This window comes from Microcebus murinus, chromosome 21, assembly GCF_040939455.1.
Source record: "Microcebus murinus isolate Inina chromosome 21, M.murinus_Inina_mat1.0, whole genome shotgun sequence".
Classification (NCBI taxonomy): domain Eukaryota; kingdom Metazoa; phylum Chordata; class Mammalia; order Primates; family Cheirogaleidae; genus Microcebus; species Microcebus murinus.
The window spans coordinates 3,985,910-4,128,814 of record NC_134124.1 but is presented as its reverse complement, the minus strand read 5'-3'; the positions used below and the strand labels follow the sequence as shown (position 1 = coordinate 4,128,814).

General features: G+C 50.1%; 3 protein-coding genes across 3 annotated transcripts; 1 reads left to right on the top strand and 2 right to left on the bottom strand.

Annotated features, from left to right (window-relative positions):
• Positions 1 to 36,711: 36,711 nt before the first annotated feature.
• Positions 36,712 to 43,058, top strand: PITX1 (paired like homeodomain 1). Its single transcript, XM_012762206.2, has 3 exons — positions 36,712 to 37,250; positions 39,383 to 39,615; positions 41,570 to 43,058. The coding sequence occupies exons 1-3, from the start codon at positions 37,082 to 37,084 to the stop codon at positions 42,110 to 42,112; spliced, it is 945 nt and encodes a 314-aa protein (XP_012617660.1). The 5' UTR covers positions 36,712 to 37,081; the 3' UTR covers positions 42,113 to 43,058.
• Positions 43,059 to 56,998: 13,940 nt separating this feature from the next.
• CATSPER3 (cation channel sperm associated 3) lies at positions 56,999 to 93,589 on the bottom strand. Its single transcript, XM_012762204.3, has 8 exons — positions 88,676 to 93,589; positions 84,602 to 84,755; positions 65,590 to 65,829; positions 60,309 to 60,491; positions 59,465 to 59,605; positions 58,975 to 59,094; positions 58,011 to 58,168; positions 56,999 to 57,173 (listed from the first exon to the last, which is right to left on the bottom strand). The coding sequence occupies exons 1-8, from the start codon at positions 88,774 to 88,776 to the stop codon at positions 57,086 to 57,088; spliced, it is 1,185 nt and encodes a 394-aa protein (XP_012617658.1). The 5' UTR covers positions 88,777 to 93,589; the 3' UTR covers positions 56,999 to 57,085.
• A 120-nt stretch (positions 93,590 to 93,709) lies between these two features.
• Positions 93,710 to 142,652, bottom strand: PCBD2 (pterin-4 alpha-carbinolamine dehydratase 2). Its single transcript, XM_075996362.1, has 6 exons — positions 142,620 to 142,652; positions 140,949 to 141,362; positions 137,506 to 137,637; positions 113,667 to 113,699; positions 95,162 to 95,242; positions 93,710 to 93,966 (listed from the first exon to the last, which is right to left on the bottom strand). Exons 1-6 carry the CDS (start codon positions 142,650 to 142,652, stop codon positions 93,871 to 93,873), a joined length of 789 nt encoding a protein of 262 aa, XP_075852477.1. The 3' UTR covers positions 93,710 to 93,870.
• Between the last annotated feature and the right edge of the window lie 253 nt (positions 142,653 to 142,905).

Sequence of the window (142,905 nt, the reverse complement as noted above, 5' to 3'; positions counted from 1 at the left end):
CGGAGAGCGTGTGGTAGGGGGGCGTCATTCTGTGTCTAGGCGCTATCGAGAATCACGCAGTGAGCTGGGCCTCAGATGGGGGCACTGAGGCAGGCAGAGGACAGACGTGCAGCCAGGACCAGGACAGACGGCGGGACCTGGCCGGGCAGGAAGGCAGCAGCAGGCAACAGGTCCAAACCACATTTTCAACGTGCCTCTCGCCTTTGAGCGAGGCCAGCAGCTGACACAGCTGTCAGAGCCCAAACGAGAATGTTCGGAACGGCTGCGTGCTGCTATGCAGAGAGGAGGGACTGACAGTCACTCCCAGCCCTCGAGATGTTTGAGCCAGGTGTGCCCAACAAAAGGCCACGCCGCCATGCTACCACCTACCAAGCCCTGTTTGCTCACCACCGTGGACGGGAGGGGCCTCCGGGCCAGGGGAGCTCCCTGCGGGCTGCAGAGAAAACAAAGCGTCACCTTCAGAGACAGGCGCCTCCTCTCCCGCGGGGGGCGGCACGGATGTGCCCAGCCCCAGGTCCCTGCGGCGTTCCCGGACAGCACGGCGACACAGGGCTCCCGTCGGGGCCAGAGTCACCCCCAATAGCTGGAGAGACGGGAGCAGGACGTATTCCACGCCCCACACTGCGGCCCCCGCCTGCCTGCCCACGCCCCTCCGACAGTCGTCAACCTCAACACCTCTTCCCAGGGTCCCCTGGAGTGAGGTTTTGGGGTGTCCCTGCCAGGGAACAGAAAACTCCCAGCATGTCACTGACAGGGATGAGCAACTGCTACTCCCCAGGCTGGGGGCCAAAAGCTGGTGATGCGCAGAAGGACAAAGTGGTCCGAGCCCTGCCCTCAAGGGGCGTGTGGTCTAGGGTGGGCTGGAGGGTCTTGCTGCCCCTGCCACTCACAGGGCCTTTGCTAAGCCCCCCACCCTTTACCCTCAGCCTTCATCTGAACAGGAGACAAAAGGACTGTGCTGACCCCCCTAGACATTTATCGAATGACCCCCGAGCATGTGGGAGAGGCAATCTGGCCTAGTGGTTAAAAGCAGCCCCAAGCCGGGCGCGGTGGCTCACGCCTGTAATCCTAGCACTCTGGGAGGCCGAGGCAGGAGGCTCGCTCGAGGTCAGGAGTTTGAAACCAGTCTGAGCAAGAGCAAGACCCCGTCTCTACTAAAAATAGAAAGAAATTAATTGCCCAACTAATATATATAGAAAAAATTAGCCGGGCATGGTGGCGCATGCCTGTAGTCTCAGCAGGCTGAGGCAGCAGGATCGCCTGAGCCCAGGAGTCTGAGGTTGCTGTGAGCTCGGCTGACGCCACGGCACTCACTCTAGCCCGGGCAACAGAGTGAGACTCTGCCTCAAACAAAAGAGCAGCCCGACAGCGGACCGCCCGGCCCGGACCCCAGCTCCGCCCTCGCCAGCCACGTCACCACAGGCCAGGCGGACACCTACGCCTGTTTCCCGTGTGCCCACGGCAGCGAGAAGCAGCCGGCGGCGTGAGAAGTAAATAAGTGACCCGGGTGCAGAGCACACAGCGCACAAGGCTGATGCCCACGGAGAGCCTGCTCACCGTCGCCATTACTGTCACTCGCTGCTGTCGCTGTGTGGCACGCTGGGGACACCACAGCGAAGACAGACTGTCCTTGTCCCCAAGGGCGGTGGCACTGCCCGTGTGCTCATTTTGCGGGTGTGATCGTTGGCTCCTCCGGACCCCAGGGAGGCCTCCCGGCCTGTGAGGCCCAGGGAGGGCCCGGGGAGGGAGCCCGGCCGAGAGCTGAGGCCGAGGGGGCATGGGCAGCCCCGTCACAGGGCGGGTGGGGCACGACGGGCCAGCATGTGCGGAAGCCAGAGGGCGCAGGGCGGTGCCGAGGGCCGTGTGAGCGCGGGACAGCCCTGAGCCGCCACGAGGAGGAGGGCGGCCTCTGCCCTCCAACGGGCACTGAGAGCCTGGCCACTGCGCAGGTTTGCTTTTCATTAAATGAGCGTCTAGAACAAGCACTTACCGAGGCCCCGCATCGGCCCAGGGCTGGGTCTTACGGGGCAGGCACCCGAACGAGGCCCTGGGCCTGGCTCAGGGCTGCGGGGGCCCCACCCAGGCCACGGCTCAGGCGGAGCTGTCTGTCTCAGCAGGGGCTCTCGGGCGCTCACCCACGGGGACCTCGCCCACGGGGACCATGCACACCCACGGGGCCCGCCTGCGTCTGGTGGCTCTTCTCAGAGTCACACGCAGCGGCCTGCTATGTGGCTGACAGTCCACAGGGCCCCCCCAGCGCTGCCGATGCCTCTCATCTGCAGGGGGACAGGTCGCTGCAAGTGCGGGGCCCGGCTGCTCCTGTGGGATGGAGGTTTGGGGCTCACTTTTTTTTTTTTTTTTTTTTTTGGAGACAGAGTCTCGCTTGTTGCCCAGGCTATAGTGAGTGCCGTGGCGTCAGCCTAGCTCACAGCAACCTCAAATTCCTGGGCTCAAGTAATCCTTCTGCCTCAGCCTCCCGAGTAGCTGGGACTACAGGCATGTGCCACCATGCCCGGCTAATTTTTATATATATATATTATTTGGCCAATTAATTTCTTTCTATTTATAGTAGAGACGGGGTCTCGCTCTTGCTCAGGCTGGTTTCGAACTCCTGACCTCGAGCAATCCGCCCGCCTCGGCCTCCCAGAGTGCTAGGATTACAGGCATGAGCCACCGCGCCCGGCTGGGGCTCACTTCTGAAGGCGGAGTCAGTCTCTGCGCTCAAGGCGTCCCAAGCCCCACTGCGCCTGGCCGTGCGGGGGGCAGGCAGCAAGCCGGACCTGGCGGCAGGTGGATCACAGGGCCCTTCTCCACCGGGAGCCACGACACCCGTCCCTGCAGACACAGCCAGAGCGGTGTGGCACACGGTGACCAGGATCGACCAGGCCAGGACGCCGGTCAGCCCTTCCTCGTGGAGACGGGAGAGGGCCGGGCAGCCGACAGCCCCCTTCCTGGTCCTGGACCGTCACCTCCTCCCTGTGTGATCTGAGGCACGTCCCTCACCCTCTCTGTGCCTCAGTTTCCTCATCTATAAGTGGGTTTCCTAACAGCTCCTACCTCCAGAGGTTGGCTGAGGATTAGAACAGCGCGGCGCAGCCGGCTCTCAGCACCGTCGGCTACTATTACTGCAGCTTTCCCGGAGGGGCAGGCCAGCGGGGAGCTGCTGCTGCCTGTCCAGGCGGCACTTCCCAGCTCCGCCACTCCGGACACGCTCCTGGGCCAACAGAAATAACCGCAAGTACCTTCTGTTTACTGGGAATGACTCTGAGAAAAAGAAAAAAATATTCATTCAAATTTTTGTGGATAGCTTTCTTAGGAAACTGGAGTCAGGTAAACCATCCCAGATCTACGCTAGACTCTAAGGCAAGCAGAACAGCGGGCCGTGCGCAGTGTCACGCCGGCGACGGCCGACACGTGCATTTGCAACCAGATCTGGGCACTGCAGCGCTGCTCCCCGTGGTGCAGGATGAGCACGAGCCACGCCCACTGCGAAGCCGGGTTCGAGTCGTACCGCTGTGATTGCCATGAAGGAGGGTGGGCTTGCCGGGATCCTCCTCCACGAGACACTGTTGACGGTGAGTCTAACGTGCACCCTCCGCAGCTGCCCCCTCCCGGACCGGGACCAGGACCACAGAGGCCTGGACGGAGCGCTCAGCAGGTGTGCTGGACAGCAAGAGCCCAGCAGCCCTGCTGGGACCACGCCACGACCCGTGCAGCAGGTCTACACCCCAGCATGCATGTCCTCACACGCACCGGACAGCCCTGGTGGGAACTCAGCTCCCCGCTCTGCCTGTCTCCCTCTCTGCGGGTTGCTGCAGCCCCACCTGACAGTGCCTGGGGGACCCCGACACCTCCTCCAGTGGTGCCCCCCATCCTGTGCTCCCATGCCCCTCCCTGGGCAACCCCCACGGGGGCCCTCAGACCTGCCTGGTCACAGCAGAGCCATCGCTGAGGCCACCTCCAGCAGGTGGGCCACGTCCCCTTCCAGCACAGCTAGCACAGAGCCCGAGAGCAGGCTGACCCAGTGCCGCCGGCCGGCAACCACTGATCCACGGCAGAGCCCCACACCTTGTCATTAGTCCCTGGGCCCAGGCTGGGGACAATGGCCCGGAAAAGCCAGCAAATGAGATAACGTGCATTAAAACCAGGGCTCCGCGCCAAGTGTGCGACTTCATTGCACAGCCCAGGTATTGTCTGTCCTCCTCCGTGAACTTTCACCCCAGCCAGTGACAACACGGCGAGGGATTAAAGAGTGCCGGCCCGGGTCAGCGAGGCCACCTCTGCGTCTGCAAAGCAGAGAGGCCGCTGCAGCACCCAGAGCCGAGAGGAGCGGCCTCCTGCAGCCCCCACTGGAGACAAAGGTGGGCAGGCATTCGGCGGCCACGACCTGCCTGGAATTCTGACGCTACTTCCGCCGACCCTTTATAGCAGTGACGGCCTTCCAACGCAGAGGAGCAGCCTGGCCAGCTCCCGTGACACTCCTGCCCATAGCAGGCCCTCTCTGCACGGTGGTCCCGGCCCCAGAAGGTGGCTCCATGGCTCCCACAGCTGTCCTCTCCACAGCCAAGGCCAGGTCACCTGGGTCACCTGGGCAGAATCAGCCACCAGCTTTGGACTGGAAATCTCCACTCCACAGGGCCACAGCTCACTCCAGCATCCTCTAGGACTGTGGTCCCCAACTCCCCGGCCACAGAGCTCCACTGCTGTCCCCCAGCCCCAGCTCCACCCCCATCCACAGAAAAACTGTCTTCTATGAAACTGGTCCCTGGTGCCAGAAAGCCTGGGGACCGCTGCTCGAGGACAAGGGTGCAAACTCTCGTCCTGGGAGGAGCAATGGAGAATCGGGCAGCTGGGAAACAAAACACGGTCACTCTCTGCACGGGAGGGGAGCTGAGCCGCAGGAAGCACCCTCTCCGCAGGGCTGGGGCCCCTTCTGCCCAGATACCCTCCTCCACACAGCCTGAGTAGAGGGGGCGGAGGCCACACCTGATGGTGGTGACTCTCACCCTAAGCAGATTACCTGCCCCCCCAGTCCCCTGTCCCTGGTGGGCCACGGCCCTCCCAACCCACATCTGGAAAACCCTGTGGCCAGCTCCTAAAGGCACCAGAGAGACCCAGGCTGCCTCTCAAACGCTGTTGTGGACTGGGTGCTCCGCGCAGGCAATTGTACCCCAGTGCTCTGAAACGCCCCCAATCCCCACTCGCACACCTAGAGGGCAAGACAGAAGTCCCAACCCGGTTTGCTCACAGCAGGAGAAGCTCGATGTTTCGTGCAGTTATGTGTCAGCAGGAGGGAGAGAGCCGAGCAGGCCAGGGGAGTCAAAGAAGGGTCTTCCCAGGGAAGGGCCTCCCAGCCCGGCCCGGCCCTGCCCTGCCCTGAAGAGGCAGATCAGGCCGGAGGACAGAGACGGAGAGTCAGACATAGGTCCTGCCCCTCCCCCACCCCCTGGCCCACAGTCATGGCGGGCCTGCTCCCCGCCCCCAGCCTCCAGGAAGGACAGCAACAGGGCCTAGACTGCGGATTTGAGCAAGTGGCCTCCGGAGCAGGGGCAGGGTCCCAGGAGAAGGGAGGACCCCCACACTGAGGGGGCTTAGACCTCTCAGCCCCTAAGCCCTACGGGAGGCCCCCGCCCAGGCCGCCTTTGATGCGCCCGCCCACCGGCAGCCTGGGCCCGTCCACATTCCCAGGCCGGCCGAGGTCCCAGCACCGCACCTGTGCTGTCTGTCACGAGGCCGGGGCCTGGCGGGCACCCCCATCTGGTCCCCGCAGGCCGTGGTGGGCACTCCAAGCCCGAGGGGCCCATCCAGTTGGAGTCCCCCAGATGCCTACACTGCTGCCACTTGGAGGCGGCAGCCCATGGGAGATGGGTCCAGTGTCGGGGGGCGGGGGGGGGGGATGTCCCTAAGTCGGAGCAGCCTCATCACAACCATGTGAGACGGGATTTCACAGATCTGCGGCTCAGAAAGGGCAATCATCCACCCGAGGTCACACAGCCACTCAGTGGCAGAGGAGGACCGGAACCCAGGCGGGCTGCCCCCGGAGCCCGTGCTGCGAACAGCTGCCCACCTTGTCAACCCCACGCGTCCCTCCCGGCCCTCGGCCACAGCTCAGCTGCCCGGCCAGGGCGGGGAGGTGCCAGGGGAGAGCCCCGAGGGCAGCCTTCCCCGCCAGCGCCGCTGCCCAGACCCCACAGCCCGACCCGGGACCCCGGCCACCCCGCCGGGTCTCACACTGCCACCGGGAGAACGGGCAGGCCCAGCCCCGGAGGAGCGGCTCATTCACAGGCTGGTAAAGGGGCTAATTAAACACCGGCCCGCGCCCCCCGCCACGCCTGGGGGACCCAGCCGCCCCGCCGCCCCGCTGCCAGCCAGCCGGCTCGGAGCGATGCCACACAGAACTCGGCAGCGGGCAGAGCGGGGCGGAATCCCTCTTTATAGAGTTATTTTTGCTGTGGAATTTTCACTGGCCTGTAAAATATTTTTATATTTATTACACGTTTAACGGGAGCTCCTAGAACCAACAGGGTGTAAATAATGAAAACTAGGGCAGTAAAGGCCCCAATAAACCTCGCACCAGCCCTTTGATGCTCCCCGTGAGCTCCAACCTCTCCTTCCTCCCCAGACCCCATCCCTTTGCCCCGGAGCAGGCCCAGAAGGCCAACGGACCCTCAGGGAGCTCATCCTGGGCTCCCAGACAGTAGGCCTCCCTCGCCGGCAGCCAGGGCCGCGCTGCTGGCTGAGAAAGCGCCTACTGTGCGCTCGGCGGATGCAACCGCGCGAGGCGCCGTGTTCCGAGGCCCCACCGGCCCAAACAGCATACAGAGACGCACTGGAACGTCACCTTCCTGGGGCCACAGGTCCACGTGGAGAAGCAGGAGTCTCAGGAGAAAGAGCTCCATCCACAAACACGGAGCCCCACGGCTCAGCCTGTCTGCATCCTACACCTGCATCCCGCACCCACAGGGGGCTCCCGGAACCCCCTTCTGTGCCAGGACTCCCCACGTCCCCCTCGTACCATGCACAAGGCAAAAAAAAAAAAAAAAAAAAAATCCAAGAGGAAGCAAGACCTTAGATCCTGCCCCAGGCAGGAATACAGAGGCACAGAAAGGGGAAGGGACCTGCCCAGAGTACAGGTGCCAGGTATTGGCAGAGCCAAGACTACCGTGTTTCCCCGAAAATAAGACCTACCCATAAAATAAGCCCTAGCAAGATTTCTAAGCATGTGCACATTAGAAGCCCCACCCCGAAAATAAGCCCTAGTGACGGGTGTGGCTACACAGCGCATCTGCACAACCCCTGCATGTCGTCGAGGAACGGGAAAGACGATGAGCAGCCCTTCTCCTCTGCCCCATCGTGACAGCTACTGTCCCAGAGGTGACCGGAAAGGTGCGGGCAGCCCCACCAACAAGCTCGGCTCCCCCGTCAGGTCCCGGCCATCTTGTGCATGCTGCAAGCTGAGGCTTGGAGGGGAAAATCACACATCCCCTGAAAATAAGCCCTAGGGTGTCTTCTTGAGGAAAAATAAATAAAAGACCCTGCCTTATTTTCAGGGAAACATGGTAGCCTCAGGGCCAGAGACTCTGTGTCCAGGGAAAGAGATCCAGCCCAAATCTCTGCACATGTTAACAGCAGCCACCCTACCTCTGCCTGCCGGGGACCCCAGCAACTGGGGACTCAGCCCCGCACAACCTGGTGCTCTCCACCTGGGCCCTCTGACCGGCTGCAGCTTAGCCGAACCTTCCTCTCCAGAGCCGAGCCTGGCCATCCGCTGCCTCCTCACACACACCCTTCCCACCTGAGCACAGGTAAGCGTCCCTTCCCAGACTACCTACAGATCCGAGAGCATCCCCCCCCCACGACGAGGTGCCCAACTCCTCACAGCTCCAGGCTGCCCGAGCCTTTCACAGCGAGGACCCCCCCTCGGAAGAGCACCCCATCCCCCACCCAACCAGGACATGCATCTGGAGGTGACCTTCCTTCATAGGTGCTTTTAAGCAACCATAGTGTGTGACCAGTTGGCCCCAACTTTGCAGCCCAAATCCCTGCTGTTGGGTCTGGTCTGTCCCACCACAGACTGGAGGGACGTGACCTCCTGAATGCAGATGCAAGACTTCGCCTCTGTCTGGGGTGTGGCCTCCTCGCACCCACGAGGTCAGAGCTGCCCCTGCCCTGGGTGGCAGCTGCCCTGCACGTCTGCAAGACCACACGGGGCCGTCCTTCCTCCCAGCCGCTCCGAGCCACGCGGGCCACGCTGCACACGGATAACATCCGCATCTGCCCCACCAAAGGAGGTCGCCAGCACCCTGGCAGCCAGCACGATCCCCGCAGGGCTGCCGGCACACAGACGCGAGGGCGCGGGGCCCACCGGAGCAGCGCCTCTCTGGGGACAGACCGGTGGCAGCTCCCGCCTGTGTCTGCTGCACCACCAGGAGATTCCTGTCTCTCAACCCCGATAATTACAGCCCCCGGTGCTGGTTAACACCCGTGTCATTGCAGGGTGTCGGAACAAGCAGAGTCCGGGTGAAGAAAATTAAATAACCGAGTTTGACAAGCGGCCCATCCCCTGTGCACCGCCCCGAGCCGGCCCAAGGGGATGGTGCTAGGCCTGCCAGCCCACCCGGGAGGAGCTGGCACCTGGGGCAGGCAGTCGGGGTGAGCACGGGGGCGGGGGGGAGACGGGTCTCGGGGCAGGCCAAGGGGAGACGGGTCCCGGAGGGGCAGGTGGGGGGGAGACGGGTCTCAGAGGGGCAGATGGAGGGGAGAAGGGTCTCGGAGGGGCAGGTGGGGGGGAGACGGGTCTCGGAGGGGCAGGCCAGGGGGAGACGGGTCTTGGAGGGGCAGGTGGGGGGCAGACGGGTCTCGGAGGGGCAGGTGGGGGGGAGAAGGGTCTCGGAGGGGCAGGTGGGGGGGAGACAGGTCTCAGAGGGGCAGGTGGGGGGGAGAAGGGTCTCGGAGGGGCAGGTGGGGGGGAGACGGGTCTCGGAGGGGCAGGTGGGGGGGAGAAGGGTCTCGGAGGGGCAGGTGGGGGGGAGACAGGTCTCAGAGGGGCAGGTGGGGGGGAGACGGGTCTCGGAGGGGCAGGCCAGGGGGAGACGGGTCTCAGAGGGGCAGGTGGGGGGAAGAAGGGTCTCGGAGGGGCAGGTGGGGGAGAGACGGGTCTCGGAGGGGCAGGCCAGGGGGAGACGGGTCTCTGAGGGGCAGGTGGGGGGAAGAAGGGTCTCGGAGGGGCAGGTGGGGGGGAGACAGGTCTCAGAGGGGCAGGTGGGGGGGAGAATGGGCTCGGAGGGGCAGGTGAGGGGGAGACGGGTCTCGGAGGGGCAGGCCAGGGGGAGACGGGTCCCGGAGGGGCAGGTGTGGGGGAGACGGGTCTCGGAGGGGCAGGTGGGGGGGAGACGGGTCTCGGAGGGGCAGGTGGGGGGGAGACAGGTCTCGGAGGGGCAGGCCAGGGGGAGAAGGGTCTCGGAGGGGCAGGTGGGAGGGAGACGGGTCTCGGAGGGGCAGGTGTGGGGGAGACGGGTCTCGGAGGGGCAGGTGGGGGGGAGACGGGTCTCGGAGGGGCAAGCCAGGGGGAGACGGGTCTCGGAGGGGCAGGTGGGGGAAGACGGGTCTTGGAAGGGGGTGGGAGACAGATCTCCAGGCAGGCCGGGGGGAGACGGGTCTCGGGGGGTAGGCCGGGGGGAGACAGACTTGGAGGGGCAGGTGGTGGCGGGGGAGACGGGTCTCCGAGGGGCATGCTGGGCCCTTCCCCAGCCCAGCCCAGCTTTCCCATCGGGTTCTGCACCCGGGAGCTGCAACCCCACGTGTGGGTGCCAGGCCCCCACGTGCAGGTTGCATAGGGGCTTCCCCCCGAGCCACTGAGTCCAGAGAGGGCTGCGACACTCGACCCCCATGCTCTCCCCCAGTCCTGGGTCCCGCAGTCGATCAACAAACAGAGTGGGCGCCAGCTGTGCGGGGCCCTCGCAGCAGACCGTGGTGGCAGCGGCCTCCCCCGCACCCCGGGCTAGCGCCGCCACCGCGCAGTCCTGCCCCTCGGGGCCTTTCCCCGCAGGATCCAGCTCGGGCCACGCACCGAAGACCCGCTGAGCCCACGGCCAGCGGCGCTCACCCCGGGCACCCACCCCAGCCGTCGCTGCAACCTCGCGTTTTCGTAAGAAAGAAAACCGAGGGGCTCGGGGAGGCTGAGTGACCCGTCTCAAGCACAGACTCGGGATTTAAACCCACGTCCGACATCTCCAAATCCCAGAGGACGTCTGAGGACAGACAGCCGTCCCCGAGCCCCCGCTCGAGTGGCCCCTCCTGCCCCCCCCACAGCTGGGGGACGGGGGACAGCTCCCCCAAGTCCTGGCCGCTAAGCCTGGCCCGCTAGCGTCCTGGAGAGGCGCTAAGCGGACTGCAGCCTCCAGCACCCCCCGCGAGGCAGAACACATGTTCCCTGCGTCCCCTCCTCTTGCTGCACACATGCGGGAGATATTATTATTATTTATCGTTTGCTGAGTGCTGACAGCGGGCTGCGCATCAGGCCCGGGAGCCCGGGCCCTGCCAACACGGCCGGCCGGCAGCCAGCCGCACGCCCCACGCAGCTGCGGGGCTGCCACGGGGGACCCCGGGGGGGGGGGGGCTCCCATCCTGTCCTCAGCCCCAGCAGCCGCGCCCCCCGGCCCAGCGGGGAGACGCTCCCCGGCAGGCCCTCCACCCCCAGGACAGCGGAGGATCCACTCAGAACCGGCTGCAGCACAGGCCTGCGTGGTGCGGCATATCCTAGGAAAAACCCGGACGGCCATGCCGCCAGCCTCCTCCCCTCCCAGGCAGCCCGCTCTCTCTCCCCTTCCTCCTCAGGAGAGAGGACAGGGGGCCAGGGTAAGCTCCCGGGCATGAGGCGTCCCCACTCTGTCCCGGGAGCAGGACTCGGGTCTCCCAGCGGCCTCCCGGCCTCATTCTTCCTGCTGCCCTGCCCTGTGTGTGAACGTGCGGCGCTCCCGGCCCTGGACAGCGGGCCGCCCACCTCCCATCTCCGTCCCGAGGCCCCAGCCTCATCCGGGCCCCCTGCCCCTCAGCCGCACCATGCTCTCGTCATTCATTTCTCCAGGCTCACGGCACGGACGCGGGCCGGGCCCAGGCAGCCCACCTCCAGGAGCGCCGTCAGACGCGGGCGCACAGCCACCGCCCGACAGCACGGGGGCGGAAGGCGGGGCACGCACCCCCGGCCCTCCAGAAGCGGGGGAGGGGCAGGGTGCCGGCCAGGGTGTTCAGCAAGGTGCCGGCCAGCAAGGAGGCCGCCCAGGGTGTTCGCCAGGACGGCCCAGGTTGGGGTGAGGGCGGGGTGGAGGGCGAGCGTTTTCCAGGCAGAGACAGGCGCAGTGTCCAGCAGCAGGAGGGAGCCTGGCGCGTCCGGGAAACAGCAGAGACGGAGTCGGGGGCGGGAGGAGACGGGGACGTGCGGGCAGGGGCCCGTCTGAGCAGGGTCCTCCACACTCAGCTCTAGTGAGGGAGCTTTCCCTGGGCTGAAGTCTTACGGGGACCCCCCCACCCCCAACCTTGCAACTCCAAGAAATGTCACCTGCTTCCTTGTCCCTGGCTGCCAAGATCCCTGGGCAGGATGACCCCCAACCCCCGGCAAAGAGGCCGGTGCCCTCATGCCCTGGACCTGCAGTTATACAGCCCTCATGGCAAAGGCGGCCTTTGCAGATGATTACGGTAAGGGTCTTGAGATGGGACTGTCCGGGATTACTTGGGTGGAGCCAGTGGGATCACAGGAGTCCTTAAAAGTGGAGAACGTGTCCCAGCTGCGGTCGGACGCGATGATGGAAGGAGGGTCAGAGAAATGCAATGCTGCTGGCTCTGGAGACGGAGGAGGGGGCCACAAGCCAGGGAGTGCAGGCGGCCTCTGCAAGCCGGAAAGGGCGAGGAGACCGATCCCCGCCAGAGCTGAGACGGAACACAGCCCTGCCACGGCCTTGCTCTTAACCCAGGGAGACCATGTCCAGCTTCTGACTCACAGAATCGTAAGACAATCAATGCATGTGTTTCTAAAGCCCCAAGTTTGTATGATCTGTTACAGCAGCAACAGGAAACTAATACTGCCCCAGAGACCTCGGCCCCCTGCCCTCCACCTCCCCAAACTTCTCTCGGGAAGGGCCTGGCCTGGGGGGCTGCAGGAGCTCGGCCGTGTGAGTGACGGGGCTGCTCTCCGAGCTGGGGCGAGTCTGCGCTGAGACCCGGCCCAGCCCGCGGGGAGCCCCTTCCCCAGCCCCATAGCAGAGCCTCCTCCCATCAGCTGCTCGGGCTCCTCCCAGCTGGCCCGGGCGGGTCCCAGACCTGCTGGTCCATCTGCAGGGGTCTGGACGACCGGCTCAGCCCACCGCAGACCCCCTGCCACCTGCGTCACCCGAAGCAGCAACTGCACCGTCTCGCTGCCCCGCAGGCTTCCTCTAGCGCCCGGTGCGTGCGGCAGCCCCGTCCACACTGCGTCCCAGAACCTGGGGCCTCTGGGAACCTGGGGACACGGTTTGCAGGGCAACTGGAAGGGAGCCTGGGACACGCCAGCCGTCCTGCCGTCGTGCGGACAAGCGTCCCCTTCAACAAAGGGGTCTCCAGGGAAGCGAGAGGTGCGCGGGAAGGAGACAGTCACAGACTGTGGCAAGCTCAGCAGCTCGTCCGCCCCGCCCGCAGCAACGTCTGCCCGTGCGACTGCTGGAGTCACGCTCGTCCCCTCGCTAGGCTGTGAGCTCCACGAGGACGGGGACGTGTCAGTGTGAATTCACCTTTGAATGAATGAGCAAATGAATCCGTGAACACCCTTTACCGCCTTCCCCCCTGCAGGCGCAGGGCAGCCCCAGGCCACCTCCCGCCTCCCAGCACGCTGCCTGCAGGACACAGACACGTCCCGCCCGAGAGCTGCACTTTCTGGGCCCCTGAACGTCCACGCTGGCAGTGCTCTGGGGCCGGGCGGCGCGGAAGGACTCGCTCATCTCCACGCTCCTGTGGTCCAGCCCGGCGCAGGGCGGGCCCTGTCCGAGGTGCTGGCAACACCCGCCAGCCGATGAGGGTCCGGCAGGGGCTCCAGGGCCGGTAAGCCCCTCCACGGCCTCCCCCCTGCCCGCCGCGGCTGCCGCACCCTCACGCAGCCCTCGGGCTCGGCCAAGGGTAGAGGATCCGAATGTCCTTGCACAAGCGTGGGGCACGGGCGTCTGCAACAGAGTGGTCATGCGCCCCGAGAACCCACACTCTCCAGCAGCATCCAGGGCAGAGGACCCCCGCACGCTGAGAGCTGCCCTCCCCTTGGAGCTCGCCAGGGAGGCTGCTGGGGATGGGAGGACGAGGAGAGTCACCCCTCCGCTGGGGAGTGGGGGGTGCACAGCCTGATCCAAGCATCGCAGGCTCCCACCCTGAGCCACCGTGCCCCCAGTCCACAGACACTCACCAGGCACCTGCTCCGCACTGGGCACCCCAACCCAGCCCCTAGCAGGGTGCCCGTACACAGCAGGCGCTCAGCTCTGCTGCCTGCTGCAGCAGCTACTCCCCAGAAAGCTTCACCGAGGCCAGCTCCCTGGCACTGGCTCAACTCAAGCCTTCACATGAGTCTGCACCTCCAATCGCCAGCAAGAGGCTCCCCGGGCCCCGCGATACGATCGATCGGGATGACACCCAGCCTGTGCCTGCGCGGCGCAGTGATTCACAGCCCGAGACAGCCCTCCCGGGCTCTGTGCGGTTATCGGCCCCACCATCTTCAATTACGAGGCTTGTCACTCATCTCCAGCCATCAGAGGGAAGTGAGCGAGGAGATTAATGTCTTTTTAAAAACTGCTTTCATCCCTTAAAAGGATTCCTCTGCAGATGCCATTTGCATCTCCAAGAGGAAAGGCAGGCGGAAGCTCAGCTGCGCCCCCGGCCCCCTTTGATCATCCCTGTCTCTCCCCGGCCATCCCAGAGCTGTGCGGCCAGGCGCGGGACCCACACCTGCTTCCCTGGGGTCCCCTAAGAGAAAGAGGTGACGATGCCCCAAGCCCGGCAATCCCACAAGGCAGCTGTCTGTCAAGTGTTTCCCTCGGGGAGTCTGTCAAGGGTTGAATTTTGTCCCCCAAAAAGCCATGTTGAAGTCCTAACCCCGCAGCACCTCAGCATGTGACCTTATGTCCCTGCAGATGTCATTACTTAAACTGAAGTCCCAGCAGAGCAAGATGGCCCTAATCAAACAGGACTGGTGTCCCTGCAAGAAGAAGGCCACGTGGGCACAGACACAGGAGACGGCCCGTGAAGAGGGCCACAGGCTGGTGTCACGTGTCCACGAGCCAAGGAAAGCCGAGGGTGGCCAGTCGTCACCGGAAACAGGAGACGGGGTAGCGCAGGTTCCCCTGCGGAGCCAACCGAGAGGAGCCGACCCTGTCCTTGGGCTCCGGGCCTCCAGCACGGCCAGAGGACACAGTTCCGAGGTGCTAAGCACCGGCGTGCAGCGCTTGGCCACAGCAGCCCCGGCAAGGGACCGCCGAGCCCACGGCTACCGCAGCTCCTTCCTCTAAGGCAGGCGTCCTCCAACGACGGCCGAGGGCCACATGCGGGTGTTTTTGCCCGTTTGCTTTTTTACTTCAAAATAAGATATGTGCAGTGTGCATAGGAATTTGTTCATAGTTTTTTTTTTAACTATAGTCCGGCCCTCCAACTGTCTGAGGGACAGTGAACTGGCCCCCCCTGTTTAAAAAGTTTGAGGACCCCTGGTCTGAGGCATCTCCGCTCCGGCCCGAGTCGGGAATGGACGGTGAACACTGAGCGCAGACAGCTCCGCGACGCGCCCCAAAGGCCCCTCCGTCAGCAAGAGCTCCCAGCCGCTCGTGCCAGCTCATTAGAGAACACTGCCCCACTGGGCCCCCCACCGCAGTAAAACATCTTCTCCCGAGCCGTCGTGTTGGACGTGTCACCAGGCCAAAAGTCCGCCTGGTCAGTCTGTCCGGGCACCATGCGACACAGCCATGGGCAGACGAAGGTGGGGAAGGCGTAGGGTCCCCCGAAATGCCCAGCTCCCCTCCCCCAGGGCTTGAGATAAGCGAAGCAGGGTGGGCACCGCTGGGGTCTGTGCCCGACCCGCAGTGTTGGACTGGGCGTGAAAACCGCGCCAGCAGAGACGACCACGCTCCGCGGTCGCGGGGACCACGACCTGCCCAGTGCCTGGCACGGGACGGGCGACAGGTGCTCACGACTGCACGTAAAATGGGCGCATCTTGCTGAAGGAGCAGCGAAGCAGAAGGGACCCCCTCCCCTGCAGGGCAGAAGGCAGGGGTGAGTAAAGGAGACGTAAAAACACACGCGGATGTGCCAGCGGGATAGTTCCAGGAAAGCCGTCGCCCTGCGAGGGCTCTTCCCACCAGCCACGCCTCCCTGCAAGGTTGCCGGCAGCGTCGGCGCGGGGGCCGCCAGGGCTGGGGCTGCCCTTCACTTCCCTCGGGGCAAACATCACCGCTGCTTCCGGCAGGAAAGAGGCGACAGTGCGCAAGCTCAAGAACCCGGCCCCGCAGGTGCAAGCCCCAGCTCGCTCGTCTGCTCCCTGCCTGCGTGAGCCTGAACAGGTGACTCCGCTTTCCTGTGCCTCAGTCTCCCTCTCTGCAAAATCGAGACTTTGTGCCGCGGAGGGTGCGGTGGGCTAACACCTGCCACGCACTTGGTGCCGCACCTGGCACGCGACACGTGCTTGGTACGTGTAAACGACGCTGTCGCTGCCGTTTCCCCACGTCCTTACCAGTCCAGGAACGGATCCTTCCACCCGCTTTGTCGGCACTCTCGGCGCTCCTCTCTGCGTGACGACACCCGACAGCTGTTTACGGAGAATCGCGCCTGGTGCCGGGACGCAGGGGAAAGCTCCCGAGGCCCGAGGGGGAAGGCAGGCACGACGCTCCAAGCACACGAGACTCGAGGCATCGTTATCCGCAGAGAGGGGGAGCCCTGGAAGGTCACGCTGGGGAAGGCGTGTCAGACCAAAACACATTTGGGTTTTGAGGGCTGAATAGGAGTTTACCAGATGAGTCTTGCCCAGTTTCTAGCAGGTGTCCCGTAAAGAGCTAGCAACTGAACGGGGCAGAGCAGCAGAGCATTCCAGCCTGAGGGAAATGAGAATGCAGGGCGTGTTCCAGGACGGAGAAGGGCCGGGGCAGGGTTTAGCTAGAGCAGGGAGTGCGTGCGCATGGGAAAGCAAGTCGAGGCAAGTTGGGCAAAGGTCTTGCACACCATACTCAGGGGTCTGGGCTTTACCCACAGACCCGAGTCGGAGGAGGAATGACAAGTCAGAGCTGGGTTTAGAAAGATGGCTTGACTTGCAAAGCAGGTGCCACAAGGATGAAGACAGGACACCAGGGAGGAGGCCACAGCAGGCCTGCCCCCCCTCCGCAACTGAGCGGCGCCCTCCATCTGCCCTTGAACCGTCTTCCCGGTGGAGATGTTCCCAAGTTCACACCCCTGGAGACCCCTCGCTCCCAGCTATTCTGGTCAAGGACACGGTGCCCACAGCTGCCGGCTACCAGAAGAGGCCCTCGGCCGAGGCCTTCTGGGGAAATGTCCCTGTCTCCATGCAAGTCCCCCGCTGACAGACAGAACCGGGCTGAGAGACAAGTTCGAGCCACAGACTGGAAACCCTGACGGCAGGCGGCTTCTGGCGTTCCCGAGAGCTGAGGCTCCAGCGCTATGAGCCCGCGGCCCTTTCTTCTGCCTTGTCCCCAAAGGCGCCCTCTTGCCCTGGGCTGCGGCCAGGGCCAGGGCATCTCTCTCCCAGTGCAGGCTATGGTGTTCTGTGTCGTGGACACTTGAGAACCCCCTGCGGCCCTGCGGCTCGCCCAGCCAGGTCTCGCGCTGCGCTCTGACCTTACCGGCCTGGCAGAGACGCTGCCGACGCTGCCAGCACCAGCCTGACCAGCTGCCCGGCAGCTGGGGCCACGCTCAGGCAGCCAGCCCGGCGGGCACTAAAATTAGGTGACCCATCAGACCCAGGACATGGCCATCACCGGCAGGTCGCCAGCACTGCCTCAGAGGGCCCTTCCTCCCAGCCCAGGACTCACGCCAGGGCAGAACGAGAGCAGCCCGGCACCCCCTCTTAGGCCCGGGGAAACTGAGGCCTGGGGAAGCGCAGGGACCACCAAAGGGGGCTGAACTTGGAATTTTGTTTATTCATTTCACGATTGTTCCTGAGGATGAAAAGTAATACATACTTCTAGTAGAAATTTAAAATATATTCCATGGATAGGTAAGAGAATTAAAAATCACAATACCATCACCTGAGCTACATTCTCCACTTACACTCTGCCGTGTTTCCCGCCTTTGTAGATTGTTTTACACAACAGAAAACACATTCTACAGATAATTTCCCACTACTCAGAATCATTTTTACAAATCATTAAACATTCTTCAGACACATCAATGGAATCACTGTACGATATTCCATTTTATTAATGTGCCATAATGAATGTAATAAAAGTCTCCCATTGTTGAACACGTAAGTTGTTTCCTGTTTCGTGCCATCATAAATAACACTGCAGTGAACATCTGGGTGCAGGAATCTTTGTCCCCACCTGCGATGATTTTCTCGGATGGACGCCAGGCTTTGGAACGAAAGGGTCACGAGAAAAGCACACTGCAAGGCCCTGACACAGGCGTCCTGCCTCCTCTGCAAAAGGCCAGACCCAGGGCCAGCTCCGGGACCCCCTCACACACCCCTGCCAGCCTGGCCAGGCTCCTCACAGCCGCTCCCTCATTCCTGGGACGACTTCTCTCCCAGGGACTCCGGCGTCGAAAGCTGCCTGTGCGGCATCGCGGCCACATGCACCTCTCCGCTGCAAGGCCGCCCCACGGTCGCTTGCCCCTACACGAGCCACAGCTCCAGGAGACAGAGGTCACAACCCAGGCTCAGGACCCAGGGGACTCAGGTGCTGCTGCTCCGGCGTCCTGTGGGCCTTAAACGTGGGGCCAGAGTGAACCCGGTGGGTCACCTCTCCCGCCCTCTCCCCCGTTCACCGTGCCGCGCGGGCCCAGGAAGCAACCTCCTGACGGATGGCATCCACCCCGGCAAGGCTAACCAACGACCCAAACGACGGCACCAGGCCTGAGCTAGCAACCCATAAAGCAACTTGGCCAGGAGTCGAACGGCCTCTGGGCTTCCCGGCAAGGGAACCAAGCTCGGGGCTCAGCGTAAATAGGCTCTCTGCTGCGCGGCACCGCCCGCCGTAAATACCGCCCCTCGGCTAAACAATGCTGACAGCTTTGTGCCAATAACCTTTGAACCACTCAAGCCCAGTGTCAATTGTATTTGCCTCCAAGCTGAGGTTTACTCCAGACTGTCTGCTGCGCTGGGGCTCATCTGCGGAGATAATTCAAATATATTACAGGCACCGGGCGGACACCAGGGCCTCCCCCGCACGGCCTCCCGGGCCTCCGGCACAGCAGCCTGCTCGGCCCCCAACCCCTCGGCAGGCTACTCTGGGAAAGAACAGGAAACCGGGCACGAAAAGGGACACTGAGGCTGGGATGAGAACCCCGAGCTGCTGCCAGCTCCCCGTTGCCTGGCCACAGGAAGCCTCTGCCTCCTCCCGAACTACGGGAGCACCCGATCTTCTGAAACACGGAGAGCCTGTTTTTGGAGGCCTGCTTACATGTTAAGTCAGGCTACACAAAGGAATGGGCTCTGGAGAGTGACCACCCAGGGTCCGAGAAATGCAAAATGAGCTCCCACCCCGAGCACGAGCTGGATAAGCCGAGAGCAAAAGCCTCCAAGACGCGGCGGGCTGCGGCGCACGTGGGGGGGGGCGCTCTTACCTGGTTAGGGCAGGGGGGAGCTGGGGAGGTCTCGGTATGACATGATACACAGACACTTGTCAACAGAAAGTGACAGAACAGGGAGAAAGCCATTCTGGAGAAAACAGGTGCGGTCACTGCGGCCACCGGGGCCGGGCTGATCCGTGCGATTCGCATCATCCGAGAGCCCTGCACATGCTGTGCCACGCACGGGCTGCCGCCAGGGAGACGCAGAACTGGGGCAAGGTCTCGCCCCACGGCTGGGGCCCCTCCCACACCCACTCCCACCCCCACCCACCCACATCCGGTCTGGGCCCTCTCAACGTGACGCCCAGGCCCCACAGCCTCTCCCTCTCAGAGGGGCTCTGCCTGGCCCGGCCACGAGCCTCCCACCCGGCAGGAATCCAGTCACCCCCCGGGAAGGGGCACGGAGACCTGGGGAAGCAGCTCACTGAGCTTCGTCTCATGACCGTGCAGCTGTGGGCCTGACGGTTCTGGAGGCCAGGGAGGGAGGACGAGGGGTGGAGGCTGTGTTCAGATTACGGCCCGTGAGCCTCTCTTGGAAATGGAAGCGAAGAATTCAACAAGGAAAACACCGTCAAGAATGGGAGCGAACACAGCTGCCCGGCCCCAGGCACCCAGCACCTCTGAGCATCTCTTCCGCTTATCTGTAAAAGGAGGAAATCATGCTTTGTCGGAAGAGTCACTGCCAAGACTAGGCAGAACGGGGACCACCACAGCCCTGTGCCTTCTCACGCTCGCGCCGGCAGCAGGAGGGGTTAGGGCTGTGCGTCTTCCCCACAGTGGGAAGGCAAGAGCCCCCAGTTCTGCTACCGACCCACTTCTGATTCGCCTCGAGACCTCAGGAGCCCCCCCAAAGCCCTGGGCTTCACTGGGAGGAGGACAGACTTGCCCAAGGCCACCCCTGACGTCCACGCAGCTCGACGCCAGCTCCCATTCTGCGATGCGGATTCTGCCACGCGGGCTGACTGCAGGCCGGCCGTGGCAAGGCGCCCCTCCCAGAGGCCAGCCCACACCTACGCCCCCCGCCGCGGGGTGGGGAGATGTTGGCAGGACTGGGGCCAGAGACGCCGCTGTCACTCACCTGCGGGAGCCTCACCCCTACCTGGGCTGTGGGACCCCTCCAGCCTCTACGTCTCGCCCCTGCCGGCGCCGGGGAGAAGGGAGCGAAAGGCCACCCTGCCCAGCGCCTGGGCCGTCTCTCTGCCATCTCTGCACCCCGGAGGGGAGCGGGGCGCTGCCCGGGCTCAGGAGGAAAGGCAGGACACGTTCATAAATGACCCTCTTAGCTGTTTACGAGACACCTTCTGAGAGAAAGCAGAGGAGGAGAAATAAACTTGAAGTAGGGAGACCTGGCGGGCGTCCGGGATGCGCTTTGATAAGCGCTGCGCCAGCCCTTCTCCCCGGCTTTTATGGCCACCTTTACGGCCCTGTGTTTGCGACTCTTTATCAGGGGCCGGAAGGGGAGATGGGGCAGGATCCAAGGCAAAGGGCCTTCCCGCAACCCCGAGAGCAGACGCCGCCCCATCTGCAGATCGAGATAACCCCGGCCTCCCTCCCGGCCCAGGCCGCGTCCGTATCTGGGGGGACGAGGAATTCCTGGAGGCGGCAGTAAATCTGCAGACCCAAGCCCTCCGGGAAGCCCCGGCTGGGCTGAAGCCAAATGAAAACAAAAACAGGGCAGGGGCTGGACCCAAGGTTCTCCCGAGAGATGTCAGGAGGCTCTGCAGCCCTCGCCCCGAACCTCACTGAAGTCGGTAGAGTGTCTCAGGGCCCCCCGCCCCAGCATGGCCCCATGCTCTTCATTGAGGCCAGGGTCACACCCAGCTTGGGGCTGGGCTCTGCCACCCCCATGGCCTGGAACTTTCCAGCTCCCTCCTTGCTGCCTGAGGCAATAACTCCCTCCGGGCCTTGGTTTTCTCATCTGTAAAATGGCCCATGCAAGCAGTCCCTGCCCTTCCCAGACAAGACGCATAGAAGAAGCTCTACAGGCAGAAGCAGCCTTTATGTCGGGTAAGAGTAGCCAGCCTGCCAGAACTCATTTTCCCAGACTGGCTGGGCCCTGGAAGCCCAGAACCTTCATCTCAGCCTCACCTGAGTGATGGCGGCCCGACCCCCACCCTACTCGTGTGGCAGTCCACAGCGGGCGCCCAACACGGGTCACTGCGCTTGGGGGAAGGGGGTGCTTCAGAGGTGGAGAAAGCCCTGAGCCCCCAAAGCCCACGATCTGGGACCAAAACTAAACCTGCGAAAACAGGATCCGCTACGTGGAAAACTCCCAGACCGCATCAAGGCTGCAGGAGGCGTCTCGGAAGAGGAGCTCCAGCTCCGGGCTGGGCCTGCAGAGGGAACAGCAGTGGGCCAAAAGAAAGAGGAGGAGGAGGAAGCCACTCTCTGCACAGCCATTGAGGCTGACTTGGTGAGCCCCAGGGCGGGGAGGCTGGGCCGGGGGCAGACGGTGAGCAGGCACTGCGGCCCACTGGGCCGGCAGCCGGTGAGCGAGAGCCCTGCATGCAGCTGGGCACCCGGCCGGCCTGGCGCGGAAGGAGGCGGTACCGCCTTGTGGCCCCCAGGGGCCGGTGCCTTTGGGGCTGGAGCTTTTCGAGGGCCCAAGCTAGATGGAGGGGGGCCCTGGCGGCTCCACAGGTCCCCGGGTCGCATGGCGGGCTCTGCCTCCGCCCCCGTGAGCCCGGACACAAGCACCTGCTGCTGGGCGACCCAGGCACCGCGTGCCAGAGCGAGAGGGCCTGGACGTCCCGCACGCGTTGACTCGCGCTCTGCTCCGCTGACGCCCCCGCCCCTTCCTGGGCAGCCCAAACCCGCAGCCTCCTCCCTGCCCTGGTCTGTGGGTCCCAGCAGCCAGCCGCGCCCTCCGGGCTCCTCCCAGCTCTGCCCACTCTCCATGGCCCACCCTCCCACCGCCCTCGCCCATCCTCCTGCCCTCCCTCCCCAGTTCCTGCTGTGCCGCCCCCCAGCAGAACCCCAAACTGGCTATTTTAGGTTGTTTTTAATGTTCTACTTAGAAATGGTAGAGATTCACAGAAAGTTTCCGAGAGGGCACAGACAGGCCCCTGTGTCTCCTTCACGCGGTGTCCCCGGAGGTCACCTCTTCCATTAGTAATGCAGCGTCACAACCGGGAAACCCTCGTGGGTCTGGAGCGTGTGCGTGCTCCACGCCACGTCATCCTGCGCGTGAACGTGCGAGGTCACCCACCGAGCACCCGCGCCGAGGTCTCCCTGCCACCCTGCGGGCACGCTCACCCCCGCCTTCCCCACCACCCCTGGCTCCTGGCAGCCACCGCTCTGTTTTCCACGCTTAAATTTTTGTCATTTTGGCTGGGCGTGGTGGCTCACACCTGTCATCCCTGCACTCTGGGAGGATCGCTCAAGGTCAGGAGTTCGAGACCAGCCTGAGCAAGAGCGAGACCCCCGTCTCTGCTAAAAATACAAAGAAATGAATTGGCCAACTAGAAATATATAGAAAAAAACAAGCCGGGGATGGTGGCACCATGTCCCTGTAGTCCCAGCTACTCGGGAGGCTGAGGCAGGAGGATCGCATTGAGCCCAGGAGTCTGAGGTTGCTGTGAGCTAGGCTGACGCCACGGCACTCACTCTAGCCTAGGCAACAGAGTGAGACTCTGTCTCAGAAAAGTTTTTTTGTCATTGTGAGGATGTTGTATGAACGGGGTCCTACAGCACGGGGCCTTTCGAGATGGGCATCTTTCAACTCAACACGCTGCCCTTGAGACGCAGCCAAAAGGAATCAAAAGTCCATTCCTGTTTACCGCCGAGTCATGTGTCGTGGTGTGGGCATGCCAGCGTGTGTGACCATTCAGCTACTGCAGGACATTTTCGTTGCCAGCTTTGGGCCACAGCGAATGACGCTGCCACGAAGACTCGAGTACCAGTCAAAACACCCAGCTCTTTAAACTGTCCAACGCTTTTCTTCAAAATGGCATGTTTTAGAGCGGCTCGTGTTTATGACTCAGTCGTGTCTGCAGGTCTGTACCCACTGCTGCCCCAGAGGCCCTGAGATGGCCTTTTTTAAAAGTCTGTACAAAAAAAAAAAAAAAAAACTTTTAAAACTCAAATCCAGGTGGGGAATGGAGACTGAACGAGGAATGGAGCATCCGGGTGTGGCCCGCACCAGGCCCCAGCGCCAGACCAGCTCTGCCTCCTCAGAAGCTTTGCCACTGTTGACTTTAGTCGAATTTCCTGGTTCCTAGAGGAAGAGGGACCTTGTTATTTCCAGGTCACCTTGACCTCCAGCCTCCCCAGGCACCCTCGGATGACCCTGCACGCCGGGGCACCCAGGGAGGCACAGCTTGTCGGGGAGGAAGGTCGCCGCCAACGTGGTGGCCCAACCCACGGTCCCGGCCCTGGCCAGCTGGTGCAGAGCTCCAGGAGAGGATGGGGGATGTTCTGGCAGAGGACAGGCTGCGCTGGGGGGGGCAGAGCCCAGGGAGGCTCCAGGCCCGGGCCACGCCCTTCCCTATTTTCGGCCCCTTGGAGGCTGCTCTCCCCTTTGTTCTGCCAAACAAGCTCACTCCTGACTCCCAAGTCAGCCAGGGACTTGGCAAACATTTGTCAAGACTCGCCCCTCACTTGTGTTTGCCTACCCGGCAGAGATGGCGCTGTGTGCACAGACAAGTCCCCTCCGGGGCCCGGCAGGAACCCCACCCCCACCCCCCCCACCCCCACCCCCACCCCACCCCCGCTAGACCACGTCTCGCTACCCACCAAACGTCCAGCCTCCCTCCACCCACCTGAAACACCGCCATTGTCCCCCAGCACCATGCATTCCCCCTGGGCAAGAACAGCTCCCTCCCTGTCACTCAGTCACGCTGAACGGCAAGAGGTGGAGGATTTTAGGGGGGCCTGTGAGGGCTCAGGGTGTGGGGGGGGGCTGAGCTGAGCTGGAATCCAGCGGGACCAGGGAGGGGAGGCAGGAGCTCCCAAGACAGCCTCCACGGGAAGGGCTGCCCCTGGCCGGGACTCGCCAAGATGAGCCCGCCCTGCCAGCTGAGGTCAGTGTGCCCCGATCAACACGGAACAGACAGACAGCCCCCAGCAAGGCAGGTTCTCCAGGGAGGTGCCAGACGCTGATTCCATAGTCAGCGCCAGCCAGGGAGGAGGCAGGTGGAGGCTGATGCCAGAGGGAGACCCAGGGGGCAGAGACAGTGCAAGGGGAGTGAGTCTCTGGCCTCAGTTTCCCCGTGTACGTAGGGGAACACAGAGGAAACCCATTCTCCGGGAGGCCGTGGCTGCAGCTGCCTCAAACTCCCCATTGCAGGGACAGGCGGGAGCAGCCCGGACACAGAGCCCAGGAGCCAGGCGAGTCCCCCTCCCCGTGCCTGGACACCTTTGATCCTCGGAGACCGCCGCCCGTGCTCCGCAGATTCGCCCGGAAAGCGGAAGGAGCCAACTCACAGGACGATGTTGACAAAGGCCTGGCGCACACCTGGGCGCAGAATCCGTGGGAGCTGGCGTCATGAGTGCTACTGTGAGGGGCCTCTGGCATGTCAGCGAGCCTCCCAGCTCAAGTCCCCATCTGTGAAATGGGGCGACAGCCGGCTGTGACGAGGAAATGGCCTGATAACAAAGAGCCCGGCTCAGACAGAGCACACGGCAGGTGCTCAAAAGTGCCCCTCTGCACACATCTAGTAGGCATTCAACAGGCGCCTTCAGGCGTGATGCTGGCTTGCACCGCAATGGCCAACAGGGAATTTAAATGGAGCAAGGACAGCAGGCCCTTGAGGAACGGAGGGGAAAGGCCACCCCGGCCACCCCCAGGGTCCAAGACCCTCGGAGGCTGGGGCCGGACAGCCTCATAAAGAGGCCCCTGCAGCCCAGGGGCCCTGCAGCTCCTCGGGGGAGTCAGGGGGCCAGAAGGGGCTGCAGAGGATGGGAGACGAGCAACGGGGCAGTGCCGCATTCCTCTCTGGGGGTCCTCGAGAAGCTTCGGCTGAAACAGGTGCCCTGCTGCTAGAACTAACCCAGCTGCTTGTTTTTTAGGTGAAAAAAATAAAGCCCAGAGAGGCACATGGGCCAGGAACCTGGCACCCTGGAGCCACGCAGACCTGTCCTGGTGTCTCTCTAGGCTGTTCCGTGGCAGCTGGGGTGGGGCGGGGCACAAGGTGCTGGATAAGAACATCTGGACTAGCCTGCCCTTCATCAGCTTTGTCATGGCCCTGGGGCAAACCCCTGCTACCCTCAAGGTTCAGCAAGAAGGTCACTTCCTCCAGGAAGCCTGCCCTGACCGCTGGGTTAGGTATGCCGCCCCTGTTCCTTGCTCCCATGGCTCCTAACCTGCCCCATTTCCAAAGATGCATTCGTCTTCAGACCCAGTCTCCTGTAAGGGATGGCACTGGGATTGCCAGACACACCTGGGGCCCACCCTGCTCAATGCCAGCATGCAGAGTGGGTGCTTAATAGCTGCCTATTGAATGAAGGAATGAAGCATGGCCTCCATTGTCCTCATCTGCAAAATGGGTAAATATCACCTCCCAGGGTGAAAAAAGCGGGCCACTCACTGTGGCTGGCAAGTCAAGGGCTCGAAGAGCAAGGGTCCTTCTCCTGCCATCCTGAGCAGGTTTGAGGTCAGAAAGCGAGGGGGGGGGGTCACCACCCACCTGCTTCCTCTGCCATGGCAGAGCCTCAGCGCAATGAGCGGAGGCCTGACCTGGGCAGGTGGGGTCTCTTACCAAGACCCCAGCACGCCTCACCCATCAGAGGTGCCTGCCAGGCCAGCACACACCCTCCTAGCAAGAATATTTATTTAGGATTTGCAGAGAAAGGAAAAACACAGAGTGCTTCAAAGCATTCTGCAGAGGAAGACAGACCACAAAGCTCTGGGGATCCCGTGGAGGCTCCCATGGCTGGCTCCGGGCTGACCCAGGCTCTGCCACAGGCTGCTCAGGACGGGCGCTACGGCAGCCAGCCAGACCCCCCACATACGGGCACCCCTCCGCCTCGCAGCCCACAAGGCAGGAGCTCTTAGCTGCCGACCAGGGAGAGCAGGGGCCAGACACGAACGAACACACAGAGGCTCTCCAGTCCCAAGCTCCCAGGCTGGAGCTCGGGGCACACAGCTTGGGCTGTGCGGGTCCCCAAACCACCCTCACCACTCTGCACAGAAACACACTCCCGCCTCCGCATGGTGGGGCACCGCAAGGACCCCCAGGAACAACGGCCGTCACTTTGAAGCCACCAGCCCTGTGCACCCAGGATTCCCAGGCCGAAGGGGAGCAGCCCCACGACACCGAAGAAACTAAATATTTCATGGGCAGCTCCCTCCCAGCCTCCAATCATGCTTTCAATTGTCACAAAACACTCCAGAGTTTCCCACTCAGGGCTAATGGGCGGCCGGCCGCCCGCACAGGCAGAGCTCATTACTGTAAAAGCTGCTCGCGGGACTGTTCCCTGCGGGGCTCCCCAGATTGCCTGCCTGCACTGGCGGCTGCACCCCACCAGGCCCTGAGCGTGCTGTGTCCACCGTGCGGCAGGTGGACATCGAGGGCTGCTGCTGGGGCACTGGCTGCAGAGCCTGTGAGCATGGGACAGACCGACTGGACCTGCAGATGGGTAAACTGAGGCCCTCCAAAGGGACAGCTCCCAAAAGTCAGAGGCCGTGACTTCTCACCTACAGGTTTCCCGTGGCAAGCTGTGGCCTCTTGTGCTCTCGGCAGTGAAGCACAGGCGGATGGGCGGAGGGGACAGGGGGCTGACCGCGGCCCAGGGAACGCTGCAACATGCTGCTGCCCTCTCACTGCTCGAATCCACCCTCCACCCCCGGCAGAGCAGCTTCCTCAGACTTCACCTGCCCGGACCGCTCCTCTGCTCCCCTCTGCACAGGGAGCAGGGACAGTGCCCCGCCCTCCTGACCAGGATAATGAAGCCCTGGGTACCGTGTTTCCCCGAAAATAAGGCAGGGTCTTATGTTTATTTTTCCTCAAGACACGCTAGGGCTTATTTTCAGGGAGTGTGTTATGTTTTTTAAGTACGGTATAACCATCTACATTTATTCAAATATAGTTAAGTCGTCTTCTTCTGGAACATCATCATAACCCTCCAAACCCCGAATTCCATCCTGAATGTCTTGCGACTCTATTTCCTTTAGAACCACTGGCCCCAGTCTCTCCTGTCGAACACTAGAGCTCTCACGGGGCAGATGAGAAGGGCTGCTCGTCGTCTTTCCCGCTCCTCGACGAAATGCACGGGTTGTGCAGATGCGCTGCGTAGCCACGCCCAGCACTAGGGCTTTATTTCGGGGTGGGGCTTGTATCGGGCACGTGCTTAGAAATCCTGCCAGGGCTTATTTTATGGGTAGGTCTTATTTTCGGGGAAACACGGTATCTACTTCCCAACTTCCTCTCCCCCCCCCCACTTCCTCTGCCCTCTCCCCTGTCCCCAGGGCTATGTTGGAGCCACACAGTCTTTTTTTACGTTGTCCGGTGTACCCCAGTTTCTCTCGCCCCAGAGCCTTTGCACGTGCTGCTTTCCTAGAGAGGGGTCCCCAGCAGACAGGGATGCGGTTACAGGCAACTCCTCTGCAAGTCACTCACTCAAGGCCCCGCAGCACGAGGCTGCGGGTCTCCCCTCCCGCACTGCGCTCCACATGTGCGTCCGCCTCTTTGCTCCACCTGAATGTGCAGGAGCCATCCTTGTCCGTGTCTCCGCAATCTCAGGCACAAAGTGTGTGCTGTCTAACCTTTGCTGACCCGGAAGATGCCAGTCCAGGAGAGTCCCAGGCCAGGTCTCTTTCCGTCACCCCACGCGGATGTTCACAGGACTACTTGAAAATAATACTTGAGATGCCCAAAGAGCTTCCTTTTTGGCTTTGGCTGCCAGGAACTTCAGAGTGCAATAGAATAATGCTCAAACACATTATTATCCTTCCCGACCCTAGAGGGTCCTCTCTACTTTTTGAGCCTCCAACTCCCCCTTCTCACAGATGAAAAAGGGAGCACAAATAGATTCCCTCCCTGCTGTGTGCATCCATCCATGCAGGTAGTCATTTGACTCTGGTAGCCACCCCTCTGCACAGATGAGGGACGAACTCTGATGGACATCAGACCCTCCCAGCAGAGCCCAGCCACCCCACCACACTGGGGCAGACTCCCCGGCCCCATCACCATCAGCAGCCCCCCCAAGAACCTTCGCAGAGCAGGGGCTTCTTTGGAAACAACCCCTCCCCCGCCGCCAGCTCAGAGAACTTGTCCCGGGTGGCCTCCAGGATTCTTGGGGGAGTGTGGCAGGTACTCCTTCCCACCCTTCTGGAGTGGAGCCTGTGACCCTGGCCAACCACAGCCTTGAGCCACTCTTCCCCACAAAGTGATTGGCTCAGGAGTGGGCATGAAAGCCTCCACTCAGCCAATCAGCATAACCAAGCCCCATGCCCACCCTAAGGAGGGTCCTATGGTTGGCAAGGAGAAGCCCAGCCCTGTTCTCCAGAAGCTTTCAACTGGCAGGGGCAGCAGGCTTGAATCAGTCATCACACAAGTATCAATTTCTGTACTATCGCAGTAAGAGCTACCAGGGAAAAGGACACTCTCCCTGCGTTTACTTGGTGTTGAGATAAGAAACACTCCTTGAAGAAATGCCTTGGCTTTCTGCATAACTGTGGCTGAAGACGTTCGCCCAGTATGTTTAGTGTGAACCCCTGGCACAAATGCAGCGTAGAGTTTTGTGCTGGGGGAAACATTTTCCATTCAAGGAAGCATGGCAGTTTGGATGGAGGGACAAAGCAAATGTGTCCGCCAATTCTGCTAACCCTTTTTTTGATTAGGCACCTGGAAGCTCGAAGCTAAAGTGATGCTCAGGGCCGGGCGCGGTGGCTCACGCCTGTAATCCTAGCACTCTGGGAGGCTGAGGCAGGCGGATTGCTCGAGGTCAGGAGTTCGAAACCAGCCTGAGCAAGAGCGAGACCCCATCTCTACTAAAAATAGAAAGAAATTAATTGGCCAACTAATATATATAGAAAAAATTAGCCAGGCATGGTGGCACATGCCTGTAGTCCCAGCTACTCGAGAGGCTGAGGCAGCAGGATTGCTTGAGCCCAGGAGTTTGAGGTTGCTGTGAGCTAGGCTGACACCATGGCACTCACTATAGCCTGGGCAACAAAGTGAGACTCTGTCTCAAAAATAAATAAATAAATAAATAAATGAATGAATGAATGAATGAATGAATGAATGGATACTCCGGATCAGGAACTATGACTTTGGTTCCTGGTGGATCCAGCCCCAACCTTCTGCTCTCCGGTTCCCGATTCCTCTGCCCGCACAGTGAAAACAGACGTGACCTAAGATGTCAAAACCTAAAAGGGAATTGTGAAAAATTCTTTTTGGCGGGGCAAAAATAAGATTATAAAAAGTGTGTTTTGGCCTGCCCCAGGTCACCAAGAACTTCCAGATTTCCCACTCCAGTAGCCAACCCAGCTTTCCTGGGCCAAAACTTCCTAGGAGCTAAGCAAGGCATGGGGGCAGGTCTATTAAATCAGAAAAGAGGTCTGGGGTCTCTTCCTGCCTGGCTTGATCAACATGACCACCCTGGGAAAAGAAGGCAACAAAAATAAGAGCAAACTATTTCATAAAGCAAAGCAACTGGCAGGTGTCACCATGAGCACTCGGCCTCTCTAGAGCCCACAGGACTCAAGGCCAAGTCCCTCACCTTCATCATCTCATCCATGTCTCAAGGAAGTGGGAACTCTTACTCTCCCATTTCACAGATGGGGAAGCTGAGGCTGGGAGAGGTTATGTTACTTGCCTAAAGCTACACAGCTAGTAAAAGCCACAGCAAGATTCCAGCCCTGGCCATCAGGTGCCAGAGGCCCTGCCTGGGGAAAAGGGCACACAGAGAATGTTACACACACCAGTCACCCAGTGGGAACAAAACTCAGAAAAGTGCTAGTGTGCATGAGTAGGGAGGTGTGATTTCCCGCCACACACAGATGCCAGAGTAAAAGCTGCCTCCCAGTGTCAGAGCGGTGCCCGCAGGCCCTCCACAGCAAGAGTAAAGCATTGCATTTGTGCCCAGAGAGTACCCCCCCCCTTGGGGCGGGGAAGGTTGCTGGAGACAAGGTCAGAAGTGTCTCAGCTATGCAGCTCCTAGGGCTGCACCCACCAACAGGCCATTTTCACACATGCAACAGCCAATGGGGAGAGGGCCAGGAGAAGCAGGGTCTAGAACCCCCACAGCTGGAGACTGGAGACTGCGTCTCAGCCAGGCAGTCCCCAGGCGGAGTCTGCCAGCAAGCCCCCACGTCAGGGACTTGGATCTTCACTCTGGACTCTGTGTGCAGGGAGCCCCACGCACCCACCGGAGAGGGGTTCCCGGGCTGAGAGGGGGTTGTGGAGTCCCGAACAGCACTGCAGGCGCAGGGGCCACCCCACAGGGCCTGAACCCAAGGCCTCAGCGAGCTGCGGTCTGGCCGGCTTCTAGCTTCGGGGGGCTGGGCGGGGGTCGCCCGTCCTCCGCGTTCCAGGGCAGGCGGCCCGAGGCACTGAGGAGCGGGGCGCCAGGGCGGGTGCGAGGCCATAGCAGCTGTCAGCAGAGCCAGGCAGGGAGGCGCCGCGGGTGCCGGCACCTCATGAAACATTAATGCCCCGCCGCCGCGCTGCCATCTCCTGGCACCTTGCGCCCAAGCACCCGCTCCAGAGCCTGTGGCCATCGGCGGGCAGGCTTGGTCGCTCCTGTCCCCAGAGTGCCAGGCTCGACCCGTCGTCCATCCCACAGTCCCAATAGCCGCAAGCAAGCTCAGACTCCGCGCCTGCGGGAAGCAGGAGTAGGTCTGGCCGGTTGGCTTCCCGAAGCTCCGCGCGCAGGCTGTCTGGCCACAGGGCCACGCTGGGGACCCGGTGGCCCGCAGTGGGCGAAGCGCCGGCCCCCAGTCCCCCTCAGTCCTGCCCAGCTCCCAGTGGCGGCCAGCCAGGAACGGGCGTCCCGGCCGCATGGGTCGAGGCCTCCGCGTTCCCAGGCCCGCGGCAGGACGGTCTCTGGAGGATGCGCGGGCGGCGTAGGAGCCGGACTGGGAGCCAAACAAGAGCCTGACCTCGGCCTCCTCTTCCCTCTCCAGCCCAGCCCTGGAGGAGGGGTAAGGAGGGAATCCCCCAAGCAGGGAAGGTCGGGCGGTCGCCCCTCCCTAAAACCCCCACCCCAATACACAGAGAAGCCCTGGGGTCGGTCCTGCGGAGGAGACTCTCCCTGCCAACACCAGCTCCGCCTCCGGCTGAGCAAAGAGAGGAGAGGTACAATCTCAAAACCCTGGGCCCGGGCTCGACGGTCACCTGGCAGGAGCCCCTGAAACTCCGACCAGACCCCGACTATACGGAAGTAGGACTGGCCCCTCGCAAGTCAGGTGGGAAATTAAGCCCAGGGCGAGACAGCCCGCGGCAGGGACCTGGCTGGGACCCGCAGCGACTTGGTCCGCTTGCGGCTGGGCCCGTTCCGGTCCCCGGCCCCGGCGCGCGCTGTCCCAGGGTGCGCTCTTCGGCCGGGAGCGGCTGCGAGCCGCGCGGACCCCAGCCTGCGCCCCGAGGGCAGCCAGGACCCCGAGCCGGCAGGACCGCGCCGCCCCCTCCCCGCTGGTCCTGGCGAACGCCTGGCGTCCCCTCCCCCTGCCCGCCTCCCCTCCCGTGTCCCCGCCTTCCCCGCGGGCGACGGGCGGCGGCGGCGGGAGGAGCGGGCCGAGCCGAGGCAGCCCGACCTCGCGCGCGGGGATGTAGGGACCCAGCGGGCCGGGCAGCGCGCAGAGCCGGAGCCGGGACCTGAGCGGGAGTCCGCGGCGGGCGAGCCCGGAGCCGACGAGCCGCAGACGCAGCCCTGCCCAGGTGGGGTAAGAGACGCCGGGCTAGGGCACAGGGTCTCCGTGGCGGAGGGGCGCAGGGAGGTGGCAGCCGAGTCGCACGCCGTTGGCCCCCGGCGTGTGCTGGGTCTGGCTGGCGGCGCGGGACGGAGGGGACGCGCTGAAGGTCAGGCGCCATCGAGGCAGCGCGCGGAGCTCGTCCGTGCGCGCAGGGCTTGGTCACAGCTGCCGTCCCCAGGTGCTGCCTCACCTAACCGATGGGCCCACCCTGCGCTTCCCCCAAACAGGCAGCATACTCGGGGGTGCGGGCCCGGCCCGCGAAGAGCACAGCCCGGGAAGTTCTCCGCAGCCCCTTGCGGCGGCGCGGGACGCAGGGGCCTCCGGGAGACGGGGCGGGCGAGGGGCGGCCGCCCTCCCCGCGTGCCTGGGGATGGGCTCCACCGCGAAAGGAAGCGCCGGCCCCTCTGCGCGGCCGGGACTTTGGCCGTAGCTTCGCGTCAAGAGGGTATTTTACCTAAACGAAACCGCTTCATTCGTTCGCTCCTGCGGGCAGCAATGCCGCAGAAAGGCAGCGGACGTCGGACGAGCCCCGGCTCTCTGCGCCCCAGACCCCGACGTCCTGCCGCCGCGCTCAGAGGTGCCCCCAGCCCACGGTGGCCTCCCCTTGCCGGCACGGGTCGGGCTCCTTCTTGCCCCGAGAGAAACTCCAAATGCTCTTCCCAAAGTCCAATAAAAGTATTCCCGCGGCCTCTCCCGGGTTTGGTCGTTGGCACGGGGTGCCGGAGCACACAGCCGCCTCGCTGGAACCCGGTCTCCCAACTCGGAAACTGACCAGCCTCGTATGTCGGAGCCGATTCTGCCACCGCAAAGCCAGGGCCCCAAGGCCGGGGTCGCAGTCGTGGGACCCCCAGGCCGGAATCCTGGTCCCGAGATTTTCTGATTTAGGAATTCCCTGAATCTAAAAATATGAGTCCACTTTTCTGAAAACTGAGGTTTGGGTATTCTCTTGGCATCCCAATGACCTCTGAAACCACAAGGGCCGCAGGGAGGAAACCCCAGGTTGCTGTCCAGGGGGCAGAAGATGCAGGTCTGGGGTAAGGGCCAGGTCTGGGTAAGGTCCAGGGCTGGGGTAAGGGCAAAAGCTACAAGCAGAAGGGGCAGCACAGGAGGGGACCTGCTGCCCCTGCCCTTTCTCAGCCTGCTCTGTGCGTCCCCCATTTCTGCCAGGGAAAGGGAAGAGTTTGGCTGGGGCCTGGAGACCAGGCTGCCAGACTCCAGGATATAGAGGCCGGGGAGTACGTTTCTCTCATGGAAGCAGCTGCTGGGAGGAGGCAGCTGTGGCACAGCAAAAGGTGACACTCTGCTCCCCAGCTGTGTGACCTGCTGCTGCCACTTTGCTAGTCTTCTCTTCTCCACGGCTAAGCCGCTGTTCTCAGGAACCAGGCAGCGTCCCACGGACCCTTGGTGAGCCACACCGGGAGAGCCATGGGCCCTGCCAGCCACTGATGGAGCGGCCCGCAACTCGGAGTCCCTGACTCCCATCTGTGTCCCCCTGGCAGCCATCCTGCCCTAATGCATCCCGGCCCTCCCAGGGCGGCGGGGATCCCCACTTGGCAGGAAGCCTGAGACTGGGGTCCTGAGAAGCCAGAAGGATCCAGCGAGGTCTCCCCAGCCCTTACCTGAGCACCTTCCTCCTCCCTTCCCCAGTAATTACTTGTATTCAAAGAAACAAGAGTTTTTTATTGGGGAGGGGGTGTCAGATCAGGCAGAAGGAAGTAGGTGGTCCAGGCTGCACTCCCAAAACTGGGTTTTCTAGTTTGAACTTCTCCACGGCCTAAGAGGCTTAGGGCTGGAATGTCCCCGAGAGTCGTGGGTAGCCCTGAGGGCAGGCTCTGGCACATTCCTCCCTTTTTCCTAAAATACCTCCATTCTGGGAGCAAGGATGAGGGCAGGCTACCGGCAAGGATGCCCCCCATGAGGGCCTTCCAACCACCCTCCCCAGATTAAATTACTAAGCCTTTCTTGGGCGTAGAAAGTCTGTTTTGAGTGAGCCCAGCTTCAGAAAGGGTCCCTAAGATGACTCTTCCAACCCCACAATAGGCCAGGCTCCTCTGCTCAGCCCGGCCAGAACCCCAAACTCCAAAACTCCTGCAAGTCACACAACCACCACCGGCTCTGCAGGGCCAGGGACAAATGGCGAACAGGGCACATGGTTCCAGCTCCAGCAACCCCCTGCCCTCCTCTCCCCTGTCCCATTGAGCGAGCCGAAGGCTGAAGCAGGAGGAAGAGATAGCTGAGTCCCAGGCTGGACAGGGGAACTGAGGCACAGTGCAGGTCAAGCCTTGACCTTGAGGCAAGCACAGGTCACCCAGCCAAGCTGGGGGAAGTTGGGCCTCTGCTCTCACTCCTGAAGGAGTGCTGCCTCCATGCTTTGTGTGTGTGTGATGTGTCTGAGTGTGCCCAGGATCCGCCACAGCCTCCTGCAACCAGTCACTTTCTCACCCCTTGATCATTCAGTGCTGCCCAGGCGGCAGAACAGACTCCCGGGGGCAGTCCCCACTAGCCTCAGCCCCTCCGGAGCTCAGGGCCCTGAGGATACAGGGCTTCACCCGAAACAGTCTGAGGGCCTTTCTGTCCACACGGCAAGCATGGGATTTCCAAATAATGGGACTATTGTACCTGCCTGGAGGGCTGCCAGAGGCTTGGTCCCAGAGGGGCACACAGAAGGTGCTCAATAGCTGCATTAAATGCATCAACAGTGAGGGACACAAGCCCCTCAGACTGAGCAGCTGGAGCTGCTGAGTCACAAAACAGTCCCCATCCATGCAGTGCCTGACTCTTAGGGCCTTCTGAGAGGTGGGGGGTAGGCTGTTAGGGCCTTCTGAGAAGTCGGGGGCGGGCTGTGATCCCACCCTCTGGACGCCCAGACCGTTCATTTCCATGTCCCTGCCTGGAGGTGCTCAGTGCTTCCCTCCCTGGCCTGACATGTGGTGGGCTTAGAACGTATCTCCTATGTCCTACCTGCCAGTTTTCATGCCAAATGGCACAAATGTGCCTGTACCCCACACTCGCGTATGCGGGTACAGCGCGTACCTGTGCGTCCGTGTGTACAGCGCATACCTCTGTGTGTGTGTGTGTGTGTGTGTGTGTGTGTGTACGCGCACACGGCATGCTCCCACGCCCTGCCTGCATCCACACTGTCTCTGGGGCAGGGCAGCTCTGCGGGGAGGACGCTGTGTGAGGGGTACTCCCTGGCTCGCTGCAGCACCTGAGGACCTCCTTGAAAGGAGGTGCCCGCTGCAGGACGCTCAGCTGAGAAATGCAGTGAGAGGTGTGGCTGGGGCAAATGCTAGGCAGCTACACTCCCCACCCTCCGCCCCACCAAGACTAATGTCATGGAGCAGGGGGCTCAGCTTGGAAGGAGAAGGCAGGAGTCACTGAGCCTCCCCAATCCGAACTCTGGGAAGTGTATTCCCTCTGGGCCGCAGACCCTGCCTCCTGTGGTCACGGACACAGGGTGAGAGTAGGCCAGGCCCTAAGGAGCTGTGCCCTCTCTCCATGGCCCAGAGCTGGGCAGTCTGGGCCCAAGTGGAGGGAATGACCCGCACACCTGCCTCAGCCCTGCGACCCTCACTGAGGAGCTCAATCTGGGGCCTGGGTGTCTCCCCATGGGAGGGGCACAGCGAGAACGCAAAGACAGAGCCTGTGGGTGCCCCAGATGCTGACACCTGCGCAGTCAGTGCCAAGCTCGGACCCCCCAGGAGGAGCAGAGCGGGCACTGGGCCCCGGGTCAGGGCGCTGGGGCTGGAGAACAGGGAAGTGCTGCTCCCCCAGGCCGCCGTCCTGCCCAGCATTGCACTCCTGGTTGCTGTGTTTGGCGGAGCTGGTTGGCAGGTAAGGGGCAGAGGGCAGCCTGGGGACCGCCTGTGGCCAGAGGAGCAGGTCAGGGCCGCACCTTACCGCCTCGGCTAGGGCCTGTTTGCTCAAGACACTGAGGTCTCAGGGCCAGTTAACAATTGTTGAGCAAAATCCTTCGACAAACTTCACTGAAGGAAGGGACCACTCTTGGGAGAGGGAGGCCAATGTCTGCCTGTGCCCAGCCGAGGCCCACCGGAGCCGCGCTTAGCCCCACAGCGTGGGTGAGCAGCTAGCAGACCCAAGGCGTTCTGGGCTGCCGGCCCAGGCCTGGGAGACAGCAGTCACCTGGCCCACGTACCAGGCCTACGCCTGAAGCCCTGGGAAGCCAGAGCATAGGCCCCAGGCTGGGGCAAAGCTACCCTGAAGGAGGGCAGAGGTTGCCAAGGCCGACCCCCTGCCTGTCACTAAAGGCGCAAAACAAGGCGAGAGGTACAAGAGGCTGTGGGCCCTGGCTGGGTTTTGGGGTCTCCTGCCGCACTCACCAGCCGCCTAGAGCCAACAGAAACGTTTCGTCTGATTAGAAGCCATCATTTCTATCCCAATCCCGGAAAATTGACTGCGGTGCAGAGAGGGAGGCCTGAGAAGCAGCCTTAGGGGAGAGGGTCCAAGCTAATTAGGAGGCAGCATTCGGGGCCCATTAGAGCGCAAGCTGCTGTCACTCAGCTGGGCTGAGTTCCCGGGAGAAGAGGCCGGGGAGGGAGGGGCGGACGGCCCCTCGACGAGGGCACGGCTGGGAGCTGCCGGGACGGGCCCCGGGCTCTGCCCCCGCCCTGGCGCTGGCTCGAAGGCGCCCGCTCCGCGCGGTCCTGCTCAGCAAACATTCACTCGTCCCGGGCTGTTCGCGGCGCGGGGCCGGGGACTTCGAGGCCGAGAGCAGAGTTGCTTCTGGGCGAAACTAGGCATTTGGGGCCCGAGGTGGGCACGCGCCGCGCGGGACTTGCAGGCCAGATGCGTTTCTTTTGTGAGGTCGAGGGAGAAGCCGGTGTGTCACCGGGGAAGGAGGGAGAGGCTCGGCGAGGCCGCGGGGGGCGGGGAGGCGGCGGGAAGGTGGCTGCGGAGGGGGAGGGCGCGGGCGAGGCGGGGAGGGAGGCGGCGGGGAGGGCGCGGCGGCGCGGGCGGCTCGGGGCTGGATTCCGCCCGCGCTCGCTCGCTCGCTCCCTCCCAGCCCCCTCCCACCGGCCCACCCCACCCAGCACCCCTGGCGCAGGGACTGCTGGAACCTGGCGGTGCGCGCTGTCGCTTTAAGACAGACTCTGCGGGCGCCGTCCGGAGCCTTAGAAACCGGCCCCGGATCGGGAGCCGGAGCCGGAGCCGGGGCCGGGCGGGCGGCTGAGGCCCGAGCGGCGGCAGCGCAGCGCGGAGCCAGGCGCCGGTCGCGAGGAACTGCCTCCGCCGCAGCCCGCCCGGCCCCGCAGCCCCGGCGGTCCATGGGGCGGTCGCGGCGTCGCTGCGGGCGCGGGCAGCCCTGCGGGGCAGCCGCTTAGGCGCAGCGCTCTTGTCCCCGCAGGTCGCAGCCAGGGCGGCCGGGCGCGCCCAGCCCCGGCCCCTGGAGCGCCCGCCGCGGTCCCCACCTCCATGGACGCCTTCAAGGGGGGCATGAGCCTGGAGCGGCTGCCGGAGGGGCTCCGGCCACCGCCGCCGCCGCCCCATGACATGGGGCCCGCCTTCCACCTGGCCGGCGCGGCAGACCCCCGAGAGCCGCTGGAGAACTCGGCCAGCGAGTCGTCCGACACGGAGCTGCCAGGTAAGCGCGGCGCCCAGGGCCGGCCTCCCTCTCCGCCCCCAGCGCGCCGGGAGCTTTCTCTTTCCCGCTCCTGACCTGGCGGTGGACGCGGAAATCTACGCACACGCGCGAACGCACTTCCACGCGGTCCCCGCCCGCCGGACACCGGCAGACGAGCGAGCCTGCGACGGGAGGGTGGGACTGACAGCCCCTCTCGGTCAGGAACGCGTGGAACGCGGGAGGAGCTGGGTTTGCACCGCCGGGCGCAGAGCGGCAGCTCGGACGAAGGACGAGGAGCCGACGGAGAAGGGAACGGGGGTGACGGGCGGGCGAGAGAAAGCGCCGGAGACTGGGGAGAGGGGCAGACACCCTGACAGCGGGCGGCAGATGGAAAGGGAGAGACTGAAGAGCAGGGGCGAGAGGGAAGAGCAAACCGGGTTGTGGGGAGAAAACATGGAGCAAAAGAGGGAGACGCGGAGGACAGACAGGGTGAGCGGGCCACGGGGCGCGGGCGGACTCCGGGCAAGGCCGGCCGAACCGAGCCCGGGTCCAGGGATCCCAGCCCACATGCACGGCAGGAGCCTGCAGTCGCCAGGCCGCCCGGCCGGCCCCCGACTCGGCTCCGGCGCGTCTCCGTCTGAGCTTCCTTTCTGCCCGGCGCGAGCTGGGCCGGCGGGTGGGGGCGCGGCGAGTCCCGCCGGCCCGGCCCGGCCACCCGGGTCTCCCAGCGAGCGGCTCCCGGCCCCGGCTCCCGCGGCGTGGGCGCCTCTTGTGCGTTCCTTTCCTAATCCACCGCGGAGTGCTTCTGCGTTTTTCATCTGTGTTTGTTTCTGTTTTGCATCCCTGCGTGACTTTCTCTGAGCGGTTCTGTGTGCTTGGTTCAAAAACAACGTTGAACTACACTTTTGTTTTCAAGAGTTTTAAGTGTGGTCTTTGGTTGGTTACTTTTAAAACCTAGAGAAATATATAACTGTAGGTTGATTTTTTAAAAAACCAAATCTATGAAGATGAATTAACTATTCTAATTGTATTTTTCGAATTTGAAAGAATATATTAAGTGTATTTCTCTGGAATTTAAAATATCTAAACGCAACATCATTCTTCGGGAGATTTTAAAAGTCGATCCAAAATGGCGCATTTCTCCGGGATTTTCTCAAAATCCATTTACGGTGGTGTTATTTGGGGAATTTAAATTATCTAACTGTAATGTTGTGTTGCTCTGGGATTTAAAAATGATCTCTACAAGGGTGTTATATTGGGAAGAGGTTAAAACTCTATCTACAACTGTACACTGATTATTTTCTTGATCCCAGAGAAATAAATGCCTGTGTCTGCCTGGAGTTCATGCACGTAGAGCTCTGTATTTAGTTAAGGGTGTGTTTGCACGAAGGTTTCTGGCTTTTTAATTTACATTTGCTCTGTGTTTCTACCTGCCTATTTTTGAGAATGTGTGACCCTCCCAGCCCCCAGTGTTCTTAGGCAGAGGGCTGTGAGCTTTTCTGGGCTTCTGTGTTTTGTTTTAAAATTCTTTTCCTTTATGTTTCAATGTTTCTATGGCTGCATGTGTTTTGTGTAGTTTCAGAGAGGGGAAGGCTGAAGCCTGAGGTCACCTAGACGGAGTGTGTCTGTCTGGGCTGCAGTTGGAGGGGGTTTCTAGGCCCTGGGACTGGAGGCCTGGAAGTAAGGCCGAGCCCCGGCTGCGTTGTGCCTGCCCCGTGTGGCTCCACACAGGGGAGAAGAAAGTGGAGGGGCTTCAGGCTGGAAAAATCTGATTCTAGTTCAGAAAAGCAGAGACCCTTTTAGATTTAGGCCGCCCTCCACCCCCAAGAGCCTGCAAAAACAAGCACACATTTGCGGGCAACAGCGGCGGCAGGGCCGGAGCCCGAGCCGAGCTGCGGGAGCAGGCCCGGCCCAGCCGGGAACCCAGGCCGCCGCGCCGGCTCTGGCTCCGGCTCCGGGGTTCTTCTCCGTGGCGCGCCAGACTAGAGACGACTAGCGCCCGGCGGGCTCTTTCCAATGGGGACAACTCCCAGGGCCCCTGGAGGGAGGAAGGGCCGCCTGCGCTGCTGATGGCGAGCGCTTCGGTGGAGCCGGGACGGGGTGCAGCGGGGCGTAATCCCGAGGTGACCCGCGCCCCGTACTGCCTGCTGCAGAGAAGGAGCGCGGCGGGGAACCCAAGGGGCCCGAGGGCAGTGGCGCGGGCGGCGCGGGCTGCGGCGGTGCGGAGGACCCCGCCAAGAAGAAGAAGCAGCGGCGGCAGCGTACGCACTTCACAAGCCAGCAGCTGCAAGAGCTGGAGGCCACGTTCCAAAGGAACCGCTACCCCGATATGAGCATGAGGGAGGAGATCGCCGTGTGGACCAACCTCACCGAGCCGCGCGTTCGGGTGAGCACAAGGCGCGCGCCCAAGGGGACCCGCACGGAGGGCTGTCCGGCTGCTTTCTGCAGCTGCCCCGAAAGCTCAGCCCGTACTCGCTTTGGCTCTCCCACCACTCAGACCTGCTCCCTCCCTCCCCGGAGACTCCCACCTGGGGCCTCGGCCCACCTAGAGTCAGTAAAGCCCCTAGCGCCCCTCGGCTGCTGTGGCCTCCAACCGGCCGCCCATACCCCCATCCTACCTGACCACGGGCTCTGCGACACACCCAGCCCAAAGACCTGACTCCAGGGGACTCTCCCATTCCCTGTGGGGCTCGGGCCCCACTCAGAGGTTAGCGCGATACCCGGGGCCAGAGACTAGGGACAAGATTCCCTGCCGCTGGGGGTGGGGGGACCGCGGGAGCTGCTGGACTTGCCGTGAAAACGAAAGGGAAAGGCAGGTCCTGCCTGGCTGCCTCGGAGAGGCCTGAAAGGTGCTTGGGCTTGGGGCTCTCAAAACTTCCTGGAAGCTGTGGTCCTGTCCCGCAACTAGCCTCTCCAAACTCTCAAGATATTGTCCACCTTCCCTAACCTTTCAGCCAGTTAGTAGCTAGACCCCCTTGCCTAATGCCCTTTCCTGTAGGTCTTGGGGTCAGGTGAGCTGGGGGGTGGCTCTGGTGGCCAAATGGCCTTGCCAGTCCCTTTTGAGATGTAAGGTCTCCGACTGAGGACTAGACTGCATTCTCTCTCTTCTCACTCGTTTGGTTCCCAGTAAATGCAAGCCTTTCCTGCCAGAGCCACAAGAGAATCATTCCTTCCCTGGGTGCATGAATATTTAATCAGATATTGGGAGCACCTCCTAAGCCAGAATACTGTCCCACCTGGCCCACAGACTCCCTACCATAACCCCAGTCCTCTCCCCTCCCTAGTCCGTCTGTGGAGTGGAGACACAGCCCTCAGTAATCCTGAACTCACTAATCCTGCCCAGGTTTAAGGCGGCTGGGGGGGGGGGGCAGGCAGGGTCAGTGCTAGGGACCAGCGAAGCAGAGGTCCCCCAAACCGGCTCAGGAAACTGAGCTCAGGGCTGGAGAAGGGTCGGAGAGGGCAAGAGGCCTGTGGTGGGCAGACAGGTGAGGAGCGGGGAAGATCTGGGGGCTGGGCAGAAAAAAGAGGTTTTTACCAAATTTGAGGGGAGATTAGAAACTAGTAAGAATCAAAAGAAAATTGAATATGTGTGGAGAAACGTGTTTGGCATATATTTAGATGGCAGGAAAGAAATTACATATTTAAGAGAGAAGCAAAAGTATTGAGTATTTGGGGAAAAGAATCAACTACTTAACGGGAAACAGAAAAGGTCAGATATTTGGAAAAAAAGAATAAATATTCGTGGAGGGATCAAAGGGATCAAAACTGAGAAGAAAACAGGCTAAGCGAGAAGAAAGAGGTTCAGATATCGGGGTGGACCAAACGAAAATAAATATCTGGGACAGAAATGAAAATATCAAATATTGCCAATAAAGATAAAAATAGACTGAGCAATGAAATAGGTCGAAGAATCAGGGGAGCCCGAAGGGGAAGGAAAATATCTTTTGCATTTGGGGGAGAAGAAAAGGGATGGAATATTTAGCGGGTAGGTAGGAACCCGTTTGGCGAGGAAGGCAGAAATGTGCAACTGGTTGAGAGGGGAAGAAAGAAAACGAATATTTGTTCAAATAAAAGAGAATCCGTATTAGGCAAGGAAAACAGACTTAATTTGGAGAACAGGATAAAGATGGGGAAAAGAGGGGGAAAATACTAACATTTCCGGGGGGCAGGAAAGCAACCATTATGGAGAGGAGGCAGGAGCGGAAATTTCGGTCGGTCTTCAGAGAGAAGAAACAACACCCGGAGAGCAGGCGTTGGCCGGGATGGTGGGGGGTGGGGAGTGGGGGTGGGGGCCTTCCCGCCCTCGCAGCCCTGACCCCGTCTCGCGCCCCCTCCCCCAGGTCTGGTTCAAGAACCGGCGAGCCAAGTGGCGGAAGCGCGAGCGCAACCAGCAGCTGGACCTGTGCAAGGGCGGCTACGTGCCGCAGTTCAGCGGCCTGGTGCAGCCCTACGAGGACGTGTACGCCGCCGGCTACTCCTACAACAACTGGGCCGCCAAGAGCCTGGCGCCGGCGCCGCTCTCCACCAAGAGCTTCACCTTCTTCAACTCCATGAGCCCGCTGTCTTCGCAGTCCATGTTCTCGGCGCCCAGCTCCATCTCCTCCATGACCATGCCGTCCAGCATGGGCCCGGGCGCCGTGCCCGGCATGCCCAACTCGGGCCTCAACAACATCAACAACCTCACCGGCTCCTCGCTTAACTCGGCCATGTCCCCGGGCGCCTGCCCGTACGGCACCCCCGCCTCGCCCTACAGCGTCTACCGGGACACGTGCAACTCGAGCCTCGCCAGCCTGCGGCTCAAGTCCAAGCAGCACTCGTCGTTCGGCTACGGCGGCCTGCAGGGCCCGGCGTCCGGGCTCAACGCGTGCCAGTACAACAGCTGACCGCCCCGCCAAGCCGCGGGGGCCGGCGGGGGCGGGGGACGCGCGCGGGGCCGCCGCTCACGCGTCTCGGCGCCGCTGCCCCCCACTCCCTCCTCCGGGTTGGTTTTGTGTTTGCTTTTCCGGACCCCACTTAGCCCTCCAAAACAAAACAAAAAAAGAAAGTAAAAAGACGTCGGAGAAAAGTGCCGCGCAATAACGGATGAGTTGCAATTTCCCCCGGGATGGCGCGGGTGGCGTGTGCGTGTTCCCGCGGGCCCCGCGGCCCACCCCGCGGAGGGGACTCGGCACGGGAAGCGAGCGCCGAAGCCCGGCGGCCCGGAGAGGACGCCCTCGTAGCCCGCGTCCCCGCCGCGCCGGACCCGGACTGAGCGGCAGCGCCTGTGCGGAACCCAACGAGGAGCCGGGGTTCCCCGTCTCGTAAGACCCGCGACGCCTCTCTGAGCTGGGCCCGGCCGAGCGCACTGTAGCTCGATTTGGATCCGAGTTGGAGCAGGCGCTGGGCCGGGGTCTGGCGCTCGCTGTGGAGCCGCACGAGGCCCCGGCGCGCCCCGTAGAGCCCTCGCCGGCCCTGCGCCCCGGAGCCCTAGATTAAGGCCACGGAGCTGCAGCGGACGGTGTGGACGCGGCGGGAGGACAGGGAGGGCTTGTCTCAGAGGACCCCAGCCCCCAAGCTTAGCCGCAGGCTCAGGCCCTCTGCTCGGCTTCTGGGCCAGGAGGACGCCCCGTCCCAGCGAAGAGCCCCTTCCTCGCCGCCCGCCGCGCAAGAGTGGAGCCGGCGGGGCGCGGCCCCCGGGCCCTGAGCCCACTTTGCACACCCGCTCTCCGGCCCGCGCCCCTGTTTACAGCGTCCCTGTGTATGTCGGACTGACTGTATAGAATTATAAATTTGTCTATATCGACTTGTCCATGTACGTCTATTAAAACCATAGTCCGAGCGTGCTAAGCACTGCCGAGCCCCGACTGCTTCATTGGGCCGAGGGAGGAGGCAGGTAGAAAGGGAACCGCGCCACCTCGGGCCCGTGGGTAGGAGCGAAGAGGCGGCCCTCGGGTCTCCCTACCTTCGTTTCCCACCGCCATTCCCGACCTGCGTAGCGCAGCTGCCGCAAGGGCGCCGCCGGCGTCCCGAGCTCCCGCCCCCTCCCGCCCCGTGCGCACCGGCTGAGCTGCTCCGCCGCTGGGCGCCCGGCAAAGGGCCGTCCTGGCCAGGACCCCCATCCCTTCCCGGCCGCCGGGCTCTGCAGGCTCCTCCCAGGCTGGGTCTGCGGTGACCTTGGTGGTCCCCAGGGTACTATGGGGCCCTTGCTGCCCGCAGCGGTAGGGTGGGGGCTGCTGAGAACCTCTTTAGGCCTGAGGTTGCCTTTTCTCCCGTGGGCCGGGCACATTCCCCCCGCACCTCCCTTGGCTATCCCAGGAGGACCGGACCTGCCAGAGTCTAGCCAGGGCCTTCCTCCCTAATGCCCCAGCGTGCGGAGATCCCAGCCAGGGGCGTGCGGCTGTGTCGGGGGAAAGTGTCCGTCACAGAGGACTCACTTCTCACTTCCCTTCTATCCCAACTTAAGGGGGCTTTGGCCGCCTCCGCCCTCCCCTGGCTTTTGGAAACTACTGAACAAGACCAGCCTGTAAACTGCCTGTAAAATTCTGCTTCCCTTAAGTAAGTCATTTCTAATGGCAAAACAAAATGTTTGCAGCTGCAGCGGGGGAGGAAGGAGGGGTGATACTCTGCTTTAGAATCACCTTGCGGTGTGGATTGGCACTGCCCCGGGAGCTGGACCCGGGCGAGCCCTAGCTAGGAGCCGGGCACAGCCACCAGCTTAGTCATGAGCTGACAGCTGGAGAGCCCTGTGCACACACTCTCAAACCAGGTCAACACTGCCTCTGAGGTCCGGAGAGCTAGCCCGGAACGATGGCGCCACGAGACTGTAACTGGGCTATGGTCACACTAAGCCAATGGGGTTTTAGATTCCAAAGCCAGGCATCTTCCTACCGAACTTCTCACCTTCAGATGAGGAGTGAAGAGGGGTCCTCCCTGGAGGATGGCCCAGCCTGATGCTGTGGGACTTAGCGTTCTTAGGGTTCTGAGATGGACAGGGTCAGATACACAGGCTAACCGGGGTGGGGGTTGGGGCAGGGGGCTGGAGCCAGACAGCCCCTCCCCCAACGGTTCCAGTCCAGAGCTCTGACCCCTCACTTTCTGGAAACATAAACACAACCACATCTGGACTCAGAGTGCCTCCCCCAGCCTCACACATCTGCCAAGGCAAGGGGGCCCTGGTCCCAGCTGAGAGCAGGAGGCAGGGGAGACCTAGAAGGAGGTGGGCTGGAACAACGTGGGAAGCAAAAAGGAAGCCTCTCCTGAGAGTCAGGCCTTGCTCCAGGTGAGACGGGCTGCCCAGGGGTCTGGTAGAGGCGCAGAGTAGTGGGGGGGGGGCCCACAGGCCAAACAGCTGCAGACGGGTGGAGGGGCAGAAGTAGTCCCAGAATGACCCCATCATCCCTCAAGGACCATGGCCAAGCAGGTGAGTGTGAGACCCAGGCTCAGGCCCCATCTGGCTGTTTTCGCCCAGCTCTTCTGCGGCTTGTAAAGACAGTAGCAGCCAGCTCTTCTCATACTGGCTACAGGGTCATCTCTGGCTGGGGAACACAGGGGCTCTGAAAGCCAAGTCTAGTGGAAAAAGGCAGAGAGCCCTAGCCTGCCCCGCCTGAAGAGTGGGGGAGGGGCCGCCACTCACTCATTCTGCATTGACTGTGCTAGTGATGGAGCATCGAAAACAGACACAGTCCCTGCTCCCCGGACAAGTAAACAAACAAGTGTAATTACAACCTGGGCTGAAGAAAAACAACAGGGTGCTGCGAGTAAGAGTGAATGGGAGCCCTGCTTTAGACAGGGTGGGCAGGCAAGGCTGCTCTGGGGGGTGGCTGCTCCGTCTTCAGGAGTGAGCACTGACGCTGGCTGAGCCCGCACGGGGCTCTCGTACCTGCACAGCAGCCCTGTGGGGATGGCACTATTGATTACTGTTGTTATTCATATTATTAAAGTGAAATGTCCCAGCTCTCGCCTTGAGGCCCCGGTGCCCCCTTTCTATATTAATATAGGGCTTCTCTGTCAAAGTTTCTCAACAGGCCATTTCTGAAATGTCCTTTGGGGCCCAACTTAGTTTTCCCTCCTCCACCTGCACTGGCTGTCAGGACTGACAGTTCTGCTGACCACACCCCACCCTACCTTCTCCACCCCACCCCACCCCACCCCACCCCCGGAACCAGCCCAGGCTTGGGCCCTCCTGACCTAGCCTGTTGTCCTGTGGTAGGATCCTCCCACCACCCTCTGTGGGCCAGGCCCTGGGACATCCAAGGAGCCAGACCCAGTTCCTACTGTCCACGGGGCCTCAGTGGAGAGGCGGGTGAGCGTGGAGAGCGCTCTGAGTGCTGGGAGCAGAGGACGGGCAGTCATATCTAAGGGGTCCCAGCCACAAGGGATGGAGATGCCTGAACACTGGTTCGTACATCATGTTACCAACAGCAAACACCAGGCCCTTAAGGAGCGCCAGGCCCCATGCAAGCACCTCGTGAGAATTCTTTTCCATGCTCCTTACAGCAACTTCATGACGGAGTGGCTTGTTAGCCTTATTTTTCACAGGAAGAAACTGAGGCACAAAGGGAATCTATAACTTGCCCAGGACGGCACTGCTAATGAGGAGTAGCGGCAGCACTTGAACTCAGGCCTTCTGCCCAGGGCCCGCTGCACCGTACACTGCCCTTACATGAATCACATTTGTATTCAGGGCGGAAAGGTAATAAAAAGTTAGAATTCACTTCAAAAGGTGGAGCTCAGCTGTGCTCCAGGAAAGAGGAAGAAGAGGGCCCGGGCTGCAGGCTTTGCCCTCGGAGCTCAGGGCTGCGTGGGAGCGGCAGAGGGCAGGGGAGGGGCAGGGCAGGCAGGGCACCGCGCAGCTCTCTGGTGAAGAAAGGGAACCCCACGCTCCCAGCTCTGTCTATTACACGCTTCCCATTCCCCAGACGGGGCCCCTGCCAGGCCCTGCCTCCTCGCCCCTCGTCATGGGAACCCCACTCCTCACACTCCTGTGCTGCCCCTGCAGGTCCCGATCTTGCCTCCCAGAGCAGGTGTCCAGCTATCAGGTGGCTTCGGGGCACGCCGGAGACACTGCCGTGGCAGTCAGGGTGGGGCGCTGAGACTTCATCAGTCAGACACCACAGAGGAGCAGGGTCAAGAGCAGAAGGCTGCACACGGCGCAGGGAGGGGGCAGAGGGCAGGACGGCTTTCGTGGAGGACAAAGCTGCTCCAGCAAACGCAGGCACATGTCACCCTGTGCTGTCGCCTGCAGTGCACTTGAAATGCTTTATTCCTCCTATTAGCCTCGTTTTACAGACGGGGAAGGTGCAGCTCAGGGAGGTCGCACAGCCTGTCCGGAGGCATCCCACACCACCTCAGGGACTCCAACCTAGCCCGTGCGACCACGCCGCCTGGGCTTAGCTACTGCGAGCACTGCCTCCTGGAGGCTGGCCCTGGCAGCTAGACAGGGTCACTGTGGTCACAGAGCCAGCATGCTGGACTGAGTCAAACAGGTGCAGACAGCAAGTCCTGCGGAAGTGTCTGCACATAGTAGGTGCTCAATAAATATTTGTTGAATAAAAGGATTGAGGGGCTGCCTTCCCTCACCTCACACCCCCTTTCCCCTCTCTGCACTTTTTTCTCCTCTCTCTTTCTCCTTTCCTTCTTCCCACACACGGTGGCTCTGCACGGGCAGCTCTTGGCACTGCTTTTAAAAGTCTATCTGAAAAAACAACCCAATTCAAAAATAGGCAAATTCTAACCAGAGGTGCAGGGTTAAAAAGCAAAAAAAAAAAAGGCAAAGAACTTGAAAAGACATTTCCCCAAAGAAGACATACAAATGACCAATAAGCATATGAAAAGAGAATCAACACCACCAGCCATCAGGAAAATGCAAACCAAAACCACAGTGAGAGAACTCCTCCTACCCATCAGGAGGGCTATTATTTAAAAACAGAAAATAACAAATGTTGACGGGGATGTGGAGAAATCTGAACCCTGTCCTTGCTGGTGGGGATGTAAAATGGTGCAGCCGCTGTGGAAAACAGGGTGGGGGTTCCTCAAAAAATCAGAAATAGAAGTACCGTAGGGTCCAGCAATCCCGCTGCTGGGTACGTACTCAGAAATGGAAGCAGGGGCTCAGAGAGGTATTCGTGCACCCAGGCCCGCAGCAACAGCCGGAACATGCTCCTCACAACAGCTCAAGAGTGGAAGCAACCCAGCGTCCATCAGCAGGCGAACGGACACAGTGTGGCAGACACATCCAGTGGAGTATTATTCAGCCTTAAAAAGGAAAGAGGCTAAGATACATGCTACAACACGGATGAACGCCGAGGACGTCACGCTAAGTGAAATAAGCCAGTCACGAAAGGACAGATACTGTGATGACACTTACATGAGTGCCTAGAACAGGCAAATCCACGAAGACAGAAAATAGAACAGTGGCTGCCAGGGCTGCGGGAGGGGGACGGGCGTTAGTGTCTAACGGGGACAGAGTTTCAGGCGGGAAAGATGAAACAGTTCTGGAGGCGGATGGTGGTGACGGTTGCATGGCAATGTGAATGCACTTAATGCCACTGACCATACACTAAAAAGATTAAAGTGGTAAATTGTATGGTAGGTATATTTCACCACAACTTTTTTCAAACAGTGTAGCTGTGTTTATGCCCCGCCTTATCCAGAGGGGCATCCCGAGGCGGGTGCCCAGGACGCCCGGGGGCCGTGTCCCCTGCCTGTTGGCAAACCTGTCCCTGCAGTCCTCTGCAGCCAGCAGCCCTTGTCGGCCCCGGCAACAGCTGACACTCCCGTGGCCTTCAACCCAGTTCCTGTCTTCGCCCATCTGCCCAGCACAGCAGCGGGGTCCCAGTGAGGACAGACACTCCCTTTGCTGACTGCCTATCACGTGGCCAGGAGAGAGCCGCCCAGGAGGGATGGCTTTTCTCTGTAAGTTGAGTATTTAGCATAAAATTAAATAATAGAGTTGCTGGTGCTTTTTTTTTTTTAACTGATATTCTCTGTCAAAAAACTAAACAAGGAACGCTACAGAACGGTCATAAGCATAGTGCCATTTTTGTTCTTACATATGCACAGAGAAATTTCTGGATGTGTACAAAGTGTTAGCACCAGCTACTTTGGGGAGGAAGGAAATGAGGATTTTTTTTTTCACCTGTCCTTTCCAAGTTTTTGTTTGTTTGTTTTTTGCTCTGAGTATACATTACTTTTATAATTATGAAATAAAACAAAAAGTATTATTTTAAAAATACAAAAACCTGTGATCTGCAGGACAGGGAGTGGCCTCCTGCACACAGGGTCCCTGTTCTCACCCTGAGGTGTCAGTTGTCACCTACCTGACGTGCAGGACCCTCTGGATTCAGCCTCACGTGAGGAAGGCCAGTGCCACAGGTGGCAGATAGACCTTTACAGATTTTCGCAGAAAGGAACTTTTTGTTTTCAAATACATTCTTCTTTAAACAGATGTCAAACTAGTAGGCACCAATAAGAATGTCCAACAAGAAGTTGGATATTCGAAATGCTCTTTGATTGCTGCGAGCGCAGTGTTTGGAGAAGGCTGTCTTAGGAGGAAGTCCGTCCCTCTCCCCTTTGTCCCTAGTTGCGCCCTCCCACACCCCCCACCTCCGACTCTAGACCCGTCCGCCTCCTACCTTGCCCTGACCCACGCACGCACGCACAGTGTCTGCCCGCCAGCCAGCCAGCGCGACCATGGAATCTTTATTAAAGAGGCCTAAATTACCAAGGTTTTACTACACTACTAAAAATAGTCATGCTTACTTAGCCTGTTTAATAAGCTCACCATTTCTAATTTTTCTGCCTGAGTAAACTGAAACATCGTTCCAGAAATACATTTTTACTGAAACTCGAAGGCTCGCCTTTTTCTCCTTCCTCCTTCATACACTGTTCTCCCTCTTTCCCCCTCTTCCTCCTCTCCTCTTCCGTCTGTCCCCTGTGTCCCCCTCAGCTCTCCACCCCTACCCTTTTGTAAGTCTCAAACATAAAGGGGAAAGTCACAGTAATTTGAACTTGGCTTTCATGCAAAATGGACCAATTTTTTTAAGTGTTGGTAATTTGTCCTGAAAATGGATATAGGGAGTTGGGCTGGAAGGGCTTTGAAGAAGGGGGTTTTATGAGTGGAAAATGCAGCCCGAGCATGTGAGAATGTGTGCTGCAGCCACTCCGTGCCTGGGACAGTGCAGCCGTGTGACAATCACAGCTAATGGCACCACTGTTGCCATTATCACATTATATTATTATTATTCATCAAAATCAGACAAAGCTTATTAACCCACTTAATTGGACCAAGGGTTTAATGTCTTCATTAATGGCTTCACAGAATGCGCTTGGCAAATCCTCCAAGACATCGCAGCCACAAAGTGGCTGGCCACTTCACCACCTGCCAGGCTGTGGCAAGGCCCAGCCAGGGCTTCCCCAAACTGCTCCTGCCTGCGGCCTGTCTGGGAACTTTCCAGGACTCACTGGGATGGACGCTCATCCCACCCAGACTCCAGCCGTCTCGCGCTCACACAGGCGCACGCACCTCTCCCCCTCGGGTAAACCCAATTTAATAAAGGATATATTCACACGAAGACCTCCAGCCCCACACGTGGCGTGACCAGGGATCCCTCCTCCACCCCCAAGCTCCTGCTGAGTCACCGAGCTGGAGTGAGCACAGGTGCATGCGGTGTATGCTGAACCCCGGCTTCTCCCGAGCTTGCTGTTGGCTCCACCAAAGCTTCCCGACCCTCCCACAGTGCTGAGCCCAAAGTGTGCCGCCGCAGCCCACCCAGTGCCCCGGGCTCGCAGAGATTCTGCCGCCCCCTCCAGGCAGGGATACCACTGAGCCCAGGCTGGCGAAGGGACCTCGAGGAGGGCAGGGCCCCCTCTGGGAGCCAAGAGGCCCAGATTCTAGCCCTTGGGCCAGGCTCTTCCCGGGGAGAGACTTTCCCTTCCGAGAGCCCAAATCTCGCCTTGGGTCACGCAGGCCCTGGCCCCGCCTGCCTTCTCTCAGGGCTCGCTGTCGGGTTTGGAGACACCCTGGACGGACCAGTATGTGTGGCTTTCAAGTGGGACGTTGCTTCAGAGGCTTCAGAATTATTATTATCTCACTCACCTCCGGGTGCCGGCGAATTCCTGAGTGAGGGTTCTCTTTCTTGGTCAACACGTCCAGCCTCTCTCCCCTGCAGACCTCCCTAGGGAAGCGTCTTGCTTTTTCCCCTTGGGTGCAGCGGCCCTTCCAAGCCCTCGGCAGGGACGCTGCGCTGCCCCGGATCCTCCACTGGGTCAGGAGCTGCCGCTGGGTGGGATGGAGTCGCCATCGCACTCTGAAGTCACCGGAGTCCTGGGCTCCCCCCGGCCCCTGTTTCCAGCACGGCTCAGGGCGGCCCTGCCCCAGCCCGGCCCTGCCACCACCAGGACAGTGAGGGCCAGAGACAAGACGAACACAGAGGGTCAGAGCACAGACTTCAGAGTGAGGCAGAGCCTGGGTTCGACTCCCAGCACCACTACTTATTCACTGTCATTGAACCACTCTGAACCTCAGTTTCCTCGTCTATAAAACGGGATAAATGTGAAAAGGTACGTATGGCGTTTGACACTGTACTGGTGACACAGTACGCTCAGTATAATTACTAGATCTCTTTGCTGTCCACTTTCTCCCTCTCCACCAGGATTCCAAACCTGGCGTGTCTCAGGCAGTGCAGTCACTGGCACCCAGGTGTTCGGGCATGACTGCTCGACCCACGGTCCTCCACAACTGGTGCTGGGAGAAGAAATATCTACGGGTAGAGGAATTCAGGTCTGATTTAAGGTAAGGTATAAAAGGTCAAGGGTAAGAGTGTGAAAAAGAGGAGATCAAGGCTAATGGGGACAATCTTGGAAGGCTTCCTGTTAGAGGAGGCCTGGTTCTGAGCACTGAAGGACAGGCAGGATTGGAGTGTTTATGCAGGAGCAGAGGTGAGACTGACCCAGGTACAGGGAGCCCTGGGCAATATGGAGAGAAAAGGGGGGAGACAGAATACAGGAGCCTCAAATGCCAGGTGAAGGGGATATAGCCACCCTCGGGGCGGCGGTGGGAGTCAGACCTGGCCAGGTCACCGCCCTGCCTGCCGCCCCTCCCATCCTTTAAAGTCCCAACAGCCCAGCTGAGCGCTCAGGGCCCTTGGGATCTGGCTCCAGTCTACATCCCCAACTCCAGTCCCGCCACCGCTCACCCCCCCCCCGCTGCAGGCTGCAGCCACACCAACTTCTCAGTGCCTCCTAAACCCTCGGCCAGCTCCAGCCCTCTTTCCTGCGTGCATTTGGTTCCTTCTGCCTGCAACGCCCTTCGACCTGCCGTAGGTACACACATATGATGAATGTATGCATGCACACACACACACACACACACACACACACACATGCTGCTTAACAATTTTTTTCAAGGTGAAAACTGTGTTGTCTTTCCTGATCACACAACACATGCTCATTCTTAAAATTCAAAACGTTCAGAAGGTTTGAGGACAAAGGCAAGATCTCCTAAACCACTGTGAATATTTTTATGATTATCCTTCTTGATGTCCCCAGCATACATTCATGTCTGTGCACACACATTCTGTATGTTCACTCTCGATTACATGAAGGATCGTACATCACATGTTGCTCTAGAAGCTACTTTTTCACTCAGTAAAATATCAAGAACACCTATTCTTATCTACAAATCTTTGTTCTTAATGGCCACATACATGGATTCACAGTAATTTAACCAATCTCTCACCAACGAGCATTTAGGCAGTTCCTTGCTTTGTTTTGTTTCTATTTATAACAAGCCACAGTAGACAGCCGTCTCTGTGCATGTGTCCTTTGGCTCCTTAGGATAATTTCAAGAAGGAGAACTATGAGGTCCTAGAAACACAGAGATCAAATCTAATCCGCCTTGCCTTCTGAGAAGGCCCCGCCGTTTGCATTGTGGTCAGGGCACCCGCGCTCCGTACCAGGTTTGTCCATCAGCTTTGCCACCCACTGCTGCTTTGTGTGTGTTGTCTTTTTTCTTTAATTTTTAGTACAGACAGTGTCACATATTTAGAGTTCTGCAACTGGCTTTTCCCACCTGACGATGCTTTCTCTCCATTTCTGCCTGCTCTTTCAAGGGTCAGACAAAAAACAAAATCCACCTACTCCAATCAAGAGTCTCTCAAGGTGTCACCCCCTACCCCAGCTGGCCAAGCTCCCAGCCCTGCTGCGATTTCTCAGTGGATGCAGGAGCAGGCAGAGGGCCAGAAAGAGCTGCCTACACGTCACCACCCAAGTGGCCGGCCCCCGGCTGTGGGGACGGCCCTGCGTGCACCGACCAGCCCGGCGCATCCTGAGCCTCGCTCATGCCTGCTCAGCACGGCCCGCTGGCAGCCAAGCCTCCGTGGGGCCTGCTGTGCTGAAGCCCAGAGAAAGGCGGCACCTAAGCCAAACCCTCCTCTCTGCCCAGGCTGCAATTTCCTGATTAGGCGCCGCAGTCACCACCCTTTCTGCACACACTGATTGCTTCCTGCCGCCCACTCATTCTCGGGGGCTCCCGAGGCTCCCGGGGACGCCAGCAGACGTCAGAGCCTCGGCCGAGCAGTGAGAAGGTGCCAGGGAGCCGGGCAGTACAAGTTCATCCCGGTAGCCACCCGCCCCTCCTCCCAGAGTCAGGCCCTGCTCAAAAGAGAACCATGGCTTGGTTCTTAAAATTCGAGAAATAGCTTTAATGAGGAAGAACCAGGCTGCTCGGAGGCAGGAGCGCAGAGGAGAGCCTGTGTGGCCTGCACCCAATACTGACTCTGCCCTTTGGTGACGGTCTTGGCCAAGTGCGTCTCTGAGTACTGGCCTGCCCCCCTATGAGACGGTGACGACAATTCCTCGGAGACTGCTGCGTGGCAGTACACAGAGTGGTTAGAAGGCCAGGCACACTTGGCTATGAATTCTGGTTCTTCCCGCTGAGTTGTACAACCTTGGGTAGGTTACTTTGAACCTCAGTTTTGCCACCTATTTAATGGGAATAATGAAAACACCCAAGCGTTATTTGAAGTTATACATGTGCAAGTATGTTGTAAACAGGAATGCTAGTGAAACAAAAGGCAGTGTAGCCATGGTCAATAAAGAGAACGAGCTATACCTTTGAAACCCTGGCCTGACCTCTGTCTGGAAGCCCCTTCTCTGGCCCAGCGTCAAGTTTTGGCTCTTCATCCCAGGCCCTGCTCTCAAGCGTAAGTGTCGAGGCGGGGAGTCAGGGCACAGTGGTTCTCTGGGAATGCTGGTCGGTGGGCAGCGGGGCACCTCTGCTGTGAGGAAACCACCACGCGGGTGGTGGCCAGTCCCAGTTTCCCGAGAGTTTCGGAACAGACTTTTCGTCCCCCTCTGGATCCTTCTACACTTCCCTTTTGAGACTTTGGTTTCATTTTGCAAGAAGCCAGTCACACCTGGTGCCACCACCCCCTGGCATACTCCACATAGAGGCGTCTGATCCCAGCTCAGGGCTCAGGCCATGAAAACCCCTCTTAACATCTCCCAGTTTGAGCCTGAGTGGTCTCCGTGACACAGGGTGACCTTTTAGACAACCTGAACACAGCCCAGCCTCCACATGGTCTCATCTATTCGTGGGGTTCCATTTTTAAAAGGTACAGCACAGCAAGCAAGAGCCAATTTAAGAGAATTCCAATCACTATTTGTCTCTCTCAGGGAACACCAGTGGGGACCCCATTCTCAACACACAAGGACACTTGAAATCCCCCTTCCTCCCCTCTGCAGGGCTGACGCACCGTGGTCAGAGCCACCAGCCCAGAGTCCCAGACTCCTCGGCTTTTCCTTCCTTCTTCCCTCGCTTGCCCCAGGTTCCGTGTTCTGTAGACTCAACATGACAAGGAGCCTGGTCTTTCCTTGACAACTTTCTCTCTGCTTTGCCCGTGAAACTGATTCCGCCACAGAGGAGAGCCCGGGAGCCGGCCACAGAAGCAGCAAACTTCCCTTCCCGCTCCCCAGCTCCGGCTCGCCACCATCCTCCCATCGCCCCGTGCAAAGCCTGAGATCAAATCGAAGGCAGAGTCTGGGGAGGGGCGGCACGTGGCTGACCGAGCACAGACAGGACCCTCTGCGGCGGAGTGGGGTGCTTATGTGGGGGTAAATCGCATACCATTTCTCTCCCACCCCTGGGACGAGGATCAGAACAAGCACCCTCCTTCTGGAGTAGCCTTGCTAGGAATACTAGAACCAGCTTCTCTCTCAAGCACCTGCAGGACCAGGGAGCAGGCCCACCTAGGGCCATGCCTGGAACAGGTGGCGACGCACCAGAGCAAAACCCGACCTGTCGGAGGCCAGTCTGCTCTAGGAGTTGTCAGGTCTCCCCCACGCTGGAAGGCAGTGTCAAGGTGCACAGTTTCGTCAGATTCTAGGGGCTGTCGGCATGAACGGGAGAGCTTGTGTTGTCAGTCACTGCCCGGACCTCCACGACACAGGGATGACTTCCTCCTGGTGGAATCGAAAAGCCGTTAAAAAATCCAGGCACCTTCCCCACAGCTCCAGCCGTGGATTCTAGAAGAGCCGGGGGAGAGCCAGGGCACGACCAGGAGAAGACTTGGGCCCAGCCCCCTGCATCCCGCCATGGCCCCCCCACACACGAGGCGGGCAGGCTGGGGATGAATGAGCCATTCAGGGACAGCCCTGCAGGGTCTCAGGGCTGGGGGTGAGGAGGGCCCTGCTTTCCGCCGCCAGGCAGGGACAAGCAGAGCCACTTCTGCCTCCGACAAATCAATCGAAGGTCTTGGCCAAGCCTGTTTGAGTTGGTGAGAGCCCAAGTGGGAATTCCAATCTGCCAGTGTTTGCTCTGCAGGCGCGTAGAGCCAAACAGAAATGCCGCTCTGGGACGCCGCGCCAAGTATCCATCAGCTTGTTCTGCCAGCAGTGCGGGGCCGGCCCTGTGCACGTCACCTCCGCCCAGCTCTCTGCTCTGAAAGCCTTCTTCTTGTGCCCTGAAAGGCAGCCTCCTCTCCCACGCCACACCCTGCGGCCTGTGCCCAGGGCTGCCTTGCTGGGCCTGGGCCCTTGGCCGTCCAGGTCTGACACTCCACCTGCCCGCTCTGACCCAGCTCCGTCTGAAGAGCTGGTCACAGCCTCCCCAGCAGGCCCCTGGCCTCTGCGAGCTGCTGTCAGACCCACACTTCCCTCCCCACCATCCTGACGCCGGCCAGCCCCTCTCAGCCCCTGATCAGCACGGCCCCCGCAGAGCTGGAGGGCTGACAGCCAGGAAACGCAGACCGTGGGTTGACTGCCCCTTTTCTCACACGCTCACACCGAGTTTATTAGAACCTCGTAGCTGGTCAGTTTTATCATCCCACAGCACCACAAAAGCCCCCAGCCTGGAGTCACCCCCTGACACATAAGACCCTGAGCTTCTCCCCCTGCCACAAGGGGCACAGACACCCTACCGAGTTCAGCCATCTCTGGGACATTGGCACAAAACTTTCGCCCAGGAGGTGGCCAGGCTGCACTCCCTGCCCTCAGAGGGTCCCCACAGCAGGACAATGGGTCTCACCCTATTGTTTTCATGATTCTCAACATGGCCCTGAATTTGTCAGTGGAAATGGTTTGAGCATCTTAGAAAAAAGGTGCTCTCTGCATTCAAACAATTGCTGTCACTTCCTCAGCGAAACTGGCTGGATTCCTGCCTTCCCTACACAGCCGTGAGCACCAAGAAGGCCAGGGCTAGACTGTGGGTTTCTCCCTACAGAACCCCAGCACCCGGCATAGCTCAGTAAACAGTGGATGGATGTATGGACGCAGCCGCAAGGAAAGGCTTCTAGCTGCCCTAGTCCTGTGGCCTCAGGGGTGCCGTCACCCAGGCCTGCAGCCGTGAGCCCACCTACAGAACACTTGTCCAGCTACCGTCAACTCTACCCCATGCGCTTTCCACTAACTGACTCCCCAGTGTGGGTCTCAGGCCGTTCTGCACCCACCTATAGGTGCCCAGTCCCAGAAGCCACCTGACCCTCTGTCTGAGGTGGTACCGCCAAGGTGACGGGCTCAGGCATACTCTCCAGCAATGGGCCATGGTGGGCACTGCCAGGCCTCTGGGCTGGTCCGTCTGGAGCAAGGCAGCCACCTGGGCCCGCCTGGGCCTTCCGTCACGACTGGACCAGCATGGCACCAGGACTTTGGCAGCTCCGGTGGCCATCTGGCACAGAATGACAAAGAAATGTCCGCTTTTAGGTGAAGAACCCTAACTGACTATAGGAGGAGAGTGGCCCAAAGTGCCTGACGCTGCCACTGCGCTGGGCCCTGGTGCCAGGTGCCCTGAGATTGCCACTGGTGGCCCCCAGCCTGGCTCCACACCCAGACCTAGAACCCTGCCAGTCTCAGCTGCACCCCTGGGGCGAGCCTAGAGGAGGTCAGAGCAGACTTCCGAAAAGGTCTCTGGAGCAGTGGGTCAAAGAGAGAGATGTGGCACTGTCAGGCGGGAACACCCACATCGATCAGCCCCAGGGGCCCCCAGGTCGGCAGAGCCACGTAGCGCAAAGGGCCACGCACCGTATGGGCCTACTGGAGGCTGTGCTAGGTCTGAAGTCCTCAGGCAGCTTCCCCAGGCCCTTGCAGCTGGGTGCAGGGAGACTAGAGCCAGTGTTGCCCCTGGATGTGGCCTCTGGCCAAAGCCAGCCCTGAGCCTCCCTCTCCCGACTCCCTAGGTCTGCCGGGTCCTGGGGATGGGGCATTCTGGGGAACCAGACTTCATGGGCGCCCACCCGGGCCCAGCCCCTAAACGTGGGGAGATGTGTAATCACAGCCACTCTGGAGAGGCCAGCTCAGGAAGCCTGTGTTTAATAGGGGCCTGTCGCAGCCTGCGGCACCCTGGGTGCCTGAGCGTCCATGCCCAGCTACAGCACGTAGATGTTCTACAAGGGCTGGCCCTCCTTCTTCTGGGGCAAGTCTTCGAGCAACAGGCCCAGCACATGCGCAGTCTCATAGTAGAGCTCTTGAAGCCTGGAAAGTGGGGCAGGACGAGAGGAGAGCTGAGGTCAGGGGCAGGCATCAGGCCACCCGGGCCCCGCCCACCACATACCTGCACCTGTGCATTCGCCCCGCCTGGCAGCTGTGGGAGCAGGGAAGAGCAAGAGACAGTGCCTGGCCACTCTTGGCCCAAAAGTAGGCGTTCCTCAACCCTTCCCATTTAGTCTCTCCTGTCTCCGAAGCCTTCCAGTGTCTTTTTATTGAGAAGCCAAGATAATCATGTCTGTCCCTGCTCAAGAGCCCACTGTAGTACCAGTGGCCCCTCTGCATGGTTTTTACATCTTTCTTGCTCCATAATGGCCCATCATAATCCCAGCTAACTGACACTGGGCACAAGCCCCAGGCCAGGTCAAGCTCAGAGCTTCACATATGCTAGTTTCATTGACTCAGCCCAGCAGCCCCTCAGGTGACAGACAGATGGGAAAAGGGCAGAGACTTGCCCAAGGTTGCACAGGAAGGTAGTGGCAGAACCAGGCCAGAGCCTCAGCTCCTGGTTTCCACCCAGTGCCCTTTCCTCCGCCCTCTGAAAAGGGGTCCGTGAGCGAGGGCCGGAGAGCTGAAGGAGCTGGCATTTCAACACGAGCCAAGGCAAGCTGGGGGGGGGGGGTCAGGGGAGCAGATCCCCCAGCCAAGGCCTGTCCACACAGCAGTCTGCCCCTGGGTATGCACGGAGTCTTGCATGCCCAAGTGGGGCCTCGGTCCACCCACCCTGAACATCAGCCCGCCATCCCCCTCGCTGTCCTGGGGCACCCAACGCAGGCCAGCCTCAAGGAAGCCCCAGGGACCAGCGCAGGCTGGGCCAGGACTGACTTGTACATAGTAGCATCTTGGTTATCCAGAGTGGCAAAGTAGACATTGATGAAGGGTAAGCTGGTGCCAAAATCCTCCAAGACCATGGGGTCCCTGTGCCGCAGGGTTCTCTTAAATTTCTCCATCAGCTCATCGAAACTTTTGTAGTCAACATGTTTCTAGAGAGCAAAGCATAGCGAAAGAGCAATGAGGAGGAGGAGGTGACAGCCAACCTGCACCGAGATCCGGAGACGGTCCACAGAGAGCCCCAGGCAAAGGCCTGACCCTGGCCCAGGAAGAGTCTGGAGCCCAGTTGCAAGTCTGTCCCGACCCCCTCAGAGCCTGGACTCCCCCGGAGGATCCAGCTACCACTGACACGAGGACAGGTGGCGCACAAAGGAATCAGCCAGAGTCTAAGTGCAGCCCAGCATGGCCTCCCCCACCGGCAAACACCGGGCGCAATCCAGACTGTCAGACGTTCCGAGAAGAGGTGAGGACGGCGCACCAGCCTGGCGAGGGGCAGGCCCAGCATGGATGCACGGGCCCCCAGGCCCCATCACTGCCTCATGCTCCACAAGAAGGCTCCGATTTGCTATGCTCATTATTGTGCTGGGATTAGAGACTCCAGCAAACAGGCCATGCGACGCCCTGCCAGAGCCTCCGAATCTTCACCCCACAAAGGACTAAGGCCATACCTGTTGGCACCGGCGTGCCCGGAGTCAGAGCCCCGGCACAGGCTGCCTGGCCCCGGAGGGGTGCTCTGCCCACGGAGGGAGATGCCGCAGCCAGGGCAGCCCGCACTCCAAGAGGCTCAGAGAAACAAAAATGCAGGGAGTAAACCTGACTCTGGAAATGCAGGAGGGAGGTACCTGCCTTACCTAAGGCCACAGACACCTGAGGCAACCTGCCCGCTAGAGGCCCCAAGGCCCCGCCTTCCCGGCCATTGGTCAGCCGCGTTGGCCTCCCCGCCACAGCGACCACCTACCTGTGACTGCATCAGCCTGCTGACCTCCTCCTGCTGCCGCCTCAGAATCGCCTGCTTCTCCTCCATGAGCGTGGTGTGGTGCTCATGCATCAGCTCCCGCTCAAACTTCTTGATGGAGTCCTGGAGAGGGATGCTGGAGGCTGGGGCGGGTCACCATACACACCCACCCCAGTCTTTCCTCTCCCCTAGCCTGGGCTGCCTGCCGCGCAGGCCCTCGGCAGGACCCTGCCACATGGGGCCAGCCCCACCCAAGCTGCCAAGTGCAGCTGCAGGGGCTCCCCAAGCCCCCCGTCTCGCTGTACACCCCTGCAAGGCCAGGCCAGTGTGCCGGCTCAGGGAGGAGAGTTGGCCGGGGGAGGGAAGAGCCTCTCTCGCCAGCTCCACCCCACGTTGGGACGGAGACAGAGCTTGGAGTACTCCTAGGAGACTGGCCCATGACTCCACCTGCCACACCTACCCTGACCTCCAATCCTCACGAGCACGGCCTCACCTCAGTGTGTATGATCATCACGCCCACTAGCATGCTAAGGAAGATGAAGGAGGCTAGCAAGATGAAGATGATGGTGAATGCCCGGCTCACAACAAATTCCCGTTTGTCCAACTGCTGCTGCAGGTCTGTCCAGCCATCCACCTGCCCAGGCCGGGGAGGGGATGCTGAGGGCCAAGGCCCAGAGGGATGGGCCCCCTTCTCACCTGTGCTATGGGAGTACCAGTCCAAAGGGCTCCCCCTGCCTCAGCCCCACTGAGGAGGAGGATAGTTCTGCCTCCACATCAGCCCTTCAAAAACTCTAGGCCACCGGCTCCAGCCCATGCAAGGGGGCCCGGCAAGGCCAGGCACCCCTGGGTGGACGCACTGCTGGCCAGTATGTCCTAGGCTCTCTTCTCTCAAGGCCTCCCAACCCTCCCCAAAAGATACTGCCTCTCTGCCAGGCCAACCTTGGAAAAGACCCCACTCTTTCCAGAGTCCAACAGAATCTAGACTTCTAGACTGGGGGTGGGAGTGCTTATTCTGGGTAGATGCGTGGCGGTCTATTCCCCAAAAGGCGATGGGACATGGGTTTCATTCATAAATTAATCCAAATGTATTATCATTTGAGAACTCTTTGAGAAGTTTTATGACCCTGTGAGACATATGGAAATGCTCCAAGGAGTCACCAGATTAGAGACAGAGATGGCTCCCTGTCCAGGGCACCGGCCTCTGCGTGGGGCTAGCCCCCAGCCGCCCCAGGCCAGCTAAGCATCTGCACATGGGCAAGGCCCACGGGAGCCCCAGCATGCCCTTATGCTCATACCACCTGGGCATTCCCTGTCACCACTGTTCCCAAACACAGTACCGTGGCCAAACTGAAGAGGGTGAAGAAAGCTGCAGCCAGATTCCCCCAGTTTTCGTGGTCGCCCCTGTCTGGAACTCCAAACAGGCAGAAGCCCAAGATGGCGAAGATGTACATCAGGATGAAGAGCAGGATGAGCACGGAGGCCACGGTGTAGACTGTCTGCCCGAGGGCAGTGATGAGCCTCTGCAAGGCAGGGACGCTGCAGTCGGCAAGGGCACCGGGCGGGTGGTCTCGGAGGACAGAGGTCGGCTCTGCCTGGTTCACAGCCAGCCCCGGCACGGGTGCCACGCCTGCCGCATGGTGCATGCTCCATAAGCGTTGGCCGGTCGGATGGATGGACAGATGGATGGATGAAGTGAATCTACTGTGCCAACATGGAGTGCTGGATCAGTCCAACAGTGGCTTACCAATGTCTGGCATCTACCTTCAGCCGCCCATGGGCAGATCGTGTGTGCTGCCCCAGGACCAGGGTACCCTCCCGTCAGCACCACCGAGCACTCCACTTGAACCTCAGCCTGGCTCCACTCTCACCCTGGGGTGTCACGCTCCTGCTTCTGAGCTGAGGGGCCTTGAACGCTCTTTGCCCCAGGTCCAGGAGGACTAAAGGAGCACCCTGGGAGTGAGAATGGAGAGCACTGAGGGGAAGGTGGCTCTCCATTCCTTCTGGAGGAAGGCTGGTCTCTGTCCTGTGACCTCAGTCTTATCCCCATGAACTCGGCATTTGTTTATTTTTGCCCATTTGTTTATTACACTGCCCATCCCCGGGGAGCACAGCACATGGCTCCTCTTCACTCATTCCCTGTGCCCTGGAGTCTGGCATGTAGTAGGTCCGCCTTGCATGTTCACCTACCTAGATGTTTCACAGACATAACTATAAGGCAGGAACTCATCAACACCTAAGTGCACATACAGGAATAACATTTATCGGGCGTCAGGCAGATAGGAGGGGGGAGGAGGGGATGGGTATACACATACATAATGAGTGCGATGTGCACCGTCTGGGGGGTGGACACACTTGAAGCTCTGACTCCGGGGGCGAAGGGGGGAAAAGGGCAATATACGTAACCTAAACATTTGTACCCCCATAATATGCTGAAATAAAATAAATAAAAAATAATAATAATAATTTCAAGGTAGGTAGGCATTTTTATTCTTCCCATTTCAAAATTAGGAATCAGAGGCTCAGAGAAGCAAAATGTCTTGGGCAGGATCATACCTCAATACAGTGGCAGGGCTGGGACCAACTCCCAAGCCCTTTGCCCCATGACACCACTGTCAATCACTAGCAGCTCCAAGCACAGAGACTGTCTCTCAGCTTAGCACTGGGAAAGGAGGAACTTGGAGCTAAGACACAGGACAGTGAGGTTCAGACAATCTGGGGCAAGTGCAGAAGCAGAGAGGCTACGCTGTGTGTACACTGGCTTGGCAGCTGCCTAAAAGGTGAGTGCACGCCTGATGCCCCCTCCTGTCCTTGGGGGAAGAAAGTCAGTTTTATTGGATTAATTGCAAAACAGCTGAGATGTAAAAAAAGACAAAAAACAAAATTGCCTTCCTCCCTGCTGCAGAGAGGTAAATCTCTTTCCCCAAAACTAGTGAGACTAAAGCAGTAAGTCCTCATGAGAAATGCCACAATAGCATCCCATCTGCCCATCAGGTTTGCACAGCAGGAAGTGGGGAGTGCCGCATAGCAGGACTTGACACACATGCAGAAGGGTTGAGGTGACAGGCCTGGCTGGGTCTTCCACCTCCCAGCCTGCCCAACAACCCTGAGACTGGCAGTAGAGGAAAGGTCGTGCTCTCTGGGAAGCCCCTGCAGAACCCCCAACAGCTCGTCTTTGTCAAGTTCTCAAAGCACAATCCAAGAAGGCCTTGTTAGTGTGTAGTCCAGAAAGGTGCAAAAAGGAGCAAAAAGATGAAGTCTCTGTAGACTTCAATTAATACAGATCAGCACAGAGGTGCCAGTCCCCACCTTCAGCAGCTACAGCTGCCCCTGGACAGCACACAGAGAGATGTGATCCAGGGTCCCATGGCATCCCAAAAGCCACAGGAAAGCCACAGCCAAAGTGGCTGGTGATCCCCAGGGAAGTACTGTGGATACAAGGCTCTGTTAATGACAGGAAAACCCTGAGGCCAAACATGGGGTACATGTTTGGGTACATGATGTGTCTGCATGTCCACGGTCTGGGCATGTCTCCAAGGACCAAAGGATGAGCAGAGGCCCACAGTCACCCAGCAGGCCTGGCTTGCCTGGGACACAGCCAGCCAGCAGGAAAGTTGCCTAGGGAGGAAGAATGGGGTGCCCCTGCCAGGCCCTCAGCCCCAGCACCTCCAGGCCTTTGCCTTCCAGACAGGCTGCCATAGTGCAGCCAAGACAGGTGCCCTCGACAGGCAGCGAGTGCCCTCAGCCTCGCCAGGGGTCAGTCTAGGTTAATGCCCCTTCCTTCCCAGACAGAAGCTTCTCCAGCCCCTAGTCTTTTCTGCTTCTCTCCTCCCTGCATGGCCCTGTGCATCCTCCCCCTCAGCCCACTGCCCACCACCCCGTTCCCACATGACGCCCACAGTGACCTCTCTCCTGGCCTCACTCAGAAGTCCTCTCTCACCTGAGGACATCACTCCCCAGCAGCCCTCTCCATGGAGGCTGGTACTCCCCACCGCCCACAGCTCCAGGGGCCATCCCTGCACCATCCTCGGAGCCCCCACCTCCACAGGCAGAGCCTCTGCCTCTGGGCAGGGCCAAGATTCCAGCCTTCTGCCCCTCCTCACATCTCCAAATCTCTGCCTCCAGGATCACCACCTACTACTTTCCCACCCCATCCTGCTACATCATCCTGGGGACCTCTGGCATCTTTATGAATGACCCGCCATCTTCCAGGCCTTTCTATCTGGTGACCCTGGTAGCACTCCTGGCGCGTTCCCTTGGTGCCCGACACATGGAGAAACGGGGCTGAACTTCCCAATGTCCAGCTGCTCCCTTGCTCTGAGGTGACCACCACCTGACACCAACCCAGGCACCTGCAGTCTTCTTTCCTGTCCACCTGCCGTACTCTCGTCCCCACTGACGCCAACGCCAGCACGTCAGCAGTCCCGTCCCCTCCTTCTAGGGCACATTACAGCTGCGGTCCCAGCCCCTGGGCTGTAGACTGGTACGAGTCTGTGGCCTGTTGGGAACTGGGCTGCACAGCAGGAGGTGAGCAGAGGACGAGCGAGTGAAGCTTCATCTGTGTTCACAGCGGCGCCATCGCTGGCATCACCACCGGAGCTCCGCCTCCTGTCAGATCAGCGGCGGCACCAGATTCTCACAGGAGCAGGAGCCCTGCTAAACCGCGCAGCGAGGGGTGTGGGTCGCGGTCCTTGTGAGAATCCAACGCCTGGTGGTCTGAGGGGAGCTGGGGCGGTGATGCGAGTGCTGGGGAGCGGCTGCAGATGCAGGTCAGCGTCAGCAGAGAGGACTGACTGCACAGTCAATGTGACGCGCCTGACTCATCCCAAACCATCCCCCCACAACACCCTGGAAAAATTAACTTCCATGAAACTGGTTCCTGGTGCCAAAAACGTTGGGGACCGCTGCGCTACAGGATCTGTCTCCGGCCTGTGAACAGGGCAGCCGCTCTCAGGTCTGAAACAGAGAGTGCCGTGATTTGACGTACACGTTTGAGACCACCCTGAGCCTCTGGGCTACTTCTGCTCGGGGCTTTCAGTTCCGTGGGAAGCCATTGCAGGAATCCAGGTAGAGATTGAAGGCAACAGTGATGAAAAGATGTGGACAAGTCAGTAACTGTTTAGGACGCTCTGCAACGAGGCTTTGAGAGAGAAGAGGCAAAGCGGACACTTGGATTTATGACTTGGCAACCGAGTGGGCTGGGGACCACTCCTCGCCAGGAGACGAAGTACTGGAAGAGGGGCCAGGATTTGGGATTTGAGGGTGGGGTGGGGGAGGGGCAAGTGGTGGCTTCCAGTTTACACGCACTGAGCTTGAGGAGCCTGTGAGATGTCAGGAGGTAGCTAGGTCTGAAGGTCACAGGGAGAGGTGGAGGCAAGCAAAGAACCTGGCCAGCAGAAGAGACCACCAAGAGAGAATAAGCGGAGGGAGAAGAGCCGGAGAACTCAGGAATAGTCCTGAGAAAACGGCACTTACGGGCCAGGCAAAGAAAAAATGCACCCAAGAAGTCAGGCTGGAGGAACACCAAGAGAAGGCAGTGACAAGGATGCCAAGGGAAATGGCAACTGGATTTGGGGACAAGGAGATTGTCGGCAACCTCCGAGAGGCTAATGACTCTGGAGTGGAGGGGAAGAAGCCAGGGCATAAGTGACGGACAGGCAAGTGGGGACTGGCAGTACAAACACTTTTCTCCCAAAGCCTGACCATAAGGAAAAGGAGGGGGAAGGCAGGACCGTGTTGTTTGGGAGGGGACACACACAGGCATGTGACCGCATGAGAGTGAGAAATGAATGCACATGGGTGCGTGGCAGGGGGAGCTCCCCAACATTCTCTTTCTTCTCCAGCCAGCCTGGGGGTCCCTGAGTGTGGGGCCCAGGCCCCAGGCAGCTGCCACACGGCCCTGGGCCAGAGGCAATCTCTCAGCAGGATAGGCTGACTGGTCCTGACACAAATAGGTCCAGACCAGCCCCTTCCTGGAGAAGCAAGCATCCTGGGTGCAGAGCCAGGGCAAACATACTGGTGCAGGTCAGATGCCTGAGGGCACGGCTGAGTGCCAGGGTCAGCCTTGAGGTTTGTTCTGAAACCTGAGTCTAGGAGAGACTGGTCACTCCATGACTTTCAGCAACCCAGAGAGACTTCTCAGCACAAACAGCACTTCTAGAGCTGCCTTAAAAAAGTAATGAGACTATTCCCATCAAGAGAAGCAGCAGATTTTCAGCTGTTTGGGGAAAGCGGCTAGTGGCCAAGGCCACCAAAAAGCTGGAGACTCCTGGGTGTAGCTCAAAGGATCTGTAGCTGAATAAAATCTGTCACTTTGCAGTGTGGGAGAGAGGGAAAGTCCACATAGCCTATGGACTTAGACACACCATTCAAATCTCAGCTCTCACATTTAAATGCTGGGTGACCTGGGGCCTCAATTTCTGGTCTATAAAATGGAGCTAATAATACTTTTCTTACCATTGTTTCAAGATTAAATGAGATAATATTGGTAAATCGACCTGCCACATAGTAGGACTCAATAACTGGAAGATAGTAGTAGAATCATTATTTCCCCAGGGGCTGGTGGGCAGAGGGGTCGTGCAGCCGGCCCTCCCAACACCACGGCACCCCCAGGGCACTCACCCGGATGCCCCGGCTGTAGGGGATGAGCTTGAGGATGCGCAGGGACTGCATGCCGTCAGCAAAGTGCAGGTAGCGGTAGTGCTTCCCCTTGATCTTGCGGAGGATATAGGGGATAAAGATCAGGAGGATGATGATAACATCCAGCACGTTGTAGCCATTCTTCCAGTAGCCAAGGGGGTCCACATAGACTTTCATGACAAACTCAGAGCTGTAGATGGACACAAAGATGATCTCCGACATCTGCAGGGGTAGCAAGGGTTGGAGGGGTCAGACCCAGCTGCAGAGCCCTGTAGCCCTGGCCCTCTCCCTGCCTGGGCCGCCCAGCCTGGTGTGGCGAGGGGATGCTCTGAAGTCTGCCGCATGAGAGGGAAACCCAGGCAGTCGCCAGCGCATGGCAGACACTCAGTGCGCCCGAATCCCTTCCCCTTCAGTGTCCTCCCTACCCGGCAGCCCTAAGCCCGGGGCCAAGTTTGACCCTGGGTGCTGGAAATGACTGAATGACAGACAGAATTACTGCATGGGCCCCGTGTATGGCAACTCAATGTGTCAGGCAGCCTAGATATAAGGCTTACCAAGAGAAGATCCCCAGAGTTTCCCGGCCAACCCGAATATATACAGTGTATAAGGAGCGTAGATGAAATACTCAAATATCTACTTCAATTTAATCTATTAATTATATATACTTAAAATCAGTTAACCAAAGTCATCTGTTTCTGAAGAATATTCCGCTCTTCTTTTCACTTTTACACCTTATGAACCAATGAGATCCTCCTGAAGCATCTGCAACTCCAATGGCTTAGCTTTTACCAGGAGGTACTTCTCAAGTCATCTGAGAGTTTTGCTATCAAGCTGACTGTCACACACGTCCATTCACTGGAACAGCTTTGACTGAGCACTGACCATGTGCCGAGCAAGCACTGTTTCAGGCACCAGAAAATGCCCAGCCCTGGGAAGCTTACAACTGAGGAAACAGAAATAAAGGAAGAGACAGCGCTTAACCAAACGCATACGGGATGCAGCATGAGGCAGGAAGGAAAATAAACTGGCCAAAGGAGATAGAGGGACCGGCCAGATCCGGGAGAAGCAGTCTTGGAAGCTATTTTAGAAAAGGTGATCAACGGAGGTACGTCCCTCTGAAGCCAGAAATGAAGCCAAAATGCAAACTAGTAGAATGCTTCCAAGAAGTTGGGGAATGGCAAATCCAAGAGCCCCAGTGAGGGTGAAAAGGAACAGCAAAGTTAGCATGGCTGGAACAGAAAGAGGGAGAGCAGGCCAGGAGATGCGGCTGGAGAGGTCGACCACGTAGGCCTGGTGAGCACTTTATAGTTTAATCTCAGCCTTGGAGGATTTTGCGCAATGGAGTGATCTGAACTGATTTACATTTTAAAGAGATCTCAACAACTTCAAACAATTCCTATACATTTTATTGTACACATGTGCGAAGCCGCTCTCAGTTAAATATCTAGGAGTGGAAATTATTGGGTTGTAGGATAAGAGCATCTTCAGCTTCACTAGATTTTGATGAATTGTTTTCTGAAGTTATTGAATCAGTTTACTTTACTGTAATCAATGTTCCTATTGTTCTACATCCTTGCCAATACTTCCACTGCCAGACTTTTTTTCTTTTACATTTTTTTTTTATTTCGGCATATTATGGGGGTACAAATTTTAAGGTTTCAAAAAATGTCCTTTCTTCCCCTCCCCCCCCAGTCTGAGTTTCCAGCGTGACCATCCCCCAGATGGTGCACATCTCGCCCATTATGTATGTATATACCCGACCCCCTCCCCCCTACCACCTGCCCAATACCCTATTACTGTAGTTCCTATGTGTCCACTTAAGTGCTGCTCAGTTTATACCAGTTTGCTGGTGAGTATATGTGGTGGTTGTTTTTCCATTCTTGGGATGCTTCACTTAGTAGTATGGGTTCCAGCTCTAACCAGGACAATATAAGATGTGCTATATCACCGTTTAGCACACCGTTGTTTCTTAGAGCTGAATAGTACTCCATGATAGACATATACCACATTTTATTAATCCACTCTTGGATTGATGGACACGTGGGCTGTTTCCACAGCCTTGCAATTATGAATTGTGCTGCTATAAACATTCGAGTGCAGGTGTCTTTTTTGTAGAGTGTCATTGGATCTTTTGGCTAGATGCCCAGTAATGGGATTGCTGGATCAAATGATAGATCAACTTGTATTGCTTTACGGTATCTCCATATTGCTTTCCACAGAGGTTGAACTAGTGTGCAGTCCCACAAGCAGTGTAGGAGTGTTCCTATCTCTCCACATCCATGCCAGCATTTGTTGTTTGGGGACTTTTTGATAAAGGCCATTCTCACTGGAGTTAAGTGATATCTCATTGTGGTTTTGATTTGCATTTTCCTGATAATTAGAGATGTTGAGCATTTTTTCATATGTTTGTTAGCCATTCTTCTGTCTTGTTTAGAAAAGTTTCTGTTTAAGTCCTTTGCCCACTTTTTGATAGGGTTATTTGACTTTTTCTTGCTGATTTTCGTGAGTTCTAAGTATATTCTAGTTATCAGCCCCTTATCAGATGCGTAGGATGCAAATATTTTCTCACATTCTGTAGGTTGTCTGTTTACCTTCATGACTGTTTCTTTGGCTGTGCAGAAGCTTTTTAGTTTGATCATGTCCCATTGATTTATTTTTGGTGCTGCTGTGATTGCCTTTGAGGTCTTCTTTATAAATTCTTTGCCTAGGCCGATGTCTAGGAGAGTGTTTCCAACATTTTCCTCTGGAATTATAATAGTTTCATACCTTAGGTTTAAGACTGTTATCCAGTGTGAGTTAATTTTTGTGAGAGGTGAAAGGTGTGGGTCCTGCTTCAGCCTCCTACAAATGGCTATCCAGTTTTCCCAGCAGCATTTATTGAAAAGGGATTCTTTTCCCCAGTGTATGTTTTTGTCTGCTTTGTCAAAGATTAGATGGCTATATGAGGATGGTTTTATATCAGGATTCTCAGATCTGTTCCACTGGTCAATATTCCTATTTTTGTGCCAATACCATATTGATTTAATTACTACAGCTTTGTAGTATAGTTTGATATCTGGCATATTAATACCTCCCATTTTGTTTTTATTGCCTAGAATTACTTTTGATATTCAGGGTCTTCTTTGGTTCCATACAAAGCGTAAAATTATTTTTTCTATATCTGTGAAGAATGATGATGGGATTTTAATAGGTATTGCATTGAATCTATAGATCAGTTTGGGTAATATAGACATTTTAACAATGTTGAGTCTGCCGATCCACGAGCATGGTATGGATTTCCATCTGTTTACGTCCTCTGCTATTTCCTTCCTCAGTGTTTCATAGTTCTCCCTATAGAGGTCTTTTACCTCCTTGGTTAAGTATATTCCTAGGTACTTTAATTTCTTTGTTGCTATTGTGAAGGGAATTGAGCCTTTGATTTGGTTCTCAATTTGATTATTATTGGCATATATGAATGCCTCTGATTTCTGTGTATTGATTTTGTATCCTGAGACTTTACTAAATTCATTTATCAGTTCCACGAGTTTCTTGGTTGAATCTTTGGGGTTTTCTAAATATAATATCATAGCATCAGCGAACAGTGAAAGTTTGATCTCTTCTGCCCCTATTTGGATACCTTTAATTCCACTTTCCTGTCTGATTGCTGTAGCCAGGACTTCCAGCACTATGTTGAATAGAAGTGGAGATAGTGGGCAGCCTTGTCTGGTTCCAGTTCTACGTGGGAATGCTTTCAATTTTTCCCCATTCAGTATGATGTTGGCTATGGGTCTGTCATATATGGCTTGTATCATTTTTAGGTATGTCCCTTCTATGCCTATTTTTTTTTTTTTTTTTTTTTGAGACAGAGTCTAGCTTTCTTGCCTAGGCTAGAGTGAGTGCCGTGGCATCAGCCTCGCTCACAGCAACCTCAAACTCCTGGGCTCAAGCCATCCTCCTGCCTCAGGCTCCCAAGTAGCTGGGACTACAGGCATGCGCCACCATGCCCGGCTGATTTTTATATATATATATTAGTTGGCCAATTAATTTCTTTCTATTTTTATGGTAGAGACGGGGTCTCGCTCAGGCTGGTTTTGAACTCCTGACCTTGAGCAATCCACCCGCCTCGGCCTCCCAGAGTGCTAGGATTACAGGCGTGAGCCACCGCGCCCGGCCTATGCCTATTTTCTTAAGTGTTCGTATCATGAAAGGGTGTTGAATTTTGTCAAAAGCTTTTTCTGCACCTATTGAAAGAATCATGTGGTCTTTGTTTTTGCTTCTGTTTATGTGGTGAATTGCATTTATAGATTTACGTATGTTGAACCATCCCTGCATCCCTGGGATGAAGCCCACTTGGTCGTGATGGATTATTTTTTTGATAAGCGTCTGGATTCGGTTAGCTAGGATTTTGTTGAAAATTTTTGCATCTATATTCATTAGGGATATTACTCTGTAATTTTCATTTTTTGTTGCATCCTTTCCTGGTTTTGGTATCAGAGTAATATTCGCTTCATAAAAGGTGTTGGGGAGGTTTCCATTTTTCTCGATGTTGTGGAATAATTTCTGCAAGATAGGGACCAGTTCTTTGTAAGTGAGGTAAAATTTGGGTGTGAAACCATCTGTAGCGGGACTTTTCTTTTTAGGGAGATTTTTAATCGCTGTTTCTATTTCAGCTCTTGAGATTGGTCTGTTCAGGAATTCTATTTCTTCCTGGTTGAGCCTAGAGAGGCTGTGTGTTTCTAGAAATTTGTCCATTTCCTCCACATTTTCCAATTGGTCTGCATAGATTTTTATAGTATTTGTAAATTATATCTTGTATCTCCTTGGGATCAGTTGTGATATCTCCTCTTTTGTTCCTGAAGGAGCTTATTAGAGATTTCTCTTTTCTGCTTTTCATTAGCCTAGCCAATGGCGTGTCAATTTTGTTTATTTTTTCAAAGAACCAACTTTTTGTTTTATTAATCTCCTGAATAGCTTCCCTGTTGTCAATTTTGTTTAGCTCTGATTTGATCTTGTTGATTTCAATTCTTCTGCTGGGTTTGGGGTTGGTCTGTACTTTTTCCAGCTCTTTGAGTCATTTCATTAGATTGTCTATCTTTTTGACTTTTGATTATAGGCATTTATGGAAATAAACTTTCCTCTCAGTACTGCTTTAGCTGTGTCCTAGAGGATTTGATAACTTGTCTCTCCATTGTCATTTTGTTCATAGAATTTTTTTATTTTCATCTTGATTTCTTCATTTATGAAGTAAATATGTTAGGGTTGATTTTTACTTTTATTCCACTGTGATCTGAGAAGATACATGGTATGATTTCTATTTTTTTAAATTTCTTGAGGCTTACTTTGTGTCCTAGGATATGGTCAATCTTAGAGGATGTCCCCTGAGCTGATGAGAAGACCGTATATTCAGTGGATTTGGGGTAGAATGTCCTGTAAATGTCAGTCAGACCCAGTTGTTCTAGAGTTTTGTTTAAGTCCATTATTTCATTATTAATTTTCTGTTTGGAGGATCTGTCCTGTGCCATCAGTGGGGTGTTGAAATCTCCGGTGATTATGGAGTTGCTGTTAATCAATTTGCTTAGATCCAGTAAGGTTTGCTTTATGAAACTGGGTGCACCTAAGTTGGGTGCATATATATTTAAAATTGTTATTTCTTGTTGAACTATGCCCTTCACCATTATATAAGACCATCTTTGTCTTTCACTACTTTTGTTGGTTTTAAAACTAAATCGTCTGAAATTAGAACTGCCATGCCAGCCTTCTTTTGGCTTCCACTTGCTTGGAATACTGATCTCCACCCCTTTTAGGCTATATGCATCCTTGCTGGTTAGATGCGTTTCCTGAAGACAGCATATACTTGGCCTGTATTTTCTTATCCATTCAGCCAGCCTATGTCTCTTGAGTGGAGAGTTTAAGCCATTCACATTTATTGAGAGAAATGATAGGTAAGGTAGATTACTGTTCATTCTGTTGGGTTGGATGTTGTTGCTTTGATCTCTCTTGAGCCATTGTGATATCTGGCCTTTAATCTTTAGGTTTTGGTTGTTTTTATATTCGTGAGTTTTTATTATGGTGTTCCGTGCGTAACACTGTTTTGAGTACTTCTTGTAGGGCTAGTCTTGTCTTGGTGAATTCTCTGAGACTTTATCTGAGAATGTCTTAATTTCTCCTTCATATATAAAGCTTAGTTTTGCAGAGTACAAGATTCTAGGCTGGGGGTTATTTTGTTTCAAAAGAGTGAGAGTGGGGCCCCAGTCTCTCCTTGCTTGTATTGTTTCAGTTGAGAAATCTGGCGTTATTCGGATCAGTTTTCCTTTGTATGTAACTTGCTTCTTTCGCCTTACAGCTTGTAGGAGGGTCTCTTTTGTTGATATTTTGGTCAATCTGATGACTACATGGTGTGGTGTTTTCCTGTTTGCATTGTATCTCCCAGGAGTCCTTTTGGCCTCTTGTATTTCTAATTATAGGTTACTGGTTAGACCTGGGAAGTTTTCTTCAATTATTTCTTCAAAAAGCTTATCCAACCCTTGGGTTTTTTCTTCCTCCTTCTCCGGAATCCAGTGGACCCGCAGGTTATTTTTCTTTGTATAATCCCACAATTCTTGTAAGCTTTGCTCATGTCTCTTATTTTTCTGCTCTAACTCTGTGATTAACTTATTTGGTTTGAATGAGTTGTCTTCAACCTCTGAGATTCTTTCTTCTGTTTGGTCCACCCTATTTTTGAGGCTGTCCACTGTGTTTTGAATTTCCCTGAATAAATTCTTCATTTCCAGGATGTCGGTTTGATTCTTCTTCAAGATCTCGATCTCCTTAATGAATCTTTGTTCTAATTCTTGTATCTTCTTTGTAGTTTCTTTGTGTTGGTTATCCATTTTTTCTTGCATATCATTGAGCTTTCTTACAATCAAATTTTGGAATTCTTCTTCTGTCATTTTAGTGTTTTGGGTTTGTTCAGACTCCATTTCTTGAGAGCTGGTGTATCTCCTTGTTTTTCCTTTTATGAGAGTCCTGTGCTGAACCTCTGTGGATTCTCTATGCTGTCCCTGTAGTGGGGAGATCCACTCGAATGTAGGAGACCAAGATCTGTGTCTCCTTCTCTGGGAGCAGGAGTCCGGGGGGTTACTTTTACTCTGCCATTTTTCCTCCGATCCAGACTTCTTAATTTTTAAGATTTAATTTCTAATACTTCCACTGTCAGTCTGATAAATATGAAATAGTATTTTATTTTTTAATTTTTGTTTCTCTATTAATGAGATTGCCATCTTTTTATATGTTTAAATTGGGAATTACCTGTTTCTAATCTTTGCCAAATTTTCTGCTGGATTGTTTTTTCTTCTTACTGATTTGGAAGACATCTTTTACAGATTTTGAATCCTAATCCTTTACCTGCCACATGAGTAACAAATATCTTCTTTCACCATAATGTTTCACGTTTTTAATAGTCTTTGAATTTAAAATTTTAATGGAATCAAATTTACCAAAACTTTTCTTCATACTTTATTTTGCATCTTAAGAAATCTTTCACTCCTTGAGACCATATAAATACTCTCCTATATTTGTTTCTAAAAATGTTAAAAGTTTTGCTTTCAAGATAGGTCTTTAAGTCAGCTGTGTATGCTATGAGATAGAGAATCAATCATGCTGGGCGTGGTGGCCTGTAATCCTAGCAATCTGGGAGGCTGAGGCAGGTGGATTGTTTGAGCTCAGGAGTTCAAGACCAGCCTGAACAAGAGCCAGACCCTATCTCTACTAAAAATAGAAAGAAATTGGCCAACTAAAAATATATAGAAAAAATTAGCCGGGCATGATGGCGCACACCTATAGTCCCAGCTACTTGGGAGGCTGAGGCAGGAGGATTGCTTGAACCCAGGAGTTTGAGGTTGTTGTGAGCTATGCTGATGCCACAGCACTCTAGCCAGGGCAACAAGAGTGAGACTTTGTCTCCAAAAAAAAAAAAAAGCAAAAAGAAAAGAAAATCAATCATATTTTTCCTCCATACTGATAACCAATCGTCCCAGCACCATTTAATGAAGAATCCATCTTCCATCACTCACCTGTAGTGCCATCTGACCTATACCAGGTTCCCACAGGAGCCAGGTTCTGTTTCTGCATGCTCTGTTCCATTCCATGGGTCTATTCGTCCATCCGTGCATCACCACCACTCTGCCTTAATTATTATAGTTTTCTAGAAGGTCTTATATCTCTTACGTTGATCTGGGATCAAGGACCTTGACGTTACTATTGTAACTGTTTTGAGGAGCCACAAACCACACCCATATAGGATAGCGAACTTAATATTAATAAATGTGTATGTTCCCACTGCTCCACTGATCAGCTGTTCCCCTAACTCTCTTCCTCTCCTTGGGCTTCCCAGTTCCCCGAGACACAACGATATTGAAATTAGGCCAGCTAATAACCCTACAATGGCCTCTAAGTGTTTAAGTGAAAGGAAGAGTCATATGTCTCTCACTTTAAACTAAAAGTTAAAAATGACTTAGCTTAGTGAGGAAGGCATGTTGAAAGGCTGAGACAGGCCAAAAGCTAGGCCTCTTGCTCCAACAGACAAGCTGTGACTACAAAGGAAAGTTCTTCGACGAAATTAAAAGGGCTACTTCCGTGAACACATGAATGACAAGAAAGCAAAATAGCCATATTGCTGATATGGAAAAAGTTTGAGTGCTCTGGATAGAAGATCAAATCCATCACAACATTCCCTTCAGAGCGAGGCCCAATTCTCTTCAATTCTATGAAGGCTGAGAGAGGTGAGGAAGCTGCAAAAAACAGTGTGAGGTTGGCTCATGAGGTTTAAGGTAAGAAGCCATCTCAGAAACGTGCAAGGTGAAGGAGCAAGTGCTGAAGCAGAAGCTGCAGCAAGTTATCTAGAAGATCTAGCTAAGGTGACGTTTGAAGGTGGCTGCATTAAACAATAGATTTTCAATGAAAACAAAACAGCCTTTTATTGGAAGAAGATGCCATCTAGGATTTTTCCTAGCTACAGCAGTCAACGCCTGGCTTCAAAGCTTCAAAGGACAGGATGACTCTCTTGTTAAGGGCTAATGCAGCTGGTGACTCTCAATTGAAGCCAGTGCTCATTTTACCTTTCTGGAAATTCTAAGGCTCTCAAGAATTATGTTAATCTACTCTGTTCTAGAAATGGAACAACAAAGGCTAGATGACTGCACATCTGTTCACAGCATGGTTTACTTTATATGTTAAGCCTGCTGTTGAGACCTACTGCTCAGAAAAAAAGATTCCTTACAGAATATTACTGCTCATGGACAATGCCCCTGGTCACCCATGAGCTCTGATGGAGACGTGCAAGGAGATCAACATTGTTTTCATGCCAGCTAACACAACATCCATTCTGAAGCACATGGATCAAGGCATTGCTTCAACTTTCAAGTCTTATCATTTAATAAATATATTCATAGGCTATAGCTGCCATAGATAGTGATTCTACTACTGATGGATCTGGGCAAAGTAAATTGAAAACCTTCTGGAGAGGATGCACCATTCTAGGTGCCATTAAGAATATTTGTGATTCATGGAAGAAGGTCAAACTATCAACATTAACAGGAATTGGAAAAAGTTGATTCCAACCCTCCTCACGGATGAGTTGAAGAGGTCCAAGACTTCAGTGGAGGAAAGAACTGCAGATGTGGTGCAAACAGCAAGTGAACGGGAATTAGAAGCACAGCCTCAAGATGTGCTGAATTGCTGCAATCTCATGATCAGAACTGAATGGATGAGGAGTTACTTCTTACAGATGAGCAAAGAAAGTGGTTTCTTGAGATGGAATCTACTCCTGGTGACGATGCTGTGAACACAGCTGAAATGGCAACAAAGCATTTATGACATTACATAAACTTAGTTGATAAAGCAACACTGGGGTTTGAAATGATTAAATCCAATTTTGTTTGGGTTTTTTAAAAATTTATTTTATTTTTTGTTTTCTTTAATTTTAAAGTAATAATTGACACATAAAGAAAGAATATGGCGGCCGGGCGTGGTGGCTCACGCTTGTAATCCTAGCTCTCTGGGAGGCTGAGGCAGGCAGATTGCTCGAGGTCAGGAGTTCGAAACCAGCCTGAGCAAGAGCGAGACCCTGTCTCTACTAAAAATAGAAATAAATTAATTGGCCAACTAATATATATAGAAAAAATTAGCCAGGCATGGTGGCGCATGCCTGTAGTCCCAGCTACTCAGGAGGCTGAGGCAGGAGGATTACTTGAGCCCAGGAGTTTGAGGTTGCTGTGAGCTAGGCTGACGCCACGGCACTCACTCTAGCCTGGTCAACAAAGCAAGACTCTGTCTCAAAAAAAAAAAAAAAAGAATGAATATGTTCAAGGTGTACAGTGTGATGACTGATATATGTGTACACTGTGTAGTGATTATCATAATCAACCAACACATCTGCTTTGGTCTGAATGTTTGTGTCCCTCCTAAATTCATGAAAGACATTCTACTGTGGGTAAAACGCCAACAAAGAGCACTGCATGATACAGAGAAACCTTTTGTGAAAGGAAAAGTCAGTCACTGCGGAAGTTTCCACAGCCACCCCAGCCTTCCTGATGAGCCAGCAGCCAGCAACTTTGAAACAAGACACTCCACCAGCAAAGAGTACGACTGGCTCAAGGCTCAGATGATTGCTAGCATTTTTAGGCAGTAAGTATTTTTAATTAAGGTATGTATATTTTTCAGACATAATGCTATTACATACTTAATAGATCACAGTATAGTATAAACATAATTATTATCATTTTTTTTTTTTTGAGAAAGGACCTCACTCTATATAACCCAGGCTAGAGTGCAGTGGCCCAATCATAACTCACCACAGTCTGAAACTCCTGGGCTCAAGCGGTCCTCCCAGCTTGGCCTCCCAGAGTATTAGGATTACAGGTGTGAGCCACTGCACCTAGCCTCTTCTTTTCTAACGTGAGCATTTATAGGTATAAATTCCCATCTGAGCACTGCTTTTACTGCATCATATAAGTTCTGTTATATTGTATTCTCATTTTCATTCATTTAAAAATATTTCCTAATTTCCCTTATGATTTCTTCTCTGATCTATTGGTTAAGAGTGCGTTGTTTAATTTACTCATATTTGAAAAATGCCCAGTTTTCCTTGTCACTTATTTCTAGTTTCATTCTATTTTTGTCAGAGAAGATACTCTGTATGATTTCAATAATTTTTTTTTAATTTATTGAGATTTGTTTTATGGTCTAATATATGGTCTACCCTAGAGAACACTCCCTACATATTAAAGAAAAATTGTTTTATCTTCTTGATGAATTTACTGTTTTGTCATTTTAATGTCCTTCCTTATATTTTATAACAGTTTTTGCCTTAATGTCTATTTTGTCTGATATTACTATAGTCACCCTAGGATTCTTTCGGTTTCTATTAGCATGGAATAACTTTTTCCATAGTTTCACTTTAAACCTATTTGTATCTTTGGATCTAAAATAAATCTCTTATAGACAGTATATAGTTGGATTTTTAAAATCCTTTCTGCCAATCTCTACCTTTTAATTGGACAGTTTAATCCATTTACATCTAGAATAATTACCGGTAAAGGACACACTTCTCCCATTTTGATAATCGTTTTCCATATGTCATACTTTTTCCCTCAATTCTTCCCTTGCAGCTTTTTCGTGTAACTAACTGATCCTTTTGTAATGTACCAGTTGATTCCTTTCTCATTTCCTTTTCTGTATAGTTTTTGCTTGTTTTCTTACTGGTTATACTTGGTATTAAAAGGGTAAACTTAAACTTATAACAATCTATTTTTAATTAATACAACCTTAGCTTCAATAGTGGATAACAATTCTGCTCCTACATAGCTCCATCTGTCTCCTTTCAAGTTTCTGTTGTTGTACATTACTCTTTTATACATTTTGTACCATTAACTATAACACTGGTATTTCAAATCATATTTCAAAAGTTACAAACCAAAAATACAATAATAATGGCTTTTGTATTTATCTATGCAGTTGCTTTACTAGTGTTATTTCTTTCTATGGCTTCAAGTTACCGTCTTATTTCATTTCTACCCAAAGGACTACCTTTATCATTTCTTTTAGGGCAGGTCTACTAACAACAAATTCCCTCATTTTTGTTTATTTGAAATAATCTTAATTTCTTCCCTGTTGAAGGACACTTTTGCTGGATATAGAATTTCTAGTTGACAGTACTTTTCTCTCAGTATTTTAAACATGTCATTTCACTGCTTTCTGGCCTCCATAATTTCTGAGAAGAAATCAGCTATTAATTTTAATGAGGCTCCCTGTATGAGACAAATTATCTATCCCTTGCTGCCTTCAAGATTTTTTTTCTAATGTGGTTTTGACAGTTTGATTATAATGTCTCTTAGTGTGGATATTTTTATGAAATTTGTTAGAATTCTTAGATATGTATATTCATCTCTTTCATCAAACTTGGGATTTTTTTTTTTTTTTTGCCATTATTTCTTCAAATATTCTTTCTGCCTCATTCTTTTTTCTTTCCTTTTGGAACCTGTATTATGTGTATGTTTGGTGGTGTCCCACAGATCTCTTACACTGTTCATTCTTCTTCATTCTTTTTCCTTTCTGTTCCTCAGAAAGAATAAGTTCAATTGACCAAATGACCTGTCTTCAAGTTCACTCATTCTTTTTTTTTGAGACAGAGTCTCACTTTATTGCCCAGGCTAGAGTGCGTGCCATAGCATCAGCCTGGCTCGCAGCAACCTCAAACTCCTGGGCTCAAACAATCCTCCTGCCTCAGCCTCCCGAGTAGCTGGGACTACAGACATGCGCCACCATGCCCAGTTAATGTTTTCTATATATATTAGTTGGCCAATTGATTTCTTTCTATTTATAGTAGAGACAGGATCTCGCTCTTGCTCAGGCTGGTTTCAATCTCCTGACCTTGAGCAATGTGCCTGCCTCGGCCTCCCAGAGTGCTAGGATTACAAGTGTGAGCCTCCACACACAGCCAAGTTCACTCATTCTTCCACCTGCTCAACCCTGTTACTGGATCCCTCTAGTAAATATTTCATTTCAACTATTGTACTTTTCAGCCCCAGAATTTCTGTTTCGCTCCTTTTTATATTCTTTGTTAAGACATTGTTCTCTTGGCTTCCTTTTAGCTCTTTGTCCATGATTTCCTTGGGAGGGAGGGAGGGAGGGAAGGAGGGAGGGAGGGAGGCTTTTCTAGTCTCTTCAGATGGCTGTGTTGGGGTGCTCCTCCAATATTAATATTTACAACTCTACTTTAGTCTTTGCTTCCTGCTTGCACTGAGTCTAAAAAGCAGCTAGAGGTGAAAGAAAGCTTGGGATCTTCTCAGGTCTTTTCTAAGTATTTGTCCTATTCTGGGCAAGTGTGGCTTTCCGAATTCCTCCATATGCATAGGAGCTTCTCAATGCCCTAATTTACCAAAAACTTTCCCTTCCTGGCTTTCAGCATGTCCACTGTTTGCCTCAACTACATTTTTTTTCTTTTCTTTCTTTCTAATTTTTTTTTGCTCCAGGCAGCAGTAGATTGTTCATATGCCTTTCAATGTTTGTAAGAAATTCCTTCTGCATAGCCACCTTTCTGCCTTGAGAAGATTCCAAGTTAGGTAAAACAAACACAATCACCTTCCATCAGCCCTTCAAACAGCCCTCAGGTCAAAACAGACCAGCACACCTCTGTAAGAACAAGGTCTGCTCTCCTGCCTCAGGAACCAGGGACCAAGGTCCCACATTGGTAATGTGGGCTACTGTCTTCAAGATCATCACCGTTCTTGGAGGAAAGTGGGACAACAGCAAGTAAACATATATATATATATATATATATATATATATATATATACATATATATACATATATATATATGTATATAAATTTTTGTGTGTGTACATATAGTGTACATATATACACACACACATACAATGACAGTCTTATTTCTTCCTTTCCAGCCTGTACAAATTTATTTCTTTTTCTTGTTTTATTGCATTAGCCAAGACTTCCAGTATGATGTTAAATAGGAGTGGTGAAAATGTACATGCTTGCCTCTTTCCTGGTCTTAGCAGGAAAGCATCAAGTTTCTCACTATTACGTATGATGTTTGCTGTAGGTTTCTAATAGATTTTGTTTTGCTTTGTCTCTTAACTTTTGTTTTTAATTGACATATAATAATTATATATATATATATGGGGTACAGTATGATGTTTCAATACATATATGCAAGTGTAATGATCAAGTCAGGGTAATTAGCATATCCATAACCTCAAACGCGCGTCATTTCTCTGAGGTGATGACATTCACAATCCTCTCTGCTAGCTATTTTGACATACACAATACATACTGACTATATACTGTTGTATATAGTCACCCTACTGTGCAACAGAACACTGGAACTCTTTCCTCTTATCTAACTGCAACTTGGTACCTGTGGACCAATCTCTCTCCATTCCCTCCCCCTCCCCAGCCTCCAGTAACCATTTCACTCTCTACTTCCACTAGTCAACTGTTAGATTCTACATATGAGCGGGATTATACAGTGTTTGTCCTTCTGTACTTGGCTTATTTCACTTAATATAACACCCTCTAGGTTCATCCATGCTGCAAATGACAGGATTTCAATCTTTTTTTTTTTTCGTCTGAGTAGTATGTTATTGCGTGTATATATGCCACATTTTAAAAAACCACTCATCCCGTGATGAACACTCAGGTTGATTCCATATCTCGGCCACTGTGAATTGCAATAAACATGGGGGCGCAGATATCACCTCAACATACTGATTTCATTTCCTTTGGCTATATACCCAGTAGTGGGATTGTTGGGGCATATGGTAGTTTTATTTTTAATTTTTTGAGGAACCTCCATACTGTCGTCCATATGGCTATTCTAATTTACATTCCCAACAACAGTGTGTAAGAGTTCCCCTTTCTCCACAACCTCACCAGCATGTTTGTTTGTTGGTTGGTTGGTCTTTTTGATAAGCTTTCCTACCATTTTAAGTTTGTCTCTATCTTGATTCAGTGTTTGCTTGGTTGCTATAAACCTTTGGCTATTTTCCAGAGTTCCGGCAGTTTTTACTCCTTTTCTAGGTGTTTCTATAGAGAGACAAACCTTGGAGCTACCTACTCTGTCATTTTCACAGACATCACTCTTCTTTCATTTTTGAAGACTAGTTTTTCTAGATGTAGAATTCTTGATGAATAGTCAGTCTTTTTCTTTTAGCACTTTGAATATGACATCCCACTGCCTCCTAGCTGTCATAATTTCTGGTAAGAAATCAGCTGTTAACCTTATTAAGGATTCCTTTCATGAGATGAGTCACTTGTCTGTTACTGCTCTCAAATTCTCTATCTTTCAACAGTTTGATTGTGATGTGTATAGGTGTGGGTCTCCTACTTGTAGTTCATTGATCTTCCTGGATGTACAGATCAATGTCTTTCATCAAATCTGGGAAGTTTCTGGCCATTGTCTCTTCAAATATTCTCTCTGCCCTTGCTCTCATCTTTTTCTGGGACTCCCATTATATGCATGTTTGTGTGTTTGATGGTGTTTCACAGATCTCTGTTCATTTTTATTCATTCTTTTTTCTTTCTGTCCTCAGACTTGAGAATCTCAACTGACCTATCTAAATGTTCATTGATTCTCCCTTCTACTAGCTCAAATCCACTGTTGGGTTACTCTAGTGAGGTTTTCATTTTAATTATTGTACTTTTCAACTACGTAATTTCTATTTATCCCTTTTTAATCACTTATATCTTTTTATTAATATTCTTTATTTGGTGAGACAGTGTTCTCATATTTTCCTTTCATTCTTAGATGTGGTTTTCTTTAGTTCTTTGAACATATTTATAATACTGTTTTGTTTTATTTTGAGACAGTCTCACTCTGTCATCCCGGCTAGAGTGCAGTGGCATGATCACAGCTCACTGCAGCCTTGAACTCCCAAGCTCAAGCGATCTTCCTGGGTCAGCCTCCCAAGTAGCTAGGACTACAGAGAGGAGGCACCATGCTCAGGTAACTTTTGTTGTGGTGGTGGTTGTTGTAGAGACAGGGTGCCTCAAGCAATCCTCCCACCTTGGCCTCCCAAAATGCTAGGAATACAGGTGTGAGCCACCATATCGAGCCTATAATAGATGTCTTAAAGTCTTTGTCTTGTAATTCCAATAAATGGGCTTCCTCAAACACAATATTCATTTATTGCTTTTCTTCTTATATATGAGCCGTACACTCTTGCTTCTTGTCTCATGATTTGTTGTTACTGAAAACTGAACATTTTAAATAATATAGTGTTGCAACTCTAGAAATCATATACCTCCCTCTCCACAAGGTTTGTTGTTGCTGTTCTTTTTTCTTTTTTTCACAGTAATATTCATTATGTGCTATATTCTCTCCCTGTTAAATCACAATTAATATTAGCCCTACAAATAACTATACATGTAATGCTCATCACCAGTCCTAATGTTGGTGTTTCTTCTCTAGTCATTTTGGTTGACTGAAACTTACTCTTCAGTAGATTCCTAAGGAAGGACTCATGGGAACAAAATTCCCCAAGTTTTTTAATGTTTTTGACAGTTGGTACCCTTTATACTTGAAAGTCAGTTTTGCTGATTTAAAATTCTTGGTTCATATTTTCTTTGCCAAAATATCTTAAATATGTTACTCCATTTTCTTCAGGGACAAAGCATTACCATAGCAAAGTCTGATGACAATTCATTTTCTTCTCCTTATAAGCCACACAGTTTGACACTTAGTTTCCATCACTCCTCTTTCCTTTAAAGTCTAATAACTTTACTAGAATATGTTTTGGTGTTTGTTCTAAGCCCAATATAGTCTCAGATTGAAAGTCCAACATGTACACCTCCAACATGTAGTTTTAAATCTTTTATTTCAGGTAATTTTTTTAGATTGTAGATTTTAGTGTTTGCTCTGCTCCTTAGCTTTGTTTTTGTTTTGTTTCAAATTCAAGGGCTCCTATTATCCTTATACTGGATCTCTTCCCATCTTCAGTGTTTATCATTTTTTCCTAAATCCTTTTTCTCTATTTCTTATTGATCTGAAAAATTTTCTCTATTTAATCCTATATTCTCATAAGCTATTATCTGTCTAGTTTAGTCTTCATTTTTGAAACTTTTCTTTTATTTCTAATTCTTTTTTTGAGACAGAGTCTCGCTTTGTTGCCCAGGCTAGAGTGAGTGTCATGACAGCAGCCTAGCTCACAGCAACCTCAAACTCCTGGGCTCAATTGATCCTACTGCCTCAGCCTCCCGAGTAGCTGGGACTACAGGCAAGCACCACCATGCCGAGCTGATTTTTTCTATATATATTAGTTGGCCAATTAATTTCTTTCTATTTATAGTAGAGACGGGGTCTCGCTCTTGCTCAGGTTGGTTTCGAACTCCTGACCTCAAGCAATCTGCCCGCCTCGGCCTCCCAGAGTGCTAGGATTATAGGCATGAGCCATCACACCTGGCCTTTTATTTCTAATTCTTTCCTGAGTTTTGTCACTTCATTTCTATTCTTTTCTATCCTGTATCATTTTCTTAAACATTTACCTTGTGTTAAGATCATATGCTTTAAAATCGTATGCTACAGTTTTTATCTACTGTGTGGGCATGTCTTTGTAGTAGGCTTTCATTCTCTACAGGTTGAGTATCCCCTACCTGAAATGCTTGGGACTACAAGTATTCCAGATTTCGAATCTTTTCAGACTTTGGAATATTGGCACTATCCTTACCAAATGAGCGTCCCAACTCTGAAAATCTGAAATTCAATATGCTCCAATGAGTATTTCATTTTAGTATCATGTCAGTGTTCAAAAAGTTTCAAATTTGGTAGCATTTCAGATTTCAGATTAGAGATGCTCAACCTATATAAGGATATTATTCTTATTCTCTTTTTTCTTATAGTAATTTTGTATTATAGGATTTTGTAAAAAGGATTTGACCTCAATCCTTTTTTGTTGCACTTTTTAATGTAAAATTAGTTTTCCTGAATTTTCAGAAGATGTGGTTCTAACTTTACTGAGCTCTTTCTTCTGTTTTTGTGTTGTGTTTTAAAATGTGGTAGCAGCTAGATGTGGTGGCTCATGCCTGTAATTCCAGCACTTTGGGAGGCTGAGGTGAGAAGACTTCTTGAGGCCAGGTGTTCAAGACCAGCCTAGGCAACAGCAAGACCCTATCTCTACAACAAAGTTAAAAATTAGCTGGATGTGGTGGCACACACCTGTAGTCCCAGCTACTCAGGAGGCTGAGGCAGGAGGATCACTTGAGCCTAGGAGTTTGAGGCTGCAGCGAGCTATGATGATGCTACTGTACTCTAGCCTGGGCAACAAAATCAAGACCCTATCCCCCCAAAATAAAAAATAAATGTGCTAGCTTGATGTTTGAGGTTTCCTGATTCTGTTCCCTTTCCCTAATTTCATCTGAACCTTCTCTCTCCCTTAATCTCTATGTCTCTAATCTGCTCAATTTCTATTCAATTTCCAACATTTCTTGTACGTGTGAGATCCTGTCTTTAAGGACAGCTCTGACCGATCAGTTTTGAAAGCTCATGGTGTCTGGACTGTTCTGGCCCCTTCAAAATTACCAGGAACCTCTTGCTATGACCCAGTACTGGATTAGACAACACCCTTCCTGATATCAAATGCTGTTCTCACATCAGCCCATCACATTTTCTAATGAATACTTAATGGCTTCCCTCTGTTTCCTCCCTCACAGAGGCTAGTACTATGCAGTTCTTGTGGCTTATAGTGAAGAAATCTTGTTAACTAGTTTTATTGTCAATGCCGCCCAGGGGTTCTTGGCTTTACTATCTAGTTGCTCTGTCTGTTTTTAAGAGGGGACACTCAGGGAGATTTAAAAACTATGTCACCACAGCTGCTCCTACCACCATTCTCACAGATTTTAGAGCGTATTTTAAAGGTTCTTAGAATTTCTAGAGAAAATTTCTTGAGACAAAATGTCTTAAAAATCTTACATTTCCAGAAATAAAACAAGTAAAATAGAAGAAAAGGGATCCCTTTTGTCTGCTTACCTCCAAAAGTTTGAACAAGCGGTATCTTAGATTGTAACTGGTCCACATGACCATGAAAAAGGCATTCAGTGAGATGGAGCTAATCATAACCAACTGAAAGAGACGACTCATTATGAATTTCTTCACAAATGCCCGAAACTCATCATCTTTCCTCCTGTCAAAAAGTCGAATAAGATGGATGGTTATGTTATAACAGGGCTAGATCCCCACATGGTGCACACCTTTTTGTATGGACAAGGATCTGCTTTCCCTCTTCAGGGAATATAACTTTACATATACTTTTAAGTAGCAATGAAATGTTGAATAATTTGGTTGTTTCATTCTCATAAAAAAAAAAAAAAAGAAAAAAAATGGTGCACAATGACCACTGAAATATGCATGATGATCACCAATAGTCTGTCCCCACTCAGTTACTCAGTTCCCTCTTCCTGGACCTCTGAAAAAGAATAGTTACCACTCCTCAAGCAAAACAAAGTGTCGTCTTCATTTACTCATTTGACAAATCTTTATTTAGGGACAACCACATGTCAGGCACAGGGACACAACATGAGCAAAACTAAATAAATATTGCCAGTCTACTAGGAAAAACTGGTAATAATCAAAGAATCACCCATACACATGCTTACAAATCAATGATTAAAAACTGAACACCTTAAGAGAAAATGGGCACATAATCAACTCATGAAATAAATAAAAAAGGCCAATTAACCTCCCCCAAAATATTCAGTAGTGATACTAATCAGGGAGATGCAAAGGAAAGCCATTATTTTTGTTTTTAAAGTCAGCAAAGCGAGAAACATGATAATATTTAATGCAGGCAACAGTGTAGAATGAGGCATGCCCATAAATTGCCAGAGGAATGTAAACTGACCAACTTCTCTGAGAAGCCTTAGAACCATTCATATCCTCTGCCCCCACCAATCTATTAATATTCCAAGAGACTATAACCCGGAATACAGACAGTGACTGTGGCTAAAGATGTTTATCCCCATAGTACTTATAGGACTAGTTAAATAAATTATGGCATATCCATCTCATGAAATATAGAGATTAAAATATCTCTATGAATTTTTCATGATCTAGAAAAATGTTTATGACCCACTGGATAGCAAAACACAAAAACAAGATACAAAAGTCTCTGCTCAAAGTTATCTCACCTATGCAAAAAATAGGTTGAAAAATTCAGCAGGAAATATGGTAAGATGTCGACAGTGTCTGCCTACAGATGATGAGCTTATTTATCTGTGCTTCGCAATTGTCCTCAAAGAGTATGTATTATTTCCCCCCCCCATTTGTTATAAGTAACAAATGAACACATTCTCGTAACAGTAAAAAAAATATAGAATGTATATACTTTCCTAATCTATAAAAACCAGATATGAAATTTTCATTAGCTGATTTGAGATGGTGATTATTACCCAAATAAAGTCTTCAAATTGTCTAACACAGTAGCTAATAGAAAAGGACAAAACTGGCTGGGCACAGTGGCTCACACCTGTAACCCCAGTACTTTGGACTGCTAAAGCAGGAAGATCAGGAGTTTGAAACCAGTCTGCAAGACATAATAAGACCCTGCCCTATCTATAAAAATTAAAAAATTAGCCAGGCATGGTGGTACACAATTATAGTCCCTGCAGCGTGGAAGGATCACTTGAGCCCAGGAGTTTGAGGTTACAGTGAGCTATGATGAGGCCATGCACTCCAGCCTGGGTGACAGACTGAGACCCTGTTGGAAAGGGAAGGGAAGTGAAGGGGAGGAAAAGGAGGGGAGGGTAAGGAAAGGAAGGGGAGCAAAGGAAAGGACAAAACTGAGTCAAACCTGGAAGTCTTGGCTACAGCAATCAGACAGGAAAATGGAATCAAAGGTATCCAAATAGGGGCAGAAGAGATCAAACTTTCACTGTTTGCTGATGATATGATATTGTATCTAGAAAACCCCAAGGATTCAACCAAGAAACTCCTGGAACTGATCAATGAATTTAGTAAAGTCTCAGGATACAAAATCAATACACAGAAATCAGAGGCATTCATATACGCCAACAACAATCTCATTGAGAACCAAATCAAAGACTCAATTCCCTTCACAATAGCAACAAAGAAATTAAAGTACCTAGGAATATACTTAACCAAGGACGTAAAAGACCTCTACAGGGAGAACTATGAAACACTGAGGAAGGAAATAGCGGAGGATGTAAACAGATGGAAATCCATACCATGCTCATGGATCGGCAGACTCAATATCATCAAAATGTCTATACTACCCAAACTGATCTACAGATTCAATGCAATACCTATTAAAATCCCATCATCATTCTTCACAGATATAGAAAAAATAATTTTACGCTTCCTATGGAACCAAAGAAGACCCCGAATATCAAGAGCAATTCTAGGCAACAAAAACAAAATGGGAGGCATTAATATGCCAGATATCAAACTATACTACAAAGCTGTAGTAATTAAAACAATATGGTATTGGCACAAAAATAGGAATATTGACCAGTGGAACAGATGTGAGAATCCTGATATAAAACCATCCTCATATAGCCATCTAATCTTTGACAAAGCAGACAAAAACATACGCTGGGGAAAAGAATCCCTCTTCAATAAATGGTGCTGGGAAAACTGGATAGCCACCTGTAGAAGGCTAAAACAGGACCCACACCTTTCACCTCTCACAAAAACCAACTCACGCTGGATAACAGACTTAAACCTAAGGTATGAAACTATTAGAACTCTAGAGGAAAAAGTTGGAAACACTCTCCTAGACATCGGCCTGGGCAAAGAGTTTATGAAGAAGTCCCCAAAGGCAATCACAGCAGCAACAAAAATAAATAAATGGGACATGATCAAACTACAAAGCTTCTGCACAGCCAAAGAAATAGTCATGAAAGTAAACAGACAACCTACAGAATGGGAGAAAATTTTTGCATCCTATGCATCCAATAAGGGACTGATAACTAGAATATATTTAGAACTCACGAAAATTAGGGAAAAAAAATCAAATAACCCCATTAAAAAGTGGGCAAAGGACTTGAACAGAAACTTTTCTAAAGACGACAGAAGAATGGCCCACAAACATATGAAGAAATGCTCAACATCTCTAATCATCTGGGAAATGCAAATCAAAACCACAATGAGATATCACTTAACCCCAGTGAGAATGGCCTTTATCAAACAATCTCCAAACAATAAATGCTGGCGTGGTTTCGGAGAGAGAGGAATACTCCTGCACTGCTGGTGGGACTGCAGACTAGTTCAACCTCTGTGGAAAGCAATATGGAGATACCTTAAAGCGATACAAGTGAATCTACCATTTGATCCAGCAATCCCATTGCCGGGCATCTACCCAAATGATCCAATGACACTCTACAAAAAAGACACCTGCACTCGAATGTTTATAGCAGCACAATTCATAATTGCAAGGCTCTGGAAACAGCCCAAGTGCCCATCAATCCAAGAATGGATTAATAAAATGTGGTATATGTATACCACGGAGTACTATTCAGCTCTAAGAAACAATGGTGAAATAGCACATCTTATATTTTCCTGGTTAGAGCTGGAACCCATACTACTAAGTGAAGTATCCCAAGAATGGAAAAACAAGCACCAGATATATTCTCCAGCAAACTGGTATTAACTGAGTAGCACCTAAGTGGACACATAGGTACTACAGTAATAGGGTATTGGGCAGGTGGGAGGGGGGCGGGTATATACATACATAATGAGTGAGATGTGCACCATCTGGGGGATGGTCAGGATGGAGACTCAGACTTTTGGGGGGAGGGCGGGAAATGGGCATTTATTGAAACCTTAAAATCTGTACCCCCATAATATGCTGAAATAAAAAAAAAATTAATTAAAAAAAAAAAAAAAACTGAGTCAAACCATCTACAGTTGAAGTAACAGTATGCCAACCTCACCAAGAGAAGAAACCAGATTTATCAAGGACATGCACCCCAATCTGGGAAGCAGTTTAGAGTATCTGAGGGAAGAGGCTAAGAGAACACTGATACCCTGTCCCCACACTTCCAACTGTACATTTCTTAACAAGCAATGGAGATAGACAATATTTACTTAAAGTTTCTGCATCTCACACAGCAATCCGCCGGCTTAGCATCAAGCAGTGAACTAAGAACAATTTTCAAGTGGTTCTGGCATGATGAGCCTTGAGACATTTTCCAAATTTTCAATTTTTATTCCTCGCTTTTATCATTCAACAGAAAACCTCTACATAGGGATTTCCTCGGCATCTGAATTCCCAGAGGCAGCAGAGAAGCATCCGCGAAGGGAATCCTTGCTTTATGAGGTCACTCTCGGGCATTCCAGTACATTACTAGCCTACCAGCCCCTCAAGGCGAGCTCCCCAGCATGTCCACCAGCGGACCCTCTCTTGCCAAGGAGACTGTGAGGGCCTCAGTTCAGCAAAAAGGTTATGAGCACCCAGCAATCATGAGGCTCTGGGCTAAAGCTGGGAGTCATTAGAGGTAGGCCAAAGACACCCTCCCTTCTTCAAGAAGTGTCTCATCTGATAAACAAAGGCCCTTAATGATGTGTTAGAAAAAGTTAAGTCATACAAGGGGGAAAAGCAAAGTTCTCCCGGCATCCTAAGAGTGAGAGAACACATCCAGAGCAGAGCACTGGAAACACTTTGAAGGACAAAGGAAAGATTTTAATGGGTTTGAATGGGTTTGGGGCTAGAACAAAACAGGAAGAGCACAGAAGGTAACATGTCCGGCAGTGGCTAACAGCAGGCATGGAGTGTGCGCACATAAACCACCTAAATACAATGTTTGGGGTGAGCCTGTGGGATAGACATGTTTTAAGTACAAGAGCAACAGAGATTTTTGCTCTGTTTAACTCTTGGAATTACTGCATTCTCACTCACCTTCTCCTAATTGCTTTGGCTTTCAAGGCAAATCAAGACAGAGGGATCTGGGTAGTCCTGTGTTACATGTTTAGTGCCTAAATCAGAAAATTTCCTGAAAACCTAAGTTCTTGAGTTGTAAGAAAAGAATGTAACCACCCCATCACCTCTGCTGTCCCTGGTATTCTAAAACAAGTGGATTCATGACCATTCCCTGTAGGAAAATACTCTTGTGGGCAACCAATATACAGAGCTGGGAAATATTTACTCATTTTCTCCATTTAAAATCATCAACAGCAAAACTTTAAGAATCACTATGATTAATGGCCCAGAGATTCAAACTCTGCCCCCATCTTCTCCCCCTTGGTGCTCTCCCCCATGGGTCAGCTCCTCCTGTCACTCTGACTGCCCCTTTTGGTCATAAGTCCCCTAATGCCTCTGGGGCTCCTGCCCAATGTCCATCCACAGTGGCCCCCGGGGGTAGCTGCTCCCAGAGAGCCTGAATCAGTTCTGTTTCCACCTGTCCCAATATGTCACTGTGCCTCATGCCCTGGGGCACAGGAGCCCCCAGCAATCGTGTGCTACACGAATACACAGATTAATGGCATTAGGGATCCCTGTGCTCTCTCAGACCGCTGGGCAGAGTGGCACTCATCTCCAGGAACCACCACTGGCATGCTTCTGTGCCTTCTCTCTTTATTCATTTATTTTTTTAAGTTCTTCATTGCCAGCAACGTGTGCTCCCTCTTTAAGCACCAAAGCATACTTTCAGGGAAAAACAGAGGAGATTAAAAACATAGAGAATTCTTCCACAATGCTTGGAGGGGCGAGGAAAGCCAGCCAGCTGAAAACAGCAGAGAAGAGCCCAGTTGTTCTCAGCATTCAACGTCGGCACAGCCAACCACAGCTGCTTCTAAAGTCACGGAGGAAAACACTCAGCCTGGAAATGAAACTGCAGCTGAGTGAGTAGAAAGCAACAGGAAGTCAGGGGTGACAAGCTTATCCAGGGCCCACTGAAATCATTTATAACGTCCAGTTGACAGGTGGGCAGGACAGCCATCCCGGGATGGGAAGCCAGCGTCTCCTCTGTGAGCAGCGGCTCGCGCTCTACCTAACCTGCGCAGCACCGCCCGGCCAGACAGCAGGGGAGTCAGCCGCCAGCAGGCGTGGCGGCCTGGTGACTCTCACACCTTCTGGACAGGGCCATCCTTCACTAGTCCCCGAGTAACTAACACCGAAACACAAAGCCCACTTGCTACAGCCAAACCCTGTTACAGCTCTTGATGTTTCACAGAAACTTTTATGAAACTGAAAGTGACAAAGCTCAACGAGTATACTTTCGAATGCCAGATTAGGAAGCATGCAGACTGCTTCATCCTAACACTAGCAGTGGTCCAATAGTTCAGTACGTTGGTGGAGGTCACGCCTGTACTGCGTCCAAATACAACATACATGCTGCCGCTTTCTGCCTACAGCAAAGACATAGAGAACCATGCTTATTCTATGGATCCGAAGATTTCCTAAATCTCATCAATGTCGGAAATTAGCCATTGTTTTCAGAATTTCCATTAACATTGTTTGAGAAAAGGACACTGTCAAACATATTGGCCCTGGTTTTCTATCTGTGGAGGTCATGCAAGGGGTCATAGGTCATGTCTATTTAACTTTTTCTACTCCAGTGATTGTTTCAAACGAAAATGGAGGGAAACCGAAGCTCACCACATTAGAGCAACACGGGCATCATGCAAAGATGTGGAACAGACGGGAACTTGGCAGCCTCTGACTTTGACAATGTCTCTTTCAAGTTGAAATGTGAGTTACTTAAAGCAAGCCTGGGGATTCATTCTGTCAGAATTTACCACCATGAGTATTTCCATAGACTTCTTTTTATTTTTGAGACAGCCTTGCTTTGTTGCCCAGGCTAGAATGAGTGGCATCAGCCTAGCTCACAGCAACCTCAAACTCCTGGGCTCAAGTGATCCTCCTGCCTCAGCCTCCTGAGTAGCTGGGACTACAGGCATGCGCCACTATGCCCGGCTGATTTTTTTCTCTATATATATTAGTTGGCTAATGAATTTCTTTCTATTTTAGTAGAGACGGGGGTCTTACTCTTGCTCAGGACAGTTTCGAACTTCTGACCTTCAGCAATCCGCCCGCCTCAGCCTCCCAGAGTGCTAGGATTACAGGCGTGAGCCACTGCGCCCGGCCTTCCATACACTTCTGACATGGGATCTTTGATTCTCTAAACTAAAGCTTACAAGCTCCAGCAGGTGCAACAGCCCTTAACATGAACCTTACATGAAACCCTCGTGTTGATGACAATTAACTGCATTCTCAGGTCTTTACCACTGGCATTATGAGCTATATCCTGCCTTCTCCATGTGCTCTGTGTGGTGTGAGTTCACACAGCCGTCAGGTTTAGCCTCTCAGACTCACGTTCTAAAGACGGGAAAGGGGTCCATTCAGGGTGTGGGGAAACGAGCTACATAACACCACAATGGAGCAAACAAACTAATCCAGAAGGTAGAATGTTTTTTCAGTACAACTGACCTGGTTTTGACAATAAATCAATTACACAGGGAAAGAGGAGAAAGGAGGGGAGCTTGCTCCAGGTTCAGAGAGAAGAAAGAGACACAACAACCAGACGTAACTCGTGGACTTCATATGGGTCCTGATTAGAACCAAATTACTGTCCAAAGACATTCCTGACCTTCAGGACAATTTCATTTTGCCTGAGTAGTAGGTGGCACCAAGGAATCATGGTCTATTTTGTCAGGTATGATAACAACATTGTAGTTTATACAAGAAAATGACCATATTTTCTAGAGATACTTACAGAAAGTTATAAGGGCGAAATGATATACTATCCAGGATTTGCTTTCAAATACTTCAGCAAAGAAAAAGGAAACGGCATTACATGAAGCTACTGGGGCAAAATATTTGCAATCGTTGTATCTGAGTGATCAGTATGTAAGGGTCCAATGTACTACTCACTCTACTTTTGAATATGTTTAAAATGTTTCATGTTTAAAAAAACTCATGTAAAAAAATTGAAGCATGGAACTAAAAACCTTTGGTGATAAAACGTATAAAAGTTTCCATCTATAATAAAAGACACAGTTTATAAAAACACAGAGCTTTTCCTTTTCCTTTGGAAAAATTCTAAAAAACAGAGGTTCTAGTGCTAAGCTCTGGCTCCCCGACAGCCACAGAGCCTGAGCGGCTCTCCCTTCTCTTCCCTCCCTGCTCCCTCCACGCCCACAAGGTAAATGACCATATCTGCCTCTCCCTGGCCCACAGCACCAGCCAGGAACTGGCTTCAGAGAGCTCAGCCTCTCTGGCATGTCCCCATAGGATTTCTCAGGTTTGGGATGGGGGCGAGTTGGGGAGGGGAATGTTGGTTCATTGTAATATAGAGTGATTTTTCTGGCCTCTAAATTGAGGTGGTTACAAAGATGATCCCTGTTAAATCTCACTGCCATGATGTTTCCAGGGACTAATACATGCTCCTTGGATAAATATATATGCTCTTTCAATCTGTGTCATAGTCTCATTAGTAAGTACATTCCTGAGTTCCTTCAAAACACATTGTTATTGCCATCTTTAAATAATAGGGTACCTTTTATGCCTATCAGTATCATATGGAGCAAGTAGAGCTCATTATTGGATAATACCCAAGTAGCTTCTAGCCTCGGTGACTGCAGACCTTCAGTACAGGGGTCACAACATGCAAATGATGAAAAAACGTGACCCTTAGGTCCTCCTCAACTCAGCAAGTCAAATAATGACCTAGCAAGTTGGTGACTGTGACGGTGAATCCTTGTATTGCCACACCTCCTGGACACCATGGGCAAGACGTCCTCTTCCTTTGACTCCCTGTCCAAAAAGTAAAGACAAAACAGACCAAGATAGCTCATCTAATTTTTGTGACTTTAACAATCTGATGACTTATGTAGTAAGAGCAGCTACTATCCAAATCAACTTTAGTGTCATAAGAATTGTTATACGAGGTTAAAACCCATTATCTGCAGAGTTCCTAATTCTTTTTCCACCTTACAACTATTCTCTAATACCTTACAACAATGCATTTGTAAAGTCACCATAATTGTTTAAATTTCTGAATTACAAAATGTGTGAATACTCCCCCATCCCAACTTCTAGTTTTTGAGAATGACATTTCTCTTTCTGAAGATTACCTGGGTTGGCTTATCTTATATATGCAATTAGATACACTGAAAAGTATCTCAGGCTCAAATTTAAATCATTTTGTATTTAAATACTGATTTTATAAAATGTAGCATATAAAGGTGAACTCAATTTACAACTTAATTTGTTTAAGCAAATTGCCTTCACAATACATTGCAGCTAAGATGTGTACAAGATTTTACATGCATTTGGGGAGAAATCACACAGAAGCAGCTGCTTTTTCAATAAACTTGGCCAACTTCACATCTTTTTTGGTCAATCCACCAAAGTCATGCGAGGTAAGAGTTATCTGGACCTAAGAAAAGAGAAAACAGGTTTTAAAACCCTGAGCTGCAATTCATAATATTCTCCTTTGGTGGTTCAGAAATCAGTCTATTATTCAACATTCACATTTGAGAATTTCGGGGGATTAAATGATTTAGAAAATACTACATTATGAATAAACAAAGCATTTCCAAAACCCAGCAAACTCCAGGGGCACAGTCTACATCAGGGCAGGTTCGGCAGCTACTCAGGGATAAAAAGGTTCTCTGATACGAAAGAGGCAATTCAGCTGCCAGAATCTCAAATCTTGTTTCTTGAAAAAAAAAAAAAGAGAGACTGAGGTTCTATTTGAACTCCCATTACTTTAATTACACCAACTATTTTCAGGCCACTGAGAAAAACCAAGCCATCAAATGTAATATCTTAACAGCAGTGTTAAAAAAGCACATTTCCAAATTGGGGAAGCAGGGGAGGGGTGAAGAATGGATTGTTGCTTCTTGACAAATTGATTTAAAAGCAAAAGCAAAATTATGGGCAAAGAGAGGCAACTAGGAAAGGAAAGTTTATCCTGGTACCAGTGTGCTGTGAATTACTGCAATAAATCACAAGAATATCATGAAATTCTCTCTTTTTTCAAAGAGGACTTCCAATGAGAAAATAAAACCTCACAGAAATCTGGATCATAAGATATTCCAAATGGCATGACCATAAAGACAAGGACACTTTGGGAGGAACACTTCTCACTATGCACCCTTAAAACTTTTTAGTCTGTCCTTTGTCATAAATAAGGTCAGTTCCCACTGAGCATACAGAATTTAATAAACAGTTATTATTTAAAGCACGGTTCTTGAGCAAATTTAGTTCAATGAGATAAATAAGGCCACACTGTCTGATTTGCTACCATTTCTTTCAATAATTAACTTAAATTTAAAAATGTATCTGCATGGCTGATATTCAAGTTTAATTCAGGAGCCTAATTTGGCCCAATATTCTCATATTAATTTCAGTAAAATACAAGCATGAAAATAAAAAGCTTATTCACTGTTCTTATGAGCAGACCTGAAAATTTGTTGCTAATTTGCAATAATACACAGAGGTTCTCAAAGAAAGTATAAGGGAATACCTTCTTAAGCACGATGACATTTATCTGCACAAGATGACAAGGAAGAAAGAAGTTTCTTAAACTCCATAATTAAGGTGATCCCAAAATAAGGCAATTTCATTACCTTGTTGTACACATTGAACCATTCTGGGTGATGATTCATCTTCTCTGCTTGTAGGGCAACTCGGGATATAAAGCCAAATGCCTGTATGAGATGAAGTCAAGAGTAATTACTGATATTGTCCTCCACCCTGTGCCTGAGAGAGATACCAGAGCAATCCAACCAGATAAAGATGTGCAAGGATCCTCAGGGAAGCCTGGAGAGATCAAATATGAAAGGGTTGCTCTCTGCAGGCTAGGGTAGCAGCGAGGCAGGACTGTGACCTGCTGCTGGATGGCAAAAAACAATCAGGCTCAAATAAACAAACCAGGAAATTGGTCTCACCCAGTGACCTGTCTGGACTGTTTAATTGTCCTCAGGACAAGACTCTCCAAAATAGCATGGGAATAATTTCCCTTCAACTCAGTGCCCTGCGTCTTACTACCCGGCCCTAAATCTTGGGGGCCACTTTTCCTGCAGCCCTGTTCCTTTTGTTTTTAGTGACTGGGATGCTAACTAAGGCATCAACCACAAGTCTATGGGAAACGGTCTCCTGAGTGCACCTTAAACAAAAGCACATCCCACCGCTAGGGCCAGACAGGAGTGAGTGCAAGCCTGCCAGCGTCTAGAGTGAAACAGACGACTGGCTGGCCGGTGGTTTGGGGTCTTCCTGCTATTGCCCCTGTGACAGGGGCAGCCACCTCAGGGCAGAAGACAAGCCAGGAAAGGAAAAGAGGGCTGCAAACCTTGCCACAGGCCTCAGCGTGGACCTACAGGGCTCTGTTTTCAAACCACAGGGAAAGTGAAAAATGATTTCGTTAACCAGAGGCAAACTTGCCCTGAGAAGAAAAAAAAAGTGTTTTTGTTTGCTTTCAAATTTTTTTGAGGGTAACTGCAAACAATAGGAGAGCTTGTCTCTATTGTGTGCAGAAGGCAGGAAGCTTGGTGAGACTGTAAGGCAATGGCACTGGAATTCACAGGGCAGTGGCCACTACACCCACACATACATTAATAAACATTTACCTTCATTACCTCGATGCAGAAAAACCAATATGAAGTTAGTTGGGCTATGTTTTTTGGATCATCAAATGACATAAGGGCACATTTCCTAGTTAACAGTAAGAAATATGGAAGATGCCATTTTAAACAATTCTCTGCCATTACGGTTCCTATCTCAGAGCCAGTTTTACTTGGGATAAAGATTTCCATTTTGACATTTAAGGCCTGAAGGTGTTCCCTGTTATGAAAAGATAGAAAGTTCAAGAAAAATCCATTTAGCCATGTATGCAATTATCTACGGAAATGCAACATCTACTCTCCCAGCCCTTCCCATTATGTGGAGGGAGAGGACAAATCAGATGCCAAAGGCTGTTTTAATTAGTCAGACACAGAGCCAACCTCTATTAAATGATATATAATGAGAATTTCTACACTTCCTATAATGCCATATTCTTGTCTAACACTAGAAGATGTACCAAGACTAATTATCATCACCAATAGACAATAATACAGTCATTTAAGGAATGGCCTTTTGAGCTAAGGAGTCCTGGATGCAAATCCTGACTCTACCACTCAATTGTCACATGACTTAACTCTGTACCTCAGTTTTCTTATCAGTAAAATGGGAATAATTCAAAAATCATGTAATAATTCTAATTTTAAAATGAAATAAAGTATACAAAGATACTTAGCACAGCATTTGACACACCAGAATACACCACTATCACTTCTGCTTCTGGCTGAACCACACAAGATAAACCTTATAAAACACAATGAGAGGCGAAAAGTTCTCCCACAGGCTTGAGAATCTAAGATTCTAATTGCTGTCTCCCAGAATGGCCCTTTCCTTTTCCTATTTGTATGAATAGAGACTCACACACATATATGAATACCAAACAAACAGATAATATGCTGTGGGGTAATGTCCTGCTGCACAAGGACTTGGGAAAATACCTTAAAGAAAAAGAAAGTCTGTGGGCACAGTCACTGCCCAAAGTTCTTAAGCCGTGTGGCCACAATTTCTTTGAACTATGACATTCTAAAAAGTCCAAAGTGGCCAGGCGCAGTGGCTTACGTCTGTAATCCTATCACTCTGGGAGGCTGAGGCTGGGAGAATCGCTCGAGGTCAGGAGTTCGAGACCAGCCCAAGCAAGAGTGAGATCCCGTCTCTACTAATACCAGAAAGAAATTAGCTGGACAACTAAAAATATATAGAAAAAATTAACTGGGCACAGTGTGCCACGCCTGTAGTCCCAGCTACTTGGGAGGCTGAGGCAGCAGGATCACTTGAGCCCAGGAGTTTGAGGTTACTGTGAGCTAGGCTGACGCCACAGCACTCTAGCCCAGGCAACAGAGCAAGACTCTGTCTCAAAGATAAATAAATAAATAAATGGTCCAAAGTGATGCCTAGAACCCCTTGCCATTTCCCAAGAGCCCACTGGATAAAAAGGATGACTTGAACACAGAAGTGCTCCTCGAATCTCTGACCACAAGAATGCCCTCAACACAGTAGAAAATCTATTCCATCACAGATACGAGACTTGAAAGGGAACACACTGCAGCCTAAGAGGCATACAGATCGAGGAAACCACATCTACCACCTCTACATACAATTAAAAAATAAAAAGGGACATGTCCCAAGACTGTCAAGTTTGTATTTTCCTCAGCTTTGCATTATTTCCCTTCAACTGTCACATAATATTTGCATTTCATAAAATACCACAAAGCCATTTACACAAGATTTAGTTCTAAGTCTTCCTTAAGGAAAAGAAAGTATAATCTGCTCTGGGAGCAAAAAGACAATTCATTCCATAATCCTTCTTCCATAAACACAACTAAATAATTCCCAAAATATTTATGTATAAATCCACAAATTAAAAACATCCATAACAATACACATTCAAGTTAAAACAAAAGACCTATTGCAAGGAATTTAGATGAGTCAGTGAATAAGAGATGAAAAAAGCAAAACATCAAAGAGAAATTTTGATTATCTGGAATACAATGAAAACGAAATATGACCAAATAGCTGACTTAGCAGATAGTGAAAAGCATCTGTCCCTTCTCCCAAAGATTTCTTTTACATCCCTAGCTATTTGCTTACCAGGATTCCACTTAGAATCTAAAGGCCTTGAGCTAGTTAAAAGTACAGGCTTTTTAAAACCATTGCAATGAGAGAAAGCTGGAAACAGCTCAAGGAAGAATAGACACCACTAACAACCCAGTAAAAGACTTAGACAACAGAACCAAGAAACTGGCCAAAATGAAGCAGAAATCAGCAAGAGTTTAGAAGAATTAGAAAATAATAAATGTACACAGCAAACAAAGGAGACCTAACATAAAGATAATTGTTGCCACTTAATAGAACAAAAAATGAAACAAAAAAATTGGAGACACAATTTAAGAAAAAATTCTAGGCCGGGTGGGGTGGCTCACGCCTGTAATCCTAGCACTCTGGGAGGCCGAGGCAGACGGATTGCTCGAGGTTAGGAGTTCGAACCCAGCCTGAGCAAGAGCGAGACCCCCGGCTCTACTATAAACAGAAAGAAATTAATTGGCCAACTAATATATACAGAAAAAATTAGCCGGGCATGGTGGCACATGCCTATAGTCCCAGCTACTCGGGAGGCTGAGGCAGCAGGATTGCTTAAGCCCAGGAGTTTGAGGTTGCTGTGAGCTAGGCTGATGCCACGGCACTCACTCTATTCTAGCCTGGGCAACAAATCGAGACTGTCTCAAAAAAAAAAAAAAAAAAAAAAATTCTAGAAATAAAAGATTTAAATCACTAAATTATAAGAATTTAACCATGTCTATATGGCCTAGTAGAGTTAATGAACTTGGAAGATTAAAAAATCCTTTTGGCATCTAATCAAAAAGATCAATTCACCTATAAGGATGAAAAGAACTGCTGACTCTAAATTTCCACATACCAAGATTCAACATTAGAAGTCAGAGGAGCAATGCCTACAAAGACTTGAGGAAATGAAAGTGGAAACAAAGAATTTTATACCCAGCTAAACTGTTCAAAAAATAAATGCAACAGACAGACATTTTAACTCAGGAAATAATTCCCACTCATCTTTACTGAGGGAACTATTAAAGGATGAACTGTAAGTAACTAAGGGATGAATGGATAATCTATACCAAAGGTATTGGTGGTGAGCAATAAATTCATTCAGCTCCAGGAATATATTTAAAATTGTGTAGATTACAGTTACAGAATAGAATGCAAATGTTACCAACTACCAAAGGCATTGAAAGTGAAAGGGCAAGAAATGGGGAAGGTAGAAGAAAGTAAACAAAACCTGTGAAAGCTGCAAGATCAAGTGTTAGAGAGATGAGTATATTTAAAAGTATAAAATATAAGTACTAAATCTAAAAAATAATATAAACTAAAATTAAATTGTGAAAGAAAAGTAGGAGAAAGAAGAGGCATTATGTTGATACTGCTTAGTGGGGAGACTACAAATACTATCTAAAGAAAGAGAGGACTAAATCTGCTATTTAAAAGTATTCACAAGAACCAAAATAAAAATATAAACACTCTCAAGTAAAGAAAAACATTAAAATGAAGGAAAGAAAACACAATCTATATCATGTTTTAAAATAAGGGAGAAAAATGTATATTGGTTCTGTCATGTTTTGTGAGACCAAAAATATATGTCCAATTGATAAATGTAAAGAGGCTAAATCCAATCAACCAAAAAAGACAAAACTTGCACGCGGGATCACAAAGCAAAACTCAACCACCGAAAATAAAAGTACACAGGCAAATGGAATTTTCAAAAAAAAATATCATGCTGATTTAGGGCCAAACATTAAAAGTTATAAAGAAGGGTAACTTGCATTTATAAAGTACATCCAGGCCGGGCGCGGTGGCTCACGCCTGTAATCCTAGCACTCTGGGAGGCCAAGGCGGGAGGATTGCTCGAGGTCAGGAGTTCGAAACCAGTTCTGAGCAAGAGCAAGACCCCGTCTCTACTATAAATAGAAAGAAATTAATTGGCCAACTAATATATATAGAAAAAATTAGCCAGGCATGGTGGCACATGCCTACTCGGGAGGCTGAGGCAGGAGGATCGCTTGAGCCCAAGAGTTTGAGGTTGCTGTGAGCTAGGCTGACGCCACAGCACTTGCTCTAGCCTGGGCAACAAAGCGAGACTCTATCTCAAAATAAATAAATAAATAAAATAAAATAAAGTACATCCACAATGAAGACTGAGTAATTATGAATATCTACACTACAAATAACATAGCATCAAAATTAATCAGGCAGAAACTATAGGAAATATAGAACAAATAGAAAGAGACATTTATAGTTGGAGGCTTTAATTCACACCTCTTAACCCATGACAGAATAAGCAAACAAAAGATATGGACTACTTAAATACATAATTTAAAAGGTAGACTTAATTGCTCTATTTGAAACTATGAAAACTAGGAATATACCCTTTAAAGCAGTGGTCCCCAACCTTTTTGGCACCGGGTACTGTTTTCATAAAAGACAATTTTTCCATGGACCAGGGAAGGAGGGAATGGTTTTGGGATGACTCTAGCACATTACATCTATTATATACTTTATTTCCATTATTATTACATTGTAATACATAATAATTATACAACTCACCATAGGTTGGGACCCCTGTTTAAAGTATCCACTGAACACAGTAATTAAACACATACTAGCCCATAAAGAAAATATCAATTTCAAAAAGTAAAAATCATACTGACAACATTGGCCAGGTCCAATGGCTCACACCTATAATCCTAGCACTTTGGGAGGCAGAGGTGAGAGGATTGCTTGAGGCAAGGAGTTCAAGATCAGCCTGAGCAAGAGACCCAGTCTACACTAAACAAAGAAAAATTAGCCAGGTGTGGTGGCTCAAGCCTATAGTTCCAAACACTTGGGAGGCTGAGGCAGAAAGAGCCTTTGAGCCCAGGAGTTTGAGGTTGCAGTAAACTATGATGATGCCACTACACTCTAGCCCACGCAACAGAGCAAGACCTTGTCTCAAAAACAAAAACAGTATTGAACAACGAGTAAGATGTGCAACGTTTGGGGGATAGACATGCTTGAAGCTCTGACTCGAGGGGGGAGGGGGACATAGGCAATATAAATAACCTTAACACTTGTACCCCCACAATACGCTAAAATAAAAAAAAAAACAGTATTGACAACATCATATGATAAAATTAAAAAGAAAACTCAGACATAAAAGCAACATTAAGTACTACCTGAAAAAAAATGCTAAGTCCTTCTTTTAAAACTGTTGGGTCAAAGAAGAAATAAAATTGAAATTGAACAGAAATTTTGTCTATGGCCATACCACCTGAACACACCCAATCTCGTCTGACGTCAGAAGCTAAGTAGGGTCAGGCCTGGTTAGTACTTGGATGGGAGAAATTTATAATGCAAGCATTACATCTGGGACATACCTAAAGCAATAATCAGAGTAAACACAGCCATCAAATACTTAACTTACCTTAAACTAATAAAATTATAAAAATAAAAATAAAGTATACAACTCAAGAAGGTAAATAAACAACAATAAAATTAACTTAGAGAGAAGAGAAAAAATGAATACAAAGGAAAAAGCGGATATAAATGAATTAAAAAAGAGAAAAATAGTAGAACTAATAAATGCAAAAACTATGTAATGGGAAATTAGTTATTTCACCTAAAAAAATCAAGGAAGATAGGGAGAAAAAACACAATTTAACAAAACAAGAAATGTGAATGGGGAACTACAGTCACAAAGGACATTTTAAAACATATAAAAAAGAATTTAAACAAATACAAAGTTTATAACAAATAAATTTTAAAGCACAGGTAAAATCGTTTTCTGAGAAATAAAAATTATCAAACCCACCCAGAAGAGAAAAAAATCTAAACAATTAAAGGACCATAAAAGAGAAATGTATCTAAGAGAGACACCAAAAAGGAAGGTCTGCATTCTGTGAATTCAGAGGAATTGTACCAAACATTCAAGAAAAAGTTAACGCTAACACTAATGACCCTGTTCCAGAGCATAGAAAGAGAAGGAAAATTTCCAAATTCTCTTCATAATCCATCAAATATTGTGTCCAAGATCCTATAAAAATTGCACATATAATGAAACTATAGACCAATCTCATATTAACTGAAATCCTAAACAAAACCCGGCAACACACTAAAATAACACAATATAACCACCAAGTAGGGTTTATTCTAAGAATGAAAGGATGGTTCAATATTAAGGAATATGTTAATATAACGCCCATATTAATAAAGAGGAAAATCATATAATGATTTTCATATATTCTGAAAAGACATTTGATAAATTCAATATCTACTATTTATTAAAACTCTTAATAAGATAGGAATAGGCCAGGTGTGGTGGTGGCTCATGCCTGTAATCCCAGCATTTTAGGAGGCCGAGGTGGGAGGATCACTTGAGGCCAGGAGTTCAAGACCAACCTGTGCAACACAGCGAAATCCAATCTCTACAAAAAATTTAAAAATCATCAGGGCATGGTGGCATGTGCGTGTAGTCCCAGTTACTTGGGGAGGCTAAGGCAGGAAGACCACTTGAGTCCAGGAGTTCAAGGCTGCGGTGAGCTATCACTGCACCACTGCACTCTAGCCTGGGTGACAGAGGGAGACCCTGTCTCAAAAAAAATTTTTTAAAGATAGGTATAGATGGACCCTTCCTTAATATTAATAATAGAATATATTCTCAGTCCAAAAGGTGGCAGCATTCTTAATAGAGAAACCTAGAAGTATTCCCATTAAAGTAAAAAAATAAAACAAGCACACATGAAATGTCAATAGACTTCTTATACAAACAACAAGTAATTAGAAAATACACTGGAAGAAAAGATTCCATTTAAAATGGCACCAAATTAACCACACCTCAACAGCTTAAAAAAAAGAAAAAAGAATATTAATAAAATGGCACCAAAAATGATCTCAAGGTAAGCTTAACATGAAATGTATACATTTATTTGCAAAAAAACTTTACTACTAAAAAATAGATAAATCTTACTACATTAATTTTTTTCTGTATGGCAATAAAAACCAACAAACAAAAGCAAAGACAACAAACTGTATTCACAGTATATACTTCCTTAGCATATAAAGAGCTACTACATACTAATAAGTGACCAACCACCCAATTTTTTTCAATGGGCAAAAGACATAAGAGATAACAGAAAAGAAAATTCAAATGGTTCTGAAACAAAAACTGCTCAATCTCATTCATGAAAATAGAAGCACAAATTAAAACTAAGCCTATTAGTTGGGCAAAGATCAAAATGTTTGATAATATTCCATTGGTGAAGATATAGAAGAAAAGGCACTCTCATATACTGCTGGTGAAGATGAACTGGTATAATCCCAATGGAAGGCAATTTGACAATATCTGTCAAAATTAATAATGTCCATGCCTGAAGGGAAAAAATATCCATGCATTTAGACCAAACAATTCTACTTCAAAGGATCTGTCCTGCAGACACACTCATAAATTATAAGGATAGTCATTGCAGCACTGCCTATAATAGCTACAGACTTGAAACAGCCAAATGTCCATCAAGAGGGAACTGATTGAATAGATCACGGTACATTTATATAACGGAATACTATGCAGCCATTAAGAAGAATGAAGAAACTATCTTCTGACATAGGTACCTCCACGATACATTATTAAATGAAAACAAAGTTGCATCACAATAGTCTATAAATTATATGAAAAGGAAATAAAACAATATGCTTCTATATGTATTAATATCTTTGGAATTATATACAAGAATGATGGGGGTAATAGTGAATACTGGGGGATAGGAATAGAGAGTAGGAACTGGGTAGTTGAGAATCAAGAACAGGAAGAGACTTACTATATTCTTTGGTACCTTTTCAATTTGTACCATGTGCGCACCTGATCTATTTTTAAAAATTAGTTAGTTTGGGAAAAAATGAACAAGCCATGCAAATGAAGTTCCCACTGTAAAGGGAGCCAGGATCCTTCGATGTATGTAACCTGGTTCATATTAAAATATTTTGGCTCATGTTAACTTCTTAACATATGCCTACCTGTTTAGGTGGGTTTTTAGTGCCAATTTACAGCATAGTTTGTCTATGAGCCATGTTCTGTTGAGCCACAGCCATTTCAAACAAACATATGGCCAACAAATAACATATAATGGCTGATAATAGTTTCAGTCTTTCCTCTATTGCAAATTACAAACATTTTATGCACAAGTCAATGAATGCATGATGAAGTATGACTTTTTAAGTTACTCTGCCATTTTAAGGAATGTAAGCATTACAATCATAGGAAATTGGGCCAATGAAGTTTGTCATTTGGAAATGTCCAAAGCATCAGCAATTAAAGGTTTTTTCCATGAACCCCAAATCAAGTATTCTTTGGGAATTTTAATTTTTCTTAAAGGCCTTTTTGTTTCATTTTCTTCCATGAAACTATGAAAGACTATCAGATGCACAAAACCAAAACAAAAATCCTGTATCAATCTGTGAAATGTTTACCAGCACCCTGAATTTAAAATGCAGCTCCAGTCCAAATAACATGTATGATTTATTAAAGTTCTAAGACTTCTAGCACATATTTACAATACAAATCTTTCATTACTCAGAGCAACTTCTCTTTGATATATGTTCTTTAAATCAGCTGCCTTTTATATTTTGATTATAGACTATTTTAATTATGCACTAAAAAAGAACATATCTCCCACTAAGAAAATGAGCACCAGCTACTCCAAAGTAATTTCCCCAGTACAATCTCCATTAAGCCTCTAAATACTTCCTTTACTAATTCAATGAATTACAACTCTATTGTTTATGAATCACCTTTATGTTTGTAGGCCTATAACCCTTCTTTTACAGAACACAATTGCTATGGAAGGAAATGATATTTATGTCTGATTAGAAATGAAAACACTATTACATAAATCAGTTTGGGCATTTCTTCACGTCTTGAAACATGATCGGCAATTTACTCTAATTGGTGATCAAGGAAACTATCTTGTGATCAATTAAAGTAATTACCAGATTCCGGCAACACAACCTACCTTAATTTCAGCTAGAGTCTGCACTTCTTCAACTTTAATTAAAAATAATGAAAATTATTAAGCAAAATGCAAGGCAAGATCATTGCCAAGCACGCATAAGTCATAGGACAGGACCTTCCCTTGGTGTTGGTGACTTACCAGTCCCACAAACACTGCCTGGCGCACCAAGGAAAGTCATTCTTTGCCTCAGAACACGATTACGTGTCTCACCAGGACTTTCACATGGAAAACGCCATGAACTAGCCACTGCAAAGGAAACATCAGATCCTAATTTGTAGCCAACACAAGAATATTCTCAATTAGAATTTTAAGGCACAGACCCAACCAAGGACGTACTGGATCTGTGCTTTTTTCCTCTGGACTGGAGGCCATATTTTAAGCACAGTGGTCATTTGGGTTCAATCCCTAGCTCTGCTATTCACTAGCTATATATGGCTTCAGAAAAATTACTTAACCTTTGAAACAAGCTCCAGTTTCCTCACATGTAAAAAGGGGCGAATTCATGTAACATACTTTATAGTATGCCTGGCACTCTATTAAGCACTCAGTTAATGCTAGTGATTATTATCATCATCAACAACACTTTCACATTACAGTGTCTGTGGCCTGGAAAGAAAGAATTCCTTTCCAAAAACCTAGCAGAAGATCAACGTGAAGGCCAAAGAAATTCACCTTTACAAGGCTGAGAAAACCAGAAACATCTTTAGAACTGTTTCTCTAGGCGGGTGTCGGCACAGGACGATTTCCTTGTGGAACTGGCAATCTGTCCGCAAGCCTCTCAGCCAAGCAGGTGACTCACGTCCCCCTGAGGAAGTGGGACTAAGAGGCCTTGCCTGAAGACCATCCCCTGGGCAGTCGGGGGTGTGTGTAGGGGGGCAGACACGGCCCCGCTAATCCTGGGCCACTAGTCTTCCTGCCTTCTACTCGATCTACTATAGGGCTCAACATTTCCAATAACTCGGGCCAAGAATATCCAACTCTCAAATTAAAACTGGCTCCCCCAAGCACATGGAGACAACGTCCATGAGCTCCTGAAAGAGCAGCCCCAGGCTAAATCAGTCTCTACCACTAGCTAACCAGTGTAGTAAGTACACCACCTGGGAAACAGCACTTTTAATCATCACCTTCAAAAGCTGTGCTCATGGACCATAACATTTTAGAGCCTTTAAAAAATAGTTTTAAGTCACCATTTTTTTTTTTGCAATTATCATAACATCCTAAAGATATTGTAAAAATAAGGTAGTTCTTTACAAGCCAATTGTAAAAATAAGGTAGTTGTTTAGTTAATGACATGGTACCATCTTCAATATATACTGTTAAATGAAAAAGCAAGGTGTAAAACCATTTTCCTTTGCAGAATCAGAACTACTCATTACATTAGTAAGTTCCTCCTGCATTCCCAGGTTGGGTAAGCTTCTTTTGATAGGGGTCTACTGATACAAATCCACTCTTCTCCAGGAAGCAGAGTTTACACCAACACAAACACCTCTCCACACAATTTTATCTAAGGGCCCCTCATTTCTGTTCCATTGTTAGTGAAAGTTCTCTCACTAGATATATTTCACACAACTGATGTGCACCAAAAAGACATCTTGTGATCAAGATGATCACAAGCTGAAAGTATCTTTTCCCTGAAAAGACACTATTCATTTCTACATTCCTCTGCACCTGAGTTTAAGTCACGTTTCCTCAAATCTTAATCAGCTACTATTGGGCAGACCAACTATCCCATTTGATTAGCTCCCTCTTGAATTTATCACAATCCTTCAATTTTGCTCTTGGAATCAACACACTTCACCCGTTTGCTAGCCACTCTTTCCCCACAAAGGAGACCAAAACACTGATCTCAACCCCCCACCCCAAGAGGAATCCACCAGAGAAGCCACTTACCAGAGTTCCCTAATATCAAAATAACTTCTGATGCCGCATGCCGTTCACTGGGGCTGTTTACTATTGCCCATCAGCTGCTTGGAAAAGTCCTGTTGCAGGTTTTCTCCTCTAAGCTGCTGATAATCCGCATTTGCTAGCATTCAGGGTCTTATTAGGTGAAAGGTATTACAAAGGCGACCAAAGTTTTTTGTTTGTTTTAGCAATACTTTTAGAAATTGAATTCAGGCTCCTTTGTATTGTCATCATTCTACAGTTTATAGAAATTCAAATTTATATAGAAAAATATTCCTAGGCTTCAACGTCATGCTTCCAAGCCACTAAGAAACATAGCGTATCTGGCTAAATACATTTTTAAAAACTGAATAATATGCAAAACGGACGTCCCTTCCCTAGCTTTTCTTCTTAATAACCAACTGGCTCCTTTCAAGAGACACAACTAGTATGAACAAACAATATGTAATTCCAGTTTCTATCTGATCTGAAACTGCCCTGACCTATTATCACAATAAAAAGAGTTTCTATGCAACTACTTTTAAAGAAAGAGAAAGAAGGCAAAAGGTTTTCTGCTCCAATTGGGACATGCTAAATAGAACCAAAAGTGAAGATCCTATAATAATAACAAAAAGGGTGGTGCAGAGAACAAGGTCTCAGGGCAGAACGACGGCCCACTCCCCTATCTGTTAGGGGGGGCTCAATATTTTAAACAAACAAAGCAACTCCTAACTTAGCTTAAAGGTTGAGTAAATACACTCTCTACAAACAGTGCACGTTTTGCAGAGCAGAGTATCACCCCCTCACATCACAAAATACCTGATGGTATAAAGCAGTCTGCACAGCATCAGTGAATCCGTATTTATCCCTTCTTTTGCTTATTAAACCAGGAATCAATTTTCCTCTTAAGCACAGTTTCTGCAACATATGTCAATATTTTGTGCAAGAAAAATACATCACCCAAATAATGGAGCCTGATTAGACATCCTGATAATTCCACAGAGAACCTCGGGTGACAAGACGGCAGCAATACGTCACTGGAGGAAAAAAACCTGCCAGACTCACGTTTCAGAAAACTGTGCCAAGCAAGAAGAAGCCCAGGAAGGAGACCATCTCATAAGGTACCTGTATTTGTTTGTTTCAAAGTACACACATGGGCTGTGAACTGGGAAAGATCCCTGAACCTGTCAGAGTCTTCAGACACTGAGCTGAAGCAAACCACAAACATATTCAGAATTTATCCTCAACCTGTTATGATAAGGCTTAAGGAGAGAAAAATTCCTATCCTTATAGACTGAGAGTAGGGGCTTTTTTTTTTGTATTTTCAACAATATTACTATATAATTAAAAAAAAAATCTCAGGGCTTATGGCCATACACAGAGTAAAGTAAGCTTAGCACTTACCTTATTTTTGCTATCAAAGACTCACAAGGTCTGGTGGGTGGAGTCATCATATCCTAATTCTAGCTATGTCTCATTCTATGGTCTTGAGCAAAGCCCAAACCTCTCAAACCTCTACGAGCCTATAAATCTGAGGCTCTACTACATCTTAACGTCATGGCTGGGAGAGGAAGAGGTCTCTGTGCTTTGCACAGAAAACGTGGCACTACAGGATGCTGAAAAGGTTCCAATTTGCTTGAATCACACACACAGCAATTCTGCGCCATTTTTTTTTTTAAATCTAGAAAATCTGTTCTGTGTGCCCAAATAAACTTTGCTGCATCATGAATACAATTGAAAAATTTTAAGTCTCTATGTCAAAAATTCCCAAATAATGCTAATAACTCATAAAACAGCAATGAATAGAGGAAACATTTAAAAGAATAAATGCTTTAGTCAATTTTTTTTTCAGTATTCCTATATTATCTTAACTTCAGCTGTGAGTAGGTTTTTGAGAGGTGGGTGTTTTGTTTTTTGGTTTTTTTAATAATTCACAGTATCCTGAAAGAAAAAAAAATGGTCTGTTTTCTCCTCAGAACAGGCTCCATTCCTTTCCACCACAAAGCAGTCCTCTCCTCCGTCCAGGTGAAGCTGAAGGGCGGGCAGCAAATCTCCATCTCTGCACCAAGGCTGCGCGGCTTGTCTGCAGTCCCGTCAGAGAAAAATAATGCAACTGGCTCCAAAACAGCGGGGCAAAGAAAGCGCATTGATGGAGTGGGAGTGCTCTGCCATTTGATGCAACTGCTACAGAGAAATTCTTCCCTGTTGTTTTTAAAAGTTTATTATTTCATACCTTATGCAAATCATACTTTATATATTAGGCAATAATATTTGAGAAATACTCAAGTCAAATTAAAGGCTTCAATAGCCCTGCCAAAAGCACTGTGATTTTCCTATAAAAAAATTATTCCAATTTGTTGATCTTACATAGGATGAAACATACTGTAACAATCTTCATAATTTATGTCCTGTTGGGACACAATGATTTAAAGTAACATAATACAGAGCCGCATCACAGCTAATCTAAACCACCTGACCAGATAAACACCAGCTTCCCTTCTCTCTTCAGCAAGAGCATTTCTGTTTATTGTCATATCGTTTCCTCATTCTAGGAACATGCAGAATAAATGCAGCCAACCTGCATACTTCAGTGGGAGGCTGAGCTGGCCTTTCCCATGTCAGGAGGTTTGTGAGCACACAGGTACCAGTACAATGTCAAGGGCTTACAAGACAGAAAACAATCCAAGAATTCCACCCTCAAAATCATTTACAGCGAAGCAAATAAGGATTCATCCAGCATAATCTGGACCAGGTGTGGTGTTACAAGCCACAGTCTTTTGGTTGTTGTTTTTTGTTTTGTTTTGTTTTAATGTCACTGAAGAGGTAATTCTTTAAAACAAATTATGGGGCTTACTATGAGAAAAATTTTTACAAATGCTTCAACCATGCCTCTTGCCATGCTCACAGGCACTCATGATCTGATTAACCGAACTGGAATGCCCATAATAACGAATGTCTTTTGGGAGTGAGGGATCAGTGGAAGAAAAAGACAAAAAGCACAACATGGCACTGACCATGTTCATTTCTGACATACAACTACACAGGCGGATTTCAAATTGCAAGGCTTCTCCAAGGTCCAAAATCCTTCACCCTCCTCACACATGCAAAACCTTACTAGGCACAGGGAAGTTTTTAGGGGAACTTAAGGGAAGGGTTTAAAGTTTCAATCCTGAAATAAAAAGTGCAGGAACACATGTGCATTCAGCAGATAACAATTCACTGAAAATATTTTAAATCAAAACAAAACGCCTGTCTGACTAAATTTTTATAAACTTGGTTGGGGAAGAGGAAAACAATTGTTTAAGGGTGGTTTCGAATATTGCTTTCTGCTGTTTCTGAGAATTTTCAAAGCTTTTCATGCTCCATTGGCGACGGCTCTGCTTCACAAGCTGTTCTGGTAGGTCCTGCCAAAGAAATGGTCTGATACACTTTGTTACAAGTTTATCAATTTGCTTACCCAGGCAAATGTATATAATTATCTTTGCCCATAAAGACAGTGTAAAATAGGATCCCTCCACTGAAAGCAATGAGATTACTAAAACGCAAATGGATAGCACTGGCAGACACCAGGCATTTGCTCCCCAAACCCAGCTCCGCTGCAGTCCACACTGAAATATCCTAACCCAATTCCTCCAGTCCCAGTGCGTGCGCACAGGACCTGAGCCAACCTGACCCACAGCATTTTCAGTCTCTCACGGTTGTCTGTACAGGAATAGAGACAGCAAGTAGTGACATTTCTGTCACAACCTGGAGCCTTTTGATTCAGGAAAATATAATTTTGGAGTATCCTTTTTGGCAACAGACATTCAGTAATTTGGCTTTGAACTTGACACCATGCACACTTGTAGCAATTTAAGGTAAACGATTATAAATACACAGTATTGATGACATTCCAAGTTAGTGCTATCAACAGTGAATTTTCATTTAAAGTAGGTCTTTTTCTGTCTGAAAGCACTCATGACCTGGACTGAGGTCCCAATTGCTAATTCATATTTCAAAAATCTTTGCACTGTATGTACACCTTTACCAATTTTCAGAACCACTTCAAAACCAGCTCGCATTGCTCTGAAGTCACAAGGGCCTAGGTCACTATGAGTTACTCTGGCTTCAGACATAGGTAGCGGTTTTCTGATGAAAAGAGCCTGTCCTGGGCTACAATGTGACTGTCACCAAGCCCTGATCTTCTCAAAATCCTGAATCTTCATTTTTATTAGTCTGTATACCAAAGGTTATCCCTGCAATTCCATTTCTAGATTTATATCCTATGGATATAAATTTATATCCTATGGATATAAACTCTTACACCTATATACAAAGAGAGGCAAGGATGCTTGTTACAAAACTGACAGTAACAAAAAGCATCAGAAGGAATCTAAATGTCTCTCAATAGAGGAACAGACAAGTTATAGTCGATTTACTTACATATTTGATTTGCAGGGGAATAGAACATTTTAAAAACATATCTACTGTATCAGAAGCAGTGTAATACGATCGAAAGAGTAATAGACCAGGAATCCAAAACTTTAGCTCTAGATGCAGACCTTGAGCAACCTACATGAGTTGGCTGGGTTGAGCTTCCCATCTAGGTGAGAGAAGATGATACATGGCAATCACATGGCACAGTGCCTTACACACAGAAATGTTCAATTAAAAAAACCTAAATATCATCATCTAGCATGCCCAAGGAATAGGATGTCTCTGATTACTTTCTGATTATTTCAATATTAACCATGAATTTTTAATTTTCATCATTTATATGGAAACACCTGGGTAGACTCTTTTCTAACCAAGTAGCACCCTCCAAACGTAACTTGATCCTTGCAGACTATGGATATTAGTGTACCTCGGGGCTCTTACTCTGACAACTGATTCTCCTTGTTCCATTCTGGTGGCAAAGAAGAGAAGAGGAAAATACAATGAGCATTTATAAAATAGCCACTCCAAACCAAGCACTCATTGCAACGCTGTGAACAATGACAGGTTTATCATTCCTATTTTACAGAGGAGAGAACTGAGGCTCCAAGAGGTTAAATCACTTGCCCAGAGTTACACACCTCATTAAAAGGGAGGATGGATTCAAATTTAAGTACAGTATGTCCAACCTCAAAAGCCTCTATGTGTGCATGTTAAGTACAAATTATAATTTTTCCATTTTTTTCTTTTACCTAAAACTAAATTATAGAAAAATTAAATTTATTGTAATTTTATTTTATAATTTGAATTACAAGAGAAAACTATAACATAAAAGAAAGTTTTAGAAAAAACTATTATATATTTTGGGTTTTTTTCTATGCCATTTTTTCCACAATTGTTATAATATTCATTTAATTTTGCATCCTGAACCACTTTATGTTCTTAAAACATCCTACTCATTTTCCATGTGGCACCATGGTTTTCTTTTACTTATTTTTAGAAGCTGCACGATCTCACATAGAGTAACTGTCTTTTTTAGAGACGATTTCATGTAAATGGTTCAATCATGTAGAAAACAGACATGTATACCTAACATATCTTTTAAAGCCAAGCCTTCTAAACATAAAGATTCTTTGAACTGTTTACCAATATATGCTACAGAGTTTCAGGGATAAAATTAGAAGAGCAATTGCATAATTGGGGGTTTATGAAATAAATGATAAGTTTTTTTAATCATTTTTTCAATGCCCAGTAAAAATAGTAGATAATATAATAAAGTCCTCTTTAGCTGAGCATCTATTAAAACAACCAATTAGTTCAGGTATTAACAGTGTGCTGTCAGAACAATGACATTCATTCATTCATTCATTCATTCATTCATTCATTCATTTATTTGACACAGAGTCTCGCTTTGTTGCCCAGGCTAGAGTGAGTGCCGTGGAGTCAGCCTAGCTCATAGTAACCTCAAACTACTGGGCTCAAGCGATCCTTCTGCCTCAGCCTCCTGAGTAGCTGGGACTACAGGCATGCACCACCATGCCTGGCTAATTTTTTCTATATATATTAGTTGGCCAATTAATTTCTTTCTATTTTATAGTAGAGATCGGGTCTTGCTCTTGCTCAGGCTGGTTTCGAACTCCTGACCTCGAGCGATCCACCCGCCTCGGCCTCCCAGAGTGCTAGGATTACAGGCGTGAGCCACCACGACCGGCCAGAAAATGAAATTTAAACCTGTTAGAAGAAACAATCTACCCACCAAGCTTGAAATGGAAGGGACGTGGTCATCAAATCCTCCAAGGTGCAGGCAGCACATGCTGTGGAAACTTTCTCAAAGTAGACATCTCAAGGAAACAAGTTCTTATGCTCAAAATACTTGTAGCCACACGTGTGCTGTGGACTTGCCGCCCAACCTCCACACTCAGCTCCTGCATTTGTCCAGAAGAGGCCACTCACCAAAAGATTGTGAGAAGGCCCAGGAGTCAGGATGCAGAAGAGCTTCATATATGTTTTAGTGCTTAGAGAATAGTACTGCTCTGAAATGACCTGCACCTTAAGTTTTCAAAATTATGATATTTGAAGAGTTTCGTAACAAGGTCACACAGTCTCTAATTACCCTCTTGGTCTGCCTAATCTTACCTAGAGCACCCTGTGCGAACTTGGGAAACAGTCTTACCTTGGTGTTCTGAGATGCATTCTTCATTGAGACCTTGGGAATTATGAACAGTTGCAAATCCAGAGTTATGGTACAACAAAAAATATGCTACGCCATGACTATATGGAGTGAACATGAGGTCAAAAATAAATTGGGGTGGTTTTGAAAGAAATGCACAACCCAAAGAGACATACCTCATGACCAAGAGGGATGGACCCGACAGGGACTGCAGCAGTTACCTGCCCTAAGTCCCTGAGGCTCAGGAAATCAAGCCTACAATTTTTTAGGGTTTGAGTTTACAAATGCGCCATTCTGCTTTCTTTAAATCTCTCTGGCCTCATGCTGAACATAATGGAAGGGCACTGGAATGGTCCTGTCATATAGGAAGCCCACAGGTGGAGAAGGGAAAGTGTGCTTGGGGTGCACCTTGAATAGTTACTTCCCCCCTCAGACTCAGCTTTCCCATCGTGGGAAGAAGTGGGTGGGCCCGATAGGTGGGGTTCCTCCCACTGTGTGACTTGATGACCAACGTAGGGAGAAAAGATCTGTCCTCCCAGGTGATTAAAAAAAAACAACGATTCTTCTCATAGCACAAAGTGGGGTCTCCCTGAGCCAGCAATTACATTGTTGAAGAAGAGAGTTTGTTTTTCATGGTAGTTGGGAGAGAATCTAGAGTTCTCTGTCTGGCATAGAGGATCTATTTGGGACCTCAGAAGTGTTTTTACAAGCTCCAGTAAAACTTTAAGGTAGTTAAGTATCCAATTTATCTTTCAGTTTCATACACTGTGAGACAGACTCCAAATCACAGATGTCTGTCCGGAAAGAGCATTTTTTAACCTTGTTTCATGTGAAGCTGCTGCTCATTGTAGGCAGAAGGCTGCACCTTCCTTAGATGCTTTAAGGTTTTAGGCCTGGACACGGGTGGCACCCTGTGGATGCTGCACAGGACTTTAGTGGGCTCTCTTTTGCACAGACTGGGGCACAGACTCAGGAGCATTCTTTCTCCTGCCTCAGATCTCCCTAAAAACAGCCTCTAAAAACAAAGATGAGGGTTCCTCCTATGATCCAGCAGATGCCCCAAATTATATACAACCACAGTTCATAACCTGGGTGTAACAGGTCATGAATACAAACTTATAAAAATTTCAGAATCTCAAAAAAAAAAAAAATCAACAAAACCTGAAAATAAGAAAATGACCACATTAACATAAGCCTGTCAATAAAGTATAAATTCTGCCTGGCCACCTTCTGTTTGTAAACCACTTTCTAAGAAGACTATACTAAATGGTGACAGGTAAAAGAAACTTAGGAATGCCTATTTTTAGGAGGTTTTCGGTTGGGGGTTTCTTTCAAAATGTAATACTATTCAGTATTTTCTTTAAATATATTTCCTTTATACAATAAACATGGTTGGGTATATTCAAAATATGATATTTTTTAAGAGAATAAAAACATAATTATAATAATGGTTTTAAGAATTGTCTGCTCACAAATCTGACAACAGAGAAAATGATGGTTATACTACTATAGCCAGTACTTATATTATTCCATTTAAGTAAAGCCTTTGGATTTTAAATGTGTAGCTAGGCCCTACTTTATTAAAAAGCTTAAAAAATTATAGCTAAATAAAGAGGGTTTTTTGGTACAACACCTTTCTTTAGCCAGTTGTAATTTTATGAGTTAGTAATAAATGAGTTTGGTTACGTCAAAACAAATGGGAAATGGTTTGGGGTTTTAATGCAATATTTTAAAACCTGGTAATAAATTCCTTTAACGGCATTCTAAGTATATATTTTTTAAAAGTAATTAAAATTTCTAAACCTCTCAGACAGCATTCAAGCATTCCTAACCTCCGTTCCTTCCCCCCTCCCCACCACCACCTCAGTGCCAGCTTCCCGGCCTCTACTCGCACACAAAATTAAGTCAAAGGTTAATTTCCATTCTAAGTCAAACTCTAATCCTGGGCTCCCAAAGTACCCCACCCAATGCATAAAACTACCAAGCATGCAGACTCTTCTCCAAAACCGGAGGGGTCACGAGAGGGTGAGAGGACACTCTCGTGCCATAGTGAAAACCAGCTATAAAACTCGAACGTCCCACTGCTGTCCACATCGTTTCATAGACAGAAAATGGTCAGTCAACAAAACAGCTACTTCAGTGTATCTCTGCTGTCATTTCTTATTGAGAAAAGGACCTTCAGGCAAGGGGAAGAGCCGTGAGAGGCGAGCCTATTGAATGCACCGCTGGTTTCACCACTGGCACCTCGGTCCGTGGCAACTGGGCCCGGTCTGGAGACACACAACATGATAAACACTGAAAGGCAGCGACTCTGTAGGCATGGACCCTACAGAACTGCAGACCAAGAATCCAACCCTCAAACCCCACACTCGCAAAGCCAAAACGTTTCCTCGTGTGAGAAACAGAACCACCACTAACAATTTTTGGAAATAATATTTGAGTCTTGGCTCCTAACTGGATAATTTTGTTCTGCACCAAAAACAATTCCACTCAAATTTCCAATGTCTTCAAGCAGCTTCGTACTGATTTCAAGACACGGTTTCCTTCCAAACCCAATGAAATGAAAGGCAAAACCAACAAAAGAAAAAAAATTAAATAACATATATGAGATGGTTTCATTTTATGAAAAACAAATGAAGAATTACACTCCCATCACACTGATAAACTGAGAGGCTGCCAGTGGTTCTCAGGGCAGATGTAACATTTTAACAAATGTGATTGTTTGTGAACGAAATAATTCTGATCAAAAACTTAATTGCAGCCAAAATGAGCCCTGGGCTGTGTCACCGTAATCCATTCTGACAGGAAGCAGTGAGTGGAGATTCCTACTGTGAACGGAGCACATGTGAAAGGTCAGCCTTGGCCTGGAACTTCAAAACCGCTAACGTGTAAAACAGTGTGCATTAGAGCCGGAACAGCTACCCACTGGATTAGCGGATGTCCGCTGCGTGAGTCTGATGTGCTTTTGGCAGGTAATGGTTAATTGGTAAATAGGCGATGTATTGCAACTTTCTACTTTGCCTCTTCCCAGCATTCACCAGCAGGACCCATTCTTAATTATAGTCCTAGAACACTGCAATATTAAATTTATGGCATGGTCTCAGTATACCAAAGTAACAGTTCTCAAATAAAACTCATTTTTAATAATTTAGTGAAGGAAAACTTGCATGTATTTAAGAAATAAATGTTTGTGGATAGAATGAATGAAAAACATATTTTCATGTAAAATGGATATATTTGTTCATCCAATAGCAACAATATTATTGTAACAGCCAAAATTTGCCAAATGAGGATTTCATTAGAAGATATTCATATACTATAATCTTAAAAACAAATTACACACTACTGTTTTGCATGGCTTAAAATAAAGTTTGAAACAAAAATGTAGGTTAATACCACAGTTTTCATTTTTCATCACGCAATGTTAATTATGAAAGAACCAAGTTAAATATTGCCTTGTACATTAATGTATCCAAACATACTTTATACCTCTTTAGTGCTATAATGAGTGACAAAAGCTGGCCCAGTGCACGTCAATGATTATTTTAGGACTTAACTCATTTCTGAACTGAGGGGAAATAATGCTTCTCTCTAAAAATAAGCAGGTTTTCTAAAATAAATTTTATTTCTATTCTCAAAGTCAGGCCAGGTTCTGTCTTTGGCTGTTGCACTGATGTAGCCCCTGGGCCCTCTGTAGGCTAGACCAGGAACCCTCAAGGTGGCGACATGGCAAGGTGCCTCATCCCCAGCAGCTTCATGACTCCTGTCCTCCTTAGAACATCAACTGCTATCTTTAGAAACAAAACCATAGAAGGAGAAAAAGAATCAAGGTCAGCAAAACAAGTTATCGATTTCTTATGCTTTCTGTACAGGATCTGAAACATTTAATGTATTTGGAAATTTCAGAACCTTCCCAACAGTCTGCTCCTGTAAGTATGTGATATACAAAGCTACCAGTCTGCTGCTCTGTACCCAGTACCTTCCTGGGCTCTAGGGCCTGGATCCCAGCAGTTCCTGCCGCTCAAGGAGCTGGCAGTGTGGTGGGTGAAGGCGGAAAGGTCCGCCAGGAAGGGCTGCTGCGGAGTGGGGAGGCAGAGGGAAGCGCAATCAGGAAGGGCTGCATGAGAGGCTGGTGCTGGGCACATCATCTTATGTTTTCACCCTCCACTGCATGGATGTCCCCGTGGAAAGTGCAATAGCAATCCACATTCACAAGCAGGGCACCCAAGTTACCCAAGGAGCTCAATTTATCCTACATACACAAAGAAGAGATGTCATAATTTGCCAAAAAAATATTTTACAAGGTTCCAAATGGGCCATTAATGGTATTTCTTTACACTGTTAAGTGACTAATTATACCTGGTAACACACTAAATTATAAGTTTAGCCTCACTCCTACTCATTTTTTTCCCATCAACACAAGCTTTTCAGCACAATAATTCTTGGCTGCCGTTCCACTTCCTTGGTGAGACTCAGGCCAAAGAAGCACACAGACTTCCCTCCAGAAACGAAGGTCAACAGAGCAGAAGGAAACTCCCCACCGAGTAGCAACCTACAGTGGGGAGGTACACTCAGGGTTATGGGCTCGGCTGAGGAGCTACAGGCTGCCCCGCCCTCAGTGCTAACACTTCACATGACAACTGTCTCATTCAGGAGCAAGATGATCGCAAAAGCAGTTACAACTGCTAATCAAGAAATAGACTTTGCTTATTTCTTAATTGGTTTACATTTGTTTCCATGTTTTAAAACACAAAATGTCTAGGAGGTTGAACTTATGCTTTCATTCTGTTCTGGATTGTGAGTCAATTCTTACAAATACAAAAGAAACATGTTACCTGCTGTTTATTTTTAAGAACCTGTGTCAAATGGAAAGACACTGAAGAAATTCATCATTTGATTCTTATTTGTAGGAGCAGATTCTCTGTAACTTGTAAATTATTTTGATTTATGGTGACTCATTATTGTATTCATAAATGCTGGAGAGTTGGCGAACAACATGATATAATGACACCCCAAAATAATTTTATAACTGCAGGTGTGCAAATCATAACATGTGGGAGATGACTCAAAGGATAATGGGGAATGAGGCAGTTTAGGAAGGGTCACATAAAGCAGGAAAAGGCATGGGGACATTTGCCCCAATGTTCTGAGACGTCTTTAAAACCAGAGTACTCAGATGTACAGGCAGACGCCATGGAGCAGCCAGGCCTGGGCAGCAGAGTCAACAGTTACATTTAAACAAGCAAAGGGAAAATGCTCCATAATTTACAACAACCCAATCACATTGCTCATTCTTTTGAGGTTAAATGCTACTGACATAAGCTACACCTGAATCCAATCAGTGCAGAGACGTTGAGAAGATTCACACGAAAGGACTAAATTTGTCACAAATGGGTTGGTTTCCGATCTTAATGTAGCCAAGTTGCTTTACTCTGACCTCCATTGAACAAATCAACTTAATGGGCACTAGGAGTGCTATAAAACTTAACAATGGAGTGATTTTTAACTTTTAAAATATAGTTATGAAGGAAAATGTTGGATAGCTTCTACAATACTGGAAATCAAATTAAATCTAGATTTTTTTAACAGTCTTGACAGATATAATCCTAGTTACCATGTAAATTTATGGTAAGCTGCTGTGATATTAGCCACAGGTGCTACTTTTAATATATGAGCCGCATCTGGCTGGGAATAGAATTTCTCAGAGGACTGAAAATGACCTCACTATCAGACAATGGAAGGGAAAAAAACAAGACCACTGTGGCATATAAAAAGCTGAAGATGTGGCCCACAACTAAATATTTCACATAAAATTCATTTTAACTCTGCAGTAATAGGTTAAAGGATATTATGCTTTCAATATTTAAGAGGCGCAGATATATTTCAACCAAATAGCCAAAAGATTAAGAATATAAGACAGTTATGAATACCCTGGCTACATATATAACACTATTTGTCCAACCTTTGATCAATGTCAGGAAAAATGATGCACCAAGACTTGAAAAGAAAATTCTTTCACTGTTCCCAAGAACATGACATGACCATGTTCTTGGGAACACCACCAAGCATACCAAACCAAGATGTAACAACTACTGATCCCCAAGCAGCAGCAACTCTCCAGTGCCTGGCCAACATCACTGGTTGCGTGTTTTAAGTTCTTTGGCGTCATTCATCATGCCCAAGAAAACATTCTCACCCAGTGAAAAATTTTTTTTAATGCAATATTATTCTGTCACTTGAACCAAGTGAAATTTTTTTTTAAAGATCGCTACAAGTAATTAATTACCATTCAGAGTTTGAGAATTGGCAATATCGCCCACAGGCAAATACAAAGGGAAAACATAAATCTCTTATCCAATTCAAAATAAAAATATAAATATGTATAAAACATAACATTGTTTGCTTTCAAGAAATCTTTCCTGAACCATTCTGAAGCCATCGTTTGCCAGAGAACTGGCAAGTGTGGAAATGTGACAGAGGATTTACAAAGATTTAATCTCCAATGAAATAACTCTTCCTGAATTAAACAAGCCTTCTTTATCTGAAAAAAAAAAAAAACGCTCTAAAAGAGAAACATTTCTGTGAAAATGTTTCCTACACCATTGCACTAAGCTGTGAGAAAGGTGGCTACAAAGCCCTATAAAACATAACATTTTCCTTCTAGAGGTCTCAAGTAACTTGAAGGGCTTGATTTTTTAGCTTCGATAGATCAATTCTATCTAGGTGATGATTTCCACGTACTCTGTTAACAAGTGACTGGATCTATGCCCGATCTCAATGGGCATCAAGATCCCAAGTATCTTTAGCAGGAACCACCTGATGGGGCTTCCTGACACATTGTGTTCAGCTGACGGCATTACAATGGAACATTTAAAAAGGCAGGCTCACCAAGCCTCATCTGTGAAGATGGTTCCTATATACAGGTATTGCCTAATTAAATACGGCTTTTCCATTCAATGGAATACTATATATCTCTCCCACCACTAAAAAAATCATGAGGTAAAATATTTTACTGGCATGGAAAAATGTTCACTGTACAGAAAGTGAAAAAAGCAACTGACCGAAAATGTGTATCTATAATATGACCCCAAATATATAGACACATACATATACACATAAATACACATTCACACATGCTATTTTTTAAGTGGGCAGAAGGATTACAAGTATATTTTTCTTCTTTATACTTTTCTGTGTTATCCAAATTATAAAACATACTATGAAATCAGAAAAAATAAACAAAAAAACCCATTATATTTGTTAGCCAGCTGAACATACCACACAAATGTAACATGGTATCATGTTTGTTAGCATGAGCAGCCTGGCTGATCTCTGTGGGCTATGAATAACCCACAAACGTTAAACCTTTCTATTTAAAGCTCACGGTTTTAAATAAATAGAAAGATAAAAGAGACTCACCCTTAAGGCCACATAACAGAATAGTACTTTAGGAAGCTCAGGATCACAGTGGCCCTCTGTTCTGCCCACCGTATCCACAGCTATTCGGCCAGCGGCTAAGGAAGCCCAGGTCACTCAGCGCAGGGTATGTTTATCTTCTCTACTCAGAGTTTCAATTCTCCAAATAAAGTTTTCGGCTGCTCTTTGCAGACATTCTATCTGAAGTGACTTTCTCCTCTAGATAGAAGTTGACCTCCAATCATAATAGATTTAGGACTGATCATTGATCAATTGAGTATTATAAACTAAGGCTTTCAGGGTAGGGCACAGGGAACCATGCAGCAGTTTACAGGTCAAATTCTCATCAGTAGCTAGCTACCTTTTTCTTCAAAACATGCAAAGAACACATACCCTCTTTTAAATACTCCAAAATAAACATCTTTTTTTCCTAAGTAGAACAAAGAAATAGACTCAACTTTGAACAGCAGAGTTTTGCATTCTAAGGTCTAAGACATTCCTAAACAAAGCTCAACCCGCCCCCTGAGTTATTCTACAACTCTTCAAAACATAGATGTGTGCTAAGAGAAGAGCAGTCACTGTAGGATGCCTAGGCTTAGAATGATGATCCCACCGCCCGCTTTCTCTGTAAGCAAGCTCCTTAACTTCCTTGACGTCTTAGCCATTAGCAAAATGGGGATAGCCACACCTAACCTTACAAGGCTGCTGAGAGGTTCAAGGAAACAAACTTGTAACAACCTAAGTTACTCCATAGGCCACCTAACACAGAGCTACTAACATCTCGTAGACACTCAAACGCTCATTAGTTCATAAAATACTTTGAGATCCTTTAAACTATCTCAAAGAAAACGGATTCAGCTGCGTTTCAGGTAAATAATACAATATTAAGAGTTACCTGTATTCGGAATTGACCTTAAAGCCACATTTTTTACATCAAAATTTCTAAAAATAATAGCCAATAAGTTTTAACTTTTCTATATAGAACACAATCAAGTACAATTAAAAAGAAAAAAAGGAAAAAATCAGCAAAGAGTGCTAGACCAGAGATCATAGAAAGGAAAAGAAAGAAAGAAAAGAATTGTCTTGAAACAGAAATGGTACCTAACGGATAGCAGGTAAACAGGCCCTTGGCAGCCTCCCAGGGAGGTACTCTGCAGAGGCTTAGAACAATCTGCCACGGGTCCTCAGCACACCAATATTCACAAGAGACTGGCCGTGGCTGTGGGTGGCTGAAGCTGAGTGCTGGAATACTGAGTGCCAGCCTAAGTCTCATTACTGGACACAATTGACTAGATAGAGATGCCCAAGTGGCCCGTTTTCTTCTCAGATGCTTCAAAACTGCATACAAACCAAAGGCACATCAACGCTGCTGTTCTCCTGGGAAGTGCCCCAGGGCACCACAGAGCACTCTCTCACCCCATCAGACACAGCAACTATGAGGCCAGATAAGCTGGCCACCGTTAGGAATCATCTGTGTCTGGGAGAAAGGAAATGAGGGAGAAGAAGAGTCCCTGGTGAGAAAGGGTGGTATGTATAACCTATAGGGGACAAAGAGATGAAGAACATGGTTCCCCTGGGGCTAAGGGTGCTGACTGGCTCACCCACAGTGAACCAAACCAAGAGACCTTATGTATTCAAAATCTATCCAGGTAACACTGGGTCGGGTACTGTGGGAGACCTACAAAAGCACAACCCAGGTCTGTCCTCAAGGTGCTTATACAGAAAGACAAAAGTGAGTGTAGTTACATTACCCTATCGCATGACCTAAGTTGCACTTAGTCATGTCTTAATTTTGGCACCAGTTCATTGTCACCTGGGCGAACCACTTTACCTCTGAGCCTCAGTTGCCTCATCCTTTCTAGTCCTAACATTCATAGGCTCAGTATCAAAGCTCTAAGACGCACAGGTTCAAGATCAAAATAAGGCTGAAAGAACACCACAAGCAAGCATAAGACAACGCAAGGACTGAATTCTAAATGGAAAGAACACACAATGGACTAATGTCTGAGGCTGCAAGGGTCTGTGTCAAGCACTTGAGCCTCACTCCTTCTCCTGGCTGGCCTGCACCCCCACCCCACAAAAACCATCCTTGCTATGGTCACTGTTGACCTCCATGCTGCTTAACCTCATGGTCACCTTTTGACAGTCACCTTCTGTGGCATCTGAGAATGGATCCCACTCATCTTTCAGAGTCTGTGATACTGACACCGACCTGATTTTCGTCCCATTTCTCTAACAAGTCTTTCTCATCTTTTGCCACCTCCTCCTCTTCTATCCAACCCCCAAATGGACTGAATCCTGAGCTGCCTTCTCTTCTCACACTGCAATTTCACCCTGAGTGATCTCATCTATTACCTTGGCTTTCTTCCATACATACCTATGATTCCCCAATTATCTACAACCCAGACCTCACCCCTGAGCTCCTAACTCAGACATAAAACTACCTTCTTGAAGTTGACATTTGTATGTCTCATAGCACTCCCCCTTAACAGTGTCCAAACCAGGAATCTCGTCCCTGCACCCAACCCTGCTCCTCTCCCACACTTCCCTAGCTCAGTTAAACGTCACGTCCAACCACGGGGTTCCTCCAGGCCCAAATCTGGGAGTCACATTCTCAATACCCTCTGCTCTTCTTCCTTACCATCCATGACCACGCCTTGCTGGTCAGAGGAACTTGGGTAGTCTCTACCTGCATTTTCTGTGAGAGTTACGTGGGCTACCACTGGTTTCTACTCCAGTCAACGCCTCAATACAGCCCCAACCTCTGCACTCTTCTGCTTCTCCTCTGTCCCTGCCCCAGTGCACACCTCTCTGTGTCCACTCCAGCCACGATGCCACACCTGGGTGAATGTAACAGCCTCCTCACTATTCTCCCCAATTTGACTTTGCCTCCTCCACTCCGTCCTCTACATCCTCTGATTGGTCTTTTTTTTTAAAAATGTATCAGCTTACCACTTTCTTACTGAGGCCTTCCCTGACCACTCTCCCCAAATAGAATTAGGTCTTCCCATTAGTCTCCCCCAGGGCCCCCTTTTCTGTTGCAGAGGCCGATGGGATGGATGGCCTGGAGTCAAATTCTGACACCATGCTTACCAGCTGTGGGACCTTTAAGCAAGTCACTTAGGCTAAGCCTCAGTTTCCTCATCTGTAAAATGAAGAGAATATCCACTTCACAGAGCTTGGTCAGTATTCACTGAATGAATACATGCAAAGTCCTTACTGTAGTGCCTGGCCCACAGTGTAAGTGGTCATTAAGCATCAGCTTTCAGGACTTTCCTTCCTCCACTTACCATATCTTGTAACAATACATTCATTTTTTGCTTTGCTTATGCCCTCCCTCCCCTACTGTGTCCCTATGAAGACAGAGACAGTTCACTGCTGGCTTCACCCCAGTGTCTGGCACGGTGCCTAGCCTACAGCAAGTGCTCAATTAGTTATTGTTAAGTACATAAAAATCAGGAAAAACTTTCTGGCAGTGGGTGGAATGTTGACAGATAAGGGAAGCATAGGGTGGGATTGGGCATGGGAAGGAGAACAACAGCTTGAATAAAGGCAGAAAAGAACTGAACTGAGATGCTAGGGGCCTTCGCTCCAGGGTCAGCATGGCACTAATTTTCTGTGGCCTAGGTCAAGGTACTCCTCCTGTCTATGCCTTGGGTTCCCCACTTCTCCAGTGAGGGGAATGGCTGGGTGACCCTCAAGGTCCTTACAGTTCTAATCTGAGTAAAGAGCTTCCTGCAGAGAAGTAATGTGAGGTAGGTTAAGGATGGACCGTGGGCAGCTTTGAAAGCTCTGAGAAGACGACGCATGTGCTGTAAAGTGTAAGAGGAAAGCACTGGGATTTTGTGAGCGCAGACCAACTAGATCACAGCAAAGTGGCATTCAGGGCAGTGGGAGCAGGGAGAGCCTGAAAGTGACAGGCGGCCAGCGAGCCCTGTTAGGACTCTAGGGGGAGGGCAAGTGCACACAGTCCTGGTGAAAGACACTAAAGGACGACTGACCGGTTCTTAGCGATTGATCGCCAAAAAAATTCTTTAGTTTCAGGTCTGAGTGCTTGAGAGGGTGGTGGTCCTGTGGCAGAGGGAAACAAGCACGTCTAAAGAAAGGCAGAAAGACAGGAGTTTGCTTTCAGATAGCCTAGACTTGAGGCAACACTGATCCCAGGAGGGAGTGCAGCACAAGAACCCTCCCTGCCATTTGGAAGCCCAGCTCCCTGAACCCACCTTAGGGCCCTCATTTCCCCAACACAATGCAAACCCTTCTCCCTGTCCTTGGCCTATACCACCTTCAAACGCTCCCTGAGCACTTCCTTCACAACAAGGATCCTCAAACTTTTTAAACATGGGGCCAATTCACTGTCCCTCAGACCGTTGGAGGACAGATGGAGAGTGCGGCGCACATTCCACACACGCGCACTGTGGGCCCGGGATGAGTCGGCTGCTAAGCAGGACAGGCAGCAGCGGCAAAAACACCTGACGGGCCAGATAAATGTCCTTGGCAGGCTGGATAAATGTCCTCGGCGGGCTGCATGTCGCCCGCGGGCGGTAGTTTGAGGACGCCTGCTTCACAACATATCACATCTTCGAGGGCCAACTCAAAATTCCCCTCCTGCAGGCAGCCATCCTGGAATGCACCAGCTTCGGCTTCCCGCTACGGCGCTCACACTTGAAGACCTGATTAGCATGGCGATTTGAAAAAATCGACCACCTTGTACAATTCAGATGTGCCACCTCCCCGACAAAACTGGGAGCTTTCTGGGCAGAAATGGAATTACGTACTCCTGTTGCCTCTTCCTCCTCTGCATCTTGGGCCCAGAGCCGTGCCAGCCCTTAGTGGCTGCCAGCCCTAATGCCTTGCTGGCTCACTGATCCCAACAAAGCCAGACCATGTGGCTGCTGGCCCAGCCAACCTGGGGCAGCCCCGGGCACCTGGTACATGTCCACGGCCAGGGCTGCAAGGGCGAGGACAGGGCATGTGAAGTCAGTGTGATGTGTGATATGGTAAAAGACCTCAATCCTGGCCCGCTGGATGAGAGCACACAAGCAAACAGAGTCATTAGCAGTGTTCGCTGTTTTGATAGGATTGACTTTAACGATACAATTAAATGACCTCTGATTGCTCAACAGTGATACCTGGGTTACTCCCAAACAAGTACAGCTTTGTTTGTTCCAACTGGTGAATATTCCCTTTCTCAGGGAAGTACGGTAAAACCCATTTAAGGGAGAAAACTAATCCAACAAGTAGTCCTTGGAAAACAAGGTATCTCCTGAAAAAACAAATACAAAACAACCACCTTTCTGTATCACAGTAGGATCTGAAAAGTTGCTGCAGGAACCAGGGATGTGAGTCTGGCCCCCACTAACTGTGACATGACCCAGTGTGACCACAAGCACTCCCACGGTCTCGGTCTGGTTCAGTGTCTCAGGAGACTCAGTGACTGAGTTAGAGTGCCCCGTTCCAGCCTCAATCAGAAGGGCAGTGTGATGGTAAATTACCTGCAACACAGGGGAAAGGATGTCACTGCTTTGTTTTGTCTAAAAGGATGCAGAAAAAAAGAGCAGAACACGTAGAGCTCAGAGCCAGGGAGGAAGAACCTCACCCACCTGTCCACAGTGTTGGATCTTCAAGCCCTCCTGAAGGCAGACAGCAACTGGCCACTACCCAGGCACAGGAACGTGAGTATAGCACTGTCTAGAGTTGACTCACTGCCCCAGCTGCTCCACCAGGCACCCAAGGTCTGCATTCTGACACACCTGAACACAAGTTTCTATGACATGGCCCTAATGCACCAAAACGCTATTGACGAAACCCCTGTGCAACCCTGAACACTATTGATAATGACCGTGTTGAAGCAGTGGGCAGGCGCACCAAAGAAAAACAGAAACAGAACAGAAAAGAGCAAGACTAAAATTCTTTAAAGTTATTATTTAAAGTCCTCTTTCAATTATTTTCTGCAATTATTGAGCCAGCAGTCCATTGTTATTAATTCACAGTCAACCTATTTAAGCGGTACCAGCAATGCGGGCTGAAAACAAATGCCTCGGTAATTTCCTAACTCGAGCGTTATTTTCTTGTCAGTTAAATTTAAAGCAACCCATTTGTGACCACTTTATACCAAGTTAATCTCATATAAAGTGCTTCACAAACCCTAACAGCTACACTAAGGTTTTATACTAATGAAAGCAATTTACATAAATGAAATTTATGTCAATGCATTTTATGACAAATTTTTTATTTTATAATAATTATGGTACTTATATGATAACATCTGTTGATATTCACAGTCTAAACCTGGCAAAGATTTAAACCCACAACATTTTACATGCATCATGTACATTATCTGTGAAAAGCAATAAAAAAAAGCAACGAATGCATTAATCATACCAATATCATCTGCAAAACATAAATCTGAAATACCTTTCACGTCAGCTCAAACTGCTTTTTTATTTTTTACACACCTGATTTTACGCCATCTGTAAAAGGGCAAGACAAAGACTGTTGAGGAAATTATACTTCTTGGCTGTTTGACTTTCACAAAATACTCAGGCTAAGTTCTGTAAACAGAAGATTTACTACACAACTAAGAAAAACTGATGTAGTTAAAAGTCCGTTTTTATTAAAGGACGGTGTAATGACCGCAGTGTTTTCACACGGCAGTCTGGTGTCATATTTGCATTGTTGACACCTGTTTTATATTTCTCTTCATCTATCTATTGCACACTGCCTTTGTAAATACACATCAGGTTTTATTTTGTTTTATTTTATTTTATTTTATTTTATTTTATTTTATTTTATTTTATTTTATTTTATTTTATTTTTCGAGACAGAGTCTCACTCTGTGGCCTAGGCTGGAGTGCCGTGGCATCAGCATAGCTCACAACAACCTCAGACTCCTGGGCTCAAGCGATCCTCCTGCCTCAGCTTCCCGAGTAGCTGGGACCACAGGTATGTGCCACCACGGCCAGCTTATTTTTTCTATATGTATTTTTACTTTGCCAATTAATTTCTTTCTATTTTTAGTAGAGACGGGGTCTCACTCTTGCTCAGGCTGGTCTCAAACTCCTGACCCCAAGCGATCCTCCCGAGTCAGCCTCCCAGAGTACTAGGATTACAGGTGTGAGCCACCACACCCAGCCACACATCAGGTCTAAACCTATTGTACGACACAAACAGAAACAAGAATTTCCCTGCCCTGGGAGATACCAACACTGATGTTCCAGCCACCACCTGACAACATGAACATGGTCCTGCCCAGGGCTCCCCGAATTCCAGGAAGAACTCCAAAATTAATACCCACATGAACACCACAGAGATATTTTTATTAGCTTCTTAAATTTTAGGGAACGTTTACTAAAATAGGTCTTTACTTACCATTCCAACAAAAGCTATGGACACTTTCTCAGGTTTCTAATCTGCTGTGGTTAAGTCACCAGTGGGCACAAGTTAAATACAAGCCACTGTGTGTGATAACCATGTAAGTGTTCACTTTACCTGATCCCAGACACAAATGTTGGCCTCCGTTTTAAAAGTAAGATGACACCTTCTAACATATATGATGCCCAAGCCATGGGAACATCCTCTCTGGGGTTCTTCCTGCCCTCAGATGCATTACTAACTCATTAACTTCGATGTGCACAACAAAGAACCATAAAACCTGAACTAATTCATCCACACTGAGAGCTGTTGAGACCTCCACCAATATCCTGCAGAGGATTATTAAGACTTTCATCAACGGTTGTCTTTCTTCTGGTATCATCAAGCCTTTGACTTCACTAAGTGTCTCAAAATGTTAACCAAGAGCCTACTGGCAAATTCCTCAATAAAGCATGTTTATAAAGCAGTCAGCAACGGTAACTTCCAACCGCTCTAAAGCAGGCGCCTATCTGAACACAAGAGAGAAATTCTACAAACCCCTGAGTCGCACATGGTCGTGCTGCTGCTGGACACACAGACCACCAGGACCACCACAGCCCAGGCCGTTCAGAAGGCTCCTCCTCACTCCCCACTCCGGCTCCAGAGAGCTTTTGATGGTGGCATCACCATAACCAGTACGTGAATGTGATGAACAACATATAGAACAAATGAGGCTTGGATCTTGCCCTGCAAAGGATACTACACTTTGACAAACTATTAGATTGGGCCACATAAAAGTGCCATTTTTATAGGTCAACAGGAGCTGAGCATCAGCCAGTTCGTATGTTTCAGATAACACCACTGAACGCCCTGCTGGGCAGAGCCGCCTATGCAAGCACGAAGCACAGGAGCTCCTGCAGGGTCGCAGGGAGCCACAGCTGCTTCCCACAAGGCCCAGTCCCCGTCCCCTGAACCAGACGCGCCTCCATTCCCAATCTGCAACTCTTTACATCTCCACCCAAATTCATCATACATCCAAAAGGTACCAAACCAAGCAGGGGCCCGGGACTGCTGCCTGTCTGTTCCTGACACTCAGCTTGTTTCCAGGCTGAACAAGGGTGGCCCCAGGTATCCAGGAGTGAGAGACGGGACAGCCTTCCCAGGGGGTTGTGCTGCCTCCTGGCCAGTCTGGGCTCCTGCCCTGGAGGGCTCCACCTGCTGGCATCTGGGGTAGCTGTTTCCTGGATTCCAAAGCCAAACCTGCACATACTGCTAAAGCTTAAAATTTCCTCTGATTTTTGTAAGTTTCCTGTCTATCCCCACACATGACAATGTCTAATAAAATCGACCTTTATGGGACACTCACATCCACATTTCTGAGTGACATTTTGTTCTTTCAATGCAGATACTCTGCAGTTGCCAAACACCTAAATTTATATGTCATTTATAGATCGCTGTCTCCTTTTGTCTACATGCACATAAAAAAAGCAAAACTCCTTTACGAATGCCAACCCTACCCTGTCTGAGTCTAAGCATCCCGAGTGTGGAAACTCCCTGCCTCGAGTCCTGGCATGGCTATGCTCTGTCTGCTCAGGGAGTGTCCCACGGCACGGCACGCTGCAAAGCCCAGGCACCACCACCCAGGGCAGAGACGGTGGGCTAACGACAACCAACACCCACGGCTACTTTATCCACCTACACTCAGAGAATCCCTTGGGAACTTTTGCATTTATTATCTCTAAGTATCTGTATCCATCTGAGCTATCAAATGGATGTGGACTATTTGGAACTAACCATATCCTAGAATAAAACCTCTGAGAGAAAAGAAGTTCAAATGAATTTTGCTGGCTGTTTATTATTATAGTAAAACCTGGAACAGCCCAAAGCTTTGAGAAATAGATTTTTCAGGCCAGGCACGGTAGCTCGCACCTGTAATCCTAGTTCTCTGAGAGGCCGAGGCGGGCGGATTGCTTGAGCTCAGGAGTTCGAAACCAGCCTGAGCAAGAGCGAGACCCTGTCTCTATTATAAAATAGAAAGAAATTAATTGGCCAACTAATATATATAGAAAAAATTATCAGGGCATGGTGGCGCATGCCTGTAGTCCCAGCTACTCGGGAGGCTGAGGCAGCAGGATTGCTTGAGCCCAGGAGTGTGAGGTTGCTGTGAGCTAGGCTGACACCACGGCACTCACTCTAGCCTGGGCAACAAAGTGAGACTCTGTCTCAAAAAAAAAGATTTTTCATCCAAGGTCACTGAAAATGTTTCTCAAACGTATGGTTCATTTTCCACAGTAGTAAAAGAAACGAAGACAATGCGAACTTGTGATATCATTGTATACACACTACATAAGCGAATCATTTAATCACCTCTTGGCCTTTTGGCTAAGATCAAGCATAGCAAACCACTTAAAAACTGCAACACCCAACCAAAGTGCAAACATTGTCCTGAAGATTTTATCATAAGTAAAATGAAAAGACTATATTAAGAACTGAAAAATGTTCATGACCTATTGAGAAAAACAAACAGAATACATTTTTTATTCTAATGTTCAGCAAAGACTAAAAAACAATGTGATACCAGCCAGTGTGGGTCACACTCTTAAAGGCGAGGCGTCATCATTTCTGACTGTGGCTTCTTCCAGCATGTGGAGTAGAGGCCAGGAGAGGTGCTGCCACCGGCACAAGCGTAGGGAACACCCTGGGCCTTCCTTAACCCCTGCTGGGGCGGGGGGCCTGCAGCAAGGGCGGCAAATGCCAGTCACACTAAAAAATCAGAGGCCTCCACACTCTAATGGCCATCCCTACACAGCCACTCTGCATGCAGGCAGGATTACATCTAGAAGATAAATTTCTAGGACAATGGGTGCGTGGACTGTAAAGGTTGATAAGCGTTGCTCAATTGTCCTCCAGAAAGATTACATCAAATGACACTCCCAGCTCTTACTATCCGCTCCGTCACAGCTGCACTTCCCCCGCCAGCCTAGACTCCAAGGGCCAACGTTTCAGTCCCTCCCGTGCACACGCCTGTATGTCCCCTGCCCCCCTGTTCCTCCACTGCACTCATTTGGCAGACGCTCGGCCCTTGTTAAACCCAACTCTGCACCTGGACAGAACATACAAAATCTTTCCTCTAAATGTCTGGCCAGAGGCCGGGTGTGGTGGCTCACACCTATAATCCCAGCACTTTGGGAGGCTGAGGCAGGAAGACCGCTTGAGGCCAGGAGTTGAAGACCAGCCTGGCAACACAGCAAGAACCCATCTCTACAAAATATAAAAAAATTAGCAAGGTGTGGCCGGGCGCTGTGGCTCACGCCTGTAATCCTAGCTCTTGGGAGGCCGAGGCGGGCGGATTACTCAAGGTCAGGAGTTCAAAACCAGCCTGAGCAAGAGCGAGACCCCGTCTCTACTATAAACAGAAAGAAATTAATTGGCCAACTGATATATATATATAAAAAATAAGCCGGGCATAGTGGCACATGCCTGTAGTCCCAGCTACTCGGGAGGCTGAGGCAGAAGGATCGCTCGAGCCCAGGAGTTTGAGGTTGCTGTGAGCTAGGCTGACGCCACGGCACTCACTCTAGCCTGGACAACAAAGTGAGACTCTGTCTCAAAAAAATAAAAAAAAAAAAAAAAAAAAAAATTAGCAAGGTGTGATAGCACACACCTGTAGTCCTAGCTACAGGAGGCTGAGGTGGGAGGATCACTTGAGCCCAGGAACTGGAGGCTATAATCACGCCACTGCACTGTAGCCCAGCAAGACTGTCTCCAAAAAGAATAACATAAAATAAAATAATGTTTGACCATAAATCTGTAGGGACACTGAGAACTGCCCAGCACCCAGCCACGTCCCAAGTTGGTTCATCAAAGTCTCCGCAATGACTATCCCACTCCTTTTCTTATCTCCCCAGATCTCCAGTACTCCTCCCTCCCACCCCCGCCTGCTCTCAATTGATGACCTCACTAAAAAAATAGAAGCAATCAAGAGAATTACCTCTTTTTCCCAGGACAAATGTACCAACCTGCTTGCATCTACACTCATATACTCTTCCTTCTGTCCTACTACAACGGATCCACCCCCCCGTGCCCTACTACCCATCTGATCCTGTCCTCTCTTGCCTACCTAGGACTTCGCTCTCACAATTTCCCCCTCTACAAACTCTCGAATTGCCATCTCCAGCCTGGCTCTCACACCTATATCCACCTGCTAACCTGACAGCTCCACTTGCATGACTAAGCATCTCAAACCTGGCATGCCCAGAGCAGGACCCTTACTTCCCGCCCCACCCCTGCCCCACACCCTGTGCCCCTTAGTGAGTGGCACCGCCCTTCGCCCTATAGCTTGAACCAAAACCTTGGGGGCATCCTTAGCCTCCCCTTTTCCCACATCCAGCCTTACAGCAAGTCTTGATTATTCTATCTTCATATGAGGACCACCACTGCAGTCTCCCACCTTCCCTGGCCTAGACGACTGCACGAGGGCTGCTTGCGGTCTGCATGCCTCCACTCTCGCCTCCTGCCGCCTACTCTCAGCAGAATGGCCAGGGAGGTGTTTATAGAACCCAAGCCAGATGACAACATTTCCCTGCTTGAAAACCTTCAACAGCTCTCCTTCAGAGAATAAAACCCAAACTCCTCACGTGCAAACAAGGCCCCAGTGCTCCGGCCCCGACCCCCTCTTCTCCTCCCTGTCCATTCCAGAACACCGGCCTTCTGGCCCTTTCTCAGTCACACCAAGATCATTCTGCCCCAGGAACCGTGCGCCTGCTGTTCTCCCCACCAGGGAAGCTCTTCCCTTGGATCTTCACAGACTAGTTCCTTCATGCCATTCAGGCCTCACGTGCCCTCTCCCCAGAGAGGCCTTTCCGGACCACTCGCCCTCAGATAGTGTCTCACCCTCCACCACTCTCTGTTCTGATCCTGCATTCCTCTTCCGGGGCCTCTCCACTAGCTGAAATTATATTCCCTATTCCTTTGTTTATTGTCTATTTTCCCCACTAGAATGGGAGCTACATGAGCTGGCACAGAGAACACGCTTAATCAATATTTGTTGAATTAAGGGATTTTACTTTTATAATAAAAATAATTTTTTAAAATTTAACTGCATGTAATTTTTTAAAATCACCACATTGTAAATAAACTATACCTATGGAGAAAGACCAGAAGAGAACAGAAAAAAATGAAAGTAGTTGTGATAGGAAATTTATTTATTTTTTTTAATCCCAGAGAGCTGGGATTACAGGCGTGAGCCACCACTCCTAGCCGTGATAGGAAATTTTTTATTTACATCATCCTATTCTTATGTTGTGATATTGTTGTTACAATAAAAAACAATGGCTGGCCGGGCGCGGTGGCTCACGCCTGTAATCCTAGCACTCTGGGAGGCTGAGGCGGGCAGATTGCTCGAGGTCAGGAGTTCGAAACCAGCCTGAGCAAGAGCAAGACCCCATCTCTACTATAAATAGAAAGAAATTAATTGGCCAACTAATATATATAGAAAAAAATTAGCCAGGCATGGTGGCGCATGCCTGTAGTCCCAGCTACTCAGGAGGCTGAGGCAGCAGGATTGCTTGAGCCCAGGAGATTGAGGTTGCTGTGAGCCAGGCTGACACCACAGCACTCACTCTAGCCTGAGCAACAAAGTGAGACTCTGTCTCAAAAAAAAAAGAAAGAAAAAAACAATGGCTTTTCTTTCCTAGATGAAAGATGAATGAGGATCTGTCAGTGCCAGAAGGTTACTACTCCACACTTAAGTAGTGAGCAAGAGAAAGCAGCTCCTGATATTCGGGAGCTGGCCTGGTACTAATAACTAGACCTTGGTGCTCTCCTGTTGAACGTCAACATCAGACAAGGCCACGCTGTGGCCATGAAGGATTAAGACAAAAACAAAACCACTCTGCAATGATACCTGAACACAGACAAAACAGGAACATCATCCCAGCCATGAAACACCAAATATCCCCGTTTCCCAGCTAATGAGTGACTGCTGCTGCTTCCTTTCAATTTCAGCTTTGGCCCTGCTTTATTTTATTTATTTGTGTGTGTATGTATGTATGTAAGTATTTGAGACAGGTCTTGCTTTGTTACCCAGGCTAGAGTGCAGTGGTGCAGTCATAGCTCACTGCAACCTCAGACTCCTAGGCTCAAGCGATCTTCCTGCCTCGCTCTCCCCAGTAGCTGGGATTAGAGGAGCACACCACCAAGCCTGGCTAATTTTTTTTTTTGTAGAGATGAGCTCTCACTGTGTTACACAGGCTTGTCTTGAACTCCTGTGCTCAAGCAATCCTCCTGCCTCAGCCTCCCAAAGTGCTGGTATTATAGGCATGAGCCACCAGCCTGGCTAGGCCTGCTTTAACCTGCTCTCCCTACAGGTAAGACTTATTACAATACTGAATCATAGAATTACCCATTTCCTGACAGCATCCAATCCAAAGCAAAGTCCTGACTCCTTAAACACTTTCTGATATTGCCAGTCTGAGCAAGAGCGAGACCCCGTCTCTACAAAAACTAGAAAAATTAGCTGAGTGTGGTGGTGTGCACCTGTAGTCCCAGCTACTCTGGAGCCTGAGGCAGGAGGATCACTTGAGCCCAGGAGTTTGAGGTTGCTGTGAGCTATGAGGACGATGACGCCAATGCACCCTAGCCTGGGTGACAGGGTGAGACCCTATCTCAAAACAAAAACAAACGAACAAAAAAACTTTCCAATATTGGTTGGGTATAGTGGCTCATGCCTATAATTCCTACACTTTGGGAAGCCGAGGTGCTGGGTTCACTTGAGCCCAGGAGTTCGAGACCAGCCTGCACAGCACAACAAGAGCTCAACTCTACAAAAAGTAAAAACAGGCCGGGCGCGGTGGCTCACACCTATAATCCTAGCACTCTGGGAGGCCGAAGGGGGTGGACTGCTCAAGGTCAGGAGTTCGAAACCAGCCTGAGCAAGAGCGAGACCCCCGGCTCTACTATAAATAGAAACAAATTGGGCAACTAATATATATAGAAAAAAATTAGCCAGGCATGGTGGCGCATGCCTGTAGTCCCAGCTACTCGGGAGGCTGAGGCAGGAGGATTGCTTGAGCCCAGGAGTTTGAGGTTGCTGTGAGCTAGGCTGACGCCACAGCACTCACTCTAGCCTAGGCAACAAAGCGAGACTCTGTCTCAAAAAAAAAATTAAAAACATTAGCCAAGTGTGGTGGTGTGTGCCTGTAGTCCCAGCTACTCTGAAGGCTGAGGCAGGAGGATCACTTGAGCCCAGGTGTTGGAAGCTGCAGTGAGCTGTGATCGCATCACTGTACTCCAACCTGGGTGACAGAGAGACCCTGTCTTTAAAAAAAAGGAAAAAAACGTGTTTTCTAATATCACTACCACAGGCCCAAATCCTGTGACAAGTGCTCTGCCACCGTCTTCCTGAGACGGCCCCTGGCCCCTGTGGTGTGCATCCCCCTCACTGTGATGAGCAGTGGGCCCAACTTGTCCAGCTACAGGTGTGTTCCTAGCTGTCTTTGGCTGGAAGGCACTGACAGTTGTCATGACATCAGTTGCCATTACAGGCCACTGTACATGAAGAAGTCATAGGAGCCTTGCTGGAAAACTGACCCCAAGATATAATCTCGATTCTGGCTGTCTGAATACATTCCCTGACATCGGCTGATTTTCTTATCATCTGCCTCTTTCTCCTAAAAGCTGGATAAAAGGTGGGGTGGGGGGATGTCTACTTAATTAAATGTCCCACTGAATGTTACAACTAATCCACTATGCCCTGCAAGCTTCCCTTCCCTCCCATTTCTGAAAGTCACTCCAAGCGAGCGCAAGGTCAGAGTGGTGCTGGGGGACTGACTCATGGGCAGGGCCTGAGGCAACATCACTCAAGTACTTTAAGCCACATGTTCAAGCCCAATAAATTAGGCCAGGCTTAAAGAAGTCAAGCTGTACACATGTAAGAATTTTAATAAGCTTGGAAAATGCTACCTAGAGCTTATACACAAGCTTACTGTACCAATGGGATTCCCTGCCACCAGCCACAGCGTGCTAAGCCTCTGACAAGAGCTGTCGAGCACGCGGGGCAGCAGGGACAGGGAGTCTGCTTGGTCCAGGTTTCCTCGGGAGTTGGGGACTCGCAGCAGAAGGCTGGCAGCCAGATGGATGGAGAACAGAATAGGGCACGCAGCGCAGTGGAGCCAACGGCATTTACTAGGAAAACATGCCAAGGGCTCTTTGGTGGAAATCTGGTCCTCACACACCCTTCTAGAAACTAGCAAACACTGTAATCAATGTCTGCATCTATCAAATGCCTGTTTGTACCCAGAACTGTATTAGTTACAATAGAGAGTTATTTAAGCAAACATGGTCTCTGACTTCTAGATGCTGACACCTAATATAAATAAAAACAATAAATCTGTCCAAGGGATTACCAAACTAACTGAACAAACACGAACAGTCAAGAGCGTTCACCTTATATAAATGCCATGGAGCAATAACTGAAGGGTAAGTCATGGGAGATGACTCTCTAAACAGGGCGGGGCCCTAATGGAACAGTTACCTTGTTAAAACTGAGTCTCAAGGGGCGGTCAGGGTTTTAAGAAAAGCTTCAAGAGCTGGCTACTGAGCCTGGGGAAAGCAAGCCAGTCAGGGAGGAGGGTGCAGTGTGGGAGATGATTTAGAGACAGAAATACAATCACAGAAGCAAGAAAACTTACCAACTGCCCAGGAAAAGAAGGGGCAATCAGTCAAGCAGGTATACGTTTCCCAACTGGTTTAACTCATGTCCCCTTCTGATAAATATAAAAAGTTCACACCCTCTTTCAAAATTTCAAAAGAAACCAAATGCCCTAACCAACACCAAATCAGAGCAATGGTGGTTTCAGAATTTGATTTTCCAAATGACACAAACCACCCCCTTCCCTCAGAGCCCAGAATCGCCCAGTTGGGTGGTAGCAACTGTCAGCAGGAGTGTAACTCTCCCTCTGGATTCTTAGGGAAGGGAAGCTTGGATCCTGAGCCCACACAGGACCAGATAACCAGCAATATTGGAAAGGGACAGCGACAGACCATGGCCCTGGCAAGGATTTATAATAATTACCTGATTAAAATTTTTGAAGGAGAACTCTTTGTGGAGGGCATCTCTCTCGCTTGCTACTGACCACCCTGCCGCTTTGAGGTCGTCTATGATCTGCTTCCGCTCCTCTGGCGTCAACCGGTGAACATCTGCCACCTACGAAGAGAACACATTTCATACCTTAAAATGCAGACGTTTACTTAAACTCAAATAAACTTACACCTCTTTCCCTTAAGTAGAGACATAGAAAAAAGTCTCAAGGGCAACAGATTCTTTTTTTTTTTTTTGAGACAGTCTCGCTCTGTCACCTGGGCTAGAGTGCTGTGGCGTCAGCCTAGCTCACAGTAACCTCAAACTCCCGGGCTCAAGCGATCCTCCCACCTCAGCCTCCTGAGTAGCTGGGACTACAGGCATGCGCCTCCATGCCCGGCTAATCTTTTCTATATTTAATAGAGACAAGGTCTCACTCTTGCTCAGGCTGGTCTTAAACTCCTGACCTCAAGGGATCCTCTGGCCTCAGCCTCCCAGAGTGCCAGGATTAAAGGTGTGAGCCACCGTACCAGGCCTCAAGGGCAACAAATTCTAACCATCCTTCTACTAGAAGTCAGGAAAGCAGGGTTCTCACTTCGAGCAACACCTCCCGCCTTCCTCGACCTACTCGCAAGGATGCGATTCACTCGGTGAGAGCGAGACAGTCCCAGAGACGGAACGACTGCGCGAGCCTCAACAACAGGCAACTGGGGGCTGAGCCCCTTTCCCTGATTCTCCACCATTAAGCTGTAACTCACTCTCACTTCAGAAATCCTAATGTCTTTTATTACTGACATTAATATAATTAAGAGGGCAAACACGTTCTACCTTTAGACAACTTATTCCATGAAGATGGAAAGAAGAATACTAATGAACCAATTTTCTCATTTTTCTTCCTTGCTAGATCAGCTACCCTCCACCCCCCCCAACTAACAAAAGGGAAAAACGAGACTATCTTTTAATTAAACAAAAGATATTTAAAACATTACTAAAAACCATTTAGTATTAAAAACAAAAAGATCTACTCATTAGTTTTACAGCGACAGTTCTGAAAATTGTACACAAAGATCTATTGAAAAAATAACCTAAAATTTTTATTAAACACTTCATTTTTCAACTCAGAGAATTTTGGAAAAGAAACAGAATTATGTGTGTCCACACAGAGTAGCTGCAAAGGAACTATTAAAAAGTGACATGGAGTCTGTGGCCACACTCTGAGCTGGTTCCCTCAGCCGCAGCTATCTCCCTTGCCACTGGGATGGAGGGTGTGCACTCCGGCTCACGGTGGCTATCTACCCATCAACAGGGATCCCGTCCAAGACTGCGAACCTGAGCCATTTCATCTACCTGCCACCAACGGCCCCAGTGAGACACATGCCTAAAGAACCACTTTGTGGTGGGCTTAACTTTTTTTCACAGGGGATAGGGGAGTGGTGAAAAACCCAGGATTTGGTGAGAGTAACCTGATTCAAGATCTAGCTTTGGCCAGGCGCGGTGGCTCACACCTGTAATCCTAGCACTCTGGGAGGCTGAGGCAGGAGGACTGCTCAAGGTCAGCAGTTCAAGACCAGCCTGAGCAAGAGCTAGACCCCCGTCTCTACTAAAAACAGAAAGAAATTAATTGGCCAACTAAAAATATATAGAAAAAAAATTAGCCGGGCATGGTGGCACATGCCTGTAGTCCCAGCTACTCGGGAGGCTGAGACAGGAGGATTGCTTGAGCCCAGGAGTTTGAGGTTGCTGTGAGCCAGGCTGACGCCACGGCACTCACTCTAGCCTGGGCAACAGAGTGAGACTGTCTCAAAAAAATAAAAATAAAAAAAAAAAGATCTAGCTTTGTTCCTTTTAACTGTGGGGTGCTGAACTTGGAGCCTCTGGATTCCAGCGTCCCCCCTCATGTCTGTGGTGGGGATATCACACTAGCCACCTGCCAAGATTTTTTGAGAGGATTAAAGCGATGTGGACTGTGAAGGCCCCAGCATGGAGCCTGGCACAGAGCGAATCACCTCTGGTCATTCCTTCCTTCCCAGAACACGATTCCACCTGATCACCAGCACCCTGGACAGAGGTGCGCCCTGCGACATGCAGGGGTGACTGAGAGCGCTTTACCTGTGCTCCCACCTGCGTGAGAAATCTCCGAGCTATTTTAAATTTCTCTTGTTCAGGCCGGGCGGTGGCTCACGCCTGTCATCCTAGCACTCTGGGAGGCCGAGGCGGGCGGATTGCTCGAGGTCAGGAGTTCGAAACCAGCCTGAGCAAGAGCGAGACCCCGTCTCTACTATAAATAGAAAGAAATTAATTGGCCAACTAATATAGAAAAAAATTAGCCAGGCATGGTGGTGCATGCCTGTAGTCCCAGCTACTCGGGAGGCTGAGGCAGGAGGATCGCTTGAGCCCAGGAGTTTGAGGTTGCTGTGAGCTAGGCTGACGCCACGGCACTCACTCTAGCCTGGGCAACAGAGTGAGACTCTGTCTATAAAATAACATAACATAAAACATAAAACATAACATAAAACAAAACAAAATAAAATAACAAATTTCTCCAGTTCAAGGATTTCACACGCCACCAGGGCTCCGACAAGCAACTCGAAGAGAAGCGGCGAGTTTAATGCCACACTTTCCCACCAGGTGGCGCTGCACGTCCAAACGTTCCCTCAACTCTCTCCAAAATACTTATTTCTAACGCAGGAAACGGACTGAACGCCCCTTGGAAGAGCAAAGAAAAAAACGATGTCACAAAAAAAGATGATTTATTGCTAATTCCTCCCCAAAACTCTGAATTCACCATGGGGTGAAGCCGCTGACAGGGAGCCGCGTGACTGGGACAGCCCCGCTCTCAAGGGCGGGCGATCTCAGGACCCGACAGCACCTTTGCTCGTGAAGCACCGAATAGTCTCCAACTACTTTTTTTTTTTTTTTTGAGACAGAGTCTCACTTTGTCGTCCCGGCTAGAGTGAGTGCCGTTTTTTCTATATATTTTATAGTTTTTTCTATATATTTTTAGTTAGCCAATTAATTTCTATTTTTAGTAGAGACGGGGTCTCGCTCTTGCTCAGCTGGTCTCGAACTCCGGACCTTGAGCGACCCTCCCGCGCCGGCCTCCCAGAGTGCTGTGATTACAGGCGTGAGCCACCGCGCCGGCCTCCAACTACTTTTCACGTCTGCTTTTTGTCGTTCAGCGAAGCTCGTGCCCGTTTGTTTCCCAACAGCTGTTCGTATGCTGTGGCGGGACGATTAAGCCAAGGGAAGGCGGCACAAGCCGCGGAGACGCCGGCGTCCGACCGGCGCGACCCGCGGGTGCCCGGGCGCGCACGCGGGGACCCCACGGCGCGCCCGCAGGCCCGGCCCCTTCGGGGCTGCCCGTCCCGCGTGCCCGCCCGCCCCTCAGCCGGCGCCGCGGGCCTCGCGCCGCCCCGCTCCCGCCCGCACTCACTCACCGTGGCCGCGAGCGTCGGGCCCCGGCGCCGCCGCGCCGCCAAGAAGCCCCGCGTCGCCCGGCGCGCCCAGACCGCCGCCGCCATGGCCGCCCGAGGAGGGCTGCCCCGCGCACTGCCTGCGCGCCGCCGCGCCGCCGCGCCGCCCGGCCCCGAAGGCCCCGGGAGCTTCGCTGGCCGCCGGCTCTGCAGGCCGCCCGGCGGGCGCGGCGCGGAGGCCCCCGCAGGCCCCGCGGCGCCGCCGCCCTCAGTCCTGCCGCCGGCTCTCCGCGCGTCCCCACCCGGCGCTGGCTCGCCCGCCTGTCCCGCTCCTCGGGGTCCGGAACCTGCCCTCGCCTGGGCGCCGGCTCCCTCCTGGCGGCGGGCGCGCAGCGGGCGGCATGTCGGTGTCGCGGGCAGGGGGCCAGCCCGTGGTCGCTAAGTCAGCACTCGCGGGGACAGTGAGCCACAGTGGTCAGCCTCGGGGGCTCGCTAAGTCAGGCGGCCGAGGGGTCGAATGTTCGCCCGGTCCAGTCATTGCTTAGCGGCCCGGTCCAGGCCAGCTGGCTCACCCGTATTTGCGGAGATGGAAGAGTCTGGAAAACCTGGCTTGCAATGTTCTCTCAAAAGTGGTTGTTTCGTGGCGTCAGCCTGGCTTACGGCACCTTCTTGCTCAGGCTGGTTTCGAACTCCCGACCTTGAGCGATCCTCCCACCTCGGCCTGCCAGAGTGCTAGGATTACAGGCGTGCCCACCGCGCCCAGCCGGTATTCTTTCTTTTACATATCTGTGTATTTATTTATGTTGTTTTTTTGCGAGGTAACTGGCATACCATAAAATTAACTCTTTAAAGCATACAGTGTTTTTTATTATTAATATATTCACTTGTATCTTTTTTTTTTGCTAAATAGTTTAAACATATTAATATAAGCAGTTTCGAAGAGGATATAGAAAAAGATTTGCAATCAAGTTTAACCTAGCAGTTGTTAGCAGTTCAACCAGTTGGGCTTAGAAAAAATAAAGCTTTTGCCACAAAATGGCCTAATATTTATGGACTTTTGGCCTGGCCTACCTTCTTCCTGTTTCCCCACTTGACAAGATGGAACTGTTTCAAAAGCAAAACTCAGGGAAGAGTCACTACTACGGGGGCCCTGATCAAATGTCACTGGTCTCCAGGCATTTACAAGACACGATGGTTTCTTTTGTCTGCTATGGAAGGGAGACAGATACTAGGTGTGGAATTAAAGCTTGTATTTCCAATATTTACCTTGGGTGTTTATGATCACAAAAAAATACTCCTCATTTGCTCATTCAAGTGAGAACTGAAAACTGAACTGGTAGTGTTAGTGACCATTCACTTTCAGTATGTTTATTTTCATCATTTTCCTTCCTTAACACTGCTATATATGAGACTGTGAGGTCTCAGGTCTAGTTGTGAAAGCAGAGACAGTAGGATGCGAGGGTCCAAGGAAGTGCTCTCCGCCAAAGGCGGCTGGGAATGTTCTGCCCCTCACAGGTAGCTCCCCAATTAATGGGATTTAAGTCCCTTAGCAAAGGTTTACCAGCTACATCCTCTAAAACGGATACCATACTTGACTTGGGATGGTTTAGCTGGTCTTGGACCACTTCCTCCCCCCCCCCCCCTCCACTTCCCTTTCCCTCAGAACTAGTGTTTCCTGGCTGATCCTCTCTATACTTGAACCTCCTTTCTGAGGAACAACTGCTCCATGATTCCCTCCAGGGGAACCCCATGTAGCTGATCTCAGTGAAGGGTCAGAAGCAAAGCCATGGATCTCTGGTCATTCTGAGAGCTTTCCCTCACCCCCTAGATGAGAGAAGGGCCCCATTATACATCAAGAGGCATGAAAATTCTTGTATCTTTGATAGAATAATTCCCACTCTGCAGATACACCTCCAAGGAAATGAGACTATATACAACAATAATATCCAGCAAAAGATGACAGGTTAGGTAAGTAATGTTG

Coding starts and splice junctions, on each gene's coding strand:
- PITX1 (XM_012762206.2), top strand. CDS start 37,082: ATGGACGCCTTCAAGGGGGGCATGAGCCTGGAGCGGCTGCCGGAGGGG. Junction 37,251..39,382: donor GTCCGACACGGAGCTGCCAG/GTAAGCGCGGCG, acceptor TGCCTGCTGCAG/AGAAGGAGCGCGGCGGGGAA. Junction 39,616..41,569: donor TCACCGAGCCGCGCGTTCGG/GTGAGCACAAGG, acceptor CCCCTCCCCCAG/GTCTGGTTCAAGAACCGGCG.
- CATSPER3 (XM_012762204.3), bottom strand. CDS start 88,776: ATGTCTCAAGGCTCATCATGCCAGAACCACTTGAAAATTGTTCTTAGT. Junction 84,756..88,675: donor GTGAGATGCAGAAACTTTAA/GTAAATATTGTC, acceptor ACTTTTTGACAG/GAGGAAAGATGATGAGTTTC. Junction 57,174..58,010: donor CAAGATGCTACTATGTACAA/GTCAGTCCTGGC, acceptor CCCACTTTCCAG/GCTTCAAGAGCTCTACTATG.
- PCBD2 (XM_075996362.1), bottom strand. CDS start 142,652: ATGGAGCAGTTGTTCCTCAGAAAGGAGGTTCAA. Junction 141,363..142,619: donor TCCTCAGAAAGGAGGTTCAA/GTATAGAGAGGA, acceptor GTGCTGACTTAG/CGACCACGGGCTGGCCCCCT. Junction 93,967..95,161: donor GGTTCAATGTGTACAACAAG/GTAATGAAATTG, acceptor CTCTTTTCTTAG/GTCCAGATAACTCTTACCTC.